The 115,569-nt window shown below is 33.6% G+C and overlaps 6 protein-coding genes across 15 annotated transcripts; 5 read left to right on the top strand and 1 right to left on the bottom strand.

Moving 5' to 3' along the window:
• Positions 1-3,620: 3,620 nt before the first annotated feature.
• LOC105209298 (probable hydroxyacid-oxoacid transhydrogenase, mitochondrial) lies at positions 3,621-5,489 on the top strand. Its single transcript, XM_011179640.3, has 5 exons — positions 3,621-3,807; positions 3,885-3,978; positions 4,038-4,412; positions 4,468-4,609; positions 4,665-5,489. The coding sequence occupies exons 1-5, from the start codon at positions 3,758-3,760 to the stop codon at positions 5,405-5,407; spliced, it is 1,404 nt and encodes a 467-aa protein (XP_011177942.2). The 5' UTR covers positions 3,621-3,757; the 3' UTR covers positions 5,408-5,489.
• A 416-nt stretch (positions 5,490-5,905) lies between these two features.
• LOC105209301 (cell growth-regulating nucleolar protein) lies at positions 5,906-7,072 on the top strand. Its single transcript, XM_011179641.3, has one exon. The coding sequence runs from the start codon at positions 6,004-6,006 to the stop codon at positions 7,039-7,041; it is 1,038 nt and encodes a 345-aa protein (XP_011177943.2). The 5' UTR covers positions 5,906-6,003; the 3' UTR covers positions 7,042-7,072.
• Positions 7,073-8,442: 1,370 nt separating this feature from the next.
• On the top strand, positions 8,443-8,992 carry LOC105209297 (uncharacterized). The gene has a single exon (XM_011179639.3). The coding sequence runs from the start codon at positions 8,526-8,528 to the stop codon at positions 8,688-8,690; it is 165 nt and encodes a 54-aa protein (XP_011177941.2). The 5' UTR covers positions 8,443-8,525; the 3' UTR covers positions 8,691-8,992.
• A 4,597-nt stretch (positions 8,993-13,589) lies between these two features.
• Positions 13,590-107,506, bottom strand: LOC105209296 (kazrin). Of its 10 annotated transcripts, none has more exons than XM_054233439.1 (13): positions 106,976-107,501; positions 82,690-82,796; positions 56,128-56,648; positions 53,376-54,075; positions 35,887-36,792; positions 35,763-35,823; positions 35,515-35,702; positions 34,917-35,411; positions 34,599-34,760; positions 34,331-34,475; positions 24,194-24,305; positions 16,426-16,449; positions 13,591-15,656 (listed from the first exon to the last, which is right to left on the bottom strand). In XM_054233439.1, exons 3-13 carry the CDS (start codon positions 56,239-56,241, stop codon positions 15,006-15,008), a joined length of 3,558 nt encoding a protein of 1,185 aa, XP_054089414.1. In that variant the 5' UTR covers positions 56,242-56,648; positions 82,690-82,796; positions 106,976-107,501; the 3' UTR covers positions 13,591-15,005. The 10 variants fall into 10 exon arrangements, with proteins under 10 accessions (XP_054089411.1, XP_054089412.1, XP_054089414.1 ...); XM_054233438.1 differs by having other exon boundaries at positions 13,592-15,656; positions 34,917-35,429; positions 106,976-107,496; XM_054233436.1 differs by having other exon boundaries at positions 13,590-15,656; positions 35,515-35,823; positions 106,976-107,506.
• LOC105209295 (regucalcin) lies at positions 68,013-69,661 on the top strand. Its single transcript, XM_011179630.3, has 4 exons — positions 68,013-68,171; positions 68,373-68,955; positions 69,018-69,138; positions 69,348-69,661. The coding sequence occupies exons 2-4, from the start codon at positions 68,373-68,375 to the stop codon at positions 69,532-69,534; spliced, it is 891 nt and encodes a 296-aa protein (XP_011177932.2). The 5' UTR covers positions 68,013-68,171; the 3' UTR covers positions 69,535-69,661.
• LOC105209294 (regucalcin) lies at positions 72,059-75,046 on the top strand. Its single transcript, XM_011179629.3, has 4 exons — positions 72,059-72,210; positions 73,893-74,481; positions 74,548-74,668; positions 74,734-75,046. Exons 2-4 carry the CDS (start codon positions 73,893-73,895, stop codon positions 74,924-74,926), a joined length of 903 nt encoding a protein of 300 aa, XP_011177931.2. The 5' UTR covers positions 72,059-72,210; the 3' UTR covers positions 74,927-75,046.
• Positions 107,507-115,569: the final 8,063 nt, after the last annotated feature.

Here is a 115,569-nt window from a genome sequence, read left to right as displayed (position 1 = left end):
GTAAAAAAAAAGACATAAAACTGCATTTTGGTGAATGATAAAACGTAAATTTTACTATATATACACAATAAATATACATATATATAATTAATAACTAAAATACGTTAAATGTTTTCTGTAATATATGTTTAAGTGAAATCTTATATACATACAACCCCTTTGAAGCTTTTTACTATTTGTTGAAAGGAAACTTTATACTACTACAAATTCTTCCACAATATTTTTTTTTACATTAATTTATATGTATATGTATGCATACATACAATATATATACATATGTATATACATACAATTAAGTCCCCTCTGCTATATATTGCATACTTTCAAGCGCATGCAAGTGGAAAATTTAAATTATTTTTTAAAGAAGCTTTTTTTAAATAAATTTGGAGTAAATTAAATTGGTTAATTTTAAAATTAAATATAATTTACACACAAACAAACAAAAATTATATAAAACTTTTCTCGAAATTCATGTTCGCTTTTAGCAATTAAATTAACAACCGATGGCGACATTTTATGTACTACAGTTAACTAAGCGAAGAATTTTAATAAAACAAAAAACTTCGATTTTCGAGAGAAGGAAAAAACAATATACAATGGTGTTTTATTTTACTTTATGGCGAAGGGTATTTAAAAGGGCCACTGAATGGACTGATTGGAAAAATGTGAGAGAGCGGATGCTTAGATTTTAGATTACTTATTCGATTTGTAAAAAATACAGACTAAATCAGATTTGTAACAGGTGTATTGTACTCGTGTAACATTCATTAAGGGGTTACATGGGTTTTGTGGGTTCAATAAATCTATTTTTTTTTGGCTTATTAATTTCTACAGCATCTCAAGAATATTATCCTGAATTTCGATAAAGTCGATCCGAATAATAGTTTCGGAGATACAGCCTTTGGAAGGTATGCGTTCCAAGTCAGGTATTATTGTTACTCAAAACTTTAAAAGCGTTTTTCTCGGAACCGTGTTTTCAAAGTCCGTTGTCAAATGTTCTCGAAAACTACTCAACCGACCTTGATGCAATTTTGCATAGGTGTTCGAGTTACAATTTAGTCGTGTTTGGACGAAGAATTTTTTTTTCAATTACAACTATTAAAAAAAAAAAAAACAAAAAAAAATTTCAAGCAAGTTTAGCCGAAATTTTTATTTTTATTTTTTGAAAAATGTCTGCCAAAATTCCAATTTTTACTTTTTGTGTGTTTTCTTCGTTCAAGCACGAGTTTATGGTCTTAACTAAAACACTTATTTTTTTTTTTTCAATTTAGATGATCCTGTCAGGAGTTATGCTGACAACGCGGATGCACCTTTTTTCCGAGAGGTCTTCGGAAATTACGTAACAATGGAGGAGTTTTAATTTTTTTTTTCAGAAATTATTCTTTAAATATTTATCTATAAGACAGAAAAACTTTGAAATAATTAAATATTTTTTACATGGAAAAAAATATTGAAAATAGGCATTTTTTTACCCGACAAACCCCATGTAACGCTTTAAGAACACATACATGTATACAATGTTAAGTTCCCCACTAAAATCTCCAGCTTTAACTCCCCTGACGAAATTTTGACAAAATTACAAAAAACGGACACCGCTAGCTGATTATATATGTCAGAGAGACAGTTTCTAATGACAAATAAAAATTATTTAAGACATTAAAACTAATTAAACACAAATATTTACTAATTATTTACAACAAAACATTTAAAAGTCGACAAAGTACGACTTATACAAAACATTTACAACAAAAACAAACAAAGTGAGTAAAAATAATTAATTTTCGATTTTTATGAAATAAAAATATTTATTAAAAGAAAGAAATCAAATTATAAAGTTTATAAACAGACTTTAATTTAAATTAGATCAAATTTAAAAAATATCAAAAATCTTCTAATGGTAAAAACTCGCATTAAATATACAATCAATCAATAAATAATGTAAATAGTACAATAAGTGAGCATAGAGATTTTAGAAACTTCCCTGAAAACATTTGGAGGTTATGTTCAATAATAATATCACAGCGAGTTACAATTTAGTTACTGACTTTTTTTATAATAAACATAACGAGTTCAAATGGTTTCCATTTAATAGAAAAATTTGCTGTAGTATTTTAATGAATTTTTCGAGCAATAATCTCCTTTATAAAAGCCTTTAAAAACAATACGTATCAATATTGTTCTTCTTAATATAACTGAACTGTAAATTTGAAATTTGTACATAAAATTGTAAAATGAAGTTCTTAAATATGCTAATAATCGAAAGCTCAATTTTGTCGAGATAAATTATCATATATTCATTATATTAATACTAAAGGTTCTACTGATTTTGAGATGGTTACATTTCCTCAAAATAATGCCTTCCTGCATTATTAATTTCGAAGGAGTATAACTTCGATTCTCTACTCGGAAATGAGAAAATGGTAATAAAAAATTAATTTAAAATAAAATGTTAAAAATATTTTTATAGCTGAAATAAACACAGAGGCAAATAAATGCATGAAGTTCGTTTAAATGTATTATGTATGGAGTTCCGAACACGAAATTCTCAATGAGAGGACATATAATAATGCCATTTATAGGCATGCCATATTTATAGGCGAAATTATCAAAATAACTTATAATAATGGAATCTTTGGCTCAGATTTTGTGAAAATTTCTTGTAAAAAAATTGGTGTAGTGTAGCACACACATTATTAGTGTTAAAAATATTAAATAAATGAAAATATACGAATACCGATAACCATAACTTGGACAAGTTAGAATAAATATGACAAAATCGTAAAATATCCGTTTTAAGTTTAGCGTTAAAACATGTAAGTACGAGTTTATACAATTATTTTTTTCACAAAGACGATTTAAGTGGTAATACATTTTGAAAAGCGTATAAAATTATTTAAATAACCGAGCTAAAATTTATAGATTCAATACCGAGCAATAATCTACATAAATATACCGACATATTTACAGTTTAAACGGCAAAAAAAAAAATATTTACAACACATTTATGCGAACATTAATGCATTTTGAAAAAAATCTGGCGATTTTTACATATATAAATTGAAGCTATGAGCATGGATATGCTGACAACAGATTATTTGCAGTAGTTTAGACCAGCTTTACTGCACATTTTAGATATTTATAAACGTATGAATTACTAAAATTTATAAAAACAAATAAATAAAATATACTAAATTAGAAAAATGTATAAATACCTTTGCGCTGCAAAACTTGATCGTGTTTTCTTTAAAATGAGTCGTATTTTAATATTATTGGCCAGCAAAACATTTACGCTCTTAAGTAGTATCCGATACAGTCAATTGTTTGGCAAATCTTTGCTCTAAGTCTGCGAATTCATCAATTCGCTGCCGCTCTTCCGCATACTCAACCCATAAACATTCAAAATCATATTTATCGGCAGTGAAATCGCGCTCATAATTGTATTCATCAAAAGTAAAAGAGAGCTCTAAATTCTCCATGATGGTGAAGTGCTGAAAATTAAATGAAATAATTAAATAAAGGCACAAAAAGAGCATAAATGATTTCATATAATGAGGTAGACCAAACCACTGCTTTCAAAAATACGCTCTGAGAGCGCACTCAAACAATAAATACTACAAATGCGCTGGATACTAACTTTGTGCCTGCAAAAGCAAACACAACGTCTTCGTGCACACGCCAATTGCGTACGTTATCAGTAACACTGAGCAGCTGATCACTTATTTAGTAAACAAGTATTATTCAATTTTGGCCAGGAAAAATGTCGCGTAAAAATGCAATTAATTTAATGCACGCTATAGCTAACAAATCGTAAGTCTTTATAAAACACAAATAGTGGACTTCAGTGTAAATCTAAATTATTTTAATTATATAAATTTCCTTTGCAGTTGTATTTGCCCAGCACATTCGCATGGATACAGTTCGGGCGTAACGCAAATTGCGGGTGCCACTCAAACCGGCAAAATGGAATACGCTTTTGAGGTGAAGTCCAAGTTTTTGAAAACACTAAAACATATTATAAGATCACTTTCTACTTGCAGATGTCATCATCGACGGTACGTTTTGGACCAGGTGTTTCAGCCGAACTCGGTGCGGATCTACGCAATTGGGGTGCAAAGTCTGTTTGTTTGGTTACCGATGTTAATGTTGCTAAATTACCTAGTGTACGCACAGCTTTCGATTCGCTCAGTCGTCATGGCATACAGTTTGAAGTGTATGATAAAACACGCGTCGAACCGACCGATGCTAGTTTATGGGAGGCTGCGACCTTCGCAAGGGGAAAACAATTTGATGCGTTTGTAGCAATAGGCGGTGGCTCCGTAATTGATACTTGCAAAGTGGCCAATTTGTTTTCGTGTGATAAAGACGCAGAATTTTTGGATTATGTGAATAAGCCGATCGGTAGAGGGAAAGAGGTATTATAGTGGATATGACTTTAAAATTATAAATTCACTAAATTTCTTTCTGCAGATTAACGTTGACCTGAAACCGTTGATCGCGTTACCGACCACTTCGGGTACCGGTTCAGAGACTACCGGTGTAGCTATTTTCGATTACAAAAAATTACACGCAAAAACGGGAATTTCGAGTAAATTTCTTAAACCCAAATTAGGTATGTCAAGTATTAAATTTTTTTATTTTTATATACATTGTGTTATCCAATCCAGCCCTCGTCGATCCGCTACATACTCTTACGCAGCCCGAACGTGTAACCGCTTTCTGTGGATTTGATGTTTTTTGTCATGCCCTAGAAAGTTTCACCGCCGTTGACTATCGTGAACGTGGACTTGCACCTGCTGATCCCAGCTTACGACCACCTTATCAAGGCCGTAATCCTATTTCAGATGTTTGGGCGCGTTTTGCATTACAAATAATACGTGAAAATTTCATACACGCTATTTATCAGCCCGATAATTTAGAAGCGCGATCTCAAATGCATCTAGCATCTACAATGGCTGGTGTTGGTTTCGGCAACGCTGGTGTACATCTTTGTCATGGATTATCTTATCCCATATCTGGAAATGTACGCAATTTTCGTCCAGAAGGCTATGACGACTCACATGCAATTGTTCCACATGGGTTATCCGTTGTGATCAGCGCACCAGCTGTATTTCAGTTCACAGCGCCTGCATGTCCAGAACGTCATTTAGAAGCGGCGCAAATACTGGGCGGTAATGCCGACAATGCGAAGCTGTCAGATGCCGGACAAATTTTGGCAGATACCGTACGTACTTTTATGCAACGCGCTGGTATTGAAAATGGGCTGAAAGCTTTAGGATTCAATGGCGATGACATTCCAGCATTGGTTGAGGGCACTTTGCCACAGGAACGTATAACTAAATTAGCACCGCGCGAGCAAAGTAAAGAAGACTTGGCAAAACTCTTTGAGAACTCTATGGAAATTTATTAAATTTGCGACTCACCTGAATTTATGGCTATAATTCTGTAGGTTTATCACTTTTAACAATAAACAGTTTTTTAATATTAAAGTATTCAAGACAATTTCACACCTTTTATAAATTTTGAAACTAAACAAGAAATAACATAACGGCACTTTTCTGATACACACAAACACATTCAAGCTACCATCTGCTTACAACAGAATAATTCTTATTGGAAATTTTTAAGGAAAATATACACAAATTGCAAAGTAAATTTAATAAATATTTTCAACGGTTTTAATAATATAATTAATCTCAAATAAAAGTGATATTATAAGAAATGTGTATGAATACTATCTATTGAATTATATTTAACTCCATCACATTCGGGTTAATGTTCGCAAAGCTCACTGCTTTTAAAACCAACTACAACAGTTTGACATCCACTGAAAATATTTGTAATATATTGAACAGCTGTTTCGAACGCACGATATGGCAACATGCCGAGTTCAGCACGTGTGATTTGTTTGGGTTCATTTTTTCGAGATTCTTTCACCGGTGTACATGTTTCATAAATTTTGTAATTTTCTAATTAAAATACAATAACTTAAACTTCAAAATTACAATGGTCTTCTTTACTTGCAATCACTGTGGTGAATCCGTTAAAAAACCAGCAGTAGAGAAGCACTACAACACAAGATGCCGCGGCGCCCCAAAAAATGTTTCATGTATGGATTGTCTAAAAGATTTTGGAGATAACTATGTGGCACACACGAAATGTATTACAGAATTACAGAAATATTCCGGTAAAGATTATGTACATAAGGAAGCGAAGAATAGTGGTGCTAAAAAACAGGAAGGTTGGATGGACATCATACGTGCTATACTGGACTCCAGCGAGTACAAGCTGAGAGAACAGACACGTGAAGCATTTCAACGTCTACAGAGCGTCGATAATGTACCACGGAAGAAGGCTAAATTCCAAAACTTTGTGAAAAATTGTATGCACATGCCAATGCGCCTAGCGGAGGAGGTATGGAAAGTGCTGGAAAAAGAGCAGGAAAAGATGAAGGTAGCGAAGCAACAAGAGAATGATGCAGCAGCAGCAAAGAAGGAAGAAGAACCTAAACAAAACGGTGTAAAACGTGAGGCAACTGAGGAAGCTGAAAATCAAGAGCCTGTAAAGAAAAAATCTAAAAAGAATAAAACAGAAAATGGCAGCCTGCAAGGGGAGGAAAGCATTGAAAGTGCTGAACCTAAAAAGAAGAAATCAAAGAAGCAAGAACTTAATGTTGACTCCACTGTAGCAGCTGAAACAAATGGAACCGATGAACCTGCCAAAAAGAAGTCAAAGAAGCAAAAGCATATTGCACAAGAGGCAGAAAGCGAACAAGTAGTTGCGAATGACACAACATTAGAAGCTAATACAGAAGCTAACGATGATTTCGAATGGAGTGAGATATTAAATAAAATTGTACAAAAGAATGCTGATGGCATTGCGTTGGAAAAGCTTAAAAAACGTGTATTAAAGAAATACGCTGCCAAAATTGGCAATGAAGAATTAACCGAGAAACAGCAAAAGAAATTTGAAAAGAAGTTTTCCAAAAATTTGAAGAAGTGCTCGGCGGTGCAGGTTATAGGCGAACTTGTAAAAGCTTGCTGACATTTGCTAACTGAAAGTAATGCAGTCAATTACAAATTAAGTTTTTATATAAATTTGTCTAGTATCTAAGAAATTGAAATAGTGTCGACCACTACACACACTAGCAAATAAATAGTTTCAATTTGTAAACTATTCCCAATATATATGTATGTATGTATATGTTACATACATATGTATAATTATGTTTAATTAACATAAAATAAAAAACAGTAAAAATATATAACATGATTATTTTTGCAACGATAAATCAAGTAATATTGGTAAGCAATTTGTATTTCCAATGCGGTTAGCTTTGATTCCTCCCAAACAACTATTAGCCATCTGCATTTTTGCGGTCATTGTCATGCCAATCAACAGAAATACAATTCTGGTGGAACATGCTGCAGATTTCGAGTTTTCTTTTTAACTATAAAACCCAAGTGCATTCACGAAGCAATTCAGTTTCATTTTATACCGACGTCAAAGTTAATATTAAATTTGTTTCTGTACAAAATGTATTTCTTTAAATTCGCCGTCTGCATTTTTTCCATTATCCTTTACATAACATCCAACTCTTTGAGTTGTGTCGAAGCTGCACCGGGTATTTTACATCAACCTCATAGTCATCATGTCGTGCTTGTGGAACATCCTGTTGTCGTCGTAAAGCCGAAAGTGGTGCATCCAGTAGTGGTGGCACGCCCTGTGGTCGTATCACGTCCAGTGGTTGTGTCACATCCTGTGGTTGTCTCACACCCAGTTGTTGTATCACATCCTGTTGTTTTGGGACATCATCATCACCATCTTCATTAGATGCAATACTAACGCTTATTGAACTGTGGCAAAATTGAACTTGAAGGGATGTCAAACAAACGATATTGTCAAAAGGATAACCATGCCTCTCAGCATATATGAAAAATAAGATTCATACTAAATATGTTATTATCAATCGATTTATTTCACTTGTATTAAAGATACGTTGAAAATTCGAAAATATTGAAATCACTTTTTTCTATATAGCAGTATATTCATATAGATATGTATATTAGTACATTGATACATACCAAGAATTAGCATTTTCTCACAAAATCAGACAATCAGCAAATCTTAGCTACAAAAACTTAAATGCTCGGCTGATTTTCCGCCCATTTTCTTTGAAGATTTACAACTCAATTAACAGCTAATCGACGTTAACAATCTCTAGAACATAAACAAAACCGACTTGTCTACGAATTTGATGCCTAAACGCATTTGACATTTATTCCGATCACCAGTAAGAACAAAAGTGTACACCCAATGGAGATTTGCCAACCGCTCGAAGATCATATCAGCTGCAATTTATGCTTGTGACAGCTGCCTAAATAGTTATAACAATAGCGCTTTGGACTATACTAAGTTAAGTTTAAGTATAAAAGGTTACACTTGGCTGGCATCCATTGTTAGTCAGAGAAAAGTTGCGAAACTATACACTTTTCAGAGCGTAAAGAAAACTCCCGAAGTCTAAAGCAATGAAGTGGTTATCGTTGTTCTTCATTTTCGGCTTGCTTGCCGTGATCGGCAGCATGGGTTCGTTAGCCGGCGCCAAGCCCTTTCCTGAGCCCCGTGGACGTCCACCAACCACCACACGCCGTCCACCCACCACTGACACCAATGAGGCAGGTGTGCGACGCTAGCTGCAGGAGGATCGAGAGGACAGTGCGGAGTTTTGGGATCGTAAGGAACAGTATACACCCAAACCCATGAAATGTTCAACACCAGAGAAGAAAGATCGGCGTAAAATTGTTGTACAATGTTATGGTGAAGAAAAATTGCAATATGTTGAAATTGTATTTGTTTGATTTAAGTCAATTGATTTTTTTGGAATATTTTAGGTTAAATTTGCATTAAATTATTTGTTTTTTTGGTCTTCAATTAATCACTAACCCAAAATTTAATATTTAAATTGTTGAATAAATAATTTTGTTTTCTAAAAGTATTGAGCAGGTGTTTTAATAATTTAAGAAATAAATTCTATATAACTTTCCTTAAAAGAAAAAAGGAGAAGAACTTTTCTGCTTTTCCGAATATATTTTCTTTGGATGTTAGTCTGGAGAAGAATCAGACCTTGGACCACTGATGTGGTATTGGCAACTCCACCCTTTTCTCCTGAAATCGGACAGATGGGCACTAATTAACACAAATTTAAATGAAATACCAAATGGAATTTAATAACATTCAAATAGCGAAATGATCAATGAACGGCTTTTGTTTACTATTTTAATAAATCATAGTCGGAAAATATGGGAAAACCTTGTGTGAATCCCAAAAATTAATCACACTATTATAGCTGTTTCTTGTGCGTGCCTGCTCAAAGCCAATTACCGTTATCAAAACAAAATATATTTGATCTTTTTAAGCGCCAATGTAAATCTGCATAGGCGTGACAGCTTAAACAGTTGTACTGCGAATTCCAACACATTGTTGCAACAGACAGATCACTCCAAAGCCTATAAAAGCGAATCCATCCACGGAAAACGCAATACTTGCTAGTTCAAAGTGTAAAGTGGCTGATGAGAGGCTTCAAATCGTTCTACTATTGAAAGGATAAGCTCAATTAACACATTCGAAATGCGTTTCTCGGTTTTTATGTTGCCAATTTTATTGTTGTTGTGTTGGAGTTGCAGCCAATTGCAGCTGGTGTCCGGCACCAAGAAAGGCGGTGGCGGTTGGGGAGGCAAACGTAGCACTGGAGGCGGTGGTAAAAAATGTGGCTAAGGATCTACAAGGATATTTTACAAATTGTGTAATAATTTGTTTTGCGAGAAAATTTGATTGAAATAAATGGAATAAAAAAATAAATGTGTAATCCAAATAGTTGAAACGTGTTATATTACTTGCAAAAGCTCAATTAGCTGACATAATTAAGCCGTAAATTAACGCAATGTGCTTGTGGTTCCAAAGTACTCAATTTAGCTTAATATTGGACTTTTATATTAAATTATTCTGCATCAAGCATTAATTGGAGAATTAATTAATTGCACTTAATTGAGCACAATTAGTATTTGAAAGTGTGTAGTAATATAATTAGTGTATTTTGAAAATATCTGAAGCTTTCTTTCACAGATGCATGCTATTTTTATTAATTGAATGCTAATTAAATAATATGAAATTTTTTAATTGCGTATCAATTAAGATATAATATAAAAAAATTTGTAGTATTAACTTTCAATTATTGAAATATTTCCTATAATAAGACGACGTAAATTAAATTATGTAGCATTCTGCTTGAAAAATGCTCTAAATTGAGTCAATTAAGAAGTTTTTAGCAACAAAAGTTTGAATTTTTTTCACCAAACTAGAAATAAATACCACAAAATGTGTGTGATAAGATGTTTCTTCGGAATTTTAGAAAAGTATACAGTTGCTGAATGCTAAACTATCTAAAAAATGTTCACTGATAGTCACTTTTCATCAATTTATTGCAATGTCTTTATTTTCTTTATTCATTAGATTTCAATAATATTCGCTTAGCTCATTTCAATGCATACATTTATACATAAATATGCATATTTTTTATTTTTATTTTGCATAGTAAATTCAATAATATTTACTTTAGTTCGTTTAGTTTATATTCATTAAATATTTTTAATGTCTTTTTTTAATATATTTATTATAATTTTAATTTTTTTCTTGCTTTTACATAAATACAAATTAATTTTAAGTTAAAGTTAAAGTAAAAAAATGTAATTAAAGTTAATTGAATTCAATTTAATGACAATTACTTAACTATTTATATATAATATATAAATACTTACATACATAGTTAAACATTAGTAATGCATGTTGTTGTTTTATGAGTATTTATGTATATATGTAATGTAAACACTAACAAATTTAATTCCGTTTAACTACAAAAAGTCTTCTTAATTGTGTGGTGTAAATTTGATTAGCACTCAATTTACTTATAAACACTCATGTAGCTGGTGTAAATTAATAGTTGTGTTAGCTGAAGTGCATGTTTTCATTTTCATTTATTTATTTTTTTTTTCATTGAAATTTGTTTTATCTCTTTTATTATTATTGTGTATTTAAAGTGTTTATTAATTTTCATTTGTTTACATTTTTTGTAATTTTATGTTTTTTTATTCGCTTCGCAATATTTTATTACACATGCAATTACCGTTATTTATACGTACTTAATTATGCTAATGAGCTACTGCTGTTAGCATGCATTTGAATTGATTTCGCTACTTGCACACACACACACATGTCGCTCACTAATTACGCGCGTAGTCAGCGCTATTTTTCATTTGCCATCTTAAATTGTTAATCGCATTAATTAGCTGTCGACATGTGTTTGATATTTTTTCGATTTTTTATTATACATTATTATGCATTTATATTTTTTGCATTGATTTCGTGCTTCAATTAGTTTGATATTTCGCACAATTTTCATCGATTCGCGAGTACTTAATTGGATTTTAATTTAAACGCATTATAGTTGTAATTCTAATAACAGCATTAGCACGTGACCCTGGTTACATACAAATTTATTATCATGTAGATATACAACAATACATAATATGCTCATTTTCACCTCCAGTTTATAGCCGGGTCCATTATACGCGCTTAATCACACAACTCAATTTAATCGCAATTGTATTTTGTATAGTTGTTTTCGCTAATGTTTGCATCACTTTGCAATTTTTTAATTCATTTATTTATTCACTCCAAATTAGCTTTTTCGCGTATTTTTTTAAACAAATAAACATATTTTCCCATTACAGCAAATTTATTAAATTTATTGCTTAAATTATGTAATTAATTAGTTTCATTAGTCTAATTACATACATACATACATATATTTACAATTATAACTTGACAAATTATTCTTTTTTTATATTTGAATTTATTGCAAATTTATGCAGAGATTTTTTTGCAAGTGGGCTGATTTTTCGGAAAAGGTGGGTCTTTAATTTTTGCTCATGATTTTAAATTTAATAGAAATTTTAATAAATTGTATATCGTTTATTTCGGATAGCTCTTAGTGGTGATAAAGTCCGGTAATAATAATAAAAAACATCCATAATAACGGTACTGAAGTGTGGTGAGAAATTCAGTAAGTATGGTGAGCATTTCAATAAGTTTAAGCATGGGTTTAGTGGCATTGAAAACTTATTTGTCTGGCCCAAGTACGTCTGGAGGCACGAATTAAAAAAATATGATCAAGTGAAATGTTTAAAAATTACGTAATATTAGTGATCGCTTCTTCAGGGCCTAGTTTTACTTTTAGAGCTAGAACTTTTAAAAATTAAATCTGGATAATCTTAAATGGTTCAGCTCGTTAAATCGACAATGTGTGCTGAGCTCCCGCATTTTATAATTATTTCTTACTCTTTCTTTAGTTCTTCTTTCAATAAATGACTAATTCTTCAAGTTTCAAAATACTTTGGAACAGTTCAGAGGTTTAAGTTGAACCTACAGGCTACCGAAACAGATACACGAATTTCACTCTTTGCTTGAAGGTCATGCTACTAATCTGAAATAATTACAATACAATAACCAGCTTTTTAAAAAGAATTTCAAGAGAAATTTTACATTATTTTTAATTAATATAAGTAATCAAATAACAGTCAATCAACTGTAAGAATTCATACTTAATTACCAAAAAAGATTAAAATATAATATCCTGCAGGCAAATTAGTTACAAGTTTGTGGTTGAGAGGTGGTTTCCAATTACGTAAAAGAGATAACTCAAACCACAGTTTCACCACTGACTTTTCCATGGAAATAGCTCAGTTGTTGGCAAAGCAACAAGCATTGAAATGCGCTAATTTTCCAGAAATCGTTCGTTTTCCCAGCAGGTTGTATTTATATTTGTGCAAATGATTGCAATTACATTACCGTTATGCATAGTTACCGTTACATACGAGTTCACATGCATATGTGTAATGTATCAATAATAAAGCTGTGGCTTTGACTAAATGTTAATAATTATTACTGCATAATGAATGCCCAAGTAATAAAGCATTGTTATGTAAGTACCATACGTACGAGTATGTAACAGAGTTTGTTGAGTGAAAATATTTTATGTAACCTTCGCATAGTTGTCTAATGCAGCATACAAAATACGAAATTAATTTTTCCAATTGAATGCAGTCTGTGGTAAATAAAGCCACAGCATAAATAATAAATAATGCGAAATGCATAAACAACAAATGCCTGTGCAGCTGGCAGTGCAGCACAGAATCAATGAATCGTGTTGCATTTGTATAAAATTATTAGTGGATGGTGAAGGTGTATGGCAGGACAGGTGAGTTTTTGGATGGTATAGTTTGAGAGCACCTGATTTCAATTATAAACCTGGGCACTTAAAGTTTAATGAAATCTTGAGAAAAATGTTAATTTTTATCAATGAAATATAGACTCCAAGGTAATGGAGTCATGAACACAAGTTCAGAGTAATGTTCTTCTAAATTGAATCTGAAATTTTTCTTGGAAAAAGTGTTTAAAGAATATGTAGAATCGAGTACTCTGTTAACATAAGCGCCAAATCCTTTTAATTCATACAAAAAAATTCAAAAAATTCCGTTAGAAGTGAAATATAAAACATTTTTATCTTAAATATTATTAACCTGACTTAAGATTATTAATTTATTATAAAGTTTAAAGCAGTCCAAAGCACTTAGCGCTTCAGTAAATTTTCTGTGGACAAACGGAAGAGCTATAAACATAAAGAGATCGCTCATAAAAGATTTTTTGTTGAATTTTACTCAGAGAATGGAAGCTCTTTCAATTGGAATGAAACATGTAGTCTACAATGAAGACTTGGATTATTTAGATTGTTTTTAAAGTCTTCGTTCATTGTTTTATTAAGTGAGGTTAATAGCCTTTTCGCACAGCCAAATAAATTTACTACATTAAGATTATAATTGAGAAAACAGTTTTTGCCTTTCGCACAGCCAGCTACTCGATTAATGATAAGCCGTTATATATTTTTGTTTTTGCTGTTCATAAGAAGTTGGTAAGTCTCATCAGCTTATTGCTATTTTAGCAATAGCCACAACCAAATTTCCATCGTGGACCCGTGGAGTTGCATTCCAGTTTCAACTCGCTGTTGTTTTCAATTAAAAATTAATGTTGTAAAATAAAATTTTTCTTTTATATAGTAAATCGATCTAAATAAGCACTCTAATCGAACAATTAATTGATCTATTAACTTCTGTGCGAAAATGCTAGAAGACTCTAAACTAAACCATTTGAATAGATTAAAAGTATCTACTGTCTATAGTACTTGAGGGTGAGCACATAGTAAAAGAAAAGTTTCAGTAGCAAAAGAAAAAAAATAAAATGTTTACGAAAATTAGATGACACTGCCTCCATTTGTGTCATGGGCCAAAGTAAAATTTTGTGATCTTAACCCTTAAGATAAAAAATTAAAAATGATTAAATGAAAACTATTTGCTTTTCATTTTGTTTTCAATGGAATAATTTTCCAACTAATTATTAAAATATGGCGTTAAGAGAAAAATATACCATAACCAAAGAGATTGAGATTTATCAATTACGCTTTGTCACCAAATTATGAATGGGTTGCTTTCAGAAAAATATTAAAAAAATAATAAAAAAAATATTTTAATGGATTTTTCAATGCCACAATAATTTTAATATTTATATAAAGGCTATATATCTATAAATGTATATGATACCATTTGTGTCTGTGTGCCCCACAGAGCATACATATATGTATTATTAACACACACTTACGTCAATTGGGTGCTGTAGCGTTTCAACAATGCTTCAATATTTTTTCGATATTACACAAATCTGTCATAAATGCATACTTATTTATAATAAATACTCGACTGCATTAGTCTACTGCAATTTACAATTTCAATATTTTTTATCTGTCTTTTATTTAACTAAATAGTTACTTAGTATGTATGCATGCATGTTGGCATGTCGGCATGTAAGTGCGCATACGACGCGCCTTACATGATAACTGATTCTCATACAGGTGAGCCGGAAGAGCCAGAAGCACAACCGCCAGCACTACCACTGCCGCCACCACCGACGCTACCGCTACGACTGCCCAAACCGCCGCCACCGCCGCCGCCACTACTGCTGCCCATACTGCCGACACTCTTCAGCGATGCTGTTGTTCCACCTGTGATGCACGTTGTCACTGCCGCGGCTGTACCACCCACACTACCCGTGATACCGGCTGACATGCCAATATCGCTGATGCTTTTCACACGTCGATGTTGTTCGTACAATGCATTCGGATCTGTCATTGATTCGGCTGTACTGCTACTACTCACCGGCGGTGCGCTCACACGATGTCCCGGCGGTGCATAGTTGAAGATATTGACGCCGCCGCTGCCTCCGCCTATATGTGCTCCGAGACCGGGCGCTGAGGCTGAGGGTGGCGGTGGTGGTGGTGCTGTTGTCGGTGGCGGGAAGTGATGTGTGCTGCTGGAGTAGAATGGTGCGGAATGTGGTGGATGACCGCCTATAGTGGCGTAAATTCCTCCACCACCTTCGGAGCTACTATACGATGGTGTGGGAGAGGTGGAGTTGCCGAAGGATGAACGATCCCCAATGGAGCTTCCGCTGCGTGATGATTTTGTATTGAAACGGAAGGCTTTAGAGAGAGAACTCTGCGCACATTTATGTGGAGGAGGGAAAATAAGAGAGAATCGCATGTAACGTTATTATGAGTAAAATATTTCTTTGAAAAACCTTAAATATTAAGAAAGAAAACACAAAATGGATTTTAGTGCGAAAAATCAGAATGCGATGCTAAGTTTGGAAATAAATTGTGGATATGTACAGGTGGATGAAGATGCAATGTTTAAATATTTATTTTCAATTTGCTGATGGAATTGAAATGTTGGTGGATGAAGATGGAAATGAAATATAGAAACTAATAATTGAGGCAAATGAAAACATGTTGGGTTAGTGACTGAACTGGTATTGGACATGCTCATATTTATACTAGTTTGAAAAAGTGGTATAAAAATAGGTATAACACTGGTATAAAAAGTGGTATAAAACTGGTATAACCTAGAAAATGATGGAATAAAATTTTATTTGTCTTTATTTTTAAAAATAATAAAAAGTTTAGTTTAGGTGAGATAAGCATGACAGTGTTGCCATGTAGTACAAGTTAAATTTTTATTATAGTTTTAAATATATATTAAATGAAGCATATATATTAATTAGCTCTGTATGCTAATTAAAAACTGTTTTTGATATAACCAAGTGGAATTGGAAAAATTGGAAATTGAGTCAAGTAAATTTAAAGAAATAATATACTAAAATTAAGACCCAAATGGTATAAAGCTTAAATGAAACCAAAATCATTCCGAAAAAAATACACCAGAAATTACGAAAATCAATTTGTAAGAAAGCCCCTTCACAACTCACCTGTGATCCTTTCCATGCCGATATCTGCTGAGCATAGAACGGGAAGAGAAACGAGAATGCATACATACATACATATGTTTAAATAAGATTTTTTTTCACGTTTGTGTCAATAAAATAAAGACAATGAAGAACCAAAAAGAAAAAATACAACAACAGAGAACAATAATTGAGTGAAAGCAATTAATTATAAACTCATCAAATATACGGCAACGCTTTTGCATAATTTCAACGCTGCCGCAGCCAATTACGAGCACATTATAATTTATGCACACAGAGAGAAAAATTAAAAAAATAAATAAATTTTATGATATAAGTGGGTGCCAAGAGCACAGTGGAAAATTGTGGAGTTCGAAGATGTTGAAATTATTCACAGCTGTTGTCAAAGAGCTGTTACTCTTATAGGATATTTTGCAGTTTAATATTTTTTTCATTTCATAAAACAAATAAAATAGAAAAATAATATCGATTTTAGGAAACCGTCCGATTTTATTATGGCTTTCATTTAAGTAATATATTTTGTTGCAAAGAAATACAAAAAATTTTAAAATTTTTAATTCACTTCAAAGTATGAAAATAACTCCAGAAAATAATTGTCTGTATTGCAAAACAACAGCACTATCACCCCCTCATATTTGCGCAAGAGCTACAATTGCCATTCATCACGATTATTATCAATTTATGCGCCTTTTGCCACAATAATTACGTATACGCCCTGTAGGCTGGCAGACCAATATGCGGTCCACCAATTTTTAACCAATTTAAACTCTTTTAATTAATGACCTATTTATGTTACGCTCATTAAAGTGCAGCAGTATGTACTGAGCTGGCATGGCGCAACTGTGACAGCGGCTACCCAAGTACAGATGTGAGCAAATATTTAAAATATTCTTTTTTCCCCATTTTTTGTATACCCAATCCATCTGCGTGTAACGATGCTGTGTACTTTCTGTTGTCATTTAACGTTTGATTTCATGCAATCATCAACAATTAACTGTTAATTTAATAGCGTGTAATATTTACAAGCACACGCATTTATGTTTGTATGTATAGCATATGCAGTTGTAGGCAGCTGCACAGAAATGTGTACAGAAGTTTGTATATTCAGCCAATTATAATTGGTATACCAGTGGCTAATGAAGTGATATTGAACGAATGCACGCGCGCTAACAGTGAGTTGAAAAAGTTTGTAAGCGATTTTTATTATTGCCTTTTAATTTGTTATACATTTTTGTGAAAAATAATATTCCTTTGACGGCATAAACTATACAAATTGGATACAGAAACGCTGTTTTAACACACAAATGGACGAGTTGGCGATAAAAAAGTTGAAAATTATTTCATATATTGATTTTTCAATAATAAAAATTTGGTAAAAGAACATATCTCAAAATTGCATTTTCTCATTTAAAGTTTAAAATGAATCAATTCTCATTTAATACTCAAATATATAACTAAAAATTCTATATTTGGAGCAATTTTCTGTCTAAAATTCGTTTTTATATATAAAAACTATCCATAAAAACTCAAAATAATTGTTTTTAAATATAAACATTTTAAATTTAGTTATGTTTTTTACTCAAAAATCCAAAATTAAGGCAAGACCTGCAAATATCTCCCTTCCGACTTTTTGTCTTTTGAATTTCGCGTCAATGTATAATAAGCTACAGATACAGAGCCAGATACGGCAATAGTATTCATCTTAGAGACAAACCGACGTTATGCATGATTAGTTTGGATATTGCCTTCAAAAGTTATAGACGTGTAAACATGGAGTTCAATAACGCCAAAATTCGCGCTGTATTAAAGTTTTCGTTCGTTAAAGGCAAATCCGCTAGAGAAACGTTCCGTGAGATTAATGGTATTTGGGGGATAGTACTCTATCATCAGATCGGATGAAAACGACACCATGGATAAGCCAGCCGACAGAAGACGTGTGACGACGAATACCGACCGATCTAATCATGGAAAACATCGCCCAGGAGATGGGAGTTAGTCACCAAACCATGATTTGACGCAAAAAACACCTTCTGGACCGAATCAACGCCTGCGATATGCTGCTAAAATGAAACGAACTCAACCCATTTTTGAAGCGGATGGTGACTGGCGACGAAAAATGGATCATATACGATAATATCAGGCGAAAACGGTCGTGGTCGAAGGCCGGTGAATCGTTCCAAATAGTGGCCAAACCAGGGTTGACGTCCAGGAAGATTTTGCTGTGTGTTTGGTGGGATTGGAAATCCACTATGAGCTGCTTCCATATGGCCAGACGCTTAATTCTACCAACTACTGCGATCAACTGAACCGCTGGAAGCAGGCGATCGGCCATAAGCGTCCAGAATTGGCTAACAGGAAGGGTGTAGTGTTCCACCAGGACAACGCCAGACCACACACTTCATTGATGACTCGTTAGAAGTTACAGGAGTTCAGGTGGGAGGTTTTATCGCATCCACGATATAGCCCGGAAATATGTAGCGCCAGGTGATTACTACCTGTTCCTGTTCATGGCGAACGCCCTTGTTGGTGTAAAGTTGAACTCACAAGAGGCTTGTGAAAAGTGGCTGTCTGAGTTCTTCGCAAATAAGGAGGGGGCTTCTACAAGGTTGGTATTATGAAGTTGCAGGCTAGATGGCTAGATGGAAACATATTTGAACTAAATCCGATCACTGTAACACTTTTTATAAGACATTGAATAAAAAGCGAAAAAGCGTAAGGTAGATATTGGCCAACCTAATATACTATATATTGATAAAAATTATGTACCTTTACTTTTATTACTCACTGTATTGACCACTACTACACAACATATTCCGTACTTTTATTATCACTTACACATTACTACACCAACTACACACTCCAACCTTCCCAGAGAAAGTAACTCATTGCATTACTTATAAGTAAACAGCAATAAATTGTTAAATGTGACTTCAAATAAACACATTACACGGTAATTATGCTTCATTTTATTATTGTTAATTTATTTCAATTATACAGCTTCTTATAATTATCCATACTTTTCTTACTGTAAATCAATGCTTGTTGTTTAGTTTTTTCTTTACTAAGCTACTTAATAATTTGTTTACATTTTCCACTCTGATTGATTGATTGATTGATTTATTCACTTCATCTATATTTAATGTTTTCATAATTATTATCATCCCTCGCATGGTAGCGACTGTTTTCAATTTTCATTTTAAATTTTTAAATTTCCATGGCATGCGCTTACTAACCTATTCTCCTACATATATGTATATTGTAATTGTATTGTACGAGTATGTGTGGTGTTAATAATTCCATATAATTATGCGTATTTATTATTAATTGTAATCCAACCGCGCACAGTTTTAATCACTATTTTTTTTTTGTTTTGCAATTATTGATTTAATTTTTGTATTTATTTTTTTGATTAATTTTTTTAATTGTATCGTTATAATGCGCGCATACAAGTCAAAAGCTCTTTGTATTTACACATATGCTGCTCATTATAAATATACCGGTTTTTTTGTGGTGCGTTTTTAAATGAATGCGAAAATTTAATATCTGGTTATTTATTTAATGTATATATTCAAATTTGCATATGCTATAAATTAGCTAGTTTTTTTATTATTATTTAAAAATTAATTGAAGTAAAAAATCTTACTTTAGATTATTATAAAAATCACAAAAAAGTATATACTATAAAAGGTTATATATATTCCCGTCCTGCTTTACGGTGCAGAAGCTTGGACGATGTCAACATCAGATGAGACGACACTAGGAGTTTTCGAGAGGAAAATTTTGCGCAAGATTTATGGTCCTCAGAACATTGGCAACGGCGAATACCGCAGACGATGGAACGATGAGCTGTACGAGTTATACGACGACATTGACATAGTTCAGCGAATAAAAAGACAGCGGCTACGCTGGCTAGGTCATGTTGTCCGAATGGACGAAAACACTCCAGCCCTGAAAGTGTTCGATGCAGTACCCGCCGGAGGAAGCCGAGGAAGGGGAAGGCCTCCACTCCGTTGGAGGGACCAGGTGGAGAGCGACCTGGTTACACTTGGGATCTCCAACTGGCGCCGAACTGCGAAGGAGAGAGACAGGTGGCGCACTATCGTCGATTCGGCTATAACCGGCTAAACGGTTGCAACGCCAATCACATACATATTCATAGAAAATGCTAATTCCATAAAAACTTTCGTTAAAAAGCTTTAAAATAGCGCTAGACAAGAATTGAATTGTGCTGAAAAGCAATATATTTTTTGCTATTAAGCTCTTTTTAGGTGAACATTTGTGTAGCTCAGTAATTTATTCGATTCCTATGATTTAATCCAATTGAGATCATATGCATATGCTTCTTCTTATAACCAAACATATGATTAAAAATTTACTTGGTTTCGAATGCTTTATAGTTGTTTGTATGGTTAGGCTCGAAGCGGGTTCTACTATATCAACACTATCAGTGGCATTTCAAAATATTGTGTATGGATTATGAGTAGGAAAATTCTGGGATTTGTTGTCGAAAATATTTTAAAAATTATTATTTTTTTGCCTGATGCAGAGAAAAGCTTATTTTCGATTCAATTTGATAGTTTTAAATTACTGTCACAAATAATAACATAAATCCTTAAACACATTGCCTACATTTAGGAGGCTATGAAGTGAAGATTAAAAACTCAAACTTTGCCTACTTTTAGGAGGTTGTTATTAAAAATTTTATTTCTTTCCAATTATATAAAGGCATTTTTAATGAAATTGAAAATTGTCAAAATAGAAGTTATATATTAATAGCTGCAATGATCAGACACATTGTGGGTATAAGTAAGTAAAGAAAAACACTTTATTTTTATAAAAAATAGGCAGATTTTGGAGTGTTACTTAAGTAGTCTAAATTTAAGTTTTTTTTTTTTAATTTTGAAGATGAAGCATCTACCATTTCATTACAATTAAATTTCTGACGAAAAATTTGATCGAATCCAAACGCAGAATAGACATCATGACTCGATGTGAGATCAAGAAGATGACAGTTCAGCTCAAATAAACATTTGACTTGGATTTAGTTCGAAGACCTCTTTAATTTTGGGACACAAATAGAAATTTTACAGAAGCCCTTATGAACTTTTTTGCCTGTCTAAAGTATATATATTAAATAATCCACCCATTCAACTTGATTATTATTTTTCTTCCATACCAAAAAAAAAGACCTACCACAAATTTAAGTGCTTGCCACAAAATAAAGTAAGAATAATACAATTTAACGACATTCAACAAAGTTTTGTTTAGCTGTTATTAGCCAGCTCAACGACATAACTTTTTCAAAGTGTAATCAATCTTGATTTGAATTGATTGGCAAGTTGACAGGTGAATATTGCAAGTTTTTATTTCAGCAAAACTTTGCTAACCAAGAGATTGTGTGCGAATAAAGACGTATACTATTTATATATCAACGAGTATATATTGTAGAGGAGTTCTATTTAAGTATGTGTTTGTATATTTAGAGTACTACTATGTTTCCAAGTTTTTCACTCCCTACAACATGCAACAACCGAATGACAACAAATAATGCGTCTAGTTAGCAAATCAATTTTCTCAAATAAACATATGCCATAGAGACTGACTTTGATAGTAGTTACTAACAGTAAACACATTGCAATACCGCTAAATATATTTAGAGCATTTAAGTTGTATTTAATGAAACAAAGTGAAAAAATTAGTTTAAATATATAGGCAACATATTGAGGCTAACGAGTATGCGTAAAGTAGTTGGTGCAGTAACGAGTAGATAGAATCAAGTACGAGCAAAAATAACTTCATATATAGTTTTTATTGTAATTTATTTATTTAGACATTGAGCTATTTGGACTAACATCTTGGACTGAGTTACAAATTTCATTTTTCTTGTGTTTAGTCAGTGGATGTGCTATGTAGTGGTGAATATTAAGTCGTTTGGTGACATTTTATAATTTTTGTAAAAAATTATTTTATTTTTTCATATTTTTGAAATATATATTATTATTTCATATTTCGATTTTGTTAAAAATAAATTTAATATTTATTTTATTTTATTTTATTTTATTATACTCTCGCAACAAAGTTGCTAAAGAGAGTATTATAGTTTTGTTCACATAACGGTTGTTTGTAACACCCAAAACTAAACGAGTTCGATATTGGGTTATATATACCAAAGTGATCAGGGTGAAGAGTGGAGTTCAAATCCGAATGTCTGTCCGTCCGTCCGTCTTGATATAACTTGGCACACTTATTTCTTGGCACCATAGGAAGGTTGCTTTCGAAAATGAGCAAAATCGGACCACTGCCACGCCCACAAAATGGCGAAAAAAACACATAAAGTGCCATAACTAAGCCATAAATAAAGCTATGAAAATAAAATTTGGTATGAATGATCGCACTATGAAGTGCTATTTGGATGTAATTTTTTTGGGGAAGTTTGCGTGGCCCCACCCCCTACTAAGTTTTTTGTACATTCTCGCAAACCAATACAGCTATATAAACCAAACTTTCCGCAGTCGTTTTTTTATCCACTTCTTAATACAGTCCAAAAATGAAAGAAATCGGAAAATAACCACGCCCACCCCCCATACAAAGTTTAGGTTGAAAATAACTAAAAGTGGGTTAACTCACTAGCGAAAAACGTCAGAAACACCTAATTCCACATAAGAAATGGCAGATGAAAGCTGCACTCAGATTTTTTACAAAATGGAAAATGGGCGTGGCGTCGCCTACTTATGGGTCAAAACCCATATCTCAGGAAGTACTCGACCGATTTCAATGAAACTTGGTTTGTAATAGTTTCCTTACAATGATATGTTGTGAAAATAGGCCAAATCGCTTCACAACCACTTCCTACATACCAGAACTTTGCAGACGATCTGAATCGTTTACATTACAATATATAAAGTAAGTACTCGGTGCAGAACTTTGCACAAATACTATGTTTATAGTGTGGCAGCCCCATTCTAAAAATCGCCGAAATCGGACCATAAGTTTTTAAGGCCCCATATATCGAACACGAGGACCTCGGTGCTTCTAACCTAATATTATGGTTTTCAATTTTGAATGGACTTTATACAATATATATGACGAATATGTGGGTCAAATTGTGTATTATATAATATAAATAAAGTTAAATTAATAAATTGCGAGAGTATAAAATGTTCGGTTACACCCGAACTTAGCCCTTCCTTACTTGTTTTTTTATGTTATTTTATTTTATTTTATTTATTTTTTTATTTTTTTTATTTGATTTTATTTGATTTTATTTGATTTTATTGTATTTTATTTTTTTATTTTTTTTTATACAGAATTAATATTAATTTATTGTTAATAATTTTTATTTCCACAATTAAAATATGTTTATATTATTTAGAACTGGAAATGTGTGTTTATCTTCAATCTATATTGGTATTAAAGCTTTCGAAACGTTAAAGACAACAAAAGCAGCACAGCAAAACACGCTAATCTTGAGTTGGAGTTATAAACAAACAAAGTAGCAGCAAAAAGAAATATATTCAAAGAAATTTCTATACTTTCTTACAAAATTTTTTTACATTTACACAATTCGGAGCAGTTCAAGGCAAGTGTATGATGAAGTTTTTAAGAAAAAAATAACAAAAAGTTATTAATTTTAAATGAAATGAAAGCTTTAAATAATGTTTATGATATTTACGCTTATGAATACATCGAACATAGTCATATAAGTTGAGTTAAGTTAAGTTAGTAGAAATGTTAAGCGAGTAAGTTATAAAGAAATAGCTTGTGAACTTACCCGCAATGCGCCATTGGAGCGGCGATCAGTTGTGGCATAGTGCTGTAAGCCGCCCGGTCCCGTTATCGGTACTATGCCGCAACCGGAACGTATGCCTTGGCCCAAGGTTGCTCTAAACACAACAGTACAACAACAGTGCGTGACACATTCGTTACAGCCATACGAAAAAAATACATGTTTTGTCCATTGTTTGTGGTTTGGTTGTTTGTTTTTGTTGTTGTTTAATGTTTTGTTTAATGTTTTGTGTATTTTTTGTTTGTTTTTGGTTTAATTTGTTGTTTGCATCATTTTGGCATCGATGTGTATTGAATTTCATGGGTTTGTATGTTTTATTGCATGTGTGTGCATGTTTGTTTGTGTAATTTTGTTAGCACAAATTTTGTTGTTGTGTTTGGTAGGTAATTGAATTTGAAGTTTTTGTCAGCATATATTTTATTTTGTATGAGTATTGATTTCACAGTGATAAGCACACAGTTATATATACATACATAAATACACACATACATACATACAAAACATACACAACAATGATGCAAACACATACATGGCACATGACATGGCCAGGCATACGCGTATATGTATACATGTGTTCATGTGTGAGTGTGTGTGTTTTTCGTAAAGACAGTGTAGAGTTTGTAGTCGTATGTGGTTTTTGTATGTTCATATATATGTAATATTGTTTATTTTATTTCATTTCATTTCGGTACGGTTTCGGTTGATTGATTGGTTGTTGATGTTTTCGATTTTCACATTTCGCAATTTATAGTTTTTTTTTTGCGATTTCGTTAACGTTGTTATTATTTGCAGTCGTGTATTGGTGGAGCACAGTTTTAATGATTATTGTGGTTTTTTGGTATTTTGTTGTTGTTGTTGATTTGTTGGTTGTTGTAGTTGTGGTTGTACAGACAGCAATGACAGCAACAAGTTGAAAAACAAATTTGTAGTAGCGAAAAAATAAACAAATAAAAAAGAGAATGCAAATATATATATATATATAGAAATAAGTTTTAAAGTTATTTGTTTTCAATAGAAATATACGCAGTTGTATGTATGTACACGTGTGTGTGTATAAATATTATTTGTGTGTGTGTGTGTGAACGTAGTGCATTGCATAAAGATTAAATAGCACAAGGCAACGCCAACGTCAAAGTTGTATAAAGAAACAAATGTAGTACAGTTCACAAAGACATACATACAGACATATACATATTACATATATTAGATTGAGCATGAGTAAAAAGAAAAAACGAAGAAGAATAAGACGAAAGAAATACATCGAAAAAAGCATTAATTCGAAAATAAGTTGAAGTAGAAAACTAAAAGTTACCTCGCATAAGCACAAATACATATAGAATTTGGTGAATAACACATACATACATACAAAGAGATAATTGCAAATGTCTTCATTTATTATAAAGTTAAAAAATGAAACTCAAATGAATAGAGTATAGTAGTAAGCAAGTGAAAGAAAAGTTTGCTTTGTCTGAAAGCACTGAAAGTTCGACCAAACTTAGCGCCAAATAGTATTCGATTGCGAAAGTTGTTTGTGGCAAATGCATTTGTAGACGCCGCAGCAAGTAATGTATAGCGTTAAATAGAATGTAATGGCTTTGAGCGTTAACCTAATTGAAGCAGTGTGCATACATATATAGGTGGATAGCGCTTTGTGTATATGGGTATGGGTATGGGTATGTAGCATGAAGCGAGCATTACAATATTGACCTACTTGTAATATGAAATAATTATAAGTTTTAAAGAAAAGCTCATTAATATTAAATAATTGTGAATAAATTTTCAGTTATAAAAGTTTATATGTGCATATTGGAAAGTGCCGCAAACGAACGAGAGATGGATATTAGTTTACTAAGGGAAGTTGGTAGTAGTAAAGTAAATATTGTATTGCATATATTTTTTTTCTTAGCATGAAAGAGCTGAAAATTAACTAAGTTAGTACATAGACGTGACTTTTTCATAATAAGTTATTGAATTTATATATTTTCTGACATTATTTTAGCAATAGATACACAGATTTCAACTAAAACTATTTGCTGCGATTTATTAAAATAATTTTTCAGAATTAAATTTAAATATTTTGCTTTGAAAATTGGTGTTGTATTTATTTAATTCCTATTTGCTAATATATTATATAATAATAAATATAAAATTTTTAGCTTTTTTCTATTTCCACTTATGAAATTCCATACTCTGGAGTTCATAATTAAAGAAAATATGAAATAAAAGTTTCTAATTTAAGGGTTTTAAGTACGAATTCGACCACCGCTTCTTGCATAAAACCATTTTTATTTAATTTTTGAATGCTTTGTGCTTATTATAACCATAAAACTATAAATATTTAAAACAAATTCTTAATTCATTAACGAAAATAATAAAATTTAAAACGATTAAATTTGCAAAATTAGTACTTTAAACTTTTCTAATGATCAGCAACAATGAATTAATTCATATTTAACTCAAAACACGTTCTACTCAAATTGTATACTATCATATAGTATGTACGGCCTGCAGGTTACACGTTGCGTATGAGTAACATTATTACAATTTTATAAAATTTCTGTTTTGGCGTTAATATTTCAAAAATTAATTTTAAATCTTTAAATTCACAACAATTGTGTATTAATTATTAATATTTGTAATATTTTAGATTTTTGTTATTAATGCCCGCAGCAATATGTTTTAGTATGCAAATTTGGCTTACGCATACGCCATGGTGCACACACACCAGTTATACACAAAGTCATGTCAACGAAGTTGTCTCATATGCGCTGGACATGCTTAAATTATTTTGATTTATGGTGAATTTTTTGATTGCATTAAAAATGCTGTAAATATTAAAAATATGCATATTCAAAATTTTAGTTACTCATACGCACTGTACATGCAAAATAAATTGATTTTAGTTTCATAGTGAAATGCCTTTTATCGAAAAAAATTGCCAGAAAATGGCTTAATTAAAATCAATTGTGAATTATTAATATTTTAAGAAACAGTTTGAGATGAAGAGGTCATTGGGTGTTTTCTAGTATATTTTTTCTGACCTAAAACTTTTTTTGAACTCCATTGGGTATTCTAAATATATTTTATAATCACCAACACACCTACCACGTAGTTTTTCACAAATCAATTAAAATATTTGTATACATTTGTACTAACAAATAAATACATCCAACCATATTCATACATTTTAATTTATTCCATCGATTTCTATGTACTACAATTAGCTTTAGTTTTTACCATTACATCTTAGTTTACATTAAAACGGCTTACATTAAAAACCTCAAATCCACATAAAGCTTAAAAATGATATGGAATGAAATAAAAAAACACTAACTGCTAGTGCACGGCAATAATTTCTCAATAAATAGAGAGAGAGAGAGAGAGAGAGAGTGAGGAATTTCGAAAGCAAGCAAATAACATTGCAAATACACATTATAACGAGTACCTCAATTTAAGCTGCACTAAGCTTCTTATGCTATTGGCAAAATGAAAATTTTCTAAAGGAAATGAAATGTTTGTTAAACAACGATGACGACGACTGCGGCTCACACACATACATACATACATATATAAATTTAACTGTATGTAAGCTTGCTTACAGTGGCGCTTAGCATTTAAATGTATTCGAGTGCTTTGTTGTTGTTTGTATTTGTATGTGGCAAGCATAGAATTCCGGAACTATTGTGTATTTAATACATTTCCTATTTTATTATTATTGTTACAGTGTATTATTATGCACATAGTAAGTATTATACGAATATGTTTTACAGCTATCACACGAGCACATCTACATATATGGTATGTAATAACTATGTACGAGTACTATGTATGTGTGCACACGAGTACACTTTAGTGAGCTTGCAGTATGCTTGTACGTATATTGTAAGCGAGTAAATTGTTGTTGTAAGTACAACAGCATGGCTCTGTTGGTATGCATATTCAACGATTTATTGGTGTTCGTGATGTGTGTGATTTAAGCATATTTAACAAATGGAGTTGCGCGCTGAATTTTGATTTTATTTTGATTTTTTTTCTTCTTTCAATTTACTTTTGAATAACGTCTTCTGCTTTGAACTCTATTTTGAACTAATTAATTGTATCTAAAGCATTTGATTTGAGCTATTTTTTACTATATATTGTTTTTTTTGTATTATATATTTATGTTCTTAGTATTTTATAACTCTTCGTTACGTCTTATAGTTAACGGCGTGTATAATACATAAAAATTGTTTGTACGTTGCTAAAGTACTATGTGCGTTGAAATGAAATATTTTCCGGCTGTTCTACAATTTTGTTTTTTAATTTATTCACTAGTAAATTGTATGAAATTGTAAGTTTTGTAAGCTTTACAGTGTTGTTGTTGTTGCTTAAATTAGTGTTGCAGTGTTGCTGTTGTAATATTTCGTTATTCAAATTTTCATTCTTTATTTTTATTTAAAATTTCCCTACATTTATTTACGTTAAAGTCTTCTATTTCGATTTGTTTGATTTGCTTGGATTTGATTTGATTTGAATTGTTTGTAAATAATGCTAGTTTATTTAAATTGTTTTTTTTTTATTAAATACTAAATATTTTTCTTACACTTGTTGTATTTTATTGCAGTAAATTAAAACTATTTGAAAAATGCATCGTAGTGTATCGTTATTTGCTTCCCTTTCGTTACGCTTTAAAGTATTTCTTTTGCTATATGTTATTCAATTTCGTTTTTATTTTAACTAATTTGATATATATTTTTTATTTAAAATGCAACACCAAAAATTATTATTTCTTTTACTTGAATAATATCTATCTTACATGGTACATAATATCAATTTAAATACGTTCAGTAGAAAAATTTTAGCATGGAGAGTCTTCGTGCAATAATTTTATATATAATTTTTACACTATGGTGTTATCATATTGCCAACAACAAGCAACATTAATATTTAGTACACGCCATTTCTTCACACATTTTACTTATGAATTACTTAATAAATAGATTTGATTTCACTATGCTAACGGCTTTCGGTTAGTTTTTGTGTTAAAATCTACAACATTTTTTGTTTGTTCTCAACTTTCATCACACTAAATTTCAATTATTTTATGAAGGTGGAAATTGATACTTGTTTGTATCACTGTTGTTCTGTAGTTTGAAGAAAAGTAATTGATAGTAGTGCCACAGGATATTTCAAATAATAAATTTTGGGAAATAAAGTCAGTTGAAAGGTGAATTTATCAAGGCTAGAATTGGGAATATTTGTGAAGATTTACTGTTCTGCGTAAAAGCTTCTGTCGCAAGCTATCGGACTAAAGTGAATCAACTATAATAAAGAACTCATATCGGGTTGTTGGCAGTGGTCGTCAGGACAGTTGTTGTCAGTTGTGTTGTAAGTATCTCAATAAGGAAAACAAAATTGGTGTTCCCAGCGAATTTAAGAAAAAAAATGGTAGTGTAAATTCCATAATCGTTCATAGTGCATCATTTTATATGCTAAAAATTCCAATAAACTCGAGTTTTCGATCAACTATAGTATGTTGGGCGCGAACTGACAGGACGAAAAAAAATCTCGAATATTGAAGAAGGTGTAGCTAATATAATGGAGCGAGTCACAGTGCGTAAATTTAAACGTGATTGCTCTGATCGATTTGTCTTAAATTTTGTGAGACCTTTTTCTACGTAACTATCGGAAGAATAAACTTAATATTTTAAATATTTCGAGTTCACAAAATTCTTGTTTGGTGACAAAAATTGCAACAAAAAATATCATTTTTTTTTTTTACTTTTTTCGAAAGCTTATTTATATGGATTTTTATTCGTTTTTGATTTCTTTTGATTTCTGTATATATAGTCATGTGAAAAATTATAGGGACACATGACACATGTCCCTATTATTTCGCACACTCATAAACGATCTTACTTTACAAAATGATCAACATTTTTTCTTTGGTAACGGTTCTTTACTTCACTGACATCCCAGTAAACAATTGCATGTTATTTTTTGATAATATTTTTATTTTATTTTTTACCTATTTTCAAGCAAGTGTCCCTATTATTCTTCACATGACTGCATATATTTTTTTTTGCTAAAATATCCTAAAAAATATTACTTTAACTTTTTTGTTTCCGATCAACGGTTGATGAGTTATAAATACAGTAGCTTGGGAACCACAATTTTAAAAATAAAAAATAAACTTTTGTACCATGGAAAGATTGAACAAAATTGTATTGTATTTTGCCACTTTGAAAAATACAGTGGAACTTCTCTAACTGAAATCACCATATTCCACAAAAAACATCGAGTTAGCGAGACTTCGATTTTTAAAAATTTGCATTAATATATACAATTTTTCAAAAATCTGTAAAATATAGATTTATGCTCATTTTAATTTATTTACTTCGTATATATGTTTTATGCACATACGTTTGAACATATATTCTGTAATTTTGTTTTTGTTTTTTTTTTTTTTGCTATTGTTTGGCTTTTATCGTCTGTATCGCAATGCCTTTGTGACTTCATTCATGCAATCCATAAGTGTAATATTTTTTTTTCGCCTCCATATGATATAGACGGACTTTTTCAAAATTCTGCATCGATTCCAAATAAAAATTATTCAAAAGAGTCCAATCTTGTTATAGTAAAATTTCAAATAATAATGAATATGAGGACTTTGTAACATATTATCACCATAACAACATAGTTACAAAAAAGGTAATTAGGACTGGTCCGAACATCAAGTATTGTGCGAAGAAGATATTTGTGGAAAGAAAGAAAGTTAGTAAGGCGGAAGAAAAAAATTAAAAATCAAGACATTTTAATGATCCAGTTTAGTGGTATAAAAGTAAGATAGAAGAAATCTTAAAATCACAAGGCTATACAATCAAAGAATTCTTCAAGTATCCACAAACAACAGTGTCACCCAAAAAACCTTTCCATTTTCAACACTAAAGGTCCACATTTTCCGTCTAAGTTCCACACACTTTTATTTGTTCCCCTACTACATACATATAGATATATGTGTATGTATTTACCTATACATCTCAACATTTATATAAACTTCCTCATTTACATACACCGGATGTCCACATCCATAGATCATTAGTCATATTTACTCATAAATTACACATTAATTATTGTATCGTTCAACGTTCGCTACACAAATTTAACTAAATTTCATATAACATTACCCCACACACACACACACATATACACATTTAACATACTTGTATGTACGCAAGTAGTAGTGAGTAATTAATATGTATGCGTAAGAACAAACATTTAGATTATAGAATATCATTAACTTGATACTTAAAGCAATGGTTGCAATAACTTAACAACAATTTATCTGCCTAGTTGTTTTTGATTTAAAATTAATTGTCGTGTGCTATCCATTTGGAATTCTTCCATTTGACAGTAAACAAGATATCTGCGGAGTTATTATTATTTTTAATTTTTGATTTTTTTTTAATATTTGTATTTTTTTATTTTTAAAAATTTATTTTTAATTTATTTTGAGTTTTTTTTGAATTTTTTTTTATATTTTTTTCGAAATTTTTTAATTTTTTTTTGTATTTTTTTTTTGATCAATGTTTTATTTTTTTAATATTTTCATAATTTTTTTTTTTTGCAAATGAAGTTTTGTTGTTGTGGTTGAGGTATGCATGTTTGTGAGTAGTAAACGTCATAAACGTGGGGAAAAATGGAAGAAACGACGAAAACGTTGATGGTTAGTTAAGTTTTAATTTCCTTCATTTACTTATTTTTATATATTTCTTTATTTTTTTCAATTTCTGCTAAGTGAATTCTTTAATGCAAATATTTAATATGTATGATTCATTCTGATTGCACAAACACATGAAGACAATAATGAACTACGAGCAGTACAAATGGAACAAGTAATTAGCAGCAGCTTAGTTAGTTAGTTAGTTTACATACTTAGTACATATGTAAATGCATACAAAGAGAACACATTTATATTTTTTGATTTTTTTTATTGATTTTTTCATTTAAAGAAATTTGCTAATGAAGTTCTAACGGAAGCAAGTCGACATGGCGTTAATAAAGTGAGCAAATAGTAATGATGAGTAATGGAAATGATTATGCAAATGATTTTCAATGCGTTGGCGAATGCGAATGTGAATGCGAATGCAGCAACAGAAAAACGAACGAAACGGGCAAACACAGTTAGCAACAGATGCTGTTGTTGAGTGAAGGAGGGTGGAAGAGTTGTATGAATTGATGAGTGAGCAAGTAAAATGAAGTGGAATAAAGAGCAGCAGTGTTGTTGGTGATTTGTTGATTGGAAAAGTGATTTTTTCTGTGAATTGAAATTTTTTTTCTATACGCACGGCAACATTTGTAAAAAAGGTATAGAGAAAAATGTTTGTGGCTTTTAATGGCTGTAATTTCAAATTTTTTTCATTAAAAATTTCGTTATATTTTCGTCAAACAAAATTTTTTGTTTCTTTAAAAAATAATTCAATTTTTTTCGCTTTTAATAAAAGCAAAATTCAGCATGTATTATGATATAAAAAATTCGGAAAAAATTCATTATCTGCAGCTCATTTCAATTTCAATCAAATTCTTTTATAATTTTTTTTTGCGCGGCATTTAAAATTCTTTTATGTGTATGTGTGTGTGTATATGCTTGATGATTCATATGAAATTGGCAGCATGATAAGCAGTTAATAGAAGACATACCTATTTAGTAGCTAAAAAACAATTAAGCACTATTTTAAATTAACGATTTTCTATGGCCAATAAATTTGTGAAACTTATTATTTATAATTTTTTTATTTTTTTTTTTGCAAAAATATAATTCTATACACCTATAATAAAGCTAGCACATAACTAAAATAAAAATAAAATTCTTATTATATAAAAAAAAAATATTTTTCTTAAAAAAAATTAAATAAAAAAAAATTTATATTAAAAATTTTCCTTAAACAATTTTTTTTTCCTAAATTCTTAAAAAAAATATTTTTTCTTTCTTAAATTCTTAAAAAATTATAAAAAATCAAATTTAACAATTTTTGTAAAAAAAATATATGTAGTATTAATACCTATTTTTTTAAAGATTTTATTATAGAAAATAAAAAAAATTCTTATTATATTAAAATAAAATATTTCTCTTAAAAAAAATTTTTTTTTTTAATAAAAAAAAATATTTTTTCTTTCTTAAATTCTTAAAAGATTATAAAAAATTAAATTTAACAGTTTTTGTAAAAAAAATATATATAGTATTAATACCTATTTTTTTAAAGATTTTATTATAGAAAATAAAAAAAATTCTTATTATATTAAAATAAAATATTTTTCTTAAATTTTTTTTTTTTTAATTAAAAAAAATATATTTTCTTATAACATATCTTAAAATTTTTTTTTCCTAAATTCTTAAAAAAAAAATATTTTTTCTTTCTTAAATTCTTAAAAGATTATAAAAAATCAAATTTAACAATTTTTATAAAATAAATATATATAGTATTAATACCTATTTTTTTAAAGATTTTATTATAAAAAATAAAAAAAAAATTGATATATAAATAAATATTCAGTTTATATACATAATTTTAAAATATATTATAATTATAAAACTAATAAAATGACGGCGTAACAAGCGTTTTAATGCAAGCTTTTGTGGGATTTGAGCGCTTAAGAATGGTGAAAGACACTTCTAAATATGCAGAACTATATGTATTGAAACTATGGATGGGACTATGTGCATGATAGCGAACTAATGGAGAGCATAAAAAATATTTAAAAATATAACTGTAAAAAAACAATTATTATGGAAAAAATATAAAAATTTAATAATAATAGTAAAATGACTAAAAAGAGAAAATATAAAAATCCAAATTAACTTCTAACCAACGACAAAAAAAATAAAAAATTATACACAATAAAACTAACAACTCAAACGCAGGCATGTCATTTTATGAACATTTGGAAAATCAAAATAATTTACTTGCTAGCATGTTTACATACTAGTAGCATACACATTTATGTAATAATATGGTAAATATAAAAACGTACTTTACACACTTACGCTACATACACACAGAGTTACGAGTAAAATTTTTGGTGAAATGACAGTAATAACGAGAGAGATGATATGAATTTGTAGTTGCAATAAATTTGCCTTACCTTGCGGGCAATATGAGCGCATCGAATTCCGTTGTGAGATGACGCCGTATGATATTCTTAGATGGTGGTATACCCAATGCTGTGGCCATGGTATCACCCGAAAATGATGGTTCCAATACGACAAGACCGCCATGCACGCCGCTGTCTGCAGTGACATAAAATATATATATTTTAAAATAAATAATTATTATATATATGTATTTCATATATTGAAGAATCAAAATATAGTTCAGCAAGTCCAGTAGTTATGTATACTTTCATTTATTACCTTTCAAATTCTCAGCATATTCACCCAAATCAATCGATCTCGCCCAGCGTATAAAACGCTGATTAGTCCACACAATTGGATCTGTGTCCACATTTTCCGATTGTACACGACGCATGGCCAGTGTTTGGCGATCATATTTCACAATGCGTAGAACGTGGATGCCTAGAGAAAAGTACAATAGTTTTAAAAAAAGTTTCAACATAATAATTAACTATCCTTAAACCACTTGAAAATTCATATTTTCTGTATTATTCAAAAATCACTTAACCTCACTTTTCGCAAAACTTCAAAAACCACATAACCTCAACGCAAACTCACCATGCACAATACTGGCTTGATGGAATTTACGCGTCACACCCAAAAACTTCTCCAATTCCTTCTTCGACAGCGTGTCCAGCATGCGCGCATCAACCAGCGAATGCAAAAACGAATCAGCATATTGCGGCAAACCGATGTCGGGCAGCCACTCGGAAGCCACCCAAGTGTGTCCGAGCTGTGTTATCATTGGATAGCGTACCATTTCTGGTCTACGTTGTTCTTCAATGGCCAAACGCAATTTTTTGCGATGCATTGGATGCACCAAACCCAAACCAGCTTCCAATTCACCATCATTCAATTCGAGCAACACCTTGCCACTTTTCACATTCTCCGCACAACGCGTGCTATATTGGGGCATGCCGAGCGCCACCTCCAGCCAGGCAAGTACTTGCGAGGCGCGCCATCTTTCCATGGGCAGTTGTGCGGCGTCACGCAGTAGACGCAACTTCTCGGCATAACCCTCTTCGGAGAGTGGACTCCATGAGTAGTCAGCGTCTGAAAGATATGGAGTTACTAAAATAGATAAAGGGTTAGTTGATGACGCTTATTAGTGGGTTAGTTGTGATGAAAGTATGAATTTGTTGTAGTTACGACTTACATTCAACAGCGCCATCTGCTGAGAGTGCTTTATTTTTATTACGCGAACGTGCGAATACACGTGAAATGCTACCCCAAGTACCGCCACGTCCGTTACGTGCACTTAGTGTGCCGGTTTTTGGTGCGAATTTGCGCGCTACAGCGCCAGGACCATCCGACTCTACGGGCGAGCCGAGCTGTTCCACGGATCTGTTAATAAAAAATGGAAAACTGAATGAACTGTGCAACATTGAGTAAAATGAACTGTACCTCGAGTAAGCGGCCGAGTTCAGTGGTGACAGAGTTGGACTACGTTCTTTTGGAGTGCCATCTAGAATTAAAATATTTACAATACAATAAAGCTTTAATCAATTATCAAACACCTTTCACTTACATTGATACATATTTTGACTAGAGACCAGTGAGATGCTATCTGGATCGACTGTTATACATGGTCCATTCTCGCAAGTGCCATCACTAAAGTTTAAATCTCCACCGGTACTTTCGCGATCACTGCTATTGCGCAAACCCGAATCGTTCGAACAGGAGTTGCGATCACCCGCCGTTGCGCCGGAGCCACCACTCAAACTGCTGCTAAACGCCGATAAAGAATTCGAATTGCCACGCCCACTGTCGTCATTTCGCATTACATTGTTCGCTGTCACCGTTGCGTTCATTTGATTTATCATAGCCGAAGCGGCCGACGGCGGTGTTAGTGGTGCGAACGACAGCAAGCTCTCCTGATCGGACAAACAGCCGGAGAGTTGACGCCGCGCCTCCTGCAGCTGATCCTGCAAACGTTGCAGCTGTAGATCGCGCGCATTCAATTGTTGCGCCAACGCCAATGAACGTTCGGCCTCATCGCGCGCCTGTTTTAATAATTGCCAACGTTCGCGCTCACGATCACCGGTCAGTTTTGCATTATTGGTTTCCGTTTCACGCACACGATCTTGAAAGTTGCGTATAAAATCACGCAGCTCCTGTTCCTTGTCTTGCAGTGAGGCGCAGAGTTGCTTTACCTGTGCAAGCAGATCACTTTTGTCTGCGCGTAATTTCTTACGTTCGATGCGTAGTGTCATTATTTGACTTTTTGCTGAACGCAGTTCGGCTTCAAGCCGATCGACACGCTGTTGTGGCATGCTGCCGCTGCCATCGGTCGAATGTGCATCGCCACAGCTGTTGGAGTCTGAAAGATCGATACCGCCAACAGCGCCCTCTGGTGAGTTCTCCAATAGCTTGCGTAAGCGGTGTATCTCCGCGCTAAGTCGCTCATTTTCCTCGCGCAGTTTTGTGGGGGAATCTGAAAAGAAAGGAGTGAAATATATTTCGTAAATGCGCTCGGAAAACTATGTTTTTCTGTTTTCGATTTTGGTAATGCAGAGAGGTCAACAGATAAACCTTTCCGGTTCTATATAAAATCTAAACGCGTATTCTAGAGGCATAATTGGATGTTTGGAAATGAGAAAAAGCAACACGGAGAGCTTTGTCTCCTGAAATAGCTAACAACATATAATAACAGTAATTAAATTTGAATTATTCTCTCATCAAAATGAAGCTAACAACTTAACAACGAAACTATGAAATTACTATGGTAACAACGAATTAATGAAAACAATGCAAAACAAACAAGAAAACACTGGTTGAAGTGATGTGAAAGCAAAGATCAACAAAATTAACGCAACATAGTGCGAAAACAATTACATTAATTCTAAATACGCTGCTAATTAAGTGAACAACGGAGGCAAAGAGCGAACGCGCATAGCAATTTGTTGGGAATGGATGATTTACAAACAAATAACTAAATTGAATACACTTGCTGTAACCGAGGGAGTACACAATGGGACTAAGTGAATTTAACTGAAACAGGAATGAGATTGTATTAGCGTGGAATATTGAAATTAATTTATAAGCGTATAAGTATATATGTATTTACTGGAATATGAAGGATATGACTTTAATATCTGTAAAGAGCCGCTTGAATCTTGCTGAAAAAAGGTAACATAAATATGTCGAGTTCATATCTAAGAAAATTCATTCACATTGGCTTAATGCTTTTAAATGGAATTCTCTATCTCAGCACCTACTGGACTAACTTCAACCAATCGGATCGGATAGGTGTTTTCAAAATATAACGGGAATTTTCGTTTTTTTTTTTTTAATATTTGTTCTTTCGTCTATATTCTTCTAAAGTCATGTCATGAAATAAGACTAGGCTAATTACAAACAATTGGATTACAATCATGCCTACTTCCTATAGACATGATTTCATATTTCTCAAACTTCTATTAGGATACCGGAATATAACTTCTACAAATACTGATTGCAAAATGTAGCAATTCTAAATATTTTTTTTTATAAATAAGTACTGGAGCAATTACTTTAAAGCCCTAAATACAATCTATACACAAAATTTAGATTTTCTCAAAAAGAGAATTTAATTTAAGAGATTAATTTAAGTTTGAACTACCTTGCCTTGGTGCCGTCATTAATAGAGCGTCATCAAATTCTGTTTAAATGCAAATATGTATAAAGGTGTGTATATTTGTCTGTTCTACCTTCAAAGTAGATTAGTCGTGGGGGAAAGTTTCCATTCAAGGTTTCTGAATTAATTCAGCAATCTGCTTACCTGCATGAATCACTGAACTGAACTTTAACTTATCATTGCGATTACCAACGCAACTATTGAAGCTATAGTTTTGTTGTTGTTATTATTGTTGTTGCTTAGCTACCTACTCAATTCACTGTCGATGTGCACTTGCTGTTGCTCACCTTGTTGTTTCTGCGCATTAATGGTTGCAAAGGGATTGTTAACCCATAACCCCACTAAACGGTCGAGTGACAACGCGTCCGCTGCGCGTCAAGAGTATTGCCATAGTGACCGATCTTAAAGATATCGACATTAATTTAGCAACCGAGCAGACAACGCATTAGTCAGTTTACTTGCAACGATTGTATATTTTTATGAATTCTAATTCTTTTGTTTTTGTACTGTCTGCCCTTTTTCACATAAATCACTCACTCAATCATATTGTTGAGTTTTCAATTGTCATAGGGTGTCGTTGGTAAACATAAACTGATGGTGAAGAGCGCTCTGTTTTTTTTTTTCATTTTTCATTTCAGCGAATTTTTTAGCAGCAAAAATAAAGGCAAAACAATGGCGAAAAGTTCACAAAAGGCGTGGGAGGCGGCTTATGAATGTCAACGTTTGATGTTTGCCACGGTGGAAAAGTCAAATATTGCAAATTTTTGTTTGTTTGCTTTCGTTTATTAATATTATTTTTTGTTCTTTTGTTTTTGCACAAATAAACTTTTTGTTTTTTCAGTTGAAAAGGTTAGGTCACCGCCATTGTTTGCGTGTTTGCTATTTGCCAGCCGCAGGATGGATGATTTTCAAAGATAATGATGTTGGTGAAAGTAATCGTTTGATGTTGGTAATAATGAGGTTGTTGTTGTTTTTTATATTTTATATATTTTTTTTCTTTTGTTTTTTTTAGTTATGTTGTTGTATGGTAAAAGCGCGAAAATGCGCGATTGATGGCGATAATAACTATAATAAATCATTTGGATTACGAAATTTTCAATTTGCTCACATAACTGTAAATATGACATCATATTTTGTTGTTGTTTGTAAATAACTGTTCAGTTGTGATTGATGTTTTGCGCATGTAAACAATTTAATGAAATTAAATACAAATGTGTAATCAATACGGTTTTAATTTCAGCGTACAGGGCAGGGTGTGTTCAAAAAGTAACGGGATTTTTGAAATTTCGCAATTTTTGAAGAGTCCAGTAGCCGCTAAGATTAGACGTGTTTTTATGAGTTTGAAGATTATCGTTTGTTAATAAAAGCTCACATTTCGTTGCTTATTCGTGCATTCTTGATCAAAAAGAATACCGTAACGATATCTCCGTCTCCATATTCGTCAAACACGGTTCGGTATGACTTTCTCAAATTTCGAAAAATAAAGAGAAAAGAGAAGAAAAGAGCCTTCGAATCGAATGGGGTCTATTTTGACGTAGATGAATGAATGAATATTAAAAAAAAAAAAAAATCGAAAATTCCCGTTATTTTTTGAACGCACCTCGTTTTTGTAGCCGCCTTCTTTATAACAGTTAAATTTATAATTTTTTGTTTGTAATTATTAATAATCTGATATTTTTTGCAAATAAAAATAACTATTTCAGTGTCATACAATTACTGTATTTACACTTCGTATGAAATGATTAAAATATTATATTCATAAAGTATAAATTTTGCGAAAAAAAAATTGGATTGAGATTCGAAGGTTAAGATGTGACATGACTGATAAGGGAGCAGATATTTCTATAACAATAAAAGAGTCGCGAGCAATAATTTTATTTAAGCAATAAGCATTCAATAATATGAGCAAATAAAATTCGAATTTAAGATAAATTTAGTGGTAATGAAATTATACATTTTTTTTTAATTTTTAAACACAACAACAACAACAACAAAAGCCTTCATATATTTTTCCAGCATTAAATTGTTATTACTTTCATAAAAGTGAAATATTTCATTTAATTTAATATACTCATTTTGCAGTTGAGTTAAATTTAGAATCAAATAAAAACGCCGTTCTTTGATAATAAAGTTTTCACAATATTCCCCATTTACTGCAGACATTTACACACATGCGTGACTGCAATGGCAATTTAAATGCCATACAAATAAACTAAATCAATACGAATTGCAGCTCATATGCGCTAACGAATAATTTATACGCGCCAGCGCACTTAAACACTCACTTATATGAGGTCATATTTATGCAATTAAAAAATGCATTTATGTGTGATTTTAACTTGTACGCACAATAAATATATTGCTGAGTTATTAAATAACATATAGTTTTACGCAGCAGTTGAATTTTTTAAATGCCACACATTTTTTCTTTTTTTTTTCTTTCAGCAAATGAATTGCGTTGCGGTTAATACACGAATCATGATTGCAAATGCGCGCAAGTCAAAAAAGTTATTAAACTCTCAATCGAAATGAAATTTCTTTATGCCATCAAAAAGAAAAAACAAATAACAGTATCAGCATGATGAACTATAAACAATTCAGCGCTTTTATTTCAAGTAGAGAAAACGAAAAAATTCATTATGACGATTATAAGCCACAAAATATTCAATTTAATGCATAACTGTGCCGTAACGGTGCATGATAAAGGAAATATTTGCTCAATTTGTGCTGCTTTTACGAGTACGAAAAATAAATTATTTACACACAGACACACACACACATACATATATATAACAGATTTTATATACTGTAAGTAGATTTAAAGACATTAAGTTTAATACGCTTGCAAGTGTGGTTGCTCATACGCCACGTGCGCCATTGTGCGCTGTACATACAATGGCGGTTGTTAAAATTAAGCGTGTGTATAAAAGAAAATATTTTTAGTTGGAAAATGCTAACACAACTACATAACCACCAACAGCAATAGCATTTGTTGAGCATGTGTAATAGTTGTGTATGTAGTCCCTCCCCCCCCACAGTTCTATAGTTATAATGCGATTTTATCGTAAGTATCACATGAAATTCACACAATAGAAATAACAAAGGCGGCATTGAATTTCGAAATTAATAGAAATTTCTAGCTTAGTTCAATATCGAGTATAAATTTAATGGTTTATAGTAAATTGTAAGCGGTAAAAGCGAATCGTAAACTGGCTTTTATAGTCAAAAATTACTCATACGCCGTGTTGTGCTGCTATTTTAGTTAAGTCTTTTATTATAAGCAATAATAATATTGGATTTTATTGAGTGTATAAGAGAAGAATATAAATTTAGTTGGAAAGAAATATAGTATTTTACAAATAAAATCCTACAATTTTATTCAATAGAAATTAATTGTTTTCAGTATGAAGTCACTATATTCAGCATTCCAAAGTATTATTCATTTAAAATCCATGAAAAATAATATATAAATTTATATTTTCCCAAAATTTCTGTTAAATTGACCTCACTTAGTTAGGCATCGTTTATTTATCGAAATTTTAACAAATCTTTTAAGAGCATAATTCAAAACAGCATAATATTAGGGTGTCAAATATCTCATTTCCGCTTTTTTGCTCTTTATTCAATGCTTTATAAAAAGTATTACAGTGATCGGATTTAGTTCAAATATGCGCTTTCGTTCGATAATATGTTTCCATCTAAACGACAACTTTGCCGTTTGCGCAGAACTGGGACAGCCACTTTTCACAAGCCTCGTTTGAGTTCAAATTTACACCATCAAAGGCGTTCGCCATGAACAGGAACAGAATGGTGGATGCGATAAAACCTCCCATCCGAGCTCCCGTAGCTTCTGACAAGTCATCAACGAAGTGTTCTGACCATCGCCTACTTCAAGCGGTCCAGTTGTTCACACAAGATGGTAGAATTAAGCGTCTGGCCATATGGGAGCAGCTCATAGTGGACTTCCAATCCCACCAAACACGCAGCAAAACCTTCCTGGCCATCAATCCTGGCTTGGCCATTGTTTGGGACGATTCACCGGCCTTCGACCACGACCGTTTTCGCTTGATATAGTCGTATGTGATCAATTTTCCGTCGCCAGTCACCATCCGCTTCAAAAATGGGTCGAGTTCAAACCGTTTCAGCAGCATATCGCGGGTGTTGATATGGTCCAGGAGTTTTTTCGCGTCAAATCACCTTCTGCAGATAGTTTAAAATGGTTTGGTGACTAACTCCCATCTCCTGGGCGATGTTACGAGATGCCGGTCTATATCGATGTTTTCTATGATTTGATCGGTATTCGTCGTCGCAGGTCTTCCGCCAGCTGGCTTATCCATGGTGTCGTTTTCACCCGCTCTGAATCGTCGAAACCATTATTCCACAGTTCGACGCGATAGAGTACTATCCCCCAGAACACCATTAATCTCACGGAACGTTTTTCTAGCGGAATTGCCTTTAATGAACGAAAACTTTTGAATCTCGGCATTATTGAACTCCATGTTTACACGCCTATAACTGTTGAACGCACTATCCAAATTAATCATGCAGAGCGTCGTTTTGTAGGTTATGTCAAGATCTTTCAAGGATGTATAGTATTGTCAGAGATATTAGACAACTTTACATATGCTATATATATAAATGTTTCAATGGATTCCTAATATTTTCTTGGCATCCCAATTCTGGTTTTAGAAATCGGCCCTCAACTACGCTTGCTTTCCCACAAAAAATAGTCTAAAGGCGTTAAATCGCATGATCTTGGTGGCCAACTTACGGGTCCATTTCTTGAGATGAATTGTTCTCCGAAGTTTTCCCTCAAAATGGCCATAGAATCGCGAGCTGTGTGGCATGTAGCGCCATCTTGTTGAAACCACATGTCAACCAAGTTCAGTTCTTCCATTTTTGGCAACAAAAAGTTTGTTAGCATCGAACGATAGCGATCGCCATTCACCGTAACGTTGCGTCCAACAGCATCTTTGAAAAAATACGGTCCAATGATTCCACCAGCGTACAAACCACACCAAACAGTGCATTTTTCGGGATGCATGGGCAGTTCTTGAACGGCTTCTGGTTGCTCTTCACCCCAAATGCGGCAATTTTGCTTATTTACGTAGCCATTCAACCAGAAATGAGCCTCATCGCTGAACAAAATTTGTCGATAAAAAAGCGGATTTTCTGCCAACTTTTCTAGGGCCCATTCACTGAAAATTCGACGTTGTGGCAGATCGTTCGGCTTCAGTTCTTGCACGAGCTGTATTTTATACGGTTTTACACCAAGATCTTTGCGTAAAATCTTCCATGTGGTCGAATAACACAAACCCAATTGCTGCGAACGGCGACGAATCGACATTTCACGGTCTTCAGCCACACTCTCAGAAACAGACGCAATATTCTCTTCTGTACGCACTGTACGCATTCGTGTGGTTGGTTTAATGTCCAATAAAGTAAACTGAGTGCGAAACTTGGTCACAATCGCATTAATTGTTTGCTCACTTGGTCGATTATGTAGACCATAAATCGGACGTAAAGCGCGAAACACATTTCGAACCGAACACTGATTTTGGTAATAAAATTCAATGATTTGCAAGCGTTGCTCGTTAGTAAGTCTATTCATGATGAAATGTCAAAGCATACTGAGCATCTTTCTCTTTGACACCATGTCTGAAATCCCACGTGATCTGTCAAATACTAATGCATGAAAATCCTAACCTCAAAAAAATCACCCGTTATATAAAAATTTACATAAATAAATTGCGAGAGTATAAAATTAAACCCAAACTTATCCCTTCCTTACTTGTTTTTGAAATAATTTGTTTCAAAAGTTTTATTACTTATGCATTTGTCCTGTATTGGCAAGTCCTGAAGCCTCATAATTTCTTAAAAGTCGCGTCAAGCGCTGGCATCGATAAGGAAGGCTTGATAAGGAAGGCTAAAGAAAGTAAAATAAATTTTTATACTCTCGCAACAAATGTTGCTAAAGAGAGTATTATAGTTTTGTTCACATAACGGTTGTTTGTAACACCTAAAACTAAACGAATTAGATATAGGGTTATATATTCCAAAGTGATCAGGGTGAAGAGTGGAGTTCAAATCCGAATGTCTGTCTGTCCGTCCGTCCGTCTGTGCAAGCTGTAACTTGAGTAAAAATTAAGATATCTTGATGAAACTTGGCACACTTATTTCTTGGCACCATAGGAAGGTTGCTTTCGGACCACTGCCACGTCCATAAAATGGCGAAAACCGAAAACACATAAAGTGCCATAACTAAGCCATAAATAAAGCTATGGAAAAATTTGGTATGAAGGATCACACTATGAAGGGGCATATTTGGATGTAATTTTTTTGGGGAAGTGGGCGTGACTCCGCCCCCAAATCGGTTTTTTGTATATATCTCGCAAACCAATAGAGCTATATAAACCAAACTTTCTGCAGTCGTTTTTTTAGCCACTTCCTAATACAGACCAAAAATGAAAGAAATCGGATCATAACCACGCCCACCTCCCATACAAAAGTTAGGTTGAAAATTACTAAAAGTGGGTTAACTCACTAACGAAAAACGTCAGAAACACTAAATTTCACATAAGAAATGGCAGATGAAAGCTGCACTCAGATTTTTTTATGAAATGGAAAATGGGCGTGGCGTCGCCCACTTATGGGTCAAAAACCATATCTCAGGAACTACTCAACCGATTTCAATGAAACTTGGTTTGTAATAGTTTCCTTACATCCCAATGATATGTTGTGAAAATAGGCCAAATCGCTTCACAACCACGCTTACTTCCTATATACCAGAACTTTGAAGACAATCTGAATCGTTTACTTTACAATATATAAAGTAAGCACTAGTGAAGATATCGGTGTAGAACCTTGCACAAATACTATGTTAATAGTGTGGCAGCCCCATTCTAAAAATTGCCGAAATCGGACCATAGGTTTTTAAGGCCCCATATATCGAACACGAGGACCTCGGTGCTTCTAGCCTAATATTATGGTTTCCAACTTTCAATGGACTTTATACAATATATATGACGAATATGTGGGTCAAATTGTGTATTATATAATATAAATAAAGTTAAATAAATAAAATGCGAGAGTACAAAATGTTCGGTTACACCCGAACTTAGTCCTTCCTTTCTTGTTTAAGTTAACCCAGTATTAAATCAGTTAAGAATGGCGGTTTCCTGATATCCTAAATAATTGCAATAGCTACTAAGAATAACCACATATTTAACACAAATTATTTTACTTAAAATATTTTGAAGAGCAATGCATACAAAGGGATAAGCGAAACATTTAAAATGAAAAGACACTCTGCTGTTCTCAGATGTAGGATAGTGAGATGTTGGAGTAACACCAAATTTCATAGAATACCAAAAAGACACAGACTAAACAAACAATTCTCCTAAAAGACAAAAGCAACAAAGATCTGTCTACATTTGCAGTTAAATAGCTTATCATAAGCGAACATGCATACATACATACAATGGCAATTAGCAGAGCTGCTACGCATTTACTAAAATACAAACTCACATACATAGACACACATATTTACATATTTGTATGTACCGAAAATTGAAATGAATGCCAACAACTGAAGTGTCTTTAGCAAGGCAAAACCATACTCTAGTGAACACAAGTGGCTTGGAATGTGCGAAGAAATCTCAGCTTCCGCTCATGCAAATCACGCAATAAACAAATTTTGTTGGTTTTGTTGTTATTTAGGCACACTTCACTGAATAGCAGGCAATAAAATCGTTTAATTAAAAATTCACAATTTCAGAAAACAGAAAACAGAAGCAAAAACACAACAACAACAACAACAGTAACCAAAAATAAAAGTAAGGAAAAACTGTTGCCAACGAGCAGATTGTTTGTTGCTGTTGTCAATGTTACAATTGAGGGTTATCAGGAATGCCAGCACAAAGCAATCAGTGCACGAATGTACATATGTTTGAAGTGAATAAGTGGAGAAAGCGAAGCTGGATTGCAACAACTCAACACTGAACTCAAGAAGAAAGCTGCTGGAATACAGGTTTGTGGAAATTTAATTTTCTTTTATAAGTGGTGGCACAAGTCTAAACAAGCCGCGGAGGGGATATTTACATCCTAACATACATACATACTTACAAGCCATGCAGGTCTCAACTTAAAGTTGTTGGTATATGCATGCAAGCAAATCTGTGTGGCAATGTATGTATGTATATTGTACACATAAAATCACTAGAAGCTTGCACTGTCCAGCTTAATAGCCTGGCAAAGCCTTGAGTGTTCACCATGCACTCTAATGGCATACGGCATAGTCCAGTTGACCAGCTTTATCGCATGCATTCCTATGCACAAGACACAAAGCCGCTCAGTGTCGGCCGAAAAACGCATTTACGCGCATACGAGTACTCACATAGGCAAACACTCATTTAGCCAAGTAAAGTGCGGGTATCAGCTAACAACAATGCCACCATATTGGAAAGTGGTTGGCCTTTGCAAGACAACGCAGGCACGCGCACATACACATGTATAAAGGTTGTATTCGCAGTGTATTTGATATAACGAAAAAGACTATACTTTCTCAGTAAGGCCACTGTTATTACGGTAATGGTTGGCATACAAATGGACATGCATAAGTGTTCACTTTCTATCGAGCGTACTGTGTGAAAGACTAAAGCCCACCGTCAACGAACTGATTGGACCTTATCAGTGTGGCTTTAGACCTGGAAAATCGACAACTGACCAGATATTCACCATGCGCCAAATCTTGGAGAAGACCCGTGAAAAGAGGATCGACACACACCACCTTTTTGTCGATTTTAAAGCTGCTTTCGACAGCACGAAAAGGAGTTGCCTTTACGCCGCGATGTATGAATTTGGTATCCCCGCAAAACTAATACGGCTGTGTAAATTGACGTTGAGCAACACCTAAAGCTCCGTCATGATTGGGAAGGACCTCTCCGAGCCGTTCGATACCAAACGAGGTTTCAGACAAGGAGACTCACTATCGTGCGACTTCTTTAACCTGATGCTGGAAAAAATTATAAGAGCTGCAGACCTAAACCGAGAAGGTACAATCTTCTACAAGAGTGTACAGCTCCTGGCGTACGCCGATGATATTGATATCATCGGAAGCAACAACCGCGCCGTTTGTTCTGCTTTTTCACGCATGGATAAGGAGGCGAAGCGAATGGGTCTGGAGGTGAATGAGGACAAGACGAAATATCTCCTGTCATCAAACAAACAGTCCGCGCATTCGCGTCTTGGCTCCCACGTCACTGTTGACAGTCATAACTTCGAGGTCGTAGATAATTTCGTATACCTGGGAACCAGCATCAACAACACGAACAATGTCAGCCTCGAAATCCAGCGCAGAATAACTCCTGCCAACAGGTGCTACTTTGGACTGAGTAGGCAATTGGACAGTAAAGTCCTCTCTCGACGAACCAAAATCAAGCTCTACAAGTCGCTTATCATTCCCGTCCTGCTTTACTGTTCAGAAGCTTGGACGATGTCAACATCAGATAAGACGACACTAGAGTTTTCGAGAGGAAAATTTTGCGTAAGATTTATGGTCCTCAGAACATTGGCAACGGCGAATACCGCAGACGGTGGAACGATGAGCTGTACGAGTTATACGACGACATTGACATAGTTCAGCGAATAAAAAGACAGCGGCTACGCTGGCTAGGTCATGTTGTCCGAATGGACGAAAACACTCCAGCCCTGAAAGTGTTCGATGCAGTACCCGCCGGAGGAAGCCGAGGAAGAGGAAGGCCTCCACTCTGTTGGAGGGACCAGGTGGAGAGCGACCTGGTTACACTTGGGATCTCCAACTGGCGCCGAACTGCGAAGGAGAGAGAGGTGGCGCACTATCGTCGATTCGGCTATAACCGGCTAAACGGTTGCAACGCCAATCACATACATACAAGTGTTCACTTTACATATGATTGATATGCATCAGTTGTGTTAAAAAAATAACGGGAATTTTCGTTTTTTGAAAAACATACAATTTATTCATTCGTCTACATTACTTTTGTTGCCTTCAAAATAGTGCCCAATCGATATGATGTTCTTATACCAGCGCTTCACCCGATCGTTGAAACACTTCTCAAACTCGATTTTTGGGATAGCATTTGGCTCTTTAACAATTTCTCGTATGCTTGTAAAACGACGGCCCTTTAAGATTCTTTTTACTTTGGAAATCGGAAAAACTTACATGGAATCTTATTTGGTAACAATTAGACTCCCCAAACCCGTGAGATTTTAAATTTCAAAATTCCCGATATTTTTTGAACACACCAACGAGGTTCTACAATAAATTGACTAGTTCCAATACACTACTGATGACCGGTTTTAAAGCGGATTTGAGGTAGATCGTTAAAAGTAGGTTCATTCGAAGAGGTTAAATTTAAGATGAAGAGCCCAGAACACAACCCCTGAGTAAAGCTATGTTAACGTAGTGGACATTAGAATGATCTGATCCTTACATTTTAGTGGCTTTTATACTCCGAAAAGACAATAGTTTTCGCGTAATTTCTAGCTGTTACATGAATTTGAACTGCCTCAGCCTCAGCCTTAAATCAAGCTAGTTTGAAATAACTTCAATCTTTAGTAAAAACTATATTGAATTTCCTACAGCATCCTATCAAAATCCCAACTAACATACCGACAAACCACCATATGCAAATTGAAAATCCAAGCGGACAACAAATCTTTACATCATTGTGTGTAACACAATCACCAACACTGCCATCAAAAGCCTGTCTGGGCTCCGTATGGACCACCACTGATAGCAGCTTACCACAATGCTTAGCACCGAACGAGTTGTCTACGCTGGCACAATCAAAGCACAGTGGCTACCAAAAAGAAGAGTCTTTACTAGTGTATTAGTGAGGCGCAAAGCGCCCGAATACATGCTAGGGTGTATATTGCATACGGAAGTGCAGTCCCAGGGCATATGACTACTGTCGAAATACGAACGACGCGCCTTTGAGCAGGGAATGCGCAGCAGTGGTAATGCAGCTCGTAAGCAGAGTGCCACCACAAAACCGTTCGATGTGTCCAAAACACAGCAGAGTACAGCAGACAGACGTCTGTAAGTCAAATGGCCAAGCAGTGATTTGCATTTATCGTCTCAAACACTCAGCAGGCTTCAATTATTTGGCAGACTGAGAGTCCGTTGGCGAGCGGGCGTTCCATGGGATTATAAGGCCACCAAATTGGCTGTCGCACTGTGTGGAGTATGTAGCTAGGACAGACGCCTTGCGAAGCATTCACTGCTTATGCATTACAGTGCGGATAAGTGAGTAGCAAACCGCCCATTTGCAGCTTTCATAAAAATGATTATTCTCGTTATTACCGATTTACATTTCCATTTCAGACTATTTCCGTTGCCAAAAATAAAACTCAAATTCTCTGCTTGGACTTTGAGTAGATTTTACTGTTATTTTTCTCAAACTCAAAGCATTTACAACTTCCCTACAATATACATATACTATATACAAGTAATGTCGGGTAGCCTTGAAGATGCCTGCATCCCTGTTAATCCTTCGTATACATATGCTCATGTTTCACTGTCCTTGCTGCGGAAATGGAAAATATGAAATTCCATACTTCGATGATTTTATAAATCTTAAGTGTTGTACAAACTTATATAGGTATTTCAGGCGTCCTTGTACTACGTAGAAGTATCTGACTTTGTATGTGAGTGTGTTTATGTGTAGCTTTTAGTGTCTGGAGTTTTTGGTTAATTGCATAAAGTTGTTAGGCAACTTGACTATATGCTACCGCTATCAGTTTACTCAGTAGATTTAAATATATGACATTGAATACTGTTTTTTCTAGAAATGCTCCTAATATTTGTTTACTTGAGCACGGTACTCTAAAGATAAACAAGATGCATTCAAAAAATAACGGGAATTTTGAAATTTCACGGGTTTGGGGAGTACAAGTGTCTTAAAAAATTATTATGAAGGCTCCGTGTGACTTTTTTCTATTTCCAAAAATTAAGAGAACCTTAAAGTTGAAAGAGACAAAACTATCCCAAAAATTGAGTTTGAGAAGTGTTTCGACGACAGGAGGAAGCACTGGCATGATATCGAATAGAAACTATTTTAAAGGGGACAACATAATTTAGACGAATGAATAAATATGAAGGACAAAGAAAGTTCCCGTTATTATTTGAACACATATTCAATAGGTTCAAAAGTTTTCGACCGACTTTTCTTAGATTTGAGGTAAAGTCAATATCTGATATGTTATTTATTTAATTTTGAAGTACTCATTAGCTTCTCCGTCCTCAGAGAGTTTACAATCTTTGAATCGTAAAAGTTCTGAGATTTCTGTTTAGATCGCCGATCACTATTTTGGTGGGTAAAATGGTGTCAGTGTTCTATTGACTGTTCAGAGATGTTATTTCATGCCAAAAATGTGTATCTTGATAGATCAGCATCAGATCTGGAAAGTCTCTGCCACATTAACTTTAAATTGTTTAAAAATCGGATTAATTTCAAAGTCTCAAAAAGGGAGTTTAATGGAAGACCTAGGAATTTGATCGAAATCTACTTCCGGATTAAAGGGGAGTCCAACTAACGTTTTACTCCAGATTATTCAGGAAGTATATGGTATTCTTTTAAAGTATATTTTTTGGAAAAGAAAATTATCTTCTTTCCTTTTTTTAATCTTTTATCTCTTAAGTTAATTACCTAAATGGAACAACGTCAATGCTCGTTTTTGTAATAGCTGCCCTTTCCATCAATTCACATAAAAGTTGTAAGCTAAATTCATATATATCATAAGTGGGGTCAGTGTTCTATTGACTGTTCGGAGTTGTTATTTCATGCCAAAAATGTGTATCTTGATAGATCAGCATCAGATCTGGAAAGTCTCTGCCACATTAACTTTAAATTGTTTAAAAATCATATATATATATATATACCTGGTAGAACAAAAACAACCACAAATTGTTGGTGTGATCTTTAATTTTTTCCAAACACATTCACAGACTATCACATCTGTTGTGGTCTTGAGTCTTTTAGTGGACAAACAAACAACTACTTTCTTTATAGTTACATGACACATATTACTTTTGACTACAAAATTGAATGTAATAGCCGTACATAAATAAATAAATAAAGTGTTCGGGTAAGTAATGTGACGCCTCGCAAACCGTAAAGTTGAAATATTGGCAAAAAGGCCCAAAAGAGAGCAACTGGCTATAAACTCAAAGAAACTCATTTACACGCATAGCTCACATATTTTAGGAAATTGTTGCCTTAAAAAGAGAAAAAAAGGAAAAAGCCACAAACAACAACAAATAAATATGTGGTAAACGTGAGCGAAATGTAGGTATGTGTATACTAAATACTAATATGGTACAAAATGAAAATTTATGTTGAAACTTTTGTGAATATTGATGCGTATATATGTGTGTGTGTGAGTTGACAAAGAATTTCGACAAAAATAATAATAACTTGTCTATATTTTTATGTGCCTGCATATGTATGCGTTTGTTGGGCTGTAAGATGAGCATTTTAAATGTGACCACCGGGACGTATGAGTGACATTAATAATGTGGCAAAGCAATATGCCGCTATATACATATGTATATAGGCAAGGAACGCCAGCAGTTATGCCGCTAAAGCAGATGAATATGTGTGTATTGCAAATATATTTGGCTCCGACTTTTGTATTATTGGCATATGCAATCTAAATATATATTTATAGCCATTTATATATGAAGAGGTTAAACTTTATTTCGCACAAATCGCTTTTGCAAATTTAACGCTCTCAATTTAACACGTTTTTCAAATAAATACACAAAATACAATTTTCACTTTAAAATTCATAAAATGTTCAACTTTTCACCTAAATCAAAATGTCTGTTCATTTCAACACATTTATTATCGTTTAGCCATTTTAGCTTTAATAACAGGTAAGTCATATTTGCATCCTTCATTTATATTTCCAATGGCATAAATATCGTAAATGAAAACTAATTAAAATACTGTCATTAGCCACAAATTGTGGAAAGTTGAAATTGTGACAGAAGCAATTAGAATAAATTTAATTAAAAATCGTTTGTGTTGTCTGTGTTGAAATATTGTCGGTTGCCACTTTTACATATTGTTAAAATAGATAACAGTGTAACTGTTATATTGTTACAAGAAAAAATTATTTTTTTTGGAAAGACAAAATTTATGAAAAGTAGTTATCTTCGAAGTAAAATGTTTGATAAGCCAGAAAATTATATTTTAAAGAAAATATATGCATATGTACTATCAGGGCATAAATGATCAGAAAAATGATTTTAGCTAATTTGAACATAAGGCTAATAAATTTAAGATTTGTGCCTAGTGCATATAAATTTTTTATTTTTTAAGGTAAATACAAAAGGAATTTCTCGAATTTCAATTTGAGTTGTCAATTTCTAACATTTTCTTCCACTTAATTGAAGTGAAAGCTGTATTTGAACATTGAAATTTATTAAAAATATTTTATTTCTGCCATTAAATTACATTTTCAGCTCGCGGGTGTAAGAAATATGAATTTGAAATTTATTATTAAACAAAAAGAAATCAAAAAGAGATCAAAAACAAACACTTAAATGATTAAACCGTGTTCGTTTTGTCATTTAATTATTAAAAAATAATCAATTAAGCCTGATTATTTAATTATGCCCCTAATTGTAGGCAAAATTTTAATTGTTGCCTACATTTAGGCTTAAATACTTATTTTATTATTTAAAATAGAGCAAATAATGAAATACTTAGCATGTAATCAAGCGGATGAGTAGGTCATTAGTAGTAACTTACAGTGTAAATAAATCAATTTCCCTAGACTATTTTTACGCTTTTGTGTGTGAAGCGTCGTCTTTTGGCAATCGAGAGCATGCTAACATTACCTTATCTTTACCAAGGTTCAATATACTTTAAATTAAAGCTTTTACCATTTACATTTTTGACCATTTTAAATTAATCGTTGCCTACTTTAAGGTCTATATTAATATATATTATTAATAATTGTATTTGTCAAACATACGTATAAGTTTTTCGGTCGATCATGTTCATGGCTTCTTCCAAACCAATAAAAGAATACCAATGAACTATTTAAATTAAATATTTGCCAGTTAAAGAAGAGTTTTGACTTGTTGAAATCGGGCTAGTATTAGTTATAATTTTCAAAACAAGAGTTGAAGAGAGAGGTACGGTTAACTGTAGTTACTACTGACAATATGACAGTAAAATATTGATACTTTGAAATTAATCGTTGCCTACATTTTGGCGCAATTCTTATAGAGCCTACTTTAATAAACTATAGAAAGTATGACCATCAACTTCATTATTCTTCAGCCATCAACTCCCATAACTATTAATTTAAATATTATTATGCACAACAAGAAATTATTTGCCACTCACCTGCGCTATTTGTTGCATTCACATGATTCGCCGCCGCCCCCACAGACGACGTCGCTAAATTCGCATTAGCATTATTGGCATTCAATGCATTACTGCCCGCATTAGTGCCGGCGACGCTACCATTGAGTAGCGCTGTTGTTGCATTTGAGCCATTTAAATGTTGTTGCTGTTGTTGTGCCATAAGTGTTGCATGCACCTCGTTTTTATTGGGAAAACTTAGGCGATGCTGTTGATTATCGATCGTCATTGGTGAAATGAGCGTCTGATTGCTGCTGCTGCCATTCGAACTGAGCGGCGAAACACTATCACCGGCGCTGACACCAGGTGTAGGTGTAATATCAGCAACCGTTGTTGTTGCTACTGCAGTCGCTGCTGCAGTTGGCGCTGCCGCTGTGGCCGCCGCCGCTGCTGATGTGGCGCGTTTAGTGTACACAAGCGGCGCTGCTGCCGTTGATGATTGTAATGTGGGCGCGGAAGTTATATTTGTGCCTGCAACTGTTGCTGTAGCCGATGTGGCGCTTGCTGCCGTTCCACTTTTACTATTGGTGGCTGGTGTTGCAGTCGCTGCGCTGTTGCTAAAACTTGTTGTGTTACTACTGTTGCCGTGATCCAATGATAAGATCGGTTTTAATGGTTTATTGTTGTTAATCGTTTTTTCGTTAATCGTTGCTATGCTCGAGTCGAGTGATTTGATATTTTTCTGTAAAAGAGAAAAAAATCAGTTCAATTAGTTTTTTTGTATTTAGTTACTATAATACTAATAGAAGATTCTACAAGAGATCTCTAATGCAATCAAAAAATCAGTGAAAAACGTGCAAGAGAAGAAGCGGATTGGGAAAATGGCTGGCTTTAAAGAGGACTCTGATATGGCGAAAAGTGAGATTAGTACTGACAGCCATTCATCGACAGTCGCTTAAATATATTGCAATACAGAAAAAGGATGCTCATGAGAGATTAAAAACAATTGTGGATTATTATATTTTTATCAAAGCAAACTAAAACATATTGTCTTGGAAATATACATATATTTAGGACAGGTGTTGCACTTTTGAATGTTTATTATCAAGGCTTATCGACTTGCGAAAATCCTGTGATTTGATTCATCAATAACACTCATGGTAGTTGCTTCCTAAACAACGAAAGATTAAACAAGAGAACTGAACTCAGAGCTTTGTGTTCTTTTCAGTTTTCCGAAGTCCAAAAAAGAACTATATTATTAATCAGTGTACTCACATTTTTTAATTAGTGAAAGCTTTGTAAAGCTTCTGAGCTTTTGACTTAAAGTTCCCCACTATTCAAGCGATAGCTTTAGCTTTCATTACGAACACAAAATTCAACATTTTTTCATACAAATATTTACAAGGATAATATAAGTAATCTCCTAAAGGATTTACGGAGCTTTTATAATATTTGTGGTGGCAACCCTATAGCCAAATTGAATAAACTTTCACTTAATTATGTTTACTATTGTATTATTGTTATTGTTATTTTTGTACATATTGTCTAAGAAAATTTTTCGTTAGTATTCTTCAGACTTTCTCTTATGAGTATCCTACATACAAATATTTCCGACTCTACAGACGTCTCTTTATTGGTTCACATCTTGTTTACTTTTGAAAGTATATTGACTCAAATTCTTCAACAATAAAAGACAGCTTTCATAGCAACAGGACCTCAAAAGTTTCACAACAAATTTTATAAGACACCCAAATCATGGAGTGAACAAAGTGAAATCAAAAGATGTTGCCGTCAAAGCTCAGAATGCCACAGGAGCTAAGGTAAGCCGAGTTGTGAAAATATTCACTCATATCTGCATAAATATTGACAGTGAAATTAAAGAATAATAAAGAAATAAACTCAATATAAATAACTCTGACAAAAGTCTGCCAGCTGCTGAATGCTTTGTGAGATAACATTTCCAAGGGTACATCATGCAGGTTGTTGCAGGCAATAGAAAACTATTTCAGCAATTTACTTGAGAAAAAAATTTAATATAAAGAAATATGTGAATATGAGTGTTTTTGTATTTTCTTTGTTTTGTGAGACTATATGTGCTTGTATGTGTATATATGTATATGTGGGTCTGTGAGTATGTGCGATATGTGGAAATAACGAAGAGCATTCAATCTAAAGTTATTAGAAATTTGAGAGTATAAAAGTGAATGGACGCTTGAGCGAGCGAACACAAAGAAGTTTCCAACACACACACACACTCATACACATGCATACACCCGCATACATACGCTGCATACCCGGGCTACAGGTGAGAAGGCAAGCAAATATTTTATAGGTGAAGAAACACAGAAAAAATGCGTATGATATGTGTATGTAGGTGTAAGCTAGGTGTAGTAAAGAATGCAAGGCAGGTGTAGAGAGGGTGTACATACTATTACTATGTAGTAGAGTAGCAGGAGGAGGCATGCAAAAAAATTATGATTATTTACTATGCTCGCATTGCTTACAACTCCTTTGTTTGGGGTTTTAAAGTAATATTATGGCAAAAAGGTGCACACATACACATGCATATACATAAAAGTACATAGCTATAAAAATACCGAGCATATTGCATGTAAAGCGAAAGTTTTGTATTTTCTTCTAGTTTACTTTTGTGCTTTCAATTTTGAATTTTTCTTCTTTCTTTCTTTTACTTATTCGAATAGAACTTTTTGCGTGTGGGAAAAGTGGGTTTGATGGCAAAAATTGCATACATACATATATGTACGTGATATATGCAGTATGTATATGTACTTACAGATTCGCTCAGTTTGTGTAGCGAAGCGTTAATGCGATCCGGATTGCGCGGCGGTGGTTCTGGTGGCTCAGACGCAGCCATTGTGGGACCAGAAGAAGTGCCGTTTATTTGCATAATATTCAATGAGTATTAGTGTTGTTTTTGTTTTTTTTTTTGTGTTTTTTTGGTCACACTGTACACTGCTGTTGTTGCTAATGGTGGATAATGGGACAGAAGTGGTTTGAGTAGACAGTAAATTATGCTTTCTTGCTTGTCTTTCTTTCGTTTTGCTTTGCGTTTTTCTCTTTGGCTATTATTACTTTTTCTTAACGTTCTTTTTGGTTTTCTTCTTATTATCAAATAATAGTTTTTGGAATTTGAATAATGCAAATCATTTCAATTTGCCCTCATTTAAGTGATTTTATGCTTTAGCATTTTTGCATGTTTAAAAGTTGTGAGTTGAACTCGAAATAATTGTTTGGCGTGTATTTTGGTATTGTTTTTTTTTTGCTAGTTTCTTTGCTTGTTTAATGCTGCAACATCTGCAAAAAGAAATGAAAATATGTAATTTAAATCATTTATTAGCTATTGAGTTTTAAGTTTATGAATTGAAATGCGGTTTTAATGTTTTTTTTTTTTACTTTATGCGCTGGCAATATTGAAATGGAATTTAGTGTATATGAGTTAATTGTGTATTTTATTAAATAATTAAATGTTTGTTGTAGCAGGTTTAATTATATGATAAGTTTTCAAAGATGAGAGCGAATGTGATAGGATGATATAATGGAAGCTATTAAAAGCTTTTAGGACCTCCCCAAATCAAATTGTATAATAATTTTCATTATTTCAGTAAGGTCAGCCAGAAATTTGAAACCAAAATAATTATTATTGGGATCTCTTGCCGTATAAGAAAACAGAGACACATTCTTTTTTAGTCACATATTTCACACAGCCAAGCTGAATCCCATTCTTTCGTTTTAATAGAGATTACCATACTTTATGGCATCCCGAGATGTGTTCAAAAAATAACGGGAATTTTTTTTTTTTTTTTTTTAAGAAAACTTTATTCTTTCGTCTACATTAATTTTGTCGCCTTTTAAATAGTCCTCCCCTTTCGATATTATGTACTTATGCCAGCGCTCCTTCCAATTGACGAAACTCTTCTCAAATTCGATTTTCGGGATAGCTTTGGCTCTGTGAGCGTATGCTTGTGAAACGACGGACCTTTAAGGTTATCTTTATTTTGGAAAATAGGAAAAAGTCACATGAGTCTGAATATGAATAATGGGGCATCGTTACAGTATTGTTTTTGATAAAAAATTCACGAACATGCAACGAAGTATGAGCTTTTACCAAACGGATATCGCCAGGGTAGAGAGCTACCTTAGCAAATTCCATATACAAAGTAATTAAAATATTGAGCATATACGTAGATAACATAAGAAAAATTTTAGAATTCGAAAATTTTGAGACAAATGTTGAAGTTTCGTTGAAGAACAATTTCGACCTACTGATTGCCAAACGTAGTGCTTAGAGTACTGCTGGGATCGTAATATTCCACATAGTGTATAGTACAAGTCGGTCCCAAAAATATCAATCATTATACTATTAAGAGTAAGACTGTAACTTGAAGCAACACCTTAAACATCTATACGGATGGCTCAAAAATGGATGATGAAGTTGGTGCAGGGATATATTGTCCGGAGTTAGGCATAAGACTGTCCGACCATTGCACTATATTTCAGGCAGAATTGTTTGTTATTGGGAAACCCGCGGAACTAGCCTCCAATGCACCAACTCAGTAATCAAGGCAATAACCTCATTTCGAATAGCGACCAAAAGTATTTTCAAAAACAGGGAAGCAGTGGAGATTGTCGTCAGGAATATGCGGCTACATAAAGGCATCGACGGCAACGAAATCGTAGACTTCAGCTAGCAAGACAACGATTCAGTTAACTAGGGGCCCCACAATACGATAGATTGAAGGAGTTATCGTCAGTGAGGCCTCACAATCTCTTAAAATTCGTGACGGCGCTCTGTCTGGTATCACTAAGGACCATAATTGGTCTATGTGGGCCCTGTTGGCCCACCAGAATGAACTAACCTAACCTAAACTATTAAGATTAAATTACTGATTTAGTTAGTCCAAGTGACTTTGAAGTAAATACTGTAGATATCGGGTAAGTCTATTTCAAATTGTTTTTTTTCCTTATCCCCTGGTTCTCAATTCTCTATATACAGTATATATTTTTATTGCATGAGCTTTGTGGATCCCAATACTTCAAATTTAAACGCTCAAAACTCCTTTTAAAATATAAATAACTTTAATACCAAATTTACACTCAAATGTGTTCGCTTTTGTTTTTTACTAAACACCTTCAGGCATTTTGAAGTACGGTCTTCCATATTTATGTAAAAAATTCTTTATATGTCATATTTGTTAGCAAACAGAATTGGTCAGTTTAAGCCCGCATTTAAATAAATAAGGCAATTGTAAGTTGTTTGAAAAAGAAAATGTCAAAAGGCTCAAACATATGTAAGAACAGCATTGCTTTTCAAATAAAAAAAAATGTGCATATACATACATATATGTAAGTTCAACTATATTTTACTAAGTGAAATTGCACTCATGCGTAGAATCCTGGCAGCTCAACCGAAAGCGGTCAAATACACATACAAAGAACGGCAAAGCATATGTACTGCTATATGAAATACATATAGAAAACCAACGATATATGTATGATGATGTGTTTTCATAAACAGAAAGCCTTTTTTCCGCCTCGTTATTGCATTTGAGCGCACGCCAATGAAAATGTACACTAAATAGGCGCATACGAACACTTGTGAGGTAAATATTTATTAGTGTGTGCATACATACATTGGTGTATCCAATAACCCAAATAAATTTCGTATTGCCTGCAAATCGAAAACGAACAGGAACACGAGAAAAAACACACAACTACAAATATATCGAAATCCAATAGACTGTCAAGCAGGGGATTTGAGCGCTAAAAAAAACGAAAAAGTTTTCAGTTTCTTCCTAAAAAAAATTTAAAACCAAATGAAATTTTGCAGCGTTTTTTAGTTACGGTAACTAGCAAGATGCAATATGCCACCAACATGCTGGGGCAAAAAGTTCGCAAACTTTCGGAAGGTGAATCAATTTGAAAGCGCTGCCATCGAGGCGAACGTGGGAGCATAGTGCAAAAACAATACTGGATGATACTGGAAAAATGGTAAATATATTGAGTAGGGCAAAATTAAGTAAGCAAAAAATTGCTACAATTCGCTACAACTCAACTCAAATTGGATTATGCAAAACATTGTGGGAGTGGTAGGGGGCGAATAGTGCTCGGTTTGTACTAATTAGTTGCACAAGTTTATGAAATTTTTAGCTTTAGGCTACTCAAATTTCACGCACACGGTTAGGGCATGGAGAGCTTTCACTGCTGCTGTGGTCGATGTTTCAGAGGTGATTTTGGGAAAAAATATTATAATTAGTTACAGGGAGTTGAGAAGGATTGGGTAAGGCTACTATCTAGGTCAGCGAAGATTACACTTGTCCAAAAAACTATTTAAAATGAAAGAAATTAACGAGGAAAGAAGAGACATTTTGTAGAGGTAAAGATGGCCTATCTCTTGTGCTTCTGGATATTACTGCTAAAGTAGCTGGATTCAGTTGTAAAACTGGTAGTGCTCTTCTTTCTCCAGAGAAGAAAATCATTAGTAGATGAAGGGTGAAAGAAGTAGTCAAGATAAGCTTTTAGCAAAAGCTAGGAGAAGATAATCATGAGCAAAATTGACTACAGAAAACTATCTAAAATCAATATCTTGTGCTAAAGAAATTAATGATAAAGTAATTAATTTTTCAAAAATAAATTGTAAAGAAATGGTTTGTCTGTAACTTAATGCTACTATTGGGGTAATTAACATAAAAAATACAGGCTTAATTCTTCTTCTTATAAATCCATGAACGAATAAATTTATTATGTACCAAAATCCATTTATAATATTCACTTATATGTATGACATTTGAAATTTTTGGAATACGTAGGTATTAAAGCACACATAAATTGAATACTCCCACTTACAAAATAACAGTATATTAACCTATAATTACATATGCCCAACGGACTGTAATATTAAATGTCTGCAGTTGTCACATTGAAGTGATGAAACTGCTTGTCAACACCTCAGTCATCAAGTTCGAATGGAATTGTAATTGATGACACTTCATGAGATTAAATTATTATGTGTGAACACCTAAAAATAATTAAGTGAAACAATAATTTGAAAAGCATTGGTAATAAAATAATATTTTTTTTTGCATCGTTAGACAAAATATTTTCAAAAATTTAAAAATAAAATATTATTTCGATAAATTTATACCATTATTTTATTATAAATATTTTTATTATTTTTATATTGTATTAATTTTCATATTTTTATACTCTCGCAACAAAAGTTGCTAAGAGAGTATTATAGTTTTGTCCACATAACGGTTGTTTGTAAGTCCTAAAACTAAACGTGTTAGATATAGGGTTATATATACCAAACTGATCAGGGTGACGAGTAAAGTTCAAATCCGGATGTCTGTCTGTCCGTCCGTCCGTCTGTCCGTCCGTGCAAGCTGTAACTTGAGTAAAAATTTAGATATCTTAATGAAACTTGGAACACTTATTTCTTGGCACCATAAGAAGGTTAAGTTCGAAGATGAACGGAATCGGACCACTGCCACGCCCACAAAATGGCGATAACCAAAAACACATAAAGAGCTATAACTAAGCCATAAATTAGGTTGAAGATGACTAAAAGTGCGTTAACTCACTAACAAGAAACGTCAGAAACACCAAATTGTACATAAAAAATGGCAGAAGGAAGCTGCACCGAGGTTTTTTTACAAAATGGAAAATGGGCGTGGCGTCGCCCACTTATGGCTCAAAAACCGTATCTCAAGAACTACTCGACAGATTTCAATGAAATTCGGTATATAATATTTTCTTGACACCCTGATGACACTGGTGGAATATGGGCGAAATCGGTTCACAACTACGCCGACTTCCCATATAACTCTATTTTGAATCCTTCTGATTCGTTCACCTTATAATGTATACATAAGGAACCCATAAAGATAGCGAAATAAAACTTTACACAAATACTGTATTTGAGCTGTGACATCACTTGTGAAAAAATTTTCAAAATCGAACCATGACTTTTCAAGGCCCCTGATATCAAACATGAAGAACTCAGTGCCTAAGGGTAATTTTTCACCGAAAATGTAGGTAAATCTCTAAATAAATTGCGAGAGTATAAAATGTTCGGTTGCAGCCGAACTTAGCCTTTCCTTACTTGTTTTAAATATTTTTTTTTGTAATTTTTCATATTTTTTGTTGTAATATTTCAAATAGAATTTAATTATTTATTTTTTCAAATTTAGTTTTTTATTTACGCATATGACTATAATCTCTTATATTCAGTATTTGCGCATTAATTTAATCATTTCAACTATTTTACATACACACTTCATTAGCCGGCATTAAATTCATACACCGTTATGAACACGAAAACTCAATTAAGTTTGTGTATATAAAATGTTTCCAAAAGTCAGGTAACTTTAACCAACGCAACACTATATATTAGAGCAAACTGTATTAAGTTAAGCACTCAGACATACCAACCATGTTCGTATTTCAAATTAATTTAACTAGATTATCAGTATACCAACTCAATAAACTAACTAACCTGGGCATATGCTATTACTACACTAGCGGACACAGCAATACACATAAATATTATACTGAGTAAATAACTGTGAGCAAGTGCGAGTATACAAGTATTCAGCCGCAAATACGGAATGCTGCAGAATTGATTTGGCTTTCTATGCATGGCATGAAGTCACTATTAAATTAACATTTATTGATACTCAATATGCAATATATGTTTGTATATGTAATAAGTAAGCAGGAAGAAGACCGCATGCATCAGCATAAAACCACATTCATGAATATATCGAACTATGTATATCAGGATGTTAGCAGAGCTATGCAATATATCTGCATATAAATATTATTGCTCAAGCCTTGTCACGCATAACCGGCAATAATTTTGTGAACCAATCAATTCTACCAAACACTATGACTCAGAATTTCCACTTAAGTGATACTGTGGCAGGTCCAAACTGTCGGGTTTGAAATAATTCAAAATAATGGTCAACTGTAGGTGCTTCAATTCAGCTTGGTCATTGCAAACCCACACACACACACACACATACACATACATAGAGAGAAGATAATTCAGTTATGTTCGTAGCTCGTAGTTTGTTTTGGGGCATACAACTCAGTATTGAGGCGAAATTTAGGTCAAACGCATAAATTTGACATAAGAACCTCAAGCGCTTAACCACTCACAGTCAAAATGTTTCATACAAATGCACGTATGCACATATGGTTTTATGTTGAAGTGTAGGCGAATATGTGTATACATACGTGTACACAGGATATATATTCTCTTCAGTAAATAGTCAGTATAGAATATATGAGTTTTTTCTAAACATTAAGTCAAGAGTAAGGGTCTGGTAACTGGTAATTGGAATCGAAAATAATACCTTACGCAAACGAACAAGTTTTATTCTGATCTGTTAAATCGTTCTGATTAAATACTCTACGGTTCTCAAAAATTAATTCGAATACTTCTAATCATCCAGAACTCCGAACATTACATTACTTAACTCTACACGTCTCAGTCCCCATATCTGCTCAACTTGAACCAAAATTTTTGTTTATGGCTAAGTCGTAAGCTTTCAGAACATGCATCGTTCGTAAGGATGTGTTTAAGAAGCAGACTTTCGATTCAAATTATTTATCAATCTCATTCATATATTCCCAGCGACTATTCTCTTGAGGTCTTGGTCTTTGACATAAAAAGTCACTGAAGGCCTGATCTGTAGAAAACGGTAGAATGCGTATCCTCGGCAGCCACATTATACGTGCTTTAGTTAGGTGAGGTTAGGTTAAGTCAAAGGGTAGGTCTCTACGACTGCAGAGAATCGCCTTTAGGCAAATCCAGGTGTCCCTTGTGTCACTTAAATAGTCCTAAAGGATCAAAAGAATCTCAAATTTGACAAAACGCTTGGACTCTATTACATCATATTCTTAAGTCGGCTAACTATGTCAATTCGCTAGGTCCGCCGAAGATGTGTCTTTTCTATCGTCAGAGTTTTGAAAGTCCTAACATTAGCAAGTTTATCGACATTACGAACTTTGCCGGTTCATATATGGTAAAAGCCCCTAAATTATTTTTTTAATTTATTATAAAAATAAAAATTTAGGAACATTATGAGACGATATGTATCTCCAGTCTATACACAGATGAAAGATAACTGTCGATTTTTATATCGATAATTTGGGATAGTCAAAAAATTATGTAAGCTATCTGAGATAATCTTGGAACAGTATTGATACATAATAACAGCATCACAGTACAATAACTTCTTTCCTTGAATAGAATATAACAAAATTAGGTTAAAGAATTTTAATAAGAACATAACTACATACACAACGCAACCACTCTTTAACTAGAAGCTTTTGCTGATTTAACCCCAGTAGACGCAATTTTTTCCTGCAGCTGGTCGTGATTAAGTTTTCTGTCTATTTGTTTGCATGTATACTCGTACACTACTGGACATTTTCAGATTGACAGCTGTTTATGCAAGCAGAAGGACATTAGAAAGCACTTGTCTATGAATTTTTATCGCATTTTCAGCATTTTTTTATACATATTCTTTACATATAGCCTTTTGCCCTCTCGCAATTGAAGTCACATGAACAAGTACATGTAAATGTAAATGTGTTTGTGCAAGTAAATAAGTAAATAGTAGTACTTGTATGTGTGTGTGTGAACGTCTATTTACATTGTAAACTATATAACTGTATTTTAAATTCCTGTCAGAAGGACATGACTCTCAAGTGCGCACAGCATGCGTCCAATGTAGCCCTTTTCACATGCAAATTTCCTACCCATTTACATATGCTGCCGCCTTTACATTTTACAACGCCTTTACATTTTACATTTTAACAGCACTTGAAGCGATTGTGTACTCGTAGGCGAAGAAAAGTTGATCTTTTGCTCGAATGCAAATTTTAAATTGAATAGTTTCTTCGTGCTGGCTTATACTATATACTAGTATGTGTGGAAGAACACACATGTAGGGACTTACGTTTACAAATTACATATAAATTTATATTGTAAATTGTATACAGGGTGTTCTTTTAAGGAATATAGAACTACTATTTATAATAAAACAGAGAACAATTAAAGAAAGTGTTAATATTTTGGTCTTATCATTTCGCAAATTATATGGAATTTACTATTTGCACAAAATTTAGGGTCAATGGATCCTCGGATATATCTTACGAAGACCATTGGTTTTCGGGTGCACTTTGACAGCAAGCGGGGTCTAAGTTACCGAAACGGACACCGATATGCATCCGGCCAAGGCCTGTCAACTCTCAAGCAACACTCCAATATATTTACGAAAGGCTTTCGACCGCTACAAAAACAACAATTGTTAAAGTACCTCAGTCAAATAATTATATGTGCATGAACTTTTTGCAAAAAAAATTAAAGATTAAAAAATTGCAAAATATTTCTGAGTATGCAGGTTTGTTATTATTAATGTATACGATATAAAAAAACAAAAAATTATCAAATTTCAAAATATTTTTTAAACTATAAAACAGAATTGAAGTTTAGGCTAATAGTAAATATTTATAGGTGCATGTTACTATTTTTACCAGTAAAGCCTATACATTTGAGTTTAACTGAAAGAAATGTTTATTTTAATAGTCAGTAAAATTCTCCTTATATTTAAAAACTAACTTAAGCCGCTTAATCAGAGAATTAACTACTGACTGTAGAATATTTATGTAAATATTGGCAGATTCTTGCTTTATGGCAAATTTAAGGTGACGTACTGCCTCAAACTGCTTTCCGTTTTGGAAAACAGGGGCAGAGAGGTTCCCCCAGAGATCCTCAATAGGATTTAGGTTCGAACTCAATGCTGCACATTGTAATACCGGAATTTTCCGGTCGTTAAAGATGTTCTTCGTGTGGATTGAAGCGTTCTCCTTTCGATATGTCCAGTTATAAATATTGCCATAAATATTGCTAGCAAATTTTATTAACTCGCTGTCCAAAAGATCTACATTGATATTAGCATTCATTTGAGTGAATATAAAACATGTAGATAGCTTTCTACAGCAGCAAAATGCAGCCCATGAAATCAAGGTACCGCTTCCAAAACATCGCTTGGACCGTCGTTCCTGGTGCGAATCTCTCCAATATTTCTTGCAATGACCTGGGCCGACCAAATTTAATTTTTTTTCGTCACTAAAGACTGTATTCTATCACTCATCGGCACAGAATTGGTATTTATTTACTTCTATCAAATGCAAAGAGATGTCTTCAAATTTGTAAATTTTTGCCAACACTCAAAGCTATTAAATAATATTAATAATTTTCTATAATTATAGCCATTATCATGAAAATTATGTACATTTTCTCCAAAGAAATGGGCTAAGCATTTAATTATGCAATATCTCCAACTCCCGCTGCTGTCAGCACTGCCAAGTTAACATCTTGTAGAATAAATCACTTAAGCTGTTGTGTGCAGATACCTAAAATCATTTGCATAACAAATTAAGAATAAATATGTACATTCGTATGTATGCACGTCTAATTCAATTAAAAGTATATTTTACACAAGCAATTTTCCAGTGCAAATACAAAGCACTTTATGCACTTTCCAACTCCAACTCTCTCTTGTGCGCTCTCACTCTCAATTTAATGGCTTAATTACCACTGAGCAAAATTGCATTTACCACAACTTGTAGGCATTTAAACAAATTTTACAAGAAATTAGCCGAATATAAGCAAAATGCAAGCCATAAATTAAATGCAGACAGCTCCAAGATAATCACACACACACAGAGACAGATAAACTCACTACGCGGTCAATGAGAAGCTAACAAGCAAACCTCAAGCATTTTCAACTATTATCGATATAAATTTCTCTCTCCCATGACCATTTGTATGACCGCAGCTTGACAGTTAAAACCACAGGTGAAGCTATCGTTGGCAGTCGTAAATACTTAAGCGCCATAGAATATTGAGATATGCTGTACTAATCACAGATAAGCTATGCACTTTATACAAGCGCTTCACTGTAATGGGGTGGGTTGGGTAGTAAGGAAAACAGCTTTAGTGTAGTTAGTAGGATTATAGTATGAGGAAATAATATAAGCTGATCACAGCTTAAAGCATTCTGAAATAGTTCAACAAAAGCTTTTAAAATTACTCGAGAATTTTACTCAGCGAAATCCAAATCCAATTCGGAGACTTTCTACTGAATTAGACTGTTAGGTATCAGTCCTCAATTAGTATGAAACTGGTTTATTTCTGTAAGAAATATGACTATTGATATCCCTAGAATGCCAATATAAGAAATATTCATATGGAAATGCCTGACTGGTTAGTATTCAAAACTAGTTGTAAAGTAATGTATAGCTAGTTCATTTCACTACTGGGTACATATGTTTGATTGATACACTTAGTCGCAGATACTCAAAACCCTATCTACCAGATTAATATGTACTAATTGGCAGGACACATTAAATGGCATGCGGATGAGTAAGATGATTTAATATGAATTATACTATGGATGACAAAACCCATTATATTTTTACCTTCTGTAGACTAAAATATTTTTTTTTTCCCATTTCACTCAATTCAATTGAATATTTCGCTTATTGAACAGGTTATTTCATTTGCCAATAAAGTATTTAAGTGAATACGAAAAATAAACAAAGAAGATAAGCAAATTTCCACTTAACAATATATGAACCCCATGCAAAAAAGCTTCAATAAAATATATAAAATAGAGAGTCTATAAATGCTAATATACGCTCATTAGAGCACAGTGTAAATCTAGCTGCAATTATTGCAAAAATTGCAATTAAGGTGGCCAGATTATATAAAAATTATAAAATTGAACAAATGTTTATCTAGAAGTCGCACTATTGTCAAATTAATAAGGTTCCTCTTGTGATCGGTGTAAAATATATATAGATTCTTTAAGATATCTAGGCTTTCACAAAATTTATTCACATTGAAGTAAGTAAATAGTAAAATTTAACTGCAACTGGTCACACTGCATAATAAATAAATTAAGTTTTAACTTCAATATACACACAGACATATAGTCAGAGATATAATTCTGGTATCAAGTGAATCGTCAATGAGTTCGTCGATAGACAGAGAGAGAGAGAGAGATATTTATATTTATTGTATGAGCACGATTGAAGCTTTAGTAAGCAACGACTTAAAAAGCTTCTACTTTTTATCAGGTGACTCCTGTGGCATTTGGTGGACCAGATTGGGATATTTTATTTGTAACTAGCTCGTCGTATTCCGATGAACCTCCATTAGCTGGATTTACATTTAAGGTCATGTGAGCACGATTGAAGCTTTAGTAAGCAACGACTTAAAAAGCTTCTAATTTAATACTTAGTATTAGTATCTAATGTAATGACTTCTTCTTCTTCCATTTTCAAAAAACTAAAATTGCGAAAAATTAAAGAAAAATATTAGAAAAGATTAGATAAAAAATTAGAAATATATGAATGTAAAATAGGTCGCTTTTATATCTCTATAGAAATATTTAGATTTATACCAGTTAATTGTTCGATTCGCTACTAGCTGAATACATTCGGTACTAGTCAAAAACATCTTTTCTCTGAAAAGCCACATAAAAATCGATACAATACAATACTATTGAATAAGTTTTGTTAATAGTTTTGTTCATTAGTTCTAAGAAAAATATCCAACACTCCTTTAACTTTTTTATTTGTTAGCAGTGAGCTCTATTGAAACGATTGTAGGGTACTAAGGGCAATTTCGCTCACAATTGTTTATAAACTAATACAATTAATGTAACTTGAATCAGTTGCGATTAATTATCACAAGTATCAATTACTTCGTTGTAAAATTTCAAACAAAATATAAGTAAGGTAAGTAAAAAGCAAAAGCAAACGAAAGTCTTAAGTTATCAGTAAGTTAAAGTTATTAGATTGAGAAAATTATCACGAGTGGTGAAATGTATAGATAACAGCTATAAATGATATAGATCAACATAAGTAAAAAGAGAAAGAAAATGGAAAATGACTACATATATAAATATAACTATATTCAATTTAATTTTTTTCCATTAGATGTCCTACAAAGTGGAACAACTACCCGACTCCTATGGATTTCTCGGTGAGGGTCCCCATTGGGATATTGAAACGCAAAGTCTTTACTTTGTCGATATTAAAAATGCGACATTGCTGCGCTATGATTACAAAGAGAATAAAACCTATAGCGCTAAAGTAGAGAATGAAGAACTCACTTCCTTTATTATACCAGTCGAAAATGAGTTTGGAAAATTTGCTGTAGGTTGTGGACATCGTGTGGTTATCGTAGCTTGGGATGGTAAAGCGCCGATTGCAAAAGTGGAACGTATTGCTTATACACTGCAACAAGGCAATGAGGTGTGTAAACATCGTTTCAACGATGGTAAAGCCGATCCACGTGATCGTCTCTTTGCTGGTACAATGTATGGTGAAAATAAAGAGTGGAAGCGTTGTGGTAAATTGTATCGATTTGAGAGAGGACAGCCCATGGCAGTTGTAAGATCTGAAGTGACCATTTCCAATGGTTTGGCATGGAATGAAAAGACCAATAAGTTCTATTATATTGACTCGATGGATTATGAAGTTACCGAATATGATTATGATTTCGATACGGGTGTGGCTAGTGAGTGAGAATTCTTATATACTTTTTGGTATTCACTTAATTTATGTTTTTTTTTACTGTAGTTAATCCTAAAGAGGTCTTCAAGCATGCGGAACATTTACCAGATGGCATGACTATTGATACAGATGGAAATATTTATATTGCCACATTTACGGGTCATACTGTCTATAAAGTTAATCCAAGGTTTGTCTATTCATGTCAGTCATTTATTTATGATTTATGGATAAATATTTTATGCTGGTTCATACACCTCAAACCCTTACTAATCTGTTCGTATTGGAGCTAAGATTTTTATGAGCGTAATATTTTTATACAATCTCTTCCCATTCTTATCAGTAATATCATTATTGTTTTATTATCTTTTTTATTTATAATACTCCAACTGTCATCAGTACTAGAGAAATTTTACTGGAGATTAAATTGCCAACCAAGCAAGTGACTTCTGTGGCATTTGGTGGACCAGATTTGGATATTTTATTTGTAACTAGCTCGTCGTATTCTGATGAACCGCCACCAGCTGGATTTACATTTAAGGTTACTGGTTTGGGTGCTAAAGGGTTGCCAATGACGAAAGTGTAAATTTAAAAGCGAAATATCTATGAGTTTGATTAGGGTGAAGGAAATTCGTATTCGTAAAGACTAAGAGCACAATTGAAATTATCTACAGCTTTATGTGATAATAAATATATAATCATAATTTCAGAAATGTCTTTTTTTAGTTTTGATATAAAATTAAATTATGTGTAGACGATGATAATAGCATCAAACATTATTTAAGAGATGTACAGAAAGATTTGATATTAAGAGAAAATATAGATATTATAAAAGCTTTAGGTTACACGATATACAGTAAATTCAGTAAAATCTTTTGAGAAGAAGGAAAATTAATAGAGCATTCAGTTTAGAAACTAGTTCACATTAAAAATAAGATACGAGAAAAGTTTTTAATGGAAAGGAAAGTTTGAGCTTTATGAAAGCTCATTCTCAGCTTTCATGAACGTTTTGGAAAATGGCGAGGAAATATTAAAAAAAAAATAATTTGTATAATTTCTTATTTTTTTTCTTTTGCGATTATTTAACTTCAAATGAAAATAATCTTCATTTGCTCTGAAAATATGCAAAGCTTTCTTGAAAGATATTAGTTAAACGGCTACTATGTCAATAATATAACTTTTAATGAAAATAAAATACAAAAATAGAGAGATTTACATATATAAATATATGTAAATACTTTTCCGAGAATTTAGCGTAACAAAACGACAAAATTATGTTCGTTCTTAGTTCAGATGAAGAGTAAAAGCATTAGAAAGTCTTTACGACTATTTTAGTGTGGACATTTTTTTTATTAATGGGTCTTTATAAAACTGTCTTCTCACCGATAACAGTGGAACCGATATAAAAAGGAATTTCCGTTATTTAAGCGAACTTGTATAGAAGAAATTCTAGAACATTCTTATTACTCGCGATATCTATGAAAGTCAAATTGAAAACAGTGAAATTGCTGTTTTTTTTTAATATTCCATCACATCCCACCTTTTTTAATGCTGTCAAATTATCACTGTAATATGTACTTGTGCAAATGACAAATCACTTTTTGAGTGGAAATTAAGAAATGGGGATTTCAATAGATTGAATCCTAACGACAAATGAAAGTCGATCAGTGTTCATCTCAAATTGTTGCTAAATTTTATATTATATGTGCTCTATCAACCACTCATATTTCTTTGCTTCTCTTACCACATATTCTAAAAAATATTGTCAAGTACTTTATGACGTGAACCTTCCACATTAACACTTTATCAATTGCATTTATATTGCCTAACGCTAGTCAACAACAATCAAATTTAATTTGTCATTGCGATAAAGCAGAGTACACAAAATTAATATACTATATATGGCATGAATCTATGTATACAATATATATATATATATATATATATATACATATATATATATGTGCCATTGTACACCTATCTAGGGCTAATATTAGTATAAAATAGATGTAGGTACATATATCATTTACGAGCAATAATTCAATAAAATTAATTATAGGAGACCAAACTTGCAAACAACTTAAGAGAGAGAGAGCGCGAGATAGAGAGTGTGTCACATTTAACACTTTAAACAATTTTTCGTAAAGTGACTATTGTCAATATGCGTTTAGGAAAGTGTTCGTTTGTATATAAAAGATCTAACTGATATGAATGTGTCTACTACAACCGATAGGATGACTGTGTTATTAATATTATAATTATTGACGCTTGACGTTCTAAAAAAATAAAATAATTCATTATCAGAGCTTATCAGCTAAACAGTTTTAGTTAAAAAAGTATTCTTAGGAGGTTAACAAGTATTTACTGTTATAGGTAATGGTTAGAAAGTAACTTTGATGCTAAGTAGTAAAAATTCAAGATAACCAAAGACTAATAAGTACTTAATACAACTTGCATATTTCGAAATCTGTTTCAGAACATGTGTACTGCAAATGGTAAGTGTCTTAGATAGCGAAGTTGAGAGAAATAAGAGAATGTACACTGCGTGCTCAACTAGTGAATACTGTGTTGAACAGAGAATAGTATTATAAATCGCACTTAAGTAGTCAAGCAGTATTTAACAATTAATTTGCCCTCTAAAATATACTAGAAAAGCTAATTTAAACAATCCCACCCACCACAATTTCAAATTATACTGTTCAACAGCTTTGAAAGCTTTAAAGTTTTCCGAAAGCTTTTCTCTTTATAGTGATTAAAAAAAACGCTCTAGGCACCTTACCAAAGCAAAATGAGTCATATAAGCGTGGAATGTTTTAGAATCTCAAAATCTAGGTGGTTTTTAGTTGAGATCACAAGTAAGTATAGGAGACTCTTTATGACTAATTTTAGATAAGTTAAAAAATGTTTCTTTGGAATTCTTAGATTATTATAAAACCACATGTATAATTTCATTTCAAATAATATAAAAACAGAACATTCCAGAAATAATTTGTAAATCAATACATTCGAACCAATTTCAATAAAAATAAATGAAATCATTAAAATACTAATTAGTCTGCAGCAAAACAAATATTTTCCTAATAAACGAGGGTATATATGTTTTCACCTCTGTTATCACTAATAGCAGTGTTGAACTTATCGTAGGGTACTTGAGAGCACCTCAGCGCTCGATTGCCTATAAATATAGAATGTCAACTGAGTGCGGTTCAGTCGCAAGTGAATCGAAGTCGTTTGTAGTTGCAAATATTTTCTCACAAGCAAGGTAGGAGGAACGTGTAAAAATGTACTCAGCTAAAAATTGATTAAGAATCTAATATATACGTGCTTACATTTTACGGTCACAAAGTGAAACTGGAAACGAAATTGCGTCTATAGCAGAAAAGTGTTTATTACACATCAAAAACAGCTGTTTTAATTAAGCGCTTTCGCAAAACAGTTGCTTAAGTAGGTGTGGAAAACAGCTGGGAGGCAAATAATTTGAGCTTACTCATTGTAATTGAGTACAAAAATAATTTATTTAATAGAAATTAACATTATTTTTTCGTTGATATAGAGGATAATTTTATAAAGCCGAGCAGTGACTTGAGCAATAAATTTAAGTGCTCTCTTCAACACTCCGCTCTGTGTTTAGCGTTAGTATACTTTAAGTGTTTATATCAGCCGTATTGCCGCATCGAACTTATGCCGCAATGTTAATGATATGGTCAAAACATGAATTCGAAGCGGGAACGTGGGGAAGCACTCTAAAGCGTATCTTCTGGATTTCGAAAAAATCTACAAACAATTCTTTTTAGCGTAAAATTTATATTTTGGCTCCATGTAAGAACCTATCGCAACTTTTAAGGTCATGTTCTACAGCTTCAGAGTATGTGTTGATCAATATCACATATCTCAAGGTATTAGCTGCTGATATGATAATATTGTTTTCTTCTTCCAACTCAAATATTTTTTGACAACTTTATCTTAAGCACCAATATCTTATAAACACATTGTCGCCTAAGTAATCAATTGTTGGTCGAGTATATATTTAGAAGTACTAGATTGAAATTGTAAAGTCACTTTTTCCTTAACTGATAACGTGAAGTGTTCCATATTAGTAACACAAGTTAATAAGTAGATGATAAAACTCGGGGGGTCTTTAAAAAGTATTAAAATATAAAAACAAAAATGTCATGATAGGGTAGGTAGGGGTTAGTACCAATATACAATTGATAAGCTTTTCAATTTTTTTTATACTTAATAAAAAAAAAAATATTTCATGATAAGAATAAACGCTATTCAAGTCATTAATCATAATGTCTAAAGTCAGCTGTAAGCATTTTAATGGAATTGACGTGGGAGCTAATCACTTATTGTTATCATATTGATGCCCTTTGGTGAACTTAAACAAATTTTAAAATCATATTTTAGTTCGTTTTTTTTAACAGAGTATTTTGGAAAATATAAGTGATATTGCACAGACAGTTTACAGGGACGTTCAACACCTGCTGTGAAAGATGACAGAACAATGTTTTATATGAAAGGTTATCTCAATCTTGAACTGTAAAGTATTTTAGTCTGAACTAAAAATGTAAACAAATTTAGCATCAATTAATTAAAAAGTCGTGTTTTTAAAGTATTCACCGACACTATCTTTCCACTAATAAGCAGATTTTTTATATCTAAATAGTCAGTCGTATCAGTATTATCCACATAGAACCTTGACTTGAGGTAAAGTACATAAGAATACTTTACTTCATGCAAGGATAGCTCGAGGGTATCTCCAGAATGGCTCAGCGAAAATCTACTGAACATAAACTACTGTCTAGTAAATAGGTTTACTTTTACAGCTAGATCGACTGTTATTTCTAAAAAAACGCTACTTATATATACAAACTTCAAACCTAGAAAACTATAACCAATACCTAATAACAAAATAATTTACACTACATTACTTCATTCCAGATGTCTTATCAAATCGAACCCATCCCTAATGGCGAAACTCTGATTGGTGAAGGCCCACACTGGGATATCGAAACACAGAATCTATACTTTGTCGATATCGATGTTGATAGAGTACTTCGTTATGACTACAAAGAGAACAAAACGTACAGCGCCAAAATTGAGGGTGAAGAATTTGCCTCTTTCATTATACCCGTCGAAGGCGAAAATGGTAAATTCGTTGTGGGTTGCGGTCGTCGTGTAGTTGTGATAGCTTGGGATGGTGTATCACCAAAAGCCCAAGTGGTACGTGTTGTACGTGAAGTGCAACCAGGTGACGAGTTTGCTTTGAATCGTTTGAATGATGGCAAAGCCGATCCACGTGGACGTCTTTTCGCTGGTACCATGTACAATGATCAGAAGGATCTCTTCTCAAAGCGTAAAGGTGAATTGTATAGTTTCGAGAAAGGTAAACCGGCGGCATTAATCAAGGGTGATATTGGCATCTCGAATGGTTTGGCATGGAATGAGAAAGCGAAGAAATTCTACTTTATCGATTCAGTTGACTACAATGTCAAGGAGTACGATTATAATGTTGAAACCGGTGTGGCGAGTAAGTGCTAGGTCTTTAATGCTTTTAACTTCGTATATATTATTGTTTGTTTCATTTCCAAAATAGGTAACCCAAGAGTGGTCTTCAAACACGGCTCACATTTGCCCGATGGCATGACTATTGATAGTGATGGTAATATTTATATTTGCACTTTCACCGGTGCCACTGTGTACAAAGTGAATCCAAGGTGAGTGTTTATATATATATTTATATAAAAATTGTCACCAATAATATCTTTCTTATCACTCACAGCACCGCCGAGGTTCTGTTGGAAATCAAAATGCCCTGCAAACAAATCACTTCAGCAGCTTTTGGCGGTCCAAATCTGGACATTTTGTACGTAACGACCTCCAAGTTAAACGATCAGCCATCACCAGCCGGTAACACCTTCAAGGTGACCGGTTTGGGCGTGAAAGGTCTCCCCATGACAAAAGTACAGTTATAAGCGCCTCAGTAATCACACAAACAAGTTGTTATCTCGTCGAAGACATTAAAATGTTTTGTTATATTTTTATTAGGTTTGATAAGAAATCAATAAATAAGCAAATGAATAATTAACAAATAATCAATTGTAATAATTGAATTGATAATTAATTGGGCTCATTGACGTTTGCATTCAGTAAGCTATATGTTTTTCAAAATAGTTTATACCTTATAGAATTATATAGAGAAGATCTTAAGAGCCTTATTTATAGTATATATAAGGAATGAGCATATTATTTAATGGAGTAGTTCTGAATTTTTCCTATCTTCTCCCGGAAATACTAATTGTATTAAATTGAGGATAGAGGTTACTGCATATAAGATAGTCCATTACCTAGATATGAGCCTGTATAATGCGAAGATGCCAGACTTATAACTTCTCGAAGACTATCGGTCCAACACAATCAAAAAAACTTCAATCATTTAGAAGAGTATGACAGACTAGAAAGAAAACAATACAGCGAGTGAGTGAGTAAATCATCTCATTACCGAGTGAGAGAGCCCTCTCATGAGCGAGCGACAGCATCGACTAAGAGCACCAGTATGAGTGTAAAATGAGCCTAGCACAAGTGTACTATGAAATAACGATCTCACATCACCTTACCACTAAAGAATAGCGGATATATATACTGAAAAACATCAGAACAGAAAGTGAAGGTAGTGACGGTATAAAGAAAAGGGCTCAATAAGATTATCAAAAGCCCAAAGAAAGTTCTTCTCAGTAATTAATTTGTAATTTTGGAAAAACCAAGATCATCCTATAGGCTATATGATGGATCTTTGGACTCAAGAAACGTGTGGAATCCCAAACTTTGGACACTAAACTAATAGATATAGTCTTTGGACACAATTTCCGTGAAATATTGGAATCCTTTAATCCTTCTGATGAGCTGCTAATCTGAGAGCACTTGACCGAACATAAAAACGGAGCCAAATTCTCGTTAAAAGTGCATATTGATTACTTCACAATCATTGCTTAATTATTGACATCTATACATAGTTTCGATTTTCAATCATTATTCATCAAACCTCACCATATTTTTCGAATTGTAAAAATTTGTTGCTCTCTACCATAGTTTCAATAACTGCCAAACACTTCTTCTTAATTTTATCAACACCCTTAACAAGCGTATGAGTCAATTGTCAGGAAAAATTGCTTATAATAGTAGAGTATACACACCGTCGTTACTCTAATTAGTTACTGAATTCACAATTTACATAACTTTTCTCTACCACTTAACGAATCGATATTGAAATGGAAATAAATAAATTGCACTCATCCACTCAACTCACAGGGCTTTTGCATAAATACCATACTTCCGCAACGTAATGCCTCGTAACTTTCTTATTACCTGTACACAGGTGCCTCAGGTACTATGATATACCTATATATAGTATATATATATGAGCGGATATAATGCAAATTTGCTGTGCCATTCATTCAACTCTCAATGGCCAACTCTACTTGTACATATTTATGTAACTCGATTGCTAAAAGCATGGAGTACGTAAATAGTTCAATGCTTTTGGTATGCCAGTCGCGCTCGACCCATCGAACAGATACGCTCATTAAATGGGACTTAATGTTGGGTTGTTACATTTTTAATGGTGCGACAAGTGAATTCCTCAACGAAAATATGAAATGGGCACTTGTGTTTTAAACTTGTGCGCTAAGCGCTGTGAGTGGGGTAGCGTGGCACGAAAATGGTTAATGTAACGGATGGAATTTTATATACGAGACTTTCAACAATTTCAATATATATTTCATTTCCTACTGTCTTTCCATTCTTCTGTTTCCACTTCTTTCCAGAGAGATTTTCCCTACCGCTTCCTTCGAACTCTTGCCACTTGTGTCGCGAGCACTTTAAACTTTTACTTTGCTGCCAATCGTGTCTTTGAATTCGCTGCTGCATTAAGTCAAACTTTTAATTAACCGAATATCGATAAAAGCGCGAACGTGACAATAGTAGCACTCAACGTATTTTCGGCGCTGTCAGGTCAAAAGTGAAGGCTTGTAGGCAATTACCAAGTGCATAAGTTGTAGCCTTTATTGGGTAGTGAAATAAATTTTCAAGTGCTAATTTGTTATGCCATAGCTATTAGTGGGAGTTCAAAATGTACAAATTCTAGCGTACGCCTGGGTCAAGTGAGTTATTACGGTATAAAATACTTGTGTGTTGTTGAGTTTATGTAACCAAAAACGAATTTTGTGTGAATATTTTATTAGTTAACAAATTGCTTGGGGGTTAATATAAGTAGACAATTTATTGTATGTCTTCATTAAAAGTCATGGAGTGAGTTGAATATATTATTTACTCAAGGAAACACTTTGTACATGTATTATTTTATATAAACGCTGTTTGAGAGCAATTTTCAATATAATATTTGAAGTCTATAAAGTGTAATGAATCTGAGTTGCTTCCGAGAAATGGTGATAATACCTGAAATGGCCGATAAAATACAAGAATATAATTTTCGAGAGCCATAGAATGAAAGCAAGTGGAATGAATGAGACTGCAGATTACTCAAATGAAATTTCGATACTGCTGCCAATATAAAGTTAAATTGTTTAATAAACACACACATTTTTCTCCTCCAACCCAATAAAGACAATTTAGAAAGAGACAAAGAGACAAGTGTTTCAAGTGTCCAATCAGTAGAAGAAACATTGATCTCACAAACGTCATCTAAAGCACACGAGTTGTACCAGATGGGAACTTTAGAGGAAAGCGTATATGTTTAAAACTAAACTACAATTATTATTTGACGGTTTTCTAACTAAGTGAAATCTCATCAAGGGTATAAATAAGAACAAGTTCATCTAGATATTAAAACACAAGGCTTACCCCTTGGATATCGATTTTGAAAGAATGCAAAAGTCATTATTCATATCGAATCATATCTGGATTATTCCCAGAAATTCACTTGGTCCATCACATTGAAAATAAATATTTTATTATACTCTCGCAACAAAAGTTGGTAAGAGAGTATTATAGTTTTGTAAACATAACGGTTGTTTGTAAGTCATAAAACTAAACGAGTTAGATATAAGGTTATTTATATCAAAATGATCAGGGTGATGAGAGGAGTCAAAATCCGAATGTTTGTCTGTCCGTCCGTCCGTGCAACAGATAACTTGAGTCAAAATTGAGATATCTTGATGAAACTTGCAACACATGTTCCTTGGACCACTGCCACGCCCACAAAATGGCGAAAACCGAAAACACATAAAGTGTCATAACTAAGCCATAAATAAAGTTATAAAAGTAAAATTTGGAACAAAGGATAGCACTAGGAAGGGGCATATTTGGATGTAATTTTTTTGGGGAAGTGGGAGGCCCCCCCCCCCCAAATCGGTTATTTGTATATATCTCGCAAACCAATAAAGCTATATAAACTAAACTTTTTGCAGTCGGTTCTCTTACGTACCCCACCACACACCATGAAATTAGTTAAAATCGGATAATAAACACGCCCACCTCCCATACAAAGGTTAAGTTGAAAATTACTAAAAGTGGGTTAACTCACTAAAGAAAAACGTCAGAAACACTAAATTTCACATAAGAAATGGCAGATGAAAGCTGCACTCAGATTTTTTTACAAAATGGAAAATAGGCGTGGCATCGCCCACTTATGGGTCAAAACCATATCTCAGGAACTACTTGACCGATTCGAATGAAATTCGGTATATAATATTTTCTTGACACCCTGATGACCCGTATGGAAAATGGATGGAATCGGTTCGCAACAACGACACTTTATAATATATACATAAGGAACCAATAAAGATAGCGAAATAAAACTTTACACAAATACTGTATGATCTGTGGCATCACTTGTGAAAAAATTGTCGAAATCGGACTATAACTTTTGAAAGCCCCGAATATCGAATATGAAGAACTCAGTGCCCCATGGTAATTTTACACCGAAAATTTCGGTAAATCTCTCAGGTATCTTAATTTAATTTAGAGGAAATATTTTTCTTCTAATAACGTAACTTCTCCTAGCTCTCATATACCTAATTATAGGATTTTCAAATTGGGTCAATTGTGAGTTATCTTAATAAAAATATATCAATAAATTGCGAGAGTATAAAAGGTTCGGTTGCACCCGAACTTAGCCTTTCCTTACTTGTTTTCAATATAAGCTTGAAAACGGGGTCCCTCATAAATGTTTAGAAAATCTTATTTTCGATGAAATACCTCTTTACTATTCTTAACCAGACTTTTTTTTTACTGTAATACAATAAACGAAATATTTTGGACCATGATTGATGAATGTTGTCGCATTATGGTTAAGTTTATTTTGAATCTTGACTTAGAACTCAGTCGTTGGCGTAGAACCCGAGTGACTTATTAATTACCATGCTCTGGAAAATGGTTATAGGTTCCCTGAGCGTATATATGGCTACAATCCGTCTTTCCGTGGCAGTTCAACCACGGATTAATCCTTATGTCATTGAGAACCTCACCATAACCGTTTTTATGGATCATTATTTAAGAAAAACACTTTTAAATGACTCAATAATATTTTAGAACAAGTTTTACTGCTGGAGTGATGTTAACATCGCATTTTATTTCTTAGGAGTATTTTAAGTTTCGCTATTGCAATTAAAGCGAATCGATCAGTTTTCATATTAATCATCTAAACCCATTATGGTGAAGTTCTTTCTAAAGCATCTATAGCGTAACAAAATTCATTAGAAATTTACTAAAACCACGAAAATTTACATTTAGTTAGTACCTTCATTTAAAAAGCGCATACCGAGCTTTAAAGCTCTGCTTCAGCCACATAGCTTTTGGTTAAGTTGTAACTTTAACACTCAACCATATTACTATATACCATAACTTATGTGTTAAGCTTATAAAATTAATCCGCAACTAAATTTCGGACAAACAAGATTTGGAAATCTGAAAAATGAACTTTAATCTTTGTATGCAAATCAGCTGGCAACAGCCAATAGCCAACAACCAACATTTTTCTCAATTCCCCACACCTTAGCGCAACAAAAAAAAAATATTTAGCACCAACACGAAGTTGTTTCCCTGCTGCAACAACAGCAACGCTGGCAAATTTCAAAGGGTCGTACAAATACAAATTCATAGCCATAATAACATTGTAAAAATGTGTGCGGTGTAAAAAATGGTCGGATTTCAAATCTTCCACTAACCAACGGAAAATGAAAATTTTACACAAAGCAACTTGAAAGAAAATTTTGTATAAACAAATTAACAAACAAGGCTGGCTGCAACAGCCCTAACCAGTAGCCAACAAATGCAAGCAGGCGCTTGGTTGCAAGAAGGGAAAGTGGCGTGTGTTGCAGCATAATGGCAAAGCATGGTACTAAGTTGCAGGCTGGCAGCAACAGCAGTAGCAAAAGTTGTTGTTGTTGTTGTTATTAGCTTTAGGTGGAAGCACTCAGTTGCAGCTGAAGCCTTAAGTGCGAGCAAAGCAATGCAATGGCCGGAATGGCCTGCACTCTCTCGGCTATAAAAATTACTACAAGAAATGGGTGTAGTAAAAATGAAAATGGAAATGAACGCAAGCAAACAACAATAAATATATGTAAGTGTGTGTGTGTGTGCTTGTATAGCGACGGTAGCCAGCACAAGAATCGGCTATACTTTGTAGTCGTGGTAACATTTCCACAAAGGCGCAATACTACTATAATCACTAAAGCCAACATTATGCCCATTCAAAGCCACAAAACAATGGCATGGTGGTCAAATGACGCCCTGTAAGGGGTGGTTCGAAAGTAATTTGTTTTTTTTTTATAGTGACATAAAAAGGGCGTATAAGGTTTTACGGGTTACCGTTATATTGAAAGTTGGTACTAAAATTTGTTTAGTTCTAGGTTTAGCGCTTAGCTGTTACATAATGGCTCGTAGATTTGAGTCATGGCTTAGCTAAGAAGCACACCATGAGCGAGCACATTGGCCAAATTGATCTTCAGAGCTGACAGCGACCTGAATGAATTTAGTATATGTTGAACAAGATTAGAGCCCTATTAGAATTTTAACCGGACTACCCGAGGCGCATATTGTAATCACAAGTAATCAAGGGTTGAAGAATGAGTTCTGTCTGTGACAGATGATTGAACCAGATATCATACACCTAACTACTTCATCGGAAAGCACTGAAGAGTGCTAAAAATACGTTCAAATAAAATAGAAATCAATATTCGAACCACCTTGTATATTAATATGTATGGACTCGCCCATAGAGCTTGATTTTGCACATAACCGGCCAGCTTTCTGCCTATTCACCTGCTTATCCGCTTTACTGGACAACAGTAATATTGTATTTGTGTGTGTGTGTGGTTGTGTACGAACACTGATTGCTGAGGAGGATAAGTCGAAAGGGCAAAGCCATAAGAGAGGAGTGTGGGCGATGGAAAAAATGTGTCCGAAACTATGCTGCAACTGGCATTAAAACCCCAAAAGGCCACCAAAAGTGTATTAAAAAATCAGGATTTCCACAAGAAAAATTGCGCATGCAGGGCTGGCCTTCATTGTTGATGCTTCTACTGCTTCTGCTTCTTTTCCTTCTTCTTCTTCTGCTTATTCATCTTGCATAATATTCCAAAGGCAGGATTATGGCACAGCCTGTTGGACGCTCTGTGGGTCGGTCGTACGATAAGGTTGTTTGTGCTGCTGACCGGTTGGTCGACAGGTGTGCCGCTCAGTGGCATGAGCGTTGTTGCAGCGCGTTTAAAGCGGAAGTGGTGGAGAAAATTTAAAGAAAACGCAAAAAAACAGGAAGAGGAATATTTGTTCAATTGCAAGTGTTGGCATGCGCGCTATGCCAAGCTATGTCTGAGTGTGTGTATTTGTATGTGTGTTTCTGCACGTTTTTATGGCACTCAAGGCAGCTGTGCGCTGGCATGGCATGCCGTCAGGAATGGTAAATATGAAAATAACCATGAAATTGTGAATTTTAAATACATCAAGCGCATATGCACACATACGTGCAAAAAAATGAAGTTTAAACACATACTCATATATGTGTATGTGTATGCCTGGGTATGTGCAAAGTGCGCACGAATGCTGCATGAAGTCCAAGTATAATCTTTTTTAAGTAACTAGAGAGTGCATTCAATTTGTACGCAAATATTGTTCATACTTTAGTAGTTTTAATGTGTTGGCATCTGACCTACTATTTGCATTGCCAATTGAACTTACTCACAGGAGCTCACACATACAGGCATTTATGAGTGGTTGCATTGATTTCTGCTGACTCTTGACCATTTTACTGTGATTTCTTTTCTGTGTACAGTAAGAAGGTAGAAATGAAAAATTAATGAGTCTTTAATGAATCAGCAAGAGTGTTAAATTTCAAGAAATATTTTGTGTTCTTATAGAAACTACTCTAGTAACGATTTTTTTTACATCAAAGCTTCTACTGTTTTTTAGAAATATCAAATTGTATTAACAGTCATCTCTCAGTTGTCTTTAACTTATAATTTTTAAGTTTTGTTTTTTTATTAACATTTAAAAAATGTGTCAATTGTCATTTGTCAACTGTCATATAGATTGTCATTTGACACCCCTCAGTTTTTATATAGCATTAATAATCAAAGGAGAGATTTTTTTTATTTTTGTAATGCAACATTTTTTTTCTCATACCACTGTCATTTGTCAGTTGTCATTTATCAAGTTTCAGTTGTCACCTGTACCGGACTACAAATATTAAGAAAATTTCTCTACTGTTAATGAATTTACATACCTATACTTTTACAAAACCTAAACAGCAGTAGCAGTTTCAATCGAAATATTTCCTAATCCAGATATTTGATAGTGGTTATGCGGTATTTTATTATCAAGCTGCCTTACCTGCAAAGATAAATAGAAAGAAAGCAGTTAGAAACAAAATAAATATAATGTTTTTATTCGTTCATAGTTAAGAATCAACTTAGTCTGTGTAGATATAGTTCAATTTATTTGTCAGACTTAAGAACGCATATTTCAGACAGAGAATTATAAAGTCTCTCATGTTGTAAACATGTATTTGTGTTAGATCCTAAATTTCATAATAAGCGGTAGAATGTGAATTTCGAAGTTATTAAGGATATGTTGGACTCATGTGACCACAAGAAATTAACTTGTAAAGTGTATTACGAATTTAGTTTATATATGACCTTAGCAGCTTGCTTCTGGAAGAATGGATCTCAGCTGAACTGTGCAAACTAGCACCTGTTCTGTCGCTAAACAATTCTGGCCAAAAGTAAACCGCAAGAGGTCACGGGAACTCTTCGATCTCAGCAAGGTCAATCTTTCCCTAGTCATAGTAGTTCTAAATGACTATTGGTCCCATCGGGATTACACTTTTTTGGGCATCCTCGCGAATTAGCGGACCTAAAAAAAAAATCTCTGCAGATTTGTGGTAAGTTCTAGGCGCTTTGTCGCTTTTTAATTTAAATGAGAGGGTTACATTTTTTTGGCATCACAAACACCTGTCTTTAATAGCCTAAGTGTGTATCCTCTTAGGAAACAACCTTCGAACCTTACCTACCCAGGCATGGTATGCATATCCCGAAAGATCTTTTATTTTAAACAGAGATTTATTCGAGCTAGAACGGCAAAGAACAAGAAGTATAAGGATTGGAAAGCCCATCAATAATAGTATGTTTAATAAAGTCTGAGTTCGGAGAATTTCAGAACGAATGGCACAAATAGGAGGGAAAGCGTGACTTTGAGCCCAAAACTTGAGGAATTGAGTAGACAGCAATACATTTTCAGATATGTTTCTGATCACAAAATTAATGAGGGCCTCTTAGACATCTCATAAATTTTAGAAACTGCCATTTAATAGCACATAACGAGACAGAAAATGATAGTTTTGAGAAATCATGGCGGCTTCATCTACTACCATCCTTTTCAAAAATGTAAAAATTTCAAACCCAGAATGCAAACAACGTGAGAATCATCTACATATTTCGAATTGCATTGGATGAATTCACAATATAATAATTCATAATATAATAATCGTAATAAATGAAATGCAATTTCGGCTTTAATTTAAATCCACAATTATTATATTTTCAATTAAACACACGCACCGATGATTATTAATCATTTTGGCAATGCGATGGCTTTGCTTTACCAAATATCATTCATTTATTTTATTTGAAAATTGCAATAAATAATTTCCATGCTTGACTAATTGTCCAACGGTTATTAAATTGACGCAATAAGCACTATTTTCATAGCGAATATTTAATTAAAATGGCATTGCTGAGAGCAGTGGCGACGAGGCAGCAGCCAGCGGCCACGCACATTAAAAGGCGATAAAATGTTTGCACGAAAAGTGGCACCAAATGAAGCAATTAATTTCGGTAATGCGATTTTGCGTACGAAATCAAACAAAACGACCATGCAGCTGGTCATACATATATTGAATTCAAAAATTAAACCGCCAAAAAACACAAACAAAAATACGCAAATGAGCGGCAAACGAAAGTAGCAGCAGCAACAAGAACAAGAGTGGCAAGCAATTTATTGGTGTTTGGAATGCTACCGGAATTTTCGGTGTGCCAATTTAAAATGTGCAACGCCATATAAATTCAGCTTCACAGTTCACGCGTCATGAGCGTCTGTGTGTGTGTGTGTGTAAATATTTATATTTATCTTTGTATTTGTATTTGCCTTTGTATTTGTTTTTGTATATCTGTTTGTTTGTATGCATGCTGTGATAGCGTAATAAATGAATGCCACCGCTGTTGTTGCAGGGATTTATTTGAATAATGACCCGATTGTGGCACTTCAACTGACTGTCACATGCGATGCGGTCAAGTGCAAGCAAAACATTGGCACGCCAGCAATGTGTGACCGCTCCGTACCCTTCAGCCCTGACTCTGCATACACCCCGTGGGGACGCAAGTTTGTTGAGTTTGCACTTTATTATCATGCACCAAACAGCGATTACACAATGCTGCTGTTGCTGCAACCGGAGTATTGACTGCGTACAAATACGTAGCAGTTCAGAAGAGCAGCTAGCTAATAAACTGACAGTCACAGTTGTGAAACCTCTGTCGGTTGGTTGAAATAGCTGGCATCACATTGATAAATGTTTGGTGAGCTCGAAATCTGTAGCATTTTGGTTTTTCGCGCTATTTTAATCAAGTGCGTTAAAAAATTGTTTGTAATTTACATTAGATCAGCTGAGACCCGGTGGGGATTTCAAACAACAGTAGTGACTATCCAGCCATTATTGATATCTATATAACGATTATGTATGTAGAAGTGTCTTTAGTGATAGCTCAAACCGAGTATTTAATTTAATTTTATCAATCCCAAATGTATAGACAAGTATTTCTAGACGATCCATCAAGAGAAATATAGTCGATTATATACAATTCCAAGCACATTAGTTCCATTCTCAAGTCCTGTTCGATCTACTAGCAATCCCTTTCACTCTCTTCTCATAATCAATTCGGAGCTTAATTCTTCTATGTCTTCGATCAAGAGCCTGTGGACTCACGATACACTGCCATTCTATTTTTCCCAAAAAGCTCTAGTTCTAATGTAAAATATTAGTAAATAATTTTGGTAACTGCAGCTGAGATAAAGATCTTTGGTTCGATATAAATAGAGCTCAAAATAGGTAACCTCTATAGGACTGTGGGAGAGACTGTCAGGAAAATGGAACTAAAGCACACCTCATGAGACAAACGAAGAAAAGAGGCAAAGGTCTTTAGTTGGATATAAATCCAGCTCCATTCCGATTACCTAGTTAGGACTGTTCTGGGAGAGACTATCAGAAGAAGGGAAGTGAAGCTCACCTCATCAGACAAATGAAGAGTAGTTCATCCCAAAATAGAGATTTCTCGACATAACTTAGTTAGTAGTGATACCACGAAAGGGTTTTCTATGTACACCGACAAATTTAAATGTCTACGGTTAAAGGATTGTATCTAAAGTGAAAGATAAGGTAACTGAAGCACACAGAATTAATTTCTCTTCATTTTCAAGAACGTGACGCACTCTAGATCTTGTGAGGAACCATGACACCACCCACAAGCAGTCTGCGATGTAGTGTCTTATTTTTCAACATTCCATTTCTCTTGACCGTTATTTTGCACTTAAGGCCTTGAACCCGAGGTGGACTCCCCAAACTTAATATAATCTATGCAACCTTTATCAAATATTTGCTTATTAAGATTCCATCTGTAGATTGAGAGTAATTCATACTAGATTGGTCCAGCCAAGTGGGAGTACGCTAAAGCCGATTGTAGAAATATTCCTTCCGTGACTAGAAACCCCAAACAGTATACATATTTATTGTACATATAAAGTTCCTTTTTAGGCAGGTAAACGCTCTTTCTGGAATCACAAATAATCCAGCGATAGGTCATTACTGCGAATTAACCCAATTACTGCCATGAAATTTGTGAAACATATATCGATAGAAATCGCCGCGCTTTTATTTCCTTCGACGCATACCAAAATGCATTTCGTTAGAATTTTAATTAACAAAAAATTACATTGCCATTAAAAACAAATTAAGCTAACCATACAATTAGATTTACACATCAAAGCAGCGCGCTAAATATGTGACAAAACATACTCGCGCATACACACGAAAGACAACAAAAAAATAGCTGCAAAATCAGAGAAGCAAATCCATTTAGGTATAAGCAGCAACTACTAACTAATACACGTGGGAATTTCAACATCACGCGTTGCCACCTTTTGGCAATGTATAATTTGCTTCTAAGCCTGTGATTTCACAATGCGAAAACAGAATAATCAATGCGTTGCGCGACGTGAGCTGAGGGCACAAACTAAATCGGATTGTTCTGATGTCACACACACACACACATACACATTGGTGTTGTTGTTGTTAGTGTTAGAGTTGGTGTTTTGTTGATAACATTTGACCACAATACAAATTAAGGCAATGCAAATACAACAACAAAAACACGCTTATACATATATCAATGCATTGGTCAACAAACAAATAAATAGAGATTTAGATGTATGGATGTACATATATGTGCAATATATACGAATAAACAAATAAACCGTTGCATCAATTTTAACGGTGGAGACTGTCACCACTTCCAATTATGCGGTAACTGAAGTGCGCTTGTTTGTTTACGAAATTGCATTTGCCACAATTCATTTATGTACATACGAACGCTTGGGAGAATAGGAGAGAGGAATCAGTGAGGCGTGTTTAAAGCGCAACAAGGAATATATTAATTTAGATGCAAGAATATTTGGAGTCATTGGCAAAATATATACATATTAAGAATTTAAAATAGAATTTTAAATATATAGAAATTTTGGACCGGACCAGTCCAAACCCACAATAATTTATAAGTCTTTAAATACAAAGCGCCTAAAGGTAGGCAATATCAAAGCCAAAATTGATTTTTTGTCATTAATTTTTTTGGCAATTTTTAGATAATTTTATAACATTTTCGATATGTATTGAGAATTAAAATTAGAATTTCAAATTTTGGATTATAGTTCCAGGAATATCATAAAATTATGGAAAATATATTTATTATGTATAAACCGCCTAAAGGTAGGCAATATCACAGAGAAAAGTATTTTCCCAGCTTAAGGTTTGTTGAAAATTATTACGTAACTTTTCGGACGCGCCTATTTATCGGTAAAAGTCTGGAAACATACACATATATTTTAATAGAGTCACAGACTTATAATAGTCAATCTCTACACATGATCATAAAATGATCCAAACAAAATTCGATCGTTTTAAATATTTAAACAAACATTAGTTAATTCTCACTTAAATTTGACAAATATTATTATGCGAATTTTATAAGTAATTGATTTGTACTAAATAAAGGATTAGACGGCCCATTCAGTAAATAACAAAATTAGGCAAATGGGGTTGGTGATGCGAAAATATAGCTTTTCCCTTCCAAACGTCGGCCTCACCGTCGCGTGTTACCCCCTGTTCACTGCGAACGACCCCTTTGCACCTAAGCTCGAAACGGGCAGCCCCGGAACTAGGCTCTGATGCAGAAGGCTAATCACCTACTCATCTTAAACCCGCTGATTATCGAAGCCGACAGAAGAGGTCCTATGTTCTACCTAGGAAAAGAGAAAATAAAGAAACACAATTATATCATCTTCGTATAATAGATTTCAGAAATCTCTTACTCAAATTGCGTTTTATTATATGTAGTAGAGACTATTAGTAATATGAATTTGGAGTTTTACAGTGTCTTGAATAAAATTATTGAATCATATGTGTGTTGGTTTTGAAAGTAGTAAGTAAAATAGTCAAGAAATTTCTCAGAAAAAGTTGAGCTGTTATTTTAGCGACTTCACCTCAAAAGTTGAAAAATCTGAAGTGAAATAAGGATGAGATATTTTAGGCAGAATATTTTAATTGAAAAGACTGATATTATAAAATTGAGCTTGAGATTATAATATATTTTTAAATCACCTCTTTCACTGGGTAATAGTAGCCTGGAGTGTTGTTTAATACTGGAAATCGAAGCTCATACTAGCATTAAATAATCTGTGTATTATCTTCCAATAGATAACCCTATGAAGTATAATATCCGAATATTTTATGTAAGTTAAAGACCTAAGCTCACTTCCTTCCTTTTCATCAACTTCCATACCACACGAAGATGAAAATATGCTTTTATTACAAATATCCAACACAAGTATGTTCTAAAGTATGTTCATGTGTATGAAGCTTCCACAAATCTTGTAAAATCTTAAAAATACTGTCACTTCCTTCTTTCCTTTAACTAACTTATCGCCCATAAAGTTAAACAAAATATTATGTTTATCTAAAAATGTTATTAAATTAACTATGTAGGTATATATGCATAGAACTTCGTGTGTCACAAATCAGAAATTTTATCACTTCTAAACTCCATTATAAGCGAAAGTTTTGAGCATTTTCATAAAATTAGCTTCTTGCACTTTCAAAAATGGAATAATATCGAAAGTTTATCCGACGTTGACAAACTCTTACGTAAGTCAACTTACATACATACATACATACATAGATATATGTATAACTGTAACGGTAGTATCACAAGGAATATTCATTACTTATGTATTTACTGTAGTTGTGCATGGAAATTTCCAAAGACTTTTCGGCACAAACTGAAAACAAAACGGCACATCAACGACAGTTCGGGCGCATAGAGTAAAGTATATTCGAAGATGCCGACAGCGATTGCAGCGAACTTTCCAAAGCCAGCGATGGGGTTTTAGTTGAGCGCGGGTGGTAGTGTCTTAGAACAGGAAACGACATTGTATTGTTAGGTGGAGGAGAGTAGGGAGTGTAGCAGGTGCATATAGCTGATGCAAATAATACATGCAGCTTGGTGAGGGTAACTTTGTTGCACAATTTGTTGAATATGGAAATATATGGCACGGCTGTCAAACACATAAATCTTAACGGGAACATATGTACAAGTTTTGACATATAAACTTGAGTAAGTATGAATTCCCGCCCACATTAATCCTACCCTTTTTAGTATTGCCCGTACTGTAGGAAACATGACATTTCCTGTCACATCACTGCACATTCGATTTGTATATTGTATTATGTATATGGTAAATATGTGAACGCTGTAAACATGTGCGATATTGCTGTACGCAACATTCCCCAAACGCTGACAGCTGTCAATTTTTTATTTACTACTCTCGCATTTTTTTCCAACTTTATCAGCTGGCTGTCAAGCAATTTCACATGTGGGACAAGCTCGTTTGCGGAAGTTTCATGTAACGCAATGCGCAATACAAATGTAGTTATGCATGCGAATGTGAGGTTATGTACTTATATATAAGACTTGTACGTAGACCCATGCACCCTTATATATGTGTTTACAATTCACTCGAACATAAGTGCGGGTTTAACCAGCAGTTAAAGCTTATATATTTGATATAACTGTTTCTTTCTTAAAATTGTTCAAGAGTCGACTATTGACTGGCTCAATACACACACCTTGACTAGTTATACAGATTATAGAGCCCCAATAAAATAGAGACCAACTTCTTTAATTTTTTCAACCCTTAAGAAATTTAAAATTCTCGATATCTGTTAAATATATCGTCATCATACCAGATCAGTGAGAAATAAATATATCTATATATTTGAGAATTATATTTAATATCAGTGTCTAAGTCGTGGAAAATATTAATTTTTTATCTGTTTGCAGACTTTTCCTTGTCTATCAACAAAAATTTAAATATTTGATGGCATAATAAAACACTTGTTGAGAAACGAGTTGAGAAACTATTGAGAAAAGTAATTTGGAGTTTAAAAATTTCTTAGTTGGTGATGACTCAATGAACCACTTGTTGAAAAACGAGTTGAGAAACTATTGAGAAAATTAATTTGGAGTTTAAAAAATTCGTAGTTGTAAATTGTGTTGAAAATGTTTAATTTTTGAAAATAAAATATATTTAAGACTAAAAAAAATTTAATAATGTGGCAACCCTTCTCAAAAATAGTTTTACCTGTGAGGCTTCTTATACGTTTTTGCATTTTATCGATCCCGTTTCAATTCCATTAAATAAATAAAAAATAAGCAGGTGGCAACCCTACTCCAAAAATAATTTAACTTTAATACTTATAATACATTATACTCGTATTCGTGTACTTTTATACTCAAATTGTAATAATTTGTTCATCTTGTCGACTTCTTTAGGTTAACAGTTTCAAAAAGGTGGCAGCTCTCTTCGATAAAAAATTATATTTATATATTTTATGTTTATAAGCTTTGCACTTATTCAGTTTTATGATTATCTTAATTTCTTATAAATCTAATAAATATTAGTCACTTGTACCAGTACCTAGCTAAAATGGACCACTTCAATGTGCAGACAACAAAAAAACAAGAACGTTAAGCAAATCACTGCACTGTCAGAGCTGCTAAACTAGATCTTCTAGTACATAAATTCCAATGCATACGGCGACAAGCAGCATATGCGTATATCTTACATAAATACAAAATACATATGCGCGCGCGTAGTCTCCAATCGTCTTTGTACGTTTTATGCACTTTTAAGTGCAATCCTGCATAAGTGCCCTGTTTTTCGTTGCCTGCACGAGTATTTGTAAGCGATTTTATGTGTGTTTACTGGTTGACGCAATGGTAGTTGTGGTGAGGGTAGTGGTGATGGTGGTGCTGGCGCACGTGCGTACGTGCGTATATTCAATGATCCACTTTAATGTTGGCAAAAGCACCCACGTGCCGCTAGTTAAACACAGATCAACAAATGCAATGCAAAAAAAAAAACAAAAAAAAAATACACCAAAATCGACAAATAAAGATTTACCAGAAGTTGCGTCAAAGCAAATAATTTTCAGAGAGAGCTATACGTAAATAATTGCACAAAGCGAAATAAGTGAGAAGAGATTTTAAGTTCACCGAAATTTGAGAGGGTTAAGATTTTAAGTTTAAGAGGAAAGATAAATTTCAAAGTTTGGTCTAAAATGTTTGTTATTCTTCACTCAATAACATTCAACTTAAACTTAACTTTAACTTAACGTAACTTAAACATAACTATAATAATATCCTTCTTAAGAGCCTTCTAATTTAAGTAAACTACTCTATTTGCGTTATTTTAAGCTTAACTGTAACATAGAAATGAAACTTAGTATTCTCCAAGTATTTAAACTGTCCTACATTATTATCTTCAAGCTCACCTCAACCTCTTTCTTATAATGTATGACTTGATCCTTACAATGAATATACATAGTGGGCTTAAACCAAATGTAAACTTAACTTTGAGCCCACCTTTAGCTTTAATCCTAGCTTTAGGAATAATTATTAAACCAATAGCTTTAACCTTAACCTTAACTTTAACCATAACCTTAACCTTAACCTTAACCTTAACCTTAACCTTAACCTTAACCTTAACCTTAACCTTAACCTTAACCTTAACCTTAACCTTAACCTTAACCTTAACCTTAACCTTAACCTTAACCTTAACCTTAACCTTAACCTTAACCTTAACCTTAACCTTAACCTTAACCTTAACCTTAACCTTAACCTTAACCTTAACCTTAACCTTAACCTTAACCTTTACCTTAACCTTAACCTTAACCTTAACCTTAACCTTAACCTTAACATTAACCTTAACCTCAACCTTGAACTTAACTTAAATCTCAGCCTTAACCTCAACAACAACCCATCGTCAAGCGTATCTTTGACATTAATTTTATTACAATCTTTGGATGTCTACTTAAACTTATCCCACATTACTACTCGGAAACGAATGTGCCCTACAGCCTTATCACCAAGTCAAAACTTGGTTTGTGTATGCGTTCACACTTCAACATACACATTCACCAAATCACATGAGCGCTGTCATTTGCAACTTATCAACTTAACTGGAAAGCTGTTTGCCTACGATAATGGCCTTCATATGCCTTGGGGTCATTAAATGCCGAATGAACATTACTGACAACACTTCAAAAGTCAATTTCAAACATTTCGACCATTACACACACATACATACATACACTTGTATGTAGAAGGCACACACTCATTTCGTATGCGAGTATAATTACCATTTTGCCAACTAAACACAAACATAACCGTTACATGCACACTGATGCATTTCATTGATTGCCAGATTGTCAGCGGCAGCAGCGAGAAGAGAAATGAGAGAAGAAAGAAAGGGAATGTGGCAGCAGCAGCTTTGTCATTGCCAATTTAACTTGACTCATTTACTTTTTTATCAGATTTTGCAGATTTCCGTGTGCTGATTGCTGAGCTGAAAATGGCAGCGGTGCAGCAACTTACGTTCCGTCGCTAAGCTATGCGCGCTCGCTATCTACGCTGAAAAGTTCCATTAAAAACGCTTCATTTATTCATTTGCTGAAATTCTCGTTTCACCTATTCGTCCGCCTGCATGCCACTTTCAGCCAATTTGGGTGGAAACGCTATTAAAGTAATAAATGTTGCTATGCCATGGAAGCTTTTATTGTTGTTGTATGCTCTTCTTTTGTTTTTACGGGCAACATTAGCGAACGCGTTAGCCGCAAGCCAATCGCAATTGAATTTTTTAGTTACAACAACAACGACGATGACAACAACACACACAAAAGGAGGTGAACACAATGAATTGTCTAAATTGAATAAAATTGCTGCGCTTGCCAGCGACACAGCAGCAACAATAATAACAAGAGCAGTGGTTGCAACAAACTAGCGAATAGTGGATTGCTCGCAGCGTTAATGCTGCGCAGCTCATTGCACCATCAATGCTCGCGCGAGGCGGAGCGGGGCAAACATTTTCTTAGCGCTTTATTTTGAATATTAAAAATTCATGTTGGTCAGTGAAATATGACGCAACGCAGCAACAAAGGACATGGTGTGCAACTGAAAAGCATTGCGCAGTTGTTGTTGCTGGTGGTGGTAACCAACGAAATGCGCCAATAACATATTTTGAACGCAAAAAAGAAAGAATATACACAGTGAATTTGTATTTGTAGCTCACAAAGGCCCTCAAGGGTAAATGTAGAAATGTTCGCTGCTAAAAAGGATGCAGTAAAATGTTGTTGTTGCACAGCGGTAAAGAAACAAAATTGTACAGAAAATATAAGGAAAGACGTCCGAAAAAAGCATCGCAGATTTCAGCGATCAAAGTGGGTCAACTACAGTAAGTGCACACAAAATCACTATTAACCTAATTTCATTAACGTTTTACATACATACATAGAAGGAAGTATATATGAGTATTACGGCCGATTTGCTTGAATAGCGGCTCTTTTGTGTTATCCAGCCATAGCAATTTAAATAATTTCATCATTTCGTCTTTGTCTATTCTTAACTCTATTCTTTTCCGAATGAGTTAGTAGAGCAAGAAATACAGAAAGAGCATAAAAATAAACGAAATGCCTAGACTCAAACAATCCAATTTTGAAAAACTCAAAAAAATATATGTATTTAAACTGCATTAAAACATGAAAGATGTAGATTGTACTCTATATATGGGGCATAAAGCTGATCTATACAGATATGGCAGATGGTATATTGCAATAGGATAACTCAGGGAACGATTTCGATTTTAATACGGTATAAATATGCGGTATAAAGCCAACGTTATAGCAGATATATGGCGGTTAAGAGAATTATTAGTCCAATTATTTAAACTTTTAGATCATCAGAGCACATTTTTATCTGGAAAAGATAAGTTCTCTAGTTTCATTAAGATATCTCACAGATTGACCGATACTTTGGGTAATTAGCGATTAGAGTTGTTGTTGCAGCTCTAAAGTCCCCATAGTCGGTATCTGGTGATCGGAAAAAGTTATGCGACCGATTTTGACAATTTTTAGAAGAAAAGTGTCAGATCTTAAAACTATTATACATGAAATTTTTTTCCGATATCTTCATTGGTGCTTGATATACGAGGGCTGCTATACATATTTCTGGCCTAGGCAACACTAAGTGTTGCCAGGTGCAATCTGACATTTCCATTGGAAAGTTTGACATTTTTTAGCATAACATCACTCAGAACGTTTTGTCATTTAATCTTGAATTGTTTTATTTACAGGGAATTAAAAAATTCATCTCGGCCAAAAAATGGAATTAACTCGTGAACATTTTCGTGCGATCATTTTTCACAACTTTCGACGTGGATTATCGCGACAAGAGTGCATCGATGCACTAAAATCTTTGTATGGCTATGAAGCACCATCCTATAGCACTATGAAACACTGGTACAACGAATTCAATCGTGGCCGACGCTCGCTCAAAGACGAATTCCGTGAAGGTCGTCCAAAAACAGCCGTTGTGAAAGAAAACATCGATGCCGTACGTGAACTGATAATGCAAGACCGTCATGTAACATACTTTCAGATAGAGACATGCCTATGCATTTCTCCCACCAGTATACATTCGATATTGCATGAACACCTGGCCGTAAAAAAGGACTGTTTTCATTGGATCCCGCACAATTTGACAATCGCTCAAAAAAAGGCTCAAAAAAGTGCTTCGAAAATTGGTTTGAGCGCATGCAAAAGTGTATAAATCTTGATGGAGAATATTTTGAAAAACAATAAAACCATTTTCGTTGATAAATATTCCTAGTTTCATTATTAGGCCAGAAATATATATAGCATGTTCAGAACATAAAGTATGTTCAGAAAATAACGGGAATTTCAAGGATTTGTGGAGTCCAATTTCAAGCACTTTTTTATACTTTTTTATATAGTACCTATCCCTGAAGTACCATATGAAATTTTTAGCTGAATTCAATGCTAAGATTAAACGAGTTTTCTTGAGCTTAGCTCGATTGTTGTCTTTTAAAAGCTCACACTTCGTTGCTTGTTTGTGAATTATTGGCCTAAAAAAGCGCTGTCATAAGTGCATAATATCGAATGGGGAACACCTTTCTAGGCAATAACACTAATGTAGACGAATGAATAAATAATTTTTTTAATAGCTCGATTTTATCCATTTTTGATACCAAAGCAGATTTTAATGAATACAAGACGAACACTGAATTTAATTAAGATTTCTCAGAGATTTACTGAGATTATTGAGATTCGTTCGAAAGTCAGGCTTGCATACTGAGGTGCTCATATTCGGTATGTAAAGGCTGAAAAGTTATTTTCTGATTTCGAATATTTTTAAAAGAGAGATGTCATCAAGCAAAGGTTTTTCGATATCTTCATTGGTAATTGATTTACATGATGTAAATTGTAAGAATATGTTGAAATTTAAAATCATGTTATACGAGAAGTAGGGTGGTTGTTAGTAAAATTTTCCAGTCATCAAAAATCAAACTATCTATCAAATGTGCCATTCCATCCTGATCATCTAAAACTATCTGAAAGAGTTTTAGGTTTTAAAAATAACCATTAGATGAACTTAACAAGTATATTCTTTGCACGATCTTACTAGAGTATAACAGCAATTCCAAAAACAAAATTTCTTTTACATTTAAATATGCTTGATAAAATGATACCAATTAATTAACTTACAAACGCTGAGTTGAACACTTGAGACAGATTGCATGACATACAAATAGAAGACGTCTATAAATGAGAAGTATTACAAATATTGAAGTGTGATAAATATATGAATTTGTTTTACTTCCAGAATAACAACACTGACGCCCGCCAACAACAACACTTTTATACATACAAAATACGTAGTTTTGAAAGCAAAAACTTCACAGCTTTTCTAAAGTGCTTCATACTCGTATACTACTCATACTCATATGTCAAACAAACTTTGCTACTTAACTGCTCTATGTACTCATTTCGCCACTTCACTCGACTAATAACTTGGCAAGTGTAAGCATAGTTGCAAATAGCAATGAATATAAGCTACCGAGTATGTGTGTATGTTTTTGAAGAAATTTGCATGTGTTTTATTAGTTGTACAAATAAGTAATGGTGTTGAACATATCTTAAGGAGTCACTCTTACCACGTCTATACAGACATACAGGCATGCATTCAACGCACTTGTATAACCTAATTCTGCAACTTACATATGTGTGTACAATACTAAAATTAACATTAAAGTATTTTTATTGCAAGTCAAGTGCACTAGAAAACTGTCAACAGCAATGGCGGTGAATGCAAACTGAAACCGCAACACAAAGAATAACAAGCAAACACTCGCACACATACACATATTATCATACATTGGCAGTACTTGAATGGCATAGATACAACTTCAGTGTGGAGAGTAAAAGGAAAACAAAGTTAAAGGAAAAGCAAAAGGAAATCTGCTGCTACAACTAGTTGAGGCAAGTCATAAATTTCAGCTCGCAACCTTTGCTCGCATGCTGCGCTCAACAACTGTGAGCTATGTCATACATACATATATACACATACACGCGGAAGTTAACCTCTATGCTGTGCGAAAGTGTGAGTGCGTGCAGCAAATATTTTCATTCAAAACCAAAAGCAACAATATACAAACACACACACACACATTCAAAAATATGTCTGTATGTCTTTTATTATCATTATTACAATTATTATTGCGTATACGCCCCGCTGAGCAGCATGCAATGAATTTTTGAATGCGGCGCAAGTAGCTAAGTATGAAGTGCATGAGCGGAAAAAAAATATGCTGCGAGTTCATATTTTTAATGTGAAATATGAGTGCTGCTACATACACATACTGATTTTTGAGCACGTAAATATATATATTTTAGACATTATCAGAAGATTTCTGCGCGACAAGTAGCACTTTCATTTAGAGTATTTTTTTATTTATGTTGCTATATGCGCGTTGGTAAGTGCAGCTTTATAGGCAATCTCTGCGCATATTTATGATAAAATTTTATTTTTATTTTTACTTTTATTTTCATATTTTTATATGCAAATGCATAAATGTTTGGCATTATTTGCGAGGCCAATGACTTTTCGGAGCGCTTTGTTGACTTCTTGCACAACACAGTTACACAAATATATAATTTATATGTATATGTTTATATACGCGTATTTATTTACATTAATTCTAACACCGTTCGCATGTACTTATGCAACACCGAGTACTTTTTCTTTTCTTTTTTCTATTTTGTTGTTGTTTATGTTTACATGCTTGTGTGCGTGCGCGTAGAAGATTTACTTCGTTCCGTGCAATAATTTTGCCAACATACACATGTAAGTTTGTGTGTTTGTAGTTGTGTTTGTATGTCAAATATGTAATGCAAAGCGAATTTTTCTTTAGCTTTTTGGCTTGCGTTGCGCGCGCTTAACTTGCCGTAACGAGTATGAATTATATTGCCAGCATGAATTTCGGTCATAAGCATAAGTACTCACACTCATATGTTGGCATATTTAGTTGAAAAGGCAGTGTATTTAAAAGTTAGGTTTTATGTATTGCTGGATTAATGCTTCTTAAAGGGTTTTTTAGATTAGTATGGGATGTTAAATAATTTTTTATTTATTCCAACATAATCATATTTTTTATAATTTTATTTAATTATAATTTAATTATATTTATATAATTAATTTTAAAATTAACCAAAATGAAATTAAATAATATAAGTAATTAAAAGAAAATAATTTCATATATATTCCTTTTAAAAAACTTTTACATAAATTATCGGGACTGGGGCTGAATGCGGAAAAGACAGACATTCTGGTGTTTACTAGGTGGTACAAAATACCTGCATGGAGGCCCCCTTCGCTAAATGGCACCGAGCTCCCGCTCCGGACCGTACCAAATACCTAGAGGTAGTCATGGACTTTAAATTTCTGTGGAAGTACAATGTGTAGGAAAGAGTAAGGAAAGCCAGTAATGCTCTGTATGCATGCAGGAAGATGCTTGGTACTACCTGGGGGCTTCCTCATGCACTGGTGCTACACAGCAATGTTCTGGTGTGGTGGACGGGTACTAGGAAATCTATGTATCGGAAGCCGATGGAAAAAGTTCAGCGTCTTGCAGCGCTATGTATACCGGGGGCCCCAACGGCTGCTCTAGAACGAATATTAAACCTGCCACCTATAGAACTCTTTGCCGAAAACTGCGCGGCGAAATCGGTTGATCGACTGATGGCAATAGATGAAAAACAGATCCTTACATACAGATCCTTCGGACACAGCTCGGTTGCTAAGTGCAGTCTGACAGGCACCGACTATCTGGTCCCATTCTACAACTGGGAAAGAGAGTTCACGGTAACCATGGAAAAGGATGAGCACTGCAACTACACGCAACACCTTAAATATCTATACGGATGACTCTAAAATGGATGAGGGAGTAGGTGCAGAAATATACTGTCCGGAACTCGGCATAAAACAACCGTTCAAACTGCCGAACCACTGTAGTATATTTCAAGCAGAGGTCTTTGCTATTGGGAAGGCAGCAGAGCTAGCCTCTAGCGCACAAGGCCAATACTCTAACATTAACATCTACGTAGACAGCCAAGCAGCAATCAAGGCAGTAACCTCGTGTCGAATATCGGCCAAAAGTGTCTTGGGCAGCAGCGCAGCGGTGGTGAGGGTCACCAGGAATATGAGGCTACACTTCTACTGTGTGCCAAGCCATAAAGGCATCGAGGGCAACGAAATCACCCGGAAACATGATCAACATCGGTAAACCCATGCATATTCTGTACGACGACATAGACAGGTACATGGCAAGAAAACTCATATTTCGCTGGAAGGATCTACCGGGGTGTAAAACTGCAAAGGTCATGTGCAAAGCGCTAGATCAAAAATATACAAGGTTCCTACTGGAGCTGGATAGAAAGGGCTGTAGGACCATGGTTGGCATTCTTACAGGTCACAGCCTAGTATCAGCATATGCCTATAAGATGGGGCTGTCAGATCGGGAGGAATGCAGAAAATGTCAAAAGCAGGGCACCAAGGAAACAGTGGAGCATCTCTTGTGCGTTTGTCCTTCGTTAGCGAGACACCGTTTTAGGTACTTAGTGATGCCCCATAAATTATTAAAATTCACGTCCGGCGCAGCCATCCTGAACGATGACTACTACTCAGGGAACACGTGAACGCACTCCATTCTGGTATCGCAAAGGACCATAACTGGTTCAGCAGGCCTACCAGACCAATCTAACCTAACCTACATACATAAATAATTTTTAATAATACAATTTCTTTCACCCATCAAAATCATAGTATCCTAAATGTAGGCAACATTTTATACACAACGCGGTTTTTATCGAAGACTCTCCCCTAAAGTTGTTATTTAACATAGTTTTCTAAGCAAAAAATATATTTTAAAATTATTCCAAATAATTTTTGGGAAATCATGTGGTTTTTAAATTATTTTCTCGAATATTTTTACAACAAATAAGCCACTGGAAATAAAATTTTGTAGAATAAAATATTATATACTATATACACAATTGTTTCGAAAATATGATGACACCCTAAATGTAGGCAACATTTTATTTACTAAGATACTTTATCACAGACACACACCTTTTCAATTGACTTTTATTATCAAAATTTGTTGATACATTTAGGGTGTCAAACAAAAATATCTATTTCTTTACTATTTATTCTAAATATTAGCTTGTATATATATTTTTAAATTAATTAATTTATGGTTAAAGTCGAAAAAAATATTATTTTATAGGACATTATATTTTAAATTTATTTAAAGTGGCTCTTACGTAACATACACTGGAATGAAAGAATTCCCAAAGCACTCAAAATTGTATAAATGTTTGGCTTTGTATAAATGAGTATTTCAGTCAAAATTTTAAAACACATAGCTATATAAAAAAATCACGTCAAAAATTACTTTTTGCTGATATTAAATTTTCAATTATTTTTCCAAAAAAAAGTAGCCTACTTTATCTCTTCTGTCATTTCAGTTGCTCCCAAGCCAATAAATAAGTGTCACATAACAGACTAATCGTCAGCCATATCTCTGGGGGATATGCGGTGAAAATATGCGATGTGAAATGCCCAGAAATATTTGTGAAATGTGTGTGTGGAAGCTAAATATTGGCAGCTTAAATAAAACGAATATCTTACACAGTAAAAACGTACATACATATGTATATGGAGTAATAGCCAACACGTACAGTTGGCTAATATTTATTTCTAGCACTTAAAAAATATTAATATTTAGAAACAAAAATTTTCCATATATAGAATTTTCAAAAATTAAATATTTTTAAAATATTTTAAAAATTCATATTTTGTTTTTCAAATATTTTTTTCGATTCTTTTAACTAAACATAACACATTTGTGAGATTTAAAATTTATTGCTAACTAAATTTATTTGTATTTAATTTTTAATATTTTTTTGCAATCAAAAATAAATTTTTCGAAATTAATTTAAACAATTTTCAATTCTTTTTGTAAACAAGATTAATTTTTTTTTTCATAAAAAATCGTATGATGGTATTTAAAATTTTATTGTTGGAAGAAACAAATTTCTGAATTCTCACAGTCATTTCAGGTCCACCCTAATATTTAAATGTATCAATATTTATGCGCCCGAATGTTGACGCAACGGGCTGTGACGTTTTCTGAATTTTTAATGTGTCGCGCCAACATTTTGTTGCATTTCACTTTTCCGCTTTTTCATGCCGGTTTTTTTTTTTTTTTTGTTAATATTGTTGTTGTTGTTTTGCCAACTTATTTGTGTTTGCCTTTCCGCTGCCAGTAATGCGAAATATATATCACATACGCAAAAAAATTGCCACCAAAATGACACGCGTAAAAAGGCGAAAATGAAGGAATTTAGCAAAAACAAAAGGCACAACAGCAACAACAACAAGTGCAAAAAGCCAAATCATATGCAGCATGTGGCTGGGCTATAAAGCAAGAAAAAATGTGCGCGACGTAGATGCAAAGTAGGCCATAATTTCAAGCGAATGTTGCAAGCGTGCGCGCAGATAGCGGTATATAATATGCATGTTACGTATACGCACTGTTGGCTCACTTGGCTGGCGTACGGTGTACTCTGTATGTGTAATGCGTAATAAATATTTGAATATGTGTGAATTGTCGTAAAGGTGTACATATTTGCTCGGTTGGCAACCCGACACGTGTGTGTGAGTATGTGTGTGTAATCTTTAATATGTATTTTCATTTCATTATAAATTCACAAATGCACGCGCGTGTCTGTGTGTGTGCGTGCACGACAACTTCACTGTTATTTATGAGGTTATTGCATTATGGTGACGTGCGCAATATTTTACTTTTACTTTTGTTTTATTTCATTTCTTTTTATTTTTTTTTCTTCTTTAATATTCATGTTGTTTTTGTTTTTGTGTGTCAGTAAGCACTCGAGTGACACACAATTATATTCATTTCGCAGCAGTAAGATCTCTCTGCCTCCATATAGACGTGTTAATCACAACTGGGTTTTTACGTTTCATTTCGGTTTCTTTCTTTTTCTTTTTTCTTCTGTAACGTTGTTGCCTTGCTCAACTCATTTCGCATTCTACCACTCTCTTTTGAAGCTTAGTTGTTGCTTCTGTTGTATTATATGTTACAGCGAAATTTTAATAAGATGTCGTGCACTAAACGAAAATTGGAAAAACATTTTCATTTTGAAAATATCCGCCAGCAGGTGAGTGGTGAACAGCACGTGTGCGTAGTGAAATGGTAAATAATGGCATATGGAGTGATATTCAGAAGTGGGTGTTAGAGACTAGGGAGAGAGAGATAATTTGTCAGTTTGAAAAGTAAGTTCAAAAATGTCTAACAAGGCGAAATACCATGGAAACAGACTTTTTGATAATGGAAATCACGGCGGAGTACGAGTTGTATTAAAAAAAAAAAAACGTGGATTGCACTGAAAGAGCTAAAACTATCACAAAAATCGAGTTTGAAAAGTATTAAGAATTAATAAAAAAAATTTCAAAAAATTCCCGTTATTTTTTGAACACACCTCGTATATTTAAAGTTTAAACAATATAAATAAAAAGTTTGGATAGACTAGGGGAATATTAGAAAAATAAGTCAGCATTAAGTTTAAACAAGAACGGAAAGGCTAAGTTCGGGTGCAACCGAACATTTTATAATCTCGCAATTTATTGATATATTTTTATTAAGATAACACACAAATTGACCCAATTTGAAAATCCTATAATTAGGTATATGAGAGCTAGGAGAAGTTATGACACGATTTAACCATTTCTGGTATAGATACAAACTATTAGAAGAAAAATATTTCATCTGAATTCAATTAAAATATCTGAGAGATTTACCGAAATTATCGGTGAAAAATTACCATGGGACACTGAATTCTTCATATTCGGCATTCGAGGCCTTCAAAAGTTATAATCCGATTTCGACAAATTCCGATTTTCACAAATGATGCCACAGATCATATGTATATTAGAATCGGGGGCGCCACGCCCATTTCCCCAAAAAAAAAATACATCCAAATATGCCCCTTCCTAGTGTGATCCTTTGTTCCAAATTTTACTTTTAAGACTTTATTTATGGCTTAGTTATGACACTTTATGTGTTTTCGGGTTTCGCCATTTTGTGGGCGTGGCAGTGGTCCGGTTTTGCCCATTTTCGAAAGCAACCCTCTCACGGTCCCAGGGAACATGTGTTCCAAGATATCTCAATTTTTACTCAAATTATCCGTTGTACGGACGGCCGGACGGACGGACATTCGGAGTTTGACTCGTCTCGTCACCATGATCATTTTGATATATATAACCCTATATCTAACTCGTTTAGTTTTATGACTTACAAACAACCGTTATGTGAACAAAACTATAATACTCTCTTAGCTACTTTTGTTGCGAGAGTATAAAAATATGGTTATACTACTTTCTTATTATAGTTGTGAATTCTTCTAAGCCTATACCTAAAATAACCGCTCAATCTCTACATCTTTGAAATATGCCTTGCCAAAATATGGAGCAAAATCTCAGAGAGTCCTATAAGTAAAATTGGAAAAAAATTGCATCCCAGAACCACTGAAAGGTTCAGTTAACTGCTTTAACTCCATTTTTAATTTTATCAGTTCTTTTTGCTATATACAGGAGCCAAATTTTATCTGGATAAATTTGGACACACTGAAAAATTCAGTACTTCTTGGCTTGCTCCTTAATAATATATTAAAAGCATTTTATAAAATAAACAATTATAAAATATATCACACAAAAGTACACCAATAGAAAACTTCGATTTGGCTTTCATTTTTAAAGCTACCAAGATTTCAAAAGCTTTTGCTTTCTAACAAGGCTTGTAAGTCTATACTTTTCTACTATTACATTTAGGTCAAGCACTTTATTATATTGCTTTCGCATGGTACATCAAAACACTCAAGCATTTTGTTTATGCCCTCAGCGCCTAAATGTAGGCAAGTGTCGAATTTCACACAGCTCGCGAAAAACTATTTTCAAATTATTTCCAAAGCGCAAATTGGTGCTATAAAATTCGGCTGCCTCGTTTCACTTTGACTTTGTTGTGCATGGAAGTTTTGCGAAATTGTTTTTGTGTAGATTTAATTTCACTCTAACCGTACTTTGGCAAGCACTTGTGGCTGCACTGACCTTTTTGTTCTAATATTGGAAAGTTCGTAGTGAATTCTTCAACTTTGCATGTTGGTTATATTGAGCTGGCAGTTGTTTAGAGGAGATCGTATTTTAGAAAGTTATTAAATAAAGTCAAGAATTTGATAATATTGTTAGAAAAATATTAGTAAGTTGATATTTTGATTCAGATGCCGAGAATTAGTTGTAGTTTGTGATCTCAATTTTATTTATGAGTCAGTTTAACAAATCAGCCGAAATGTTGGCAACTAACAAATTTAGCAAAGGCACACACTTGGCTATTTTCGCTTAAATAAAGGTATTTATAATTTTCTGCTAATTTCAAATTTAAAAATCATATAAATTAGCAAATGTATTACTCAGTCAGTCTATAATAATTAAATACAGCAATGGTAATCATCTAATTAAAATACCATTAAGGTTTATGGTATGAAGGTATTTAGTCTCACTTATTTATAGCTAAACATTTCATACACAATCGATAATTATCACTTTTCCTTTCACCTTCTCATTTATTCAATCAATTGCATTAATGACATACAAATTAATTACAACAAAAAAAAAGCAAATAATATTCACTCTTCTGCAAGCGAAGCATGCAAACTAATTAGTTTAATGATATTTCAATTTCTTCATAATTTGGCGCAATAAAAATATGAATGTCAAATCAGTCAAAGGAGAAAAGTAGAGAGAAAACTATTGTGAAAAGGAAAGAAAAATTGAGTCAACTTCTGCATTTTATTGCCGCCAAAGGCGCATTTATGCTACAAACCACAAGGGCGAACGCTAAACTGTTGCAGATGATGATGGCATTGTGATTGCTTTGTTGTTGGCGCCGCCGAGTGTCTGCATTTAATGTGAAATTTCATAGTAAGTAATTAAAATGCAGTTATGTCGGTTGGCATAGACGTCGCAATGATGGTTGCTCGCTGGCAGGCAGAAATATTCAAATATTGTTAGTTGATCGTTTGGTTACGGCGCGCTGCGCCACAATACATGAGAGTTTGTCATGCATGAATGACAGCATGAGTGACGATTCAAATGACAATTAAGTTGATAGACGATGCGACGACTGACTAAATGACTGACTGACTGGTTGACTGATTCGGGGTTTGGGACAATTTAAGTCTATATGGAAATATTTAAATTACTTTGAGTTGCAAATTCATTTCAGTGGCGAACTTTTAAAATTTTTAATCACATCCATTTGAGTAAATGGTTGAAGTGAAATAATTTGTTAGACATTTTGAGTGTTAAATATTAAATTCAAATATTTATTTTCAATAAACGAGAGAATTTTGCGGAAAGTTGAATTTGGATCTCATAATCAGAACAAAGTATTTTCCTAGAAGAAGAATTCCATAGCCAACATTTCTAATGTCGGTAGACCAAAACCGGAAACTGAAGATTACAGCATTTTTAGCGATAATTTTCCACTATATTCGCCGTCGTGAATATCGATAACCCAATCATTTGGAATTGTTTATTATCCCAAAAAAAAAAACGAATCTTTATTGCGCTCCCTACACCAAATATCAGGTTTAGAGGTGCACAGAAGTCTTAAGTTCGCAGTTCGTAAAAAGACAATCCTATTGAAAGCATTAGACAGGTCTTGAATTCGACATCCATTTTTTCTGAATTTCCGCAAAACAGTCACATTTTAAGGAACGCATATAAAATGCCTCTAACTGATAAGCTGTACCAAGAAGTCATAAGCTGAAATATTCCCAACTCAAAAGATTTATTGGTGACATCCACCAAATTGGTCACTTAAAATACCACAAATTCGATACAGAACTATGATGGGAGAAATAAACCGAGCTATGAATAAAGGTCTGGGTAAACGAAGTATTCGGGGATCTATTAAAATCCGATCGAAGTTGTCAGTTTCTTTGATAAAAAGGCCATATACGTCAAGTTCTTTACTCAGTTTCGGAAAAGTAACGTTAGATCAATATAATCGACTGTATTAAAATAAATATTTATAAACTTATTGTTTTCTTAAGAAGAGGTACAATCTTGGAAATAAATCTCCAATCTATTCTTTATGGAGTTTTTACTTGTCTTAATCCCGTACGAGCATTCAAAACATAGTAGAACTGTTCGGTTAGTTTTTTGGTCTTCGACAAAGCCTTGCTTCGCTAGTCGACATACAAGATTTTTAGATTAATAAAGCACATTGTCTAGCTGAATTTTCTTTTATTTAATTTGGTTAAATAAAGTCGAAAAGTAAAACATTTCAACTATAAAATCATCCTACACCCACGCCAAATGACCTTTACGCCAATAAAATGCAAAATTTCGCTTTAATTAAATGCCAAATGGCGAACGCAGCAACCGCATTTAGCAATAAGACGAAAATCCACTGACCAAATAATACATTAACATTCCTGGTAAGCCTAATAAAAGGCACTAACTGAGAACCAATAAAAAACAGACGACATGATAGCAAAGCCACCAACGCACATACCCACATACTCAGCCAAACAAAGGTAACAACTTGAGTTTGCTGGAAAATGCGTAATTTATACGCACAACAACAACAACATGAAAAGAATTGAGAGAAGAATGAGTGAATGCCAAATGTGAAAAATTGGAAATTCCAATCAGTAATCCGTTGCCTTAAAGTGTCAAGTGACTACGCTGAGCTACTCCAGCGCGCGCCAGTCTGTGGCAAAGACAATATAAATAATAATAATAAAAAAATAATACGAAGGAATTGCATAAATTTCATGCGCTGAGCGATTGAGTAGAAAGAACAAATATTTGTAGGTAAACACGGCGCGTGGTTGCTTAGTAGAGCATGGCGTAGCATACTTTACGGCGCGCAGCAAGCAGCACACAACGGTATTAGATGTGTGGATGTGGCGCAGAATTGCGAAAAAAACGTGAATGAAATACGAAATAAACAGTAATACATGCAACAACAACACAAATAAATACAAGCATACTTAGAGGGGCACACATACATATATACATATACACACACACGTACAAATATATATTTTATATATAAAATACGCTCACAAGCAAAAGGTCTAAACGCAAATACCAGCGACCGTGAACACAGTCACGTTTATTTGATTTGCTTACATTCTTCCGCTGACGTCGCACTCACCGCATAACACCACGCCGCAGCATAGCAGCTCACCACCAGCCCTGTCGCGCTGCGCTGTGCGTTTTATTTGCGCACGATTTTATTCTCAACGTTTCGCTTTTATTTCCTGCTTCGAAATTGTTTTTTTTTTTTTTTGTTTTTTTGTAGATTTTTGCGTTGAGTGGGCGAATGCTAGGCGCTCAACCGCGTTTTTCTAACGCTTCACACACACACAGTCACATGCGGGTTGCTCCAAATTATATTGGTTTTGTTTTCACTGAATTTTATTTTATTTATTTCTGCTTTTTTAATGTGTCTTTCACTTTCTTAATTTTATATGAATTTTTGAGAAAAAACACCAGGAATTGACAGTAGAGGCCTACGCAAAATAAATACGGCGGTCATGATATTCACACGCCAAAACACACACGGCCGAGCTAGCGCCTTAAGTTTGCATTAGGTTAAAAGCATGATTTTAAGAATCAACAGTTACGACTAACATTTAATATGAGAGTCAACACTTTGTTTCGCACATAGCACTATAAAACAGGCGGAGCAGCAGTATTCAGAAAAATCTTAAAAATGCTTGCGAAAAATTTCAGATAAATATTTTTTACTATTTTTGTTTGTTTATATTCCTTTAATTTTTATTATTAAATTTATTTATTAGTTTTCACTTCATATTAATTTAATTTTTTTCACAATCACCACTTTTCTCGACACAAAACGTATTTTCCACATTTGTTTGTTGTTTATATTATTGACACTTGAACACAATTTTACCTTGAAAAAAAATGCACTAAAACATGTTTGTTTGTTTATTCTTACTTATACATATATAGCAATATATGTATATATGTACTATAATTTCTAAAGTACACGCATCGTATTCCGGCTCAAGCGTCTCTCTTTGTGAATATCCGGCGAAGCACTAAGGATAATTTCGACTAATAGCAAACAGAGTCCTTGGCATTAAAGCTTTTGTATGAAGTGCGAGGCGACGAAAATAACGAAGTTGTCGTGCATAACACGAGACTTTGACGTCATCAAAATTGAGCGCATACAAAATAAGAGTTGAGAGAGAGGGTGAGAGTTTAAGCTAGCTTTCCTAGTATAGTATGTAGAGAGAAAGTGAACGTGAGTGACATTGAGAGCGAATGAATTGCAAGCGAAACAATAGCAGGTGTGGTGGTTTTACAAAGCGTAGTTGGTAAATAAAGGGTGGATTATACGACCTTAAGGAAAATCACATAAAGTATAAACACTTTTTGATATTTTTTTAATATCTAATATAACATATCAACAGAGATTTGTCGCTAAAATTTGAATTGTAAAATTTTTAATAAATTATCACGTTATAAGAACCTAGTTAGAATCCACCAAGATTTCATTTATTCTTGGCGCTGAAATGTAGGCAATACTTTTTCGATTATTTATAAAATTTAGTATATTGCATTACATGTACTGTTTTTGACATAAAATAATTTAAAGCAATTCTAAAATTTAATTCATTAAATAATTCAAAATGACGTATTAGCTTTTTTTTTAATTTTTAAACTAGTTTATATCTCTTTACAGTTCCAAATTTTGTGTATTAAAATAATTTATAAAATCCAAATTTTTAACGACTATATGGAGATTATACCTACGAAGAAATCATTTATAAGATTATTTTCTGACCATATAATTTTTGTACAAACTAAGTAATCACTTTTCAACTCTGAGCGATTATGTATGGAAGTAGTAATAACGGTTACTCACGTATAAGAGTAAATTCGATGATTTGGTCATAGGACTCTGTATTTTTCTCTCTCTCTTCCTGCTGCAACTCATACTCTCAGTTCATGTGAACGCTCTCAATATTTTATAATACACTCAAAAAAATTGTTTCATACAAAAAATATTACCCAACTCGAATTATTTAGATTCAGGAGCGATCAGTTGTCCAATATAAAGGTTAGGTTATATCAACCTGGTAGGCCAAAAAGGAACACATAGACCAAACCAATATAAAAATGTACGTAATAATATTGACTTAATGGTAAGCACTGTAGAGTTTATGGTATGATGTATTTTAAATCATCGCTTTAACAAAAGGTTATACTAGAGATATTTTACTATAGAAATTCGAAAATTTCGGACTTAGATAGATTTTGAAGCCATCTTATTTATTTTTTAATTCTAAATAATAAATTCTATATTTCTATTTCGGTACTGTTGCTCTTATAAATCGTCAGATATAATTTGTTTTGATTTCATCGCTCTTGTATAAAGTTATTTCCAGAAACTCTGGTTTCACCACATTATGTTATAGAAACTTCTCATTCAATCTACATCTCTCTAACATGCTGTAAACTGCTATTTTACTCTCTTTCTAGTTCCTTCTTTGACGAGCGCATCACCACCAACAGCTCTCATGAATTCAAATTCACCAAGCATGCAATATTTATTTATGTACACCTGTAGCTCGTATACTCATCAAAAAGAAAACAAAGCATGATTTAGAGAAACCAATCCAGTAAAAAATAGTTACTCGCTCTCTCTAATGCCTTTCCACTCCACATTCAACCTCACACATGCGCAATCAACATACTCTCTTATGTGCTCTCTTTTATGCATTAACTGTCAAAAATTTGCTGCTTTTGTTTACTTTTTAGACAATTTCATTTCAACTAACTTGTTTACTATATCCTACCAACAGGAATACGCTAACACCCACTTGTTTCCTCGCACCTCCAGTGGCAATACCTAAAAGCCTCTTTCCATAGCCACGCTGAGCTCTACACCTCTTCACCATTTGCACCCACACTCTGTGTACGGTGTTTAGCTGCAAGCACTTTTAGCCCTTTTTCAAGCCCTGACAACCTTGTTCGCGTTTTTGCGCGTTCTTCCATTCGCGAGGTCGCTTACGCTGCTACAGTGCTTGCGGCTTGTTGGCGTAAGCTAACTCGTGCTTGAATTTGTCATTTCTTACGCTACTTAATTTAATCAAAGGCTAATGCTTTTTTACTATGTGAGTGAGTGCTTTTGGGGTTTTTGTTTGTTTTTGTTTTTTGATTTTTGGATTTTTGATTTCAGCGTGAGATTAAAACCAAATGTAAGGAACTCAACTTAATGGAATGCAAATTGGTCATTTATTAATTTGAGCGTCATTGATTTTGAGCGTCATTAAATATTGATAAAGGTATACATATATAGTAAGAATTTTTTTTGAAATTAATATTTCCTACCTTTTGATCCAGTTTTATTACAGAGTAATGCTGCAAAGAGAGAGGAAAAAAAAACAATTAATGGAACATCATATATACATATTTGTTCTGTATTCTTAAGTTGATAAGTAATTTTCACATACATTCAATATTATTTAGAAGAGTCTTTGTTTTTTTATCCTACAAAAATTGATAAAACTCCATCTTAACAGAAAAATTATTTTAAAATTAGTTTTTGAATATTTTATTTCAGAGTTCAAAGTAAATTTTGATAAATTATTTATAAAGAATTATTTTCTAAAAGAAAATAAAAACAAATTTTATCATAAATCTTTTTCAAAACGCCTATTGTTAAGCTTTATGTACTCACATGCCAGCTTATAAAAATGTATCTGTTCCTATTGATTCCTTAAATGCCTTAAATTATTGAATTTACAATATTTCTGTTGCATGACTTTTAAAAGCAACTTAAAATGTGATTTGCAAAATTTTATGATGTCAAAAGTTTATGTCCCATTAAATATATAAATATATAGAAACACATGTGTGTCTGCTTGTCAATTGGCATGACGCTATGTGTGAAGCATTTAAGTGTCAAATCATTGCGTGACAAAATTTACATTTAAGTGCGTCATTAAGAACCCGATGGCTGTCATTTTGTTTTCAATATGAGCGGCTTCTCTTTCAGATATCATCAGTTGACTCTTATTATAACTGCATGTAGGTGTAGCTTTAGATTTTATCGTGTATAAGGTTTATAATATACATGTTGTGTATAATAAAAGTGTCATTTTTAAGTAGAATGTGAAATTTACATCCGTGTCGAATAAACATTATTATGGAAGGCAAAGTAGTAGAGTAGAAGTAACACTGTGGTACGCAATTTGGTTCATAAACACCAAATTCTTTATAAAAAAATTTCTTTAAATAAAAAATAATTTTCTGAATTTTCTCATATTAGTTTAGTTTATTTTTAACGTATATGATTATTAACCTTAAGTTCGACAGTTTAGGTCACAAAGGCCGCAGTTTATGAGTTCAGTTTTCAACCAAAAAAATATTTCATCTATATACATCGATTATTTAAAAAAAAAATAATGAATTTTCCAACGATTGGAGCTAGAATTTACATTCTTTATTTGTTAGCCAACAAGAATAATCTGTAAATAAAATACACTACGAAGGCTGGTATCCATAGGTAATTCTTCACTTCATTATAGTTTGTTAAGTAAGCTTAACTCTCTGACAAAGTAATACAGAATTACTGAGCTTCATTATCGAGCTAAAATTATCCTATCTATGGTTTAGGTTAGGTTAGGTCAAAGGTGTGTCTATCGCGGTGTTTTAACCTTAGTCTACAAACAGCTTTGGCAACTAGCATCTGGCATGTGTACCTATTGGACCAATAAGTACACCAATATTTGCGGCGAAATGAAACTTCCTAAGCGACAGCAGCTGGAAGGAACGTTTTCGATCCACCCCGAGCCAGAAAGTCGTCGCTACTGCACAGGTCCGGGTTGTTATCTAGCGTTTGGCGTGCTCTCTCAAAGTGCGTGTGTTCAGCGCTCTAATGCGAATGGACCGTTGACTGTCCACCCCCTTTCACTACTCCGTCAGTGTTGCTAGGGTACTCTTTTTTGCAAGCTAGTCCGTTTTACAGTTTCCCACGATACCGCGGTGACTGGGTAACCACACAAATCGGATTGCAAAGTAGTTCGAAGCTACTGATAAGGATATTAGACTTGCTTAGAGCGTACTGTCATTGAATCCAAGACCATTTTTGCCGTTCAGCTGACGGAGTGATGGGTCTATGGGTCTATAATCTATAGGTAATAATTCCTAAATTGTTGATAGAAAAGAATGAACATGCCTAATTCTCCGCGATATCACCATCCAAAGAGAAAGTGAAAGTTAAATTGTCATTGTGTGTAGATTTTGTTTTCAATACAAAAATATAATATATTCATATTATCCACTTTTCATACATATATGTTTGAATCATTCAAATCTGTAGCCTACTTTAAAACTCAACGCTTTCACCGAATATTTCGCAATAAAGGTTAATTATCTAAATGAATAGCTACAGACAAGCACATTCAAAAATAACTAGCATCCACTAATAGGCTCCTTTATGGTTGCACACATACAAAAGCACATAAGTAACGGCAATTATTTCTAAATATACACAGGCGTTTAGTTGGCAATTTGCTTCAAAAGTCAATTTCCATGTGCATTTTATTTTTTTTTTTAATTTGACTTTTGTTGAATTTCAAATGCTTGATTTTCGAAGCTTATAACTAAAGTGGCGTAACTGCATTTTGACAGTTTTTGGTTCAACCATTATTTTTTTACGAAAATAATATTTAATAAGGATAGTTTTATTTTAATATTGTTTAATGGGAGTTGAAATTCATAATTTCTAATAAAAATAAAAATTAAATAAACAATTAAGGAAGGGCTAAGTTCGGATGTAACCGAACGTTTCATACTCTCGCAATTTAATGATGTAATTTTATAAAGATAATACAAGTCGAGGGATTTACCTATATTTTCGGTGAAAAATTAACCTTAGGCACTGAATTCTTCATGTTCGATATCAGGAGCCTTGAAAAGTCATGGTCCGATTTTGACAATTTTTCCACAAGTGATGTCACAGCTCAAATACAGTATTTGTGTAAAGTTTTATTCCGCTAGCTTTATTGGTTCCTTATGTATACATTATAAAGTGAACGAATCAGAAGGATTCTAAATTGAGTTATATGGGAAGTAGGCGTAGTTGTGAACCGATTTCGCCCATATTCCACCAGTGTCATCAGGGTGTCAAGAACGTGTTATATAGCGAATTTCATTGAAATCGGTCGAATAGTTCTTGAGGTATGGTTTTGGACCCATAAGTGGGCGACGCCACGCCCATTTTCCATTTTGTAAAAATATCTCAGTGCAGCTTCGTTCTGCCATTTCTTATGTAAAATTTTCTGACATATTTCGTTAGGGAGTTAATCCACTTTTAGTAATTTTCAACCTAACCTTTGTATGGGAGGTGGGCGTGGTTATTATCCGATTTCGTTCATTTTTGGACTGTATAAGGAAATGGCTAAAAGAAACGACTGCAGAAAGTTTAGCTTATATAGCTTTATTGGTTTGCGAGTTATATACAAAAAACCTATTTGGGGGCGGGGTCACGCCCACTTTTCCAAAAAAATTACATCCAAATATGCCCCTCCCTAATGGGATCCTATGTTCCAAATTTCATTTTCATAACTTTATTTATGGCTTTGTTATGACACTGTATAGGTTTTTGGTTTCCACCATTTTGTGGGCGTGGCAGTGGACCGATTTTGCCCATTTTCGAAAGCAACCTCTTCAGGGTGCCAAGGAACATGTGTTCCAAGTTTTATTAAGATATCTTAATTTTTACTCAAGTTATCGCTTGCACGGACAGACGGACAGACGGACGGACGGACAGAGATCCGGATTTCAAATCTACTCGTCATCCTGATCATTTATGTATACATATATAACCCCATATCTAACTCTTATATTTCTTGGTGACACAAACAATCGTTATGTGAACAAAACTATTATACTCTGTGCAACAGGTTGCGAGAGTATAAAAAAACTATAAATATGTGAAGAAAAATTCAAATTGCTTAACTGTAGTTAGTCAATTTTTGCTATAAAGCAAATTTGTTGGTGTTTGAAATTTCCAATTCAATTCAACAGCCTAGTTTTTTGTGCAACAACACAAAAAATTGCTGTACTAACGGTGCAAGCAATCATTAACACGCTTCGAAACAAGTTTGACTTTTGTGCCGCAGACACATTTGTCGTCGGTTATTTATAGAGGCCAGACGATTTGGAGAATATAAATTCCATAGCGACATAAGTACATATGTATATGTATACAAGTACAAAACTATATTCAAAAATAAATTTATCGAGAGAGAGAAAATTTGAGTTCGAAAATAATAAAAATGGACTCAACAGTCTAAAAGGTTCGGTAAATTTTATTTACATATATTTAGTAACTAATACCAAAATTTCCAATACTAAAAACCCAAAAATTTCAAACGCTTTTTCGTATTGCTACTAACCTAAAAATTCCGTAATTAGTATTAATTTTAACATCTGTTCCACAAATTGGTATTCGCCTTAAAACTTTTCATTTTCCTTAAACGACTGAAATTATACAAAACCACACACACTCCTACAAATCTACAAATCTACACACAACTACGAAGAAACCCCAAAGCTAAACATTGAAGCTGAGCACCATTTGCACGTGCTAATGAAAAGTGCTATTGCAAATTTTAATGGTTGTTGCAAGTCAAAAAGGCAAATCGATATGCTCGCTACACACGCCCGGAGAGTTGTTCCTGTGGTGGGTAATATTTGTACTGTGTGGTATTAGTTAAACGTGTAGAACAATGGAGCAAGTGGAGCAACTGCGTTAACTGATAATTTTCGTTTTTGTTTTTAATACGTAGTACTCTAGAGGGACGAGGTATGTAGCGGAGGAAGGGCGTACTGTGCGAAAACTTTACTACAAAAGTCTCTATGTTTTGTTGCACTAAAACTAAGCAATAACTATTGTGATTATTGTGTTGGTGTATGGTATTTTTTGTTATTGTTGTTGTTAGTATTGTTTAAACTCCTGTTAGCTCCACAGTGAGCTTTAAGCACAGTATTGTATTTTTGAACGTAGGAATACTCGTAATCATATATTACTTCTGGTGGTTATTTTGGTTTGCATTAGTTAGGTTTAGAGTAGTTACAAACTAGTTACGAAGTTCTTAAAGCTTTTCGTAAAAGCTCTGGTATTAGTAGAGCTTTGAAGAAACAAATTTTATGTTAAAGAAGAGCTCATCGCCAAGTGAATACAATTTCGATTTTAGGGGAAAAAATTACACATTATATACTCTATAGTTCTCTATAAACTCGAGTTTATTATGCAAGCTTAAAAGCTTCCGAACACAGCTTTTAAGAATTATAAGACATATGAGGATTTTTTTTGCAAATGAAGAAAGTATCTAACAGAAACTACAATGCTCCAGAGACGGTCCAAATAACTGACTTCTCGCTACACAATCTTTACACTGAGAACCTCTTCCAGTATTTGTAGGTCCTTTAACAACTAGTTCAACATTCTCCCTACTGCATATACAACAAAGTGTTTGATTTACACTGCACTCCGAGTAATATAAAAGAAGAAAAGCAGCAAATCTGCTTGAACATTGAATACTACTTTGAACGACCACAATAATAGTAAAACATGTTGCCATACAACTACTAACTACATACTAGTGTTGCACCTGCTAACGCATGGCTTTGTCGATTTTGTTATTGCAGCTTTTGAAATGGTGGCAACAATGGAGCGTCAC

The sequence above is a fragment of the Zeugodacus cucurbitae genome, chromosome 6 (assembly GCF_028554725.1).
Source record: "Zeugodacus cucurbitae isolate PBARC_wt_2022May chromosome 6, idZeuCucr1.2, whole genome shotgun sequence".
NCBI classification, from domain to species: domain Eukaryota; kingdom Metazoa; phylum Arthropoda; class Insecta; order Diptera; family Tephritidae; genus Zeugodacus; species Zeugodacus cucurbitae.
Note: the sequence above shows the minus strand (reverse complement) of the source record. Positions and strands in the feature narration are given on the sequence as shown.

Excerpts from the sequence above, each read along its gene's own strand:
- LOC105209294 (XM_011179629.3), top strand. The coding sequence starts at position 73,893 with ATGTCTTATCAAATCGAACCCATCCCTAATGGCGAAACTCTGATTGGT. Across the intron at positions 74,482-74,547 it reads TGTTGAAACCGGTGTGGCGA|GTAACCCAAGAGTGGTCTTC; the intron begins GTAAGTGCTAGG and ends TTTCCAAAATAG. Across the intron at positions 74,669-74,733 it reads GTGTACAAAGTGAATCCAAG|CACCGCCGAGGTTCTGTTGG; the intron begins GTGAGTGTTTAT and ends TATCACTCACAG.
- LOC105209295 (XM_011179630.3), top strand. The coding sequence starts at position 68,373 with ATGTCCTACAAAGTGGAACAACTACCCGACTCCTATGGATTTCTCGGT. Across the intron at positions 68,956-69,017 it reads TTTCGATACGGGTGTGGCTA|TTAATCCTAAAGAGGTCTTC; the intron begins GTGAGTGAGAAT and ends TTTTTACTGTAG. Across the intron at positions 69,139-69,347 it reads GTCTATAAAGTTAATCCAAG|TACTAGAGAAATTTTACTGG; the intron begins GTTTGTCTATTC and ends AACTGTCATCAG.
- LOC105209298 (XM_011179640.3), top strand. The coding sequence starts at position 3,758 with ATGTCGCGTAAAAATGCAATTAATTTAATGCACGCTATAGCTAACAAA. Across the intron at positions 3,979-4,037 it reads AAATGGAATACGCTTTTGAG|ATGTCATCATCGACGGTACG; the intron begins GTGAAGTCCAAG and ends TTCTACTTGCAG. Across the intron at positions 4,610-4,664 it reads ATTTCTTAAACCCAAATTAG|CCCTCGTCGATCCGCTACAT; the intron begins GTATGTCAAGTA and ends TATCCAATCCAG.
- LOC105209301 (XM_011179641.3), top strand. The coding sequence starts at position 6,004 with ATGGTCTTCTTTACTTGCAATCACTGTGGTGAATCCGTTAAAAAACCA.
- LOC105209296 (XM_054233436.1), bottom strand. The coding sequence starts at position 56,241 with ATGCAAATAAACGGCACTTCTTCTGGTCCCACAATGGCTGCGTCTGAG. Across the intron at positions 54,076-56,127 it reads TACACAAACTGAGCGAATCT|AAAAATATCAAATCACTCGA; the intron begins GTAAGTACATAT and ends TCTCTTTTACAG. Across the intron at positions 24,306-34,330 it reads GCGCTCATATTGCCCGCAAG|AGCAACCTTGGGCCAAGGCA; the intron begins GTAAGGCAAATT and ends TGTTGTGTTTAG.
- LOC105209297 (XM_011179639.3), top strand. The coding sequence starts at position 8,526 with ATGAAGTGGTTATCGTTGTTCTTCATTTTCGGCTTGCTTGCCGTGATC.